Source organism: Podarcis vaucheri (assembly GCF_965113315.1).
Source record: "Podarcis vaucheri genome assembly, chromosome: 8".
In the NCBI taxonomy this organism is placed as follows: Eukaryota; Metazoa; Chordata; class Lepidosauria; order Squamata; family Lacertidae; genus Podarcis; species Podarcis vaucheri.
Genome location: NC_138766.1, coordinates 52716050 through 52860228, shown reverse-complemented (window position 1 = coordinate 52860228; position 144179 = coordinate 52716050). Strand labels below are relative to the sequence as shown.

Below are 144179 nucleotides of genomic sequence, written 5' to 3'. Positions count from 1 at the left end.
AGGGTAAGCAGGGCACTGTTATACAGTGGCTCCACCCCTTCCTCCTGGGCCTTGTCCAGAAAGTGTTGTTGGAGGATGAGTCTTCAGACCCCTGGGCTCTCACTTGTGGGGTGCCTCAAGGCTCTGTCCTCTCCGCCATGCTTTTTAACATCTATATGAAGCCGCTGGGAGAGATCATCAGGGAGCTTGGGCTGGGTGTTCATCAGTATGCGGATGATGCCCAGCTCTATCTCTCTTTTAAATCAGAACCAGTGAAGGCGGTGAAGGTCCTGTGTGAGTGTCTGGAGGCAGTTGGAAGATGGATGGTGGCTAACAGACTGAGGTTGACTCCTGACAAGACAGAAGTGCAGTTAAGGTGGGGGGACAGAGGGAGGGCAGGTGTGGAGAACTCCCTGTTCCTGAATGGGGTAACTGTGCCCCTGAAGGACCAGGTCCGTGCCTGGGAGTCATTTTGAACTCATAGCTGTCCATGGAGATGCAGGTCAATTCTGTGTGCAGGGCAGCAGTCCACCAGCTCCATCTGGTATGCAGGATGAGACCCTACCTGCCTGCGAATTGTATCGCCAGAGTGGTGCATGCTCTGGTTATCTCCCGCTTGGACTACTGCAATGCGCTCTATGTAGGGCTACCTTTGAAGGTGACCCGGAAACCACAACTAATCCAGAATGCGGCAGCTAGACTGGTGACTGGGAGTGGCCACCGAGATCATATAACACCGGTCCTGCAAGACCTACATTGACTCCCAGTATGTTTCTGAGCACAAGTCAAAGTGTTGGTGCTGACCTTTAAAGCCCTAAACGGCCTTGGCCCAGTATACCTGAAGGAGCAACTGAGGTCCAACTCCAAGAGGTGAAGTTATAAGGGAACGGGCAGAGGGCCTTCTTGGTGGTGGCTTCCACCCTGTGAAATGCCCTTCCATCAGATGTCAAGGAAATAAACAACTACCTGCCTTTTAGAAGACATCTGAAGGCAGCCCTGTATCGAGAAGTTTTTAATGTCTGATATTTTACAATTTTTTATGTGCTATAAGCCACCCAGAGTAGCTGGGGAACCTCAGCCAGGTGGACTGGGTATAAATAAAATTATTATTATTATTATTATTATTATTATTATTATTATTATTATTATTATTATTTCTTAATCTCAAAACTTGCCTTTGTTTAAAAAGAACATCCAAAGATTGTTGCACACTTCGGCATATAATGCCTAGTTTCAGCCTCAGAAATGAATGTCTTCTGTACTCTCATTCATGTTACCGTATTTTTCGTCCCATAGGACGCTCCGCCCCATAGGATGCACCTAGTTTTTTTGGGGGGGCAATAAAGGATTCCCCCCCTTTATTCCCCCCCAAACCAGGTCGGGGAAACAAAACCAGGTCGAGGAACAGTGGGATGGCGGCGCTGCGCCTCCCCGCTGTCCCCCGAGCTTGTGGGGCTGGCCGATGTCTGCCCGGCGCGAGGGGCGCTCTGCTTCAGGCTGTTCCTTGCGCCGGGCGGCAGGCTGCTATCCGCAGCATAGGGAGCCCTGCAGGAACTCCCGCAGGGCTCCCCACGCTGCGGATGTCTGCCCGGCGCGAGGTGTGCTCTGCTTCAGGGTGCCCTGCGGGAACTCCCGCAGGGCTGCCTAGGTTGCGGATGTCTTCTCAAGCGCCGGGCGCTCTGCTTTCAGCGCGCCCGGCACTCCGGGTAGCAGGCAGCCTAGACAGCCCTGTGGGAACTCCTGCAGGGCTGCCTAGGCTGCGGATGTCTTCCTGAAGCCTGGAGAGTGAGAGGGGTCAGTGCGCACCAACCCCTCTCGCTCTCCAAGCTTCAGCGAAAGCCTGCATTCGCCCCATAGGACGCGCCCAGATTTCCCCTTCATTTTTGGAGGGGAAAAAGTGTGTCCTATAAGGCAAAAAATACGGTATATTGTTTTTTTATTTTTAAAACATATTTGAAACTGCACTTTGACCCTAACAAGTGCTCCCAATGTGGTCCACAAGAAATTACAAAAGTAGTATAAACAGCAACAGGTTTAAAACATAACATTTAAAACAAAGATGAGCAGAGTTAAAATATTCCATCTCAAATTGAAATTGAAAGCCAGGCAGAATAAAAATGCTTTTGCTGTCCATTGGTCTAACCTCCCTAAGGAAGGAATTCTGCTACCACAGAAAATGTAATTTTAATGTTGGCCATAAGAATACTTCCCTTTTCCCTCAATCATGCAATGGATAAGTGAATGTCTGTCTATATTGAGAAGACAACATAATGACCACCACAGAATTTAATATCCCTCTTGAGAATGTTTGGCTTTATTATTTATTAGGCTTTCATATATTTGCAATTTAAATCATGGATGTATTCATTTTTATTTTGTTTATATATATATATATATATATATATATATATATATATATATATATATGCAGGTTTTGGTGTCTTCGGGTGTCTTCCCGTGTAAGAGTCGGGGTGTCTGTGCGACGTTTCGACGAGGTCTCACTCGTCATCTTCAGGCTGGTGCTTTCGGCTTCTTGTTACTGGAACAGAGCAGAATCTGGTGTTTGAGTTCCTATAAATACTGTTGAGGGGTGTGGTGTATAGCCTCCAACGTTCTGGGCAGAGAGGAAGTTCCTAGATTAGTGTGCCTCTTCTTCTTTTGTTCCTTAATTACTTGAGGGATATCTTGAGTGATTTCATGAGTGATATTCTGAATACCACTGGGTGGGTCATTAAGTGTAGATTAGTTGCTAAAGCTTTTGTGTCTTGACCTCTTGAGCTTGTGAAGAGTTTTTCTGAGAAGATGGCTGTGCTGCATTTAGTTGTGCTCTGGCTTGGCTTCGTGTATAGGGGCGAGCTGTGGTTTTGTGCCTTGTGCCAGCCAGATCTGTGTAGGGATTGCAGGGGGGTGCAGCATCCGGAGGTGCCACTATAGTTTGGCTACTGGATGGAGTCTGTAATATGTCTGTGGAGAGGGTCTGGGTTTGGGTCTGGTGTGGTTGATTGGTGACGGCGTTCTGTGTGCCTCTGGTTCTGGTGTCGGTTTTTGTGGGGAGGGCTAATTTCCAGATGTCTGGCAGGCGGGACGTGTCGTCACGCTTGTTCATGTTGTGAGGGTGTTTCTCTATCTCGATGGCTTCCATGATTGTTCCATGATTGTCAAACCCAGACCCTCTCCACAGACATATTACAGACTCCATCCAGTAGCCAAACTATAGTGGCACCTCCGGATGCTGCACCCCCCTGCAATCCCTACACAGATCTGGCTGGCACAAGGCACAAAACCACAGCTCGCCCCTATACACGAAGCCAAGCCAGAGCACAACTAAATGCAGCACAGCCATCTTCTCAGAAAAACTCTTCACAAGCTCAAGAGGTCAAGACACAAAAGCTTTAGCAACTAATCTACACTTAATGACCCACCCAGTGGTATTCAGAATATCACTCATGAAATCACTCAAGATATCCCTCAAGTAATTAAGGAACAAAAGAAGAAGAGGCACACTAATCTAGGAACTTCCTCTCTGCCCAGAACGTTGGAGGCTATACACCACACCCCTCAACAGTATTTATAGGAACTCAAACACCAGATTCTGCTCTGTTCCAGTAACAAGAAGCCGAAAGCACCAGCCTGAAGATGACGAGTGAGACCTCGTCGAAACGTCGCACAGACACCCCGACTCTTACACGGGAAGACACCCGAAGACACCAAAACCTGCATTCCTGTACCCGTGAAAATCTACGAAAGCAAATATATATATATATATATATATATATATATATATATATATATATATATGCAGGTTTTGGTGTCTTCGGGTGTCTTCCCGTGTAAGAGTCGGGGTGTCTGTGCGACGTTTCGACGAGGTCTCACTCGTCATCTTCAGGCTGGTGCTTTCGGCTTCTTGTTACTGGAACCAAGTAACAAGAAGCCGAAAGCACCAGCCTGAACAAGTTCCAGTAACAAGAAGCCGAAAGCACCAGTCTGAAGATGACGAGTGAGACCTCGTCGAAACGTCGCACAGACACCCCGACTCTTACACGGGAAGACACCCGAAGACACCAAAACCTGCATTCCTATACCCGTGAAAATCTACGAAAGCAAATATATATATATATATATATATATATATATATATATATATATATATATTATTGTATATATGTATATCTATTATGTTAGGGTTAAATTTAAGGAGCACCTTTGTAATTTTACACTAAAATAATGGCTGACTTGGTAATATGAGTCGGATTTGCCAAATTTGGAATTCTAGTGTTGACTTCATGGGGCTTTCATACAGAGCTGGAGGTCACATATTAAGATCATCCATCTAAATATACGGGAATGGTTTCAGTACATGGCAATGGTTCATTTGCAAAACTGTAATGTGCAATCTTGCCCTTAATGATAGCAATTAGACTTTGCATTCCTCCTCAAGGCTTGCTGTTTAAGCAGACTTTCTTTGACTTCTTTTCATCCTGCTATCCAGTGATCAGCCATTTAAAAAATGGACATGAATGAACAGTGATATGCAAATTAGTGGGTAGGGCACCTAAGGTTGCTACCTGTTTTTCAGTGTGTGTGTGTGTAGGATCTTAGCTGCTACTCATTAATATATTATATAGCTCATTCAAACATATGTTTATTTAACTGACAACTGAAAGAAAGAAAATGAAGAGATTGGGAGGGGGGCACCCACAATAGGCTAAACTGCAAAATAACACTAGTCAGGAACTCTCAATGTCAGAAAAAGATTATAGTCCACTTTGTTTAAAGCAGAGGCAGGAAACATGGTGCCCTCCATATGTTTTGGGTGATGGGAGTTGTGTGGGATAACCAGCCTCATATAACCAACATCCTTAAGTCTAAGTAATGCATGAGGGGTTAAAACCATAGAGTAAGCTGTCCTACCAGGCATAGGTCACCTTGGAAGGATCTAGGTAATCAAGCCTTCCCCCTGCTCCGCAGCCCCAGTCTACCAAAGTAGCTCAACATGTGAGGAGGTCTAAATTGGTTGCTGCAGCTCAGACCGCATGGCACTTACAAATCACTGTTGAGATCCTATACCAATAATTTAGGAACTTTCACCTCACCACTGTAACTAAGCCAAGTTGCTTCTGCAACTTTTTCTGAATGCTATATGAAAAAGCGCATAAATCTGACCTTTGGAAAGTTTGCAAGTAAACTATTTTTAACTTACAAAATGTGTGGTCTTTTTCTATGTTGGGGAAGAGGGGAACTTTGAAAGGAATTCATTTGAGCATATTTTAAAGGTCTAACATCCTATATTTCCAAGCTTTGCTGCATATTTTGTGATTTTAAATCTTTGCTGGGGTTCTCTCACCAAAGAGTACTTGCCTCAGACTTGAATCTTGGCATCCAGGAATTCTCCTTTTTTACCTATATTTTTTCCCACTGTTACGGCTAAAATCTGGGTGCGGGGTTACTCTGCCACCCAGCTCATCGGACTAAGTCCGTGGGTCCCTGCGGAAGAAAATGAGCTCAGCCGGACGCAGGAGCAAACTGCAGAAGATCCAAGTTTATTGCGCAACAGGTTCAAGGCGAGATTGAACAGCGAGAAAGGGGGTGACATGAACTTTTGAAATTTCCCTCCATGTCCCAGAATACAGTGCAAAATACCTCCCAGTTACATCACGAATACATTAAGGAAAGGTTGGGTTACACAGATTACATCATGAATACATTAAGGAGAGGTTGGGTTACACTGGATTAACATATGGAGGAGGGAGGGGGAATATGCAGAGCTGGAGATATGCGCAGATAAGCACATCCTGAGAAGACAATGGTCCATGTACGCATAGTCTGTCACCTGGCATTGCCCGAGGAAAGGTTTGGCAGAGTGATTTTGACAGGATTACTTGAGAGATTATGGAGGACAGGGGAGGGGTGATGGAGTCCTAGAGAAATTGAGCAAATATATTGTAGTGAAGAAGACATGCCCCCCCCCTTTCCGTAACACCCTTGTACCAACACATTGTAGCTCACAACATCTTTAAAGTGTGGCACAACTGTTCTTTTTTCTGGGATAATAACACAGATTGTTAGGAGACAGATAGGAATAATATTTCAGTATAACTCAGATTTGTAATTCCCCGTATGTTTAAATTTGAGAGAAAGGTTGCCTAGAAACTGGGAAAATGTGGTGTGTGGAATGGCTCATGTGTTCTACAATGTGGGCGTGGTGGCTTTAGCCCTTTTAGCCCTACTTACATAGCCAGAAGTCTAGATGTGTGCATTCTTTTAAGATTGTCTGTAATGAGTTCACTTTCTGTTTTTGAAACGGTATCATGCAAGATTTCCAAGTGCCCCCTGGTGGAAAACTCTAAATCATAGTGTTTCAGTTATCACTTTTAAAGTGATCAGTATTTATGACTATCACCTAAAGCTTATTTAAAATGTTTTTATATTATTCCATAAAATGTCAGTTGTTACTCCAAAAATAGTTTTGTGAGTTTGGGAGCGGGTTAGGCTGTGTGCCTGAGTCCCTCCTAATTCCTGAATCCAGCAAGGATTCAATTGTTGGAATAGCCAGGTTAGCTTCTTGGTAATGGTTGCCTAAGTATGGTTTATTACAGTTCTTTTTAAAAATTGTTTAGGGGTACTCTCATTTTCCTACTTATACTGAAATACTGCCCCTCCATGAGGTCAAACTTAGATTCACAAAATGTTTAAGGGTATGTGAACTGCTGCATCCCCCCAGAAAGAAAGCACTGGTTTGTTAAGGTAACAAAGGAAGCAGTTCTGTGCTAGATAGCAATTAGGTGGGCCTCCCCTTCTTCAACTAGCCGATAGTTAGGAAAAAAGCCAAAGTCAAGTTGTGTGTTTGTGTGAGAGAGCTGGAAGAAGGCCACAGGCTGAAGCCAGAGAGGAAGAGCCATGGTTGATTTCTACTGGAATCCAAGGCTGTGGTCATGGAAGAAAGACCTTCTGAGGTGTTAATGCTGTGAGCCCCTCCTCTATCATAAGCTCAGGTTGCATATAAGTGTAAATAAACCACATATCATAAAGACACCACAGTCTCCACTGCCCCTCAGTCTGAGGAAACTGAACCCTGGATTAGCACCAGGAATCTTGCACCACTTGGAGATTGGGGTGGCATGCAACAATATGAACAAAAATAAATAGAGATATAATTGAACTGAAACAAGCATTAAATGTCTGTCATTGATTGGCATTTGAAGGCAGAAGAACTTTCTAGCTTTATTTAACCCCTCCTAGTAAAACCTTTGCAAATGAGCTTTTGCTAGTGGAGATTCAGTTTTTGCCAAGTTTGAGGAGAGTGACTCTGTGCGGTCAGCCACATCTTGCCTATTTCCATCCACAAAACACCTGAAGTGCCTCCTTGCTGATGTACTTGCTGCTGAGAGGGTGAGAGGGAATTGTGTTTCCCCTTGAGTCTGCAATGAAGCAATTGTTCAAGTTCTTTCCCGCAGACTGCAACTGGACGTATTCCTTGTGCCACCTACTTTATGTGAGTTGTGTGGTCATGCTGAGCAGCGTGTTCTGTACTTAGGGTACAGGACGCACTGCTTAGAGGACTTCAGTATGGATTCAAAGGCATCATGAGTAATCAGCCTCCAGCTTGCTGTTCCAAGAGGGTTGTGAAAACTGGCACAATACCTGCTTTCTAATTTTATTAGAAGCTTAACTTCTAATGTGGGCACCTGTCCTACCTGACATAGGACAGAACACTATTTGAAGAAATATTCTATTTGAAGGGGTGTCTAATCCAAGTCCAGTTGAAGAGGGGAGGTCAGGGGGCCCCAAGTTGTCCATCAACAGTTAGCACCTGGGCAGCGGTTTGATCAGGCACACTGGTCATAAAGCTACTAGTCAGTGTCATGGCATTGATGGAGTACGAAGGGGAGGAGGAGAGACGAGCAGATGAAGGGGGGCAGGAAGAGCCAGTGCAGGAAAGGGGGGAAAGCCAGGAGGAGGAAAGCCAGGAGGAGATGCTGGAGCAGAGCCTCAACCCCACACAGGAAGTTCTGGCACGGATAGCGATGGAGTGTCAGTTCCATCTGCTCAGGAACGGAGAGGGTTAAAGCGGAGGGGGCAGAGACATCAGTTGAGAATGCCGCACCTCTTCTGCTGGAAAAGGGGTGGACGTAAATCACTCTGGGAATCTGTCTCACAGGATTCGGATGTGTAATTATGTGTGCTGCTTGTACATATGTAAAATAAAGGCTGTATCTATGTATCTCTGAGTGAACAGAAGCACTTCTTGCGAAGAGTATTCTCAAGCCATCACAGCCAGGAAGCATTCTTCATCTCTAGTGTCAGAGGCAGTGTGTCTCTGAATACCAGTTGCCAGGGACTGAAAGTGGGAGAAGGCTATTAAACTCATATTCTGCTTATGGCCTTCTCACAGGCATCTGGTTGGCCATCTTCTTTTTGTTCCTTCCACCACTCATCATAATCAGGATACTGAAGGGCCTGCTCCCCGCATACACACACACACACACACACACACACACACACACACACACCCCAGGGCTTCTTCATCACTTCCTACCGACTTAAATCCTCAACTACCTGGCCAGACTTACCCTTTCCCTTTTCTCATAGGACTGTATCATAGGATCATGGGACTGTAGAGTTGGAGGGTCATCTAGCCCAACCCCCTGCAATGCTGGAATCTCAGCTAAAGCATCCATGACAGATGGCCATCCAAACTCAGCTGTAAAACCTCCAAGGAAGGAGAGTTCACCATTTTCTGAGGTAGTCTGTTCCACTGTTGAACTGCTCTTACTGTCAGAAAGTTTTTTCTGATGTTTAGTCAAAATCTCCTTTCTTGTAACTTGAAGCCATTGGTTCGGGTCCTGCCCACCAGAGCAGGAGAAAATAAGCTTGCTCCATCTTCCAAGTGACAGCCCTTAAGATATTTAAAGATGGCTATCATATCTCCTCTCAGTCTCCTCATTTCCAGGCTAATACCCAGTTCCCTTAACCGTTCCTCATAAAGCTTGGTTTCCCAACCCTTGGTCATCTTGGCTGCCCTCTTCTGCACACATTCCAGCTTGTCAATAACCTTCTTAAATTGTGGTGCCCAGAATTGGACACAGTATTCCAGGTGTGGTCTGACCAAGGCAGAAGAGAATGGTACTCTTATTTCCCTTGATCTGGACACTATACTACTGCAGCCTAGAATGGTATGTGAAATTATTAAAATACAATTTCTCTTTTACTGTGAAATAGCTTCATATTCACTAATTTGCCGAGGAACATGCCTTTTTTAGTTTTGAAAGAAAACGTTGTGAACAAAAATATAGCTAACTCTAAGAATTTTTTTCAGCTGTGTAGCTGCTGTGAATTAAAGAAAAATAAGCTATGTCTATTTCTGTTCCTTTTTGGCATTATCATGCCTTTACAATTTGTTTTGTAGCATAGATTTTGAGACTGCTAGCAAGACACAACATTAACCAAATGCTGCCCAGCCATTCATCATTACTGTAGTGTGATTTTGACCTGCACTACTTATGACATATTTACAACACGTTTGTGTCTTGTTTCTTGCACCACACTGTTTTTTATGGCTGCTTTATTCACATGGAAGTATTTGAAGGTGGAGCAGTATGCTGGTAAATCTAATGTACTGAGAAAGCCATACCTGACCCAAATATTTATCTAGTATTTCTATCAGATATTCAAATATATGTGAGAGGTCAGGGCAAAGCTAATCAATTAAGTCTAGTCCTATCGAGTTTCAGTGGATAAAATGTAGGTACTGGGCATTATCGTGTGTGTGTGTGTGTGTGTGTGTGTGTGTGTGTGTGAGAGAGAGAGAGAGAGAGAGACATGTAGTCCAAACTCTGAGCACTGCCTAGCATGGCCTAACAGAGCAGTTGGTCCACCACCACAGCCCAGATCTGCACACCGGCTGGGTGAAAGGTGTATGAAAATATCTGTTCCAGGTTACAACTGGCATAAGAATGGGTGCAGACTGGGCCTGATACCAACAAGTATCAGGCATTCCTGGTCCCCAGAATGCCCCATTTTCAGACTTTTTGCTGGCTGCTGCAACCAAGGATCCTGCCAGCAGTACTTCTGCCTGCCTGCAGGCAGGAAGGGGGAGCTCTGCACTAGCAGTTTCTTTTTTTAAAAAAAAAGATATTTATTGAAAAAAGAATTTTTTTAAGTTACAAAGAAAAAAGACAAAACAGAAAAATAAAAAATAAAATAAAACCATCATTTTCAAATTCTCTACTTTCATTACCTTCTTTCTATGACCTCCTCCTCCTCCCTTTTCTTGTATCTTGATTAATAGTTATCACAGCAAATCCTTTCCATAATTCATAGTGTTCTGTCATTACATTACCTTACTCTATTTTCATCTTATCTTATAAAAAACCTTAAAACTTAAGACTTAAATCTTATTTTTACCAACTTCTCATAACCATTACCTTTTTACCTAATTCTTTAAACATTTTTACAAGAGCCAAGTAATTTCATTTCAACATTTTTCTAACATTCATCAATTTTATAAAACATTCCTAATGATAGAAAAAAGAAATAAAAACAATCCAATCTTCTTCCAGCGTCCCTTCCTCCTGGTCCCGGGTTTGTCAGTCCTTTTTATCCCATTAGTCTGGCACATTAACCTGGTGATCTTATATCCGAGGCCTTCAAGTCTCTTCCATGTCCCTTCCGCAGCTCTTCTTCATATTTTCCTTTCACTTGTGGGAACTCCAGCTTGGTAGCGTTTTTGACCCTTTTCAATAAATCAACCCCTTTCCCATAGTCCAGACTAGACTCCATGTGGTATTTTAAGACATGTTTCAAATTCCCTCCAAAATTGGGAGCCCCCGCAGCTCTAAGCATCTGACGGCCCATTGCCAGACTCGGAAAGTCCAAACATCTCTGTATAGGGGGGTCAGTCCAACCCCCCATTTCCAAATCAATCCAAACTTTATCTTTCCAAATCTGGTTTTTTCCAAGTTCATTTGTCAAATCCAAAGGCTCATTTTCCTGCAGGGCCAAAAGTTCCTCCCTTTCTGGCGCCCAAGATTCAGCAACATCCTCTTCTCTCAACTGTTCTGTCATGGCACACTCCTGTTTAAGTTCCTGGGTGGGCTCCATATAGTTTCCCACTACCTGTTCAAATGTTCTGGCCGCATTAGTCATCAAATCCGTTTTCTGACTTAACTGATCCAATAGGGCATTTATTTTGCAGAAAGCACCCAACAGTGCTTCTGAAAACATTGTCCTGCAAGGTCACAAGGTTGTAATCTGTGGCAGCTGCAAGCTCCCTAGAATTAGTTACAGTTTCACAGTCCCCCTCTAGGGGGAAAACTTCTGGTTGTTCTTTCTTTTAAGGACAATAGCAACAAAGTTTCTTTTTTAAAGATATTTTGTCAATATTTGTTCCTTTAAAATGTGAAAGGAAACAGTGGAATCATAATGTTACTCTTCTTTTAACTGTCTGTCAAAAACATTTGTCTCTGGTCAATGAGCTTCAAACATCAATTCTGACACCCCGCTCCAGGATCAGGATGGTGGAAAGTTACTTTACTTTAAACTAACTTCTTTAAACAGTCCAAAAAAGGTCCCCCTTCTTCTCCTGCTACCGAAGGGGGGTTCAACGATATTAAATTGTGAAAACCAATCCTTTGAAAGTGATTTTCTAAGCTCTAGTTTACGTTGTCTATGCGTTCTTCTGACTATGAGGAAACGGAAGGCTGACTTCCTGTTTAGGCCTTCCCGTTTCAGTACCAAATTAAGGTAAATTTTTAAGTCCAATTCCTTTCTAATCGCCAGTTCTTATTTGAAGTCCAATTGTTCAATGTTTAAGTACTCGCGGGTGATTACTTTAGATGCCAAATTGTCCCAGGAAAAAGGCAGCGCTGTCCGGCAACGGCTATGCGGCTTCGCTCCATGGAAAAAGCAATTGACTCACTTCCCCCTCCTCGCTTTGGAGCCCGTTAGTGGGTTCCTTTGCGGGTTGGGGGGGCACTAAGGGTGCCCGCTGAGTCCCACGGTCACAGGCTTCATCTGCCTGTGATTTTTGAAAGGGTCCCCGTTTCGCCGCAGCGGAAAAGACCCGTTTCGCGCGGAGCTGGTCCCTCCGGTTCAGAGGGAGTCCGCCATTGCCGATGGCGCCACCCCGGAAGTCCTCCTGCACTAGCAGTTTCACTGGCATCACTCCCCTGGCATAGCTTGGTGAGGGCTGACAGGGCAGGGTGGAGGGACGCCTACACTCAATCTAACCCCCTCAGTTGAATTGCACTCTAAATAAGATCCCAGGTGATCCATGTACAAATTCCTTTTGGATAAAAAGGAACCATGCTGATCAAATTCATCAAGTTTTTCTTAAGACCAGCTAGAGTATGAATCTGTTGTAGAGGCACCATACCGACTTGAACCACAAGATCCCAACAGCTTTTATCTTGGTGACTGGGTGATGGCACTACTACTATCAGGAGGTATTCACCATGAGCAATCAGTTTGAAAATCTAGACGTAGACTGAGTGGGTTACTAGTTTCTTAAAATCCTCTCGAATACTTTTTGTTCCTACTGGCTAGTTTGATGTGACACAGAACAATAGCTAGTGTTTTTGAATGGACCATCGAGAAAGTATGGTCAGGGGATAAAAGCCAGTTTGCAACTGCTATTGAAGCTGCTGACAAACTTTTCCTTGCAGACCTCTGAAATAAATCAAGATGAAGCAGGAGTAGAAATAATAACTGGTCCTTTTTGGAAAATGAACAGTATTCTTGGAAAGGAATTGACATGATCAAAGGATTAATAATCTCTTTTGAACACAAGGTATATCAGACATACCAAATACTACAAACAATTAAATTGATTAAACAAAAGTATTTATGGGTGGGGTAGGGAATGATCAAAATACTTCAGAATAAAAAATACTAAATTGCCCTGAGATTTCTTAAATGACACGTACCAATGACTGATATTGCCAAGAGCCCAAAACCAGAAGCATCAGAAAGCCTAGATCTATCAATATACAATGACATGGCATTCTAATAGGTGCCCTACTCCAGCAGAGTTGTAGTTCATTGTGACCCTAAATCTTACTAGGTAACAATTTATCCAAGGGAAGGGAACCAAGTTAAATTATTTCATACCCAGATCACTGAAACTGATCTACTGAGATTTTATTACCTACCAGAGACTACAAATCCCTGAGATGCGCCAGAAATCGGCAGTCCCAGCATATAAGTTGATTTGGCAGAGTGCTGGATAAGGGAATCTTCAGGGACAACAGCAAACCCCTTTCCTAACTGTTGGGTCTGTGCTTCTATTGCACCAATAAACCTGCTGTATTAAATTGTGAAAACTTAATCCCAACCCTTTTCATATGTCCACGTTTTAGTGATGCATGCTAGGTCAATGTGCTTATCCTATATCATAGCCTGGATGTTTCCCTGTTTCTTTGCCTGGCGTTCAGCAACACCTAGAGAGACCAAATGGAGTGACGACAGGACAATCAAAGGGACCCTGGCTGAAAGACTAGAAGAGTAATAGCCTTCCAACTGCCTAACCTCTCTTCTCATTACCTGGTGTGTCAATCTCCCACTCCCTCTGTCACTGTCATACAGGATAATACTTCATTGCATCTGGTGCAGTTCACTGTAGTCCACAGTAGTTTATGCATTAATAAACCAAAGTTAATCTTTAAGGTACCAAATGTCTCTTGGTCTTTGCTGCAACAAACTAACATGGCCACCTCTCCCTGAAAACTCTTAATTGTGGCATCCAAGCACATTACAAACTAGGCAAGAGCGGGGAAACACTGCGCCAAATAACCCAAACCCCAAGGGACCAAAATGGAATGAAACTGCTGAATGGTGTTATCTGGAGATTTGGAGTGCAATGACAGCAATAAGCAGACAATGTATAACTCCATCTCTCTTTTTATCTCAGCAGATATTTCATAAGGGTGCTGGACAGGTACCTAATTGTAGCAATGAATTGAATGGAAGCTAATCAACTGAGGATTAATCCAAATAAGGCAGAGAAATTATTTTTGTGCGTGGGGGTGGGAATTCATCAGCTGGAATAAGTGATGTTGAATCAATACTGGAGAGTATCCATTGTGGCTGCAGGTAGGCCAGCAGGGCATGTTGCAGCCGTGGGACAGCTTGGCAGAACCTGTTGTGGCCGCAGGTAGACCTGACAGGGCCCGTCATGGCCATGGGAAGGCCAAATGGGCTGCAGAATATTCAGGGGGCTGGTCCCCTGCATAAAATTGGGGGCCCTCAAATCCTCACCCCCCTAGATGGTGCACCTGGTGTGTGTGTGTTACTTTGCTATGGGATTCCTCATTTATTTAGTTTTCTTCAATGGAATGGTTGTCATTTGCTGTTTAATGGAATGTAATTTTGTGTTTTAAACTTTGTATGGTGCTGGAGGAGACTCTTGAGAGTCCCATGGACTGCAAGAAGATCAACGCATCCATTCTTAAGGAAATTAGCCCTGAGTGCTCACTGGAAGGACAGATCGTGAAGCTGAGGCTCCAGTACTTTGGCCACCTCATGAGAAGAGAAGACTCCCTGGAAAAGACCCTGATGTTGGGAAAGATTGAGGGCACAAGGAGAAGGGGACGACAGAGTACGAGATGGTTGGATGGTGTTCTTGAAGCTACCAGCATGAGTTTGATCAAACTGCGGGAGTCAGTGGAGGACAGAAGTGCCTGGCGTGCTCTGGTCCATGGGGTCACGAAGAGTCGGACACGACTAAACGACTAAACAACAACAAACTTTGTATTTATGATTTTGGATGCGGTAGCTTACCTAGAAGCTCTGGCACTGGTGACACACACATCTGATAAAATGAAGATACAATAAAGGTTAAAATTTTCTGAATGTCTGACATTTGCCATGGGCTTCCTAAAACTGCTTTAACACTCATCATGTTTCTGATATTTACTATTCCATAAACAGTGTTCTACCTGTTTTATAATCCTTCCCCATAGTTTATACATGGAATGATCAGATGTCTAGTGCTGTCAGTCTACTTTTGCAGGCATTACAGGTATTGCAATGAATGGCAAAGCTCATGTATCTTTGACCTACCGTTGTTTAAATTCAGCTGCTGAGAAAATGTTACCACAGTGCATTTGATATGCTGCAATTGAATTAGATATACTGCAATCTTCATACTGAAGATGAAGAATGCATTTCTTTTTAAACCATACTTCACGTACTACAGAAGATTGTAAAAAAAAGGGGGGAGGTAAAGGTAAAGGTGAAGGACCCCTGGACAGTTAAGTCCAGTCAAAGGTGACTATGGGGTTGCAGTGCTCATCTCTCTTTTCAGGCTGAGGGAGCCGGCGTTTGTCCACAGACAGCATTCCGGGTCATGTGGCTGGCATGACTAAACCACTTCTGGTGCAACAGGACACCATGACGGAAACCAGAGCACTCGGAAAGACCATTTACCTTCACGCTGCAGTGCTACCTATTTATCTACTTGCACTGCTGTGCTTTTGAACTTCTAGGTTGGCAGAAGCTGGGACAGAGCAACCAGAGCTTGCCCCATCATGCAGATTCAAACCGCTGACCTTCTGATCAGCAAGCCCAAGAGGCTCAGTGGTTTAGACCACAGTGCCACCCACTCCCACACGGAAGACTGTAATGCTAGTCAAAAGGGATGGATGAACTGGACATTAGGAAATGATGTTCAGCAATAAAACTTAATTCTGGTGGCTTAATTTCTTATACCTAGAACCTAAACAAGTTTTGTTGGAAGGAAATGCCATTGATTTCAGTAGAATTTTATTTCTAATACAATGTAGTTAGTTATAACTGTTGCTTTCTTATCTGAAGAAATGGAGGAAAGTAGGTGAAATGATGATGATGATGATGATGCACTTTCAGGTATCTTAAGTACTTCACATGTATGATCTAGTTGTACTTCTAAATCAACCTTGTAAGGTAAATCAGTATTATTCCACCTGTTGGATATGTGGGGCAGGGACTGAAGCTGATCATGCATGGCTTGTCTGAAGTTATTGAGTGAGTTCATGGCAGACATGTGATTCAAGCCAAGAACTTCATGATTTATTTCAGTATTTTAGCCACTAAGCTTTCATAAACAAAAGACATTGAGTAGGAGTAATGCAACCGGATTACAACACCATTTACCACATTTACTTTTTCTGTGATAATCTGGAATAACATAGGAATACTGTAAACCTTACAACAAAATCAAAGTAAAAGACCTTACCTGCTTGTTTTTCTCACTTGGATTAACTTCTGCCATTGGCAAGTCCTTATCAATAATGAAAACAGCATTCCAGGACATCTGAAAACTTATATCTGGCTACAATATTCCTTCCTTCTCCAAGTAGCATTGCTCTGATGTTCAGTTTTGAAATGGATTATAGTGACCATGAATACAGCATCACTCATAGATATAATATTCCTGTTTTCCTCCCCCCGCCACTGTTCTGTGACCTCACACCTGTGTCAAACATAAAATGATATCAGTGTAGTATAGCAGTGCTGAGAAGCTTCCAGTTAGAAATCATTCTTGGTAACAGCTCCATCAAGACACTGTAGATTGGCAGCCGAATCTATTTTGCGGCTATAAAAATCACATTGTACTAACAGTGGTTGAAATGGTACCTTATTTACAGAGAAATACATTTCAAGTGGTGTGTGGCACAACATTTCTAGAAAACAAAGGATTAACTTTCTGTTTCACTGGAAGGTGCAGGATAGAGAGATTAATTGCTTCAGTCGCATGCGAAAGGATGCAGCTCTTCCAGAAATATGTGTCTCTCAATTGGATGGTGATTATAACTTAATAATTTTTCTCTTGTTGAGTACATTTGCCATGACTCTGTATTTTCCCTTCTGATTCCTTAGGTTGCTGACTTTGCAGCTGAAATTACAATAAAAGTGTTCCCAGACCAATCTAAAATTAATGTAGGCCGACTTTGTATGTTATGTAGTAATTTTCATTTTAGCTGGATATAATTACAGTGGTGTTAGAGGGGAGGAAACACATGGCTCCTATTTTTAGGAGTTTAGCATAACCTCTACGTTGACCTTCAGAATCCACAAGGGGCGGACGACAACAAAATGTTGCAGTGTATTCCTGATGCATGTATAAAATAAAGGATAACACCAAGAACAAAATGCCTGCTCTACCTTGGGTGTTACTTCATACGCAAAAGATACTGATCACTCTGTACATGCAAGTCAGTGGAATATGACACATCCACATAAGGAAATGGGAGAGAAATGGAGCAAAGACAGTGGAGGAAGAGCCACCGATATAATGACCTTCCACCATCATCACCACTTATGATCCTTGACTTGTCTCTCAGCTAGCTTCTGTGGGACATTCTTACAGTCAAACCAACAATTCATGTTTTGCCAAATAGGCAGATGAAGGGGCTGAGGCTCACAGAGCTTACCAGAAAAATTTGCTAGAAAGAACTCTGTGAGATCACTTCCTTTGTCTGCCTTCGGAAGAAGTTGTAACACTACATACTTCCTTCCTGGCTGAACATCTCTCCTTTTCTCCATCATGGCTCCAAGCTGACCACATGTGCTTGTTTGAGCTCTGCAGCTCACACACCATTTTGAACTTAGATATTACACTTTTGTAACTTAGGTAGTAGTTATGAACCTGCCTTCATTTTGCTACTGTAACTGCTGCTTCAAGACCGTCCTAGATTATGTAAGTAAATGCTACTTTTACTTCTTTACAAAACAAAGTGTGTGTGGTTGTTATAGTTAAGGAGGTGAAAGGGGGTAATACTGGAGAAAACCCAGTCTCCCTTAAAGCACCCTGGATCATTGTTTCTAGAAGGAAAAAACTTCCAAGTTTAAAGCTGCAGAGGATGGCACACTGCTGATCTCACTCCTGTGAGCAAGAAGTATAATAACTAAATAATATATCCTCTCCTAGTGCCTACAGCCTCTAGAATATTGTCAGGATTCCACAGTGTAATTGTTGAAGCTCAGATCTTGTAAGATGTAGCTGCAGCACATATATTTAGTTAAAAAACACAAAAAACCAGGGCCTAACTACTACATATATAATTATGTTAAATACCATGCCTCTCCAAAAGGAAGCAATGATAGCTTCAGCAAGCAAGGAGCCCATCTCTTTCCAGCTGGCTTTCCTCAACCAGAATGGGCAAGGTTCCATGGCACAACTGGCCACTCACTTCCTGCCAAATGTGATCTCTGCATTAGCTGATGGCTTAATGATCTATCCTCACTACATCACAGGCTAGCAAAATCTTTTTATAGCATCCCTATGGAGGGAGAGGACCAGTGCAGCTGAAACAGAGGATTGTCAGTCTCTTTCCCTCTTATTGGCCTTAAATACAAGGAATTGGGGATGGCACCTCACTATGTGAATGTAATCATGGCTAAACAGCTTTCCTGAATTGGAAATTTCTGTCAATTCTTAATGAGAAACAAAATTTTAAAAAGTTTTTGCCACTCCATTGATAGTCATTCTTCAGTTATCTCTACTCTTCTTTTGCACTAGGCTTCTTAGATATTCCTGGTTACAGAATGTAGAAGACAACCACACAGATCATGGTACTTAAATGAAAAATCAGACTATAATGTTTATTTATAATAGCAACACATTAACTACTGATCCTGAACAGAAATCCTCAAAATTATGAGCTCTCCGAGGTTCCTAAGTTGAATTTAAAGAATAGAATATGAACTGAAACTGTATCAAACCTTTATTTGTTCCCAAACTGGAAAATAACACACCACACTATTTTTTTAAAAAACTTATATTCAAATGTGAGTGCATTTATACCCAGCTTTTCAGCCCTAGAAAAGGGCACCAAAGGGGCTTACAAAAAAATACAATTACACAGTTTAAATACAAGAATTAAGCAAAAAAAATACTGTTGAGAGAGTGGGCAAAACAAAACCACTAAAATTATATCCAACCAACACGAGGACAAAAGTAATTTTGTTTATTTTAAAGTTTTTCTTGAATGCAACTTTTTGAAAAAGTCGAATTACTAGCCCAGAATAAGGTTCAGTAAAAGAGAGAGAGAGAGAGAGAGAGAGAGAGTGCAATTTTAGTGGTCCGTTCAGTCACAAAGCAGAATGAATAATAAACATACAAAAAGGAAATCTGGGGAGATTTTTGATTAGGCTGTCTGCTAAGTGACTGATTAAATTTAAATAAATATACAAAGCCTCCAAGCCCTTTTGATGATGTCTTGAATGAAGTGTGAGAATTTAGGGGGGAAAGCTACCACATTGTTAGAACAAAAGATAATTTTAATTCCCTATTCCAGTGTAACACCTGCACCAGAAAAATAATAAATAAGTGTGCTTTCATGCTTTAGCATGATTAAAAAATATTTCTTAAAAAGTGAGCAGTTACAGAGAGGCTGTATTTATGCTGCAGAATCCCAGACGATATAGAATGAAACCATCAAATGTTAAAGTTCTGAAGGAGATAATAGATCCAGGGAAGCAACAAAGAAATCTTGAAGAGAGGATCGTGTATGCATGAGCTAGATAATGAGTTTGCTTTTTAAATTTTGTGTGTTTTCACAGCACATTTCATGTTTTAATATCGAGTAATAATCTGGAATCAACAAAACATTTCTCAATGTTCCCTGTTCATTTTACTCCCCACTTCCTATGTACCAACATCTTGTAGAAGTTGTAGGCTTTCCTGACTGGTGTGTTTAATAATGTGATAATAAGATAGTAATGAAGTATCATCATATTCCAAATCAAAATTTTATTTGCTCATTAGCCAATCAGGCTATTCACATACACAGACAATAAACTTAACAAAATAAATGCATATAAAATACATTAAATTTTACAAAACTCTAATTATAATTTATACCACTACAATAACTCTTCGACTTATATTGACATATATTATTATATGAAATGGTAAGTGAATTGGGTATCATAGCCTTAATCACTGAATCCATATTACCTGTAGGTACGGTGAGACTGTGTCTCTCACCCAGCCTCCAGTCAGCTGAGTCACAACAAGCATGCCAGGATGGAGAGGAAGAGAGGTATGGTGCTGAGGCTGACACAATGCAAAACACAATGCAAAACACAATGACTGAGATGATCTGGCACTCCTGCCAGTGTGTTTGCACCACACTGACCTCATCACCATGTCCCTCTCCAACTCCATCCTGCTGTGCTGCTGCAGCTCATGTGGATGAAAGTGCAGCCAGTTGCTGCTGTGGTGGACAGTGAGGTGACTAGGGAAATGAATTTTCCTATTCTGGCATCCGAAATATGAAATATTCACCCCATGGAGGTTCACCTGGTGTGTTCATGAATTTGTTTTGGCACTAAGTGAAGACCCTATTCTCTTGGGCCTTTTAAATGTATGGTTTATCTACTGTGTCTTATTTGTGCTGTCCTCTTATGCTGAAACTTTTAATCAAGATTTTTATGTTATGATTATTTTAAAATTGTATTGTAAACAGCCTTTTTTTTAAAGTACAACGCATAATTTAGAGGTGAGCAACCTGCAGCCCTAGCTTTAATAATTTTGAGTAGGTGTGGGGGGAGCCCAGTAGAAAGGAGGGTATGGGACAAAAAGCAGAGAGGAAAGCTGAACTTGATGCATTGATGGAAAGAGGAGGGTGTGGGGGAACCTCCTGCAAGAAATCAGTTCAGACAACGGGCAAGCAGAATCTGTCTCTCCCCTGGCAGCTGATTGGGTGGGGAGAGGGAGAGAGGAGAGAGGGAAGGAGGTGGCAGAAAAAGAAAGGGGTGATTCTCTCCACTTTGGGCTATGGTCCCACCCACTGCTGGTATGCAGACCCTGATGAATTACCTCATGAACCTGACCAGGTGTGTCAAACTGGCCACTGAACTAAATCCAAGCTAGAACATCTTGAGCCACTGATGAAGCTGGTAAGTACATAAAGATGGCATATAGCCTATACAGTGGTACCTCGGGTTACATACGCTTCAGGTTACATACGCTTCAGGTTACAGACTCTGCTAACCCAGAAATAGTGCTTCAGGTTAAGAACTTTGCTTCAAGATGAGAACAGAAATTGGGCTCCGACAGTGGTGCTTCAGGTTAAGAACAGTTTCAGGTTAAGAATGGACCTCCGGAACGAATTAAGTACTTAACCCAAGGTACCACTGTACTTTGAAATACAGAGCTGAGAGCGTAGCCCAGTGGACAATGATGATTATGACCTGGGGTCAAATCCTGACTTCAGTCATGACCTTACCAAATGATCCTTGGGAAGTCAGGTAAGATTTTAGTATGTGATGTTGTATTGTGTTTTTACTGAGGCAACCCAATCAGATGGGTGGCATCATCATCATCATGACAGCCTATGTGGTCATTTGGGATGCGGGTGACGCTGTGGTCTAAACCACTGAGCTTAGGGTTTGCCAATTGGAAGGTTGGCAGTTTGTCGGTCCCAGCTCCTGCCAACCTAGCAGTTCGAAAGCATGTCAAAGTACAAGTAAATAGGTACTGCTCTGGCAGGAAGGTAAATGGCATTTCTGTGCGCTACTCTGGTTTTACCAGAAGCGGATTAGTTATGCTAGTCACATGACCCAGAAAAACTGTCTGCGGACAAACGTTGGTTCCTTCGGCCAGTAAAGCGAGATGAGTGCCACAACCCCAGAGTCCTTTGCGACTGGACCTAACTGTCAGGGGTCCTTTATCTTTTATGTGGTCATCATCTGAACACTAAGTGTTCTTCTCACACTCCAAAGGATATTGAGCTCTAGGACTTTCCACATCCTCATTGAGTAGCTTTGCCTCACATTTTCTGCCCTACAAAAATAATTTTCATCTTAGGCATGAAGAGTCCCACTGATACCAGAAGAATTTACTTGTGAGGAAAATGTCCAAAGTTTTTGGTTTCGTGGGGAAGCTCCTTCCTAGTGCAAGAATTGCAGCTCTAAACAGCCTTATGGGAAAGGCAGGAACTGAACTCTCTCCGGAGTTCCCTCCCTGCACTTACCAGGTGAGCAACATCCTTGTACCAGAAGAGACATCCTAATGGAGACCTCCCCACAACACACACCCGATGGCATCCCCCCCCTCCCTGTCAACAGCAAGTGTGCATTGGCTCTTGGAGACGGAGAACTGAGCACGGGTCCATTTGAAGGCAGGACTGGTCCACGTGCTTTGTTTTGCAAAGGTACCCGCTAGCGGCAACAGCAAAGGATGCCTTGGCTGTACAGTACGGCGACGGAGGCAGCAGCCCTCCATGCTTGCGGGCCACAGAGGGGTCCACGGGGGCCAGATTCCCGTCAGATTCATCGTCCTTTCCCCCCTCTCTCAGTCATCAACGACAACAAAAGTGGCAAAGAGGAGGTGGACGGCGGAGCGGCGGAGCTGAGAGCTTGCAGGTTGCTAAGGGGGCGGCTGCGGCTGCGGGAGGAGCCCTGCAAGTTAACAAGAATCCACTCGGGACTCTTGGCTCACCGGACTCCGAGTGGGGGGAGCTGCCTCCTACACACACACACACACACACACACACACACACACCCTGCCAGTCTCCTGCAGCTGGTCCTCTCGCTCATTTGTTGCTCCAATAAGCAATAATTAGGTCCTAAGCTAATGACGTGTCAGCTGATCTGATGGGAGGGAGGTGGAAGGGGGGGACTTAGGGGAGAGAGAGAGAGAGAAAGAGGGAGGCTAAGCTAGGCTAGACCAGGAGAAATCTCCATGGAAACGCTCCCCTCGCACGCCCCTCCCCCTTCCCCCCACCTGGCTGTGGCGGGGAGGGTGGTGGAGCGGCCTCCTCCTCCGCCTTCCGCCGGCTCCCCTGCGCCACCTTGCCGCCCGCCGCTCGGGCCAGCCCCGCCCGCCTGCGCGGCGCTCTCCAACCTGCCGCCGCCCGCCCGCAGCATGCGCGAGCCCGGCATCCCTAAATGGGACAATTCTGTCCGTCACGTCGCCGCTCCGCCGTCTCCACAGAAACTTTTGTCCCGCTGGCCAATCAGCGGAGGGCGGCCAAGGAGCGGGGAGGCGAGGCGGGGAGCCGACGCGGGAGAGAAGGGCTTTGGCGAGGAGCTTTTGCTCGCGCTCGGCTCGCGCTGCCGGCTGTCAGTCCCGGTTCCTGCGCCGCGAGACCTTCTAGTAGAGCCGCTGAGCAGAGAGAGCGGCTGGCAGAGAGGGAGGCGGGGGAAGGAGGGAGGGAGAGAGAGACTGAGGGAGCGAGCGGGGTGGGGGGAGGAGGGGGGAGAGGAGGAGGAGGAGGAGGCGGGAGAGGCAGGCGGGCACTGTCCATTTCGCAAGTGCCTGCCTGGGACAAGGCTGAGGCGCGGCGCGCGCGCAAGGTGCCAGGCGGCCCATTCATTTACCTCACGGCGCCTTTCGGATGGAGGGAGAGCCGTGGAGAGGGGAGGGAGAGCAGCTCGGTGCCTTCCCCTCAGCCCCCACGGCAACGAGCCATAGGAGGGTCTGAGAGAGGGAGCTGGGATTGGCGTGTGAGGTGACCAGAGAGAGAGAGAGAGGAGCCAGGACTGGACGGGTCCGGGAGCCATGAGAGAGAAGACGCGCGCAGAGAGACAGAGTGGGAGTGTGTCTGGGCTCGCGCGGCGGAGAGGCGGAGGAGGCGGAGGCGGAGGAGGGGAACTCCCTTTCCCGGGCGGCGAATAGGTGTCGGATGGAGCAGCTGCCGCCTGCCTTCGCCAGCTCGGAGGGTCGTCGTCGCGAGGCGCTGGCAACGGGGCTCCCGAGGAGGAGAGGGGGCTCGGCGGCGCGGCCCACAGGCGGCGAGGGTTTCAAGGGGTAACGGAAACGGGGGCCAAGGCAGGGACAATAATCGAGGCTGCTCCGAGCAGGGAGGGAAGGAGGCGGCGGCGAGGAAACGGGCGGCGCTGGTTCTCCATCAAGCATCCGGACGCCAAACTTCCTCGAACGCCTCGCAGCCGGGGGAGACCACCAGATACCTTCGGCTGGACGAGTCGCTAAATGGGCGAAAAGCCGTTTTTACATGCGCAGCCCCACCGCCGGCCGCCATCCGCCGGCCAACATCCTCCCAGAACTCAGCTCGCCCTCCTTTGGTCCCAAGCCTAATTTTTGTACCTTCCGAAGGGTCGAGGTTATTATCATCATTATTCTTTTACTCGGTTTAGTGGGATTTCCCCACCCCCCAAAAAATAGCTAAATAAAGCCTGCGAGGATGATCTGTCAAGATTTCTCTCGGTGATGCACCCTGGATTTGTTAGGCAGGAAAGAACTTTCTATCCCACCAACAGCTTCCCACCCAAAGCATGGAGCCCTAAGATGGAATAAAGGAGAAGAGAAGAAGAGAGACCCGCTTGCCCTTCAGCGTTTTCCTCCATCCTGCGTGGAGAGGCTGCTTGTGGGAGAAGCAGGGTCCTCCCGGACAGACACAGGAAGGCAGCCCAGGGTTGGCTGGCTGGGGTGGAGGGTGGGCTTTTCTCTCTGCCCCCCCTCCCTCCAACCTGCACCATCCAGGCTGAAGCGGATGCCCGGGAGAGAAGAATCCGACTCCATGATCTGTCCTTTCGCTCTCCCTTTCCTTTTTTCTTCGCGGAGCTAGGGTCCATGTCTTCGGGGCCATAAAGGCGCAACCCTCGGGGGTGGGGGGAGAGGCGCTGCTGGAGACGCTGGGATAGTCCTGCCGGCCACAAGATTAAAGGGACGGATCACGTACTGAGGAAGCAAGACCCGGTTGCCTGGTGGATGTGAGGAGGAGGGGTGGCGGTTGGGATGATCAAGTTGAAAAATGATCAGGACTGCTGAGCCACTCTGGAATTGATCGCCCAGCCCCTCATCCACCCCGATCGCTCCTCCAGCAAAGAAAGGGGGGAGGCGACCCCCCCAGCAGACACACACGCACACACCCCAGCCACCCCCACCCCTCAGCCCTCTCTAGGGTGTGATTGTCGCGGGACCTCCTCCTCCTGGTTGCATCTTCCTCCTCCATGAGCCCGGGGTGAACAGGTGCCCCGGTCCGCTTTGGGGGTGTGTGTCTCGCCCGGGGACGATGGAGAGCGGCGACCGGGACATGTACCGCCAGTTCCAGGACTGGTGCCTCCGGACTTACGGGGACTCGGGCAAAACCAAGACGGTGACCCGCAAGAAATACGAGCGGATTGTCCAGCTGCTGAACGGCTCCGAGAGCAGCTCCACGGATAACGCCAAATTCAAATTCTGGGTCAAATCCAAAGGCTTCCAGCTCGGCCATCCGGACGAGGTCAGCGGGGCTGGCGCTGGTGGCGGCGGCGGAGGGAAGCAAGTGCTCTACGTGCCGGTCAAGACCACGGTGAGTCGAGAAATTGCCTGCCTTGTTTGGGAGCCGCACCGGGGAGGGAGAGTGGCGAGCAGCAGCAGCAGCTGCCGCCCCATCGCGGCCACCCGTGGGCTCCGGCTGCTCGCCTCCCTCCGCCCCCTCCTCCTCCCCCCGCCCCCCAATCTCCAGCCAGCGCTGCCTTTGCCTGGCACCTTCTGCAAGGCTCTGGGCTTTGTGCGCCTCCCTTCCCTTCTTTCCCTGCGCAGCCAACGCACCAAGCACACCCTGAGCGCGATCGCCCTCCTGCCTTTCCCTTGCCATGATCCCCTTTCTGTCGTTGTTGGGGGCGGCCTCTTCCCTTCGCCTCCCGGGGCTGAGAGGGGGCGTCGTGGGGGTGGGGGCTGCTGGGGGGGCGGCGTGTCCTACGCCTCCGCGCTCCCCATCTGAGACGAGTTCCGAGCGAGAAAGCACCGCGGGTCCTTCTTGGCACAAAGCGGGGCGGCCCTTGGCTTGGGGCTTTCCCCGGGATAGCAGCTTGTGTTTTTCCCCTTCATTGTTAGCCCATATCCCTCTGAGCATCGGGGAGATGTGCTCGGCTCACTGCAGAAAGCAGAGGGCAGGGGGGAATCAACAAAAGAGCTGTAGGCTTTTGCACATGACCGAATGGGGGAATTGGTTGGTCTCTCCCCCCCCCGCCCTCCCCGCTTGTTCAAGTCTCACTTGATGCCAGCCCAGAAGTATTGTGAGCCTTCCAGAGGTTGGAGGCTGAAAAGCTAGCTGCAGATCTCACAGCAGAAGTGCTATTATGCTGGGTTGTGGTGGTAGTGGTGGCGGCAGGAGCAACAGAATTTCCTGGTTCAGAAGATGGGAACTGTTGGTTACAAGTAGGTTTGCATTCTCCTCTCCTTCCTTTAGTTTTTCTTGATTTCCAAGCTTTGCCTTTTACTCTGGTTTGTGGAAGTGTGTGCAATAGCAAAAACTTTACCTTTGGCATTCGGAGTTAATGAAACACATTTTTGTTGTTGGACTAAGAAAAAGTGTCCTGGCTCTCATTTTTCTTTTTTGACACTGTGAAAGATTTTGTAGAATGTATTTAAGATGTGGCTGTAGAATGCTAGGATTCCATGTGCTTTTTTTAATCACCAGCAGCAAATCAAGATACAGTATTTGTATGCCAGTGGCCATGGTTAATGAAATAAGTATGAAATAATACTAAATGTCTTAAAGTAATGGGAAATAATTTATACAGTGTTTATTATTTTATGGTTTCAGGATTTCAGCTACCTATTGGGATTACTTTGTAAAAGTTTTGTACCTTTGGGACACTCCACTGAGCACTCCTGCATAAATCCATTTATTTCAAAAGTGGATTTTATCCACTATAAACCTGTATCCAGACTATTTACTATGGTTCAAGTACCTAATCTCATAAAAATAAAGTATAACCAAATTTCAAGAAAAGCTCAACTAATATACTTTCGTATCTATGCTGATTAATTCAGTTAATGCTGATTAACTGGAATAGCATTGCAGGAAGCATCTTTTATGTCTCATAGCATCTTTCTTGAAAAGCTACAGGTAAACTCATGTTTGAAGGAAGATGGAATTCATGGATAGCCTTAGAAAAAATAGTTTACATGTAAAGATAAAGCATTATTCTTGGACTTTATGGCTGTATTCCTATGCACACTTATCTGGGAGTAAGTACCACTGAATTCAACAGAGTTTACTTCTGAGTAGGCATATTTAGGATTGCATTGTATAAATGACATACATCTGCATTAACTAAGTCCATATTTGTGCTGTTTCTAAAGGGTTTTGCATATCCCCACTCTTTTGGCTCATGCTTCTGTCACAATTTGATGCCCATAATTTATCTTGATATACTCACCTACTAAACATAGTTTCACCTAAGCATTTGTCTGCTTGAAAAGCTCAGAAAAGCACAGAACAATCCTATACTCAATCCTTTACTCAAGAGTTCAGTGAAACTTTCTCCCAGGTGTGTGTAGGTTTGCGGCAACAATGTTGGAAATGATCACCTCTACAACAGTGCAGTAATGGGGGAACAAAACTATAAAAAGGCCCATCACATTTCTATATTACATAAAATGGCCCAAATCCAATGCAGGTTGGTATATGCCCATGCATGTCTGTGCACTGGACTGTGCCCAGTACACACTACTCTGTACTATCAGTAGCACAATGGGACAGTGTGTCTGGCTGTTAACCAGAAGGTTGGTGGTTTGAACCCACCCAAGGCAGCTGTGGGCAAGATTCCTGCATTGCAGGGGGTTGGGCTAGATGACCCTCAGGGTCCCCTCCAACTCCACAATTCTATGATTCAAATCTAACAGCATTCCTTGCATTGGTAAAATATTCAATCTTGAGTGCATGCAAATATTTAGTTTCCTAAATCCGCTCCATAACAGAAATTTCAAACAGCATGCACAGATGTTACTGAATCATGATTACCTCAAACTTCATATCCCCATTCACAAGGATGCATCAATTGTTTAAGGACAAGATTTTTTCTAATGTGCACTCAGTGCTCAAAGTGGAAGTGAAGTGGAATGGTTTCATTTCAAATTATGCCAGCCTCAATAACATCCATTGGAAGAAATAAGGTGGTTTGGAGGCAGCCTGAAAAGATGTGGGATAGCATCTTACTCCTTTTGAAGCACTGGGCATGCTGGAGCTGGATACATATCAATGGTTGACTTTGGAAGTGTTTTCAGTGTCACTTTGCTATTAACATTTATGTGAAGTCATTCAAGTTTACTCACTGGCACCATGGACAGAAGCTTCACTCTGTTTCGTAGCATCTCATTCATCCCAATATATCCAGTGGCCATAGAAGAGTTTAATCACATACTATCACTCCTTGTTAACTCTTCTGTCTGATTGCTGCATACACTTGACAATGTTGTCACATATATATCTGTTGCTACAGTGCACAGAGACAGTAACTTCCATACTATATAATCAAAAAACTTTTCCCACTACCAGAAAAGTCATTGTAGTGTACAGTATTTCATTTTAAAAAATCAAACACTATTGATAATTCTGGTCAGTACAGAATTAACAGATGCACAAAATAACATTTTTAACATCAAAGCAATTGGCTTGATGAAAAATTAATATGCAAACCACCTTCATTGTCCAGAATTATTCTCTCCTTGAAGCTTTAAGGTTTGTTGCTCAGCTTTGCTGTCAGGCAGAGAGATTTGCTCCTGAAGGTTCTGTAATCCACTGCTGCTGGTAATTAGACATCATTACTGCTGCATTAAAGGGAAAGAGAGAAGGGGAGAGGACAGGCTGGGGCTAATTAACTACTTGATTTTAATGAAAGAAAGAGAGACTGATAGCAGGTGGGAGTTTGCACCGGAACAGACCAGACAAGCAACACAGACTTCACTGAAGCAAGAATAACTTGCAGGCATACAGTAGCAATGCCCTTATCTGTTTATTAAATGGCATGGGCAGCAAATGAAATACAAAGGCCTGAACATATATTATATCTAGTTTGCTGTTGCATGTTGGTGAACACCTCAGGCTCCCAGGGCCTCATTCAGTTTAAACAGCATGCAGAGAAAGGGAATATTTAGCTTGTTGAATGCTGATTTAATTTATTTCAGTGTCTCAGTCTTCTGGAGAGCAAAAGGAGCAAATCAGTCTCCCTGTTTTCACATCCCTCTGTGGTGTAGGAGATGCACTCTTGGTCACCAGGCAACAACATCCGGCAATACGGCCATTTTAGGTCTACAGTGGGACAACACACAGTGGAGTATTTATATGTGCAGCTCAATGAATAATATACTGTACCTCTGCTAACTCTTCCCACTGTTGTTCTTTTGTCATCTGCTCTCTTTCATGAAGCCCAAACTGCAGTTTATGAGAACAGTGAAATGATGCCTAATCAAGAGGCTTTACTTGAAAGCATAAGACAGAGAAATATGCCAAATGGCTGACAATAATTAGTTTAAAGTTTTTATACTTGATACTCACAGTCACTTAGCAACACATAACACTATCCTTAGTGTGACTGGTGAAATTCTACAGATAATTTTATGAACCGCTTATATGAGATTTCTGACTAAATTAGTATTTATGTTTGAAAATAAAATTGGAAAGAATGAAAAACATCAGTGATGTTATGTGGTAATGGTACAAATTATAGTATCCGGCTTGAAATCAAATGTTCTCATGTGTACAGAATGATGTGCCAAGGATGTGAATTCAGGTCTATGGTCTAGAGCAGGCATGGCCAAACTTGGCCCTCCAGCTGTTTTGGGACTACAACTCCCATCACCCTTAGCTAACAGGACCAGTGGTCAGGGATGATGGGGATTGTAGTCCCAAAACAGCTGGAGGGCCGAGTTTGGCCATGCCTGCTAGAGTTCAAACATTTGTGAATTAGTTAGGGGTGGGGCCACAAATCAGCAGTTCAGGATAAGCAATGAGGGCCAGGTGAAATACTATATGAAAGCAGACAGTCCTCTTGATCCCTATTTGAGAGAAATATTTGTATCCTGCTATCTTTTGTGTAAGTAACTATGTGGATGTTATGCCACTAGTTCAGAAGTGTGTGCTGGTGAAGGTCTAATTAATGGATTCCGCAGACCAATATTTTGGTTACCCTAGCATAAAAGTTGTTGGAGTTTAAATTGCACTTTAAAAGGAAATTAAGTTGCATATGATTCAGTAGTCCAGTTTGTAACTGCTTAAGATGTGGGGTGTCAAAAATTATGCCAGTACAACTACACAAGAGTTGTGGTGATATTATGATGCTATTGCAGACACACCATCTGCACAAATGCATAGAATTGGACTGCTAGCCATGCTCCTTATAAAAATATGTATCTTTATTATAAACTCTCCCCTTTAACTTGCAGTGATAACTGTAAAGAGCAAAGAAGTTTGTGAAATACTTATAAAGAAAACTATTAACATACAGGACTTTAACATGCCACAAGTGTCAGCACAACAATACAATAGTGGGAATGTTATTGAAGGTTTGTAAATATGCATCTTGGGGTTCCTATTATTTTTCAACAATAGATCAGTAGTAGAATAGAGGCAGAGTTCCAGGTCAATTTCTGGCATATCCTGTCAGGGATGGGAAAGACTCCAGTCTGAATCTCTAGAAAGCTGCTATCAGTGTACAAGGCAACTTCCTAATAATTACCACTCTCTGTTTCTGAGTTCTTAGTCTCTAATGTGTGTTAGAATAATCAATCCTCATGATAGGAGTAAAATGTGTCTATGTGCCACTTGTTAACTAAAAAAGTTAAAGCATTAGTATATAGCTACTCTGTGTTCTGCACCCTCTCTATATAAAAGTTATACTTTTATCTTAAAATTCCATGGAATAATATTTTCACTTTGGCTATGCTTTATACCTCATCTTTATGTCAAACTTGTTCAGTTATGTAAAACTCTTCTAAAGATTGACATGGCTTATTAACTAGTAATTTTTAATGCAGATTTTCACAAATAAGAAAAATCCTTCATTACATGGCTAAATTATAGCCACAAAACTATCTATGGCAGTACTTAAAAAACTATGGTAATTGCAATATTTTAGGATGTAGCTTTCCAAAGAATGTTAGAAAACAAGGATAGACTTTTGTAAATACATGTATATACTAAATCCCTCTTCAAAGGGATTTCACTTTCATTGAAAGTGAAAGTGGGTAGGAATGGTCAAAGTACAAACCAATATGAGGATGTGGAAATACAGTCAATATTTGCCACTGAACTTAGAGCTTAAGGGGGTTCTGGACAGAAAACACAATACATTTACCTCATGAAGAATGTTTATGTTGCATTTAGCAATTAAATGACTGGCATGCAGAACAGAAGTGTGCATGCGTGTGCATATGTTTTTTTGTTTTTATCTACATGCATTTTTACATGTGTTTTTATTTACATGTGTATTTATTTACACCCACCCACACCCACACATTGGGGGTGGTATTTATTCAGCTAAGTTTTACTCAAAGCAGGCCCATTGAAATTAATGAACATGACTAAATTAGCCCTCTTGATTTAAATGGGAGCCTAGGGCTTGCCGATCAGTAGGTCGGCGGTTTGAATCCCCGCGACGGGGTGAGCTCCCATTGCTCAGTCCCTGCTCCTGCCCACCTAGCAGTTCGAAAGCATGTCAAGTGCAAGTAGATAAATAGGTACCGCTCTGGCGGGAAGGTAAACGTTGTTTCCGAGCGCTGCTCTGGTTCTCCAGAAGTAACTTAGTCATGCTGGCCACATGACCTGGAAGCTGTACGCCGGCTCCCTCGGCCAATAAAGCGAGATGAGCACCGCAACCCCAGAGTCAGTCACAACTGGACCTAATGGTCAGGGGTTTCTTTACCTTTACCTTTACTCTGAACAAAACTTAGTTGAGTACCACCTCGTATGTCACTGAATACTAGCTGCACTTGGATCCAGGCTTCCCATAAACATCTAGTTGGCCACTGTGAGAATAGGATGGACTAGATGGGCCTTCAGCCTGGTCCAGCAGCCAGACTCTTCTTATGTTCTTAATAAGAAGCACTTTACTAGTGCAAATCACCATCAAAACAAAGCTTCTGGTCTTCTGTATAACAGTGTGACTACACTTCAGACACTCAATGGCTCTGGGTCTCCAGTGTAGGTGACCAGCAAAGGGAGGGGAAGTAATAGAGGCAGGGCTGTAGCTATACTGCTGGTGGTTCTCTCAGTTAATCTGCTCTCAGTGCCCATTTGGAATTTCCCATCAATCACAAACCCCTGCCTCCAGGGATTCCAGTAATCCTAGACTTTGAGAATCAAGCTGCTCCTGTCTTTGGTTAGAAGTGTGATGAAATGTTGGGAACTGAGGGGTGGAAAAGGTAGAGCTATACTTCCCTTGCAGGAGGCAGAGCTGATCCTTGTGGCTCAGCTCATTCCTTCTGCCTCCATTCACATGAGAGAAGAATTGCTGTTGCCATGGAGGGAGGCAAGGAAGATGATAGATATCTGAATGCACACCCTGTGAAACCCTCTTCAGATGTTCAAGCCCTCACATGATTACAGTCAAGGGGGAAACAGGATCGCACTCACTTGGCTTGCCCCCCTCAGCACATCCTCAATGGCCTGACCCTGCTACTGTCCATGTGTTGGGACTAAAGTCATCAGCTATATGCATGTAGATTCCCTGAATTATTTAGAACCTTGATTGCATGGGATTCTAAGTCACATGGGGAGGTTACACATGCACATTAGGCTCCCTACTTCAGACTTTCAGCTTTAGTGTGTGGACAAGCAATGCGACCAGGCCACTAATGCTACAGGGATAAGGCTAGCAGGCATGCCACCAACATTATGGCCCATGCAATTGTAATCACTTTGGAAGAGAGCTTCCTTTCACTTCAGCTCAGCTGTGTGTAGGGACGTGCTCCACACCAAAAGCACCATAAACCACCAGTTTCTGTTATCTCCCTTGTAGACAGAGACAGTCCTTACTATTCCAGGATTCCCTTTCACTTTCTCACCGAAAAATAAGGCAGTGGCATTCCTAGGATCATTCACCACAGGGGCACAGGCCTAAGCAGAAAATATGGCTTGAGCGAGTGAGTAACAAGTTGGTGATCAGTGAAAAAGTTAAGCAGAAGGAAAACAGCCAAGAGACAGGGGTCCTGTACCGCTGATGACATCATCACCAGAACAAGCAAGTGAAATTATTCATCTCTGTGCTTTGGTTTATCTTTTTTCCTTCTCCTTGTATTCTTTTCCCCATACCTAGTTACTTGTAAAACTTGTTAAAATTAGCAGATTTGTGCAAGAACACCACACATCTACAGTGGTTACTCTTCCAAATGGAAGGAACTTTATCAAAACCAGTATTCCTATTGCTCAAGGCAGAGGAAGTGAGTGTGGAATTTTATCTCTTCTACACAAACTGTGAACTAGTGTTCTGTCAGTGCAAAAAGTTGTGCTTTTGTGTTTATATTATGGTCCCAAATTAATCAACTGTGCAAACTGAGTTCTTATGGGTCCTGTTCTCTGTGATCACCTGTTAATTCTGTTCATTGACTTACTGACCCAAATATTTATTGTCTCTCCACCCGTGTTTTTCTACACACTGCCACCAAAGAAAGCCAATATTTAGTGTATTATACAGAACACCCACAAACTATTATCCACAAATCACTTGTTCTAGATCACCATCGAAGAGTGTTTACAGAAGTTTAGTGATACTCTAGGCCACGAATGACTAACCTATGGCCCCCAGGACATATCCAGCCCCCAAAGGCTTTTCTCACTCCCCGCTTCACAATTTGGTGGTGGTAGCAATGACAGGCCCCCACCCCTGACCCTCACCATCTGATTCTCTGCTGCTTCCTCATTGTGGAGCACCTCTGCAGCATTCAGCAAGCACTTTCTGAAGGGCTTGAGAGAGAGTTTGGGATACAGATCTCTCCCTCCCTGCTCACCAGATTCATCCATTGTATATAATGTGCCCCTCTCTGTATGTACATGTGTGTTCCCTAGTATGTACGCAATATGAATGTGATTATCCTGCTGGGATAGCTCAGTTGGTAGAGCATGAGACTCTTAATCTCAGGGTCGTGGGTTTGAACCCCTTGTTGGGCAAGAGATTCCTGCATTGCAGGGGGTTAGACTAGATGAACTTTGTGGTCCCTTCCAAGTCTACAGTTCTATGATTCTATGCGCGCTTGCTCTGCTGTTTATGTGATGTATATGCAAAATGTGTGTGTGTGGGGGGGGGGTAATGTATGGCATGCCAACTGTGAGGTGGCCACACTCAGTTTTTGACCAGCCATCAAGTTAGAAGGTAGCAATGTAGCCACTTTTCCTGTAGGTGGAGGTGAGGTAGGAAGGAAATCCAGGTGCTTGGGTACCTAGAAAATTGATGATAGTACAAGAATGTTGTAATACTTACTTGGTTTTTGCAGGACTCTTTCTTAAAACTTGAGGCTGTTTCCAAAATATTATGCTGGTTCCTGGGATTTTGAATGACTTTTGTAGCTCTCTTTTAAGGGTCGATTCCACACTACAGCCCTTGAGCACTGTTGAAGGGCTCCTTTTCTACAACTGGTGTTTGCTGGGCTCAACTGGAGCAGCAACACTACCCGGGAAAGGATTCCATCTGCCTCCACCACTGCTTCACCAGCTTGCTGCAGAGTGCCAATTTCCCTTCCCACTGTTAGGAATGTAGGAAGCTGCCTTATACCAAGGTAGAACAAAAGAACATCTAGCCAGTATTGCCCATGCTGACTAGCATTGGCTTTACAGGGTTTGAAAACAAAGTCAAGGTGGCTCATGAATAAAATCCATACTTGCTGCAAGGCCATTTTGCACAGAGACTGGCTGCACTACAGCAGAAGTGCCACCTTGGCCCCGCGACTGTGGGTGCCCAGGGTGTGGGAGACATGCAGCATACATGGCCCTGGTACCAAAAATTGTGGGTGCCTGGCCCCTTCATGAGGAATTTTGTGGGTGCTACGGCACCCAGGGTCCCAGGGAGTTGGCACTTGTGTTCCCAGCCAGGAACTCCATAGCATAGCAAATCTCAACTACGGTTGGTGTCACCATTGATCAGTGCTGACAGCAAGGCTTGCTTGCCAAGAAACAATTAGAACACACTTCAAGGTTCCCAGTTTTTCTGTGGAAGATGTGCCTACCTGCCTCACACTTGATATCACAAATGATGTCAGACACGAGGGAGATGGCTGTGGTTTGGAGGAAATGGCCTCATAGTCAAACTGGTGTCTGTATCAGGTCCAATTTGGCCCAGAGGCTGGAGGTTCCCCACCTCTGGTATAAATGTCTATGGTGAGAGGAACCTGCAACCTAGATGCATGCCACACCACAGAAAGGGCTACTTGATGCAGACCTATTCCTTGTTCACATGCTGTTCAACACTGGAGTGATGAATGCCAGAATATGGCTAAAGTATTCAAGTTTTCAATGGGCTCCCACTCTGTGTGCTAATGCAGTGCTGTGAAGGCTGGCGCCACATATATCTTTAGGTGCCAGGCAAAAACTTTCCTCCATAACCTGTGGTCTTTTAGAAGTGAGTGGATTATTTTATATGTATGGTATTTCTTTTTCCTCTTGGTTTTAATGTACAGCTATCTATGTGGGGTTTACTGTCTGGTTGTAAGTTGCTTTGGGGTACCTGTGACAAGATAAGCTGACTGACTAAATAAATAAATAAATAAATAAGATTAAAAGCAAGCTATCAAAGCTGGCCCAAGATATTATGCTACCTGAGGCACAGGACAAAATGGCACACACATGCATCTGTGCCACATATAGCAGTAAATCTTACTTCAATATTAGTAATGGAGCACTGCAGTGCCCCTGAGAGAGATCAGCAGGGTAATTATAAAGGTGGAGGGCAAGAGGCATGACACACAGCTCTCTTCTCCCAACAGGAGAGTATGGCCAGGGAGCTCAGGAGGAAGAGCTGAGGGGCACCACTGCCTCCTAGCACACCCCACCTGAGGCTGTTCCCTCACTCTGCCAAATAACAGGACAAGCCCTATAAGCTAGTGGAGACAGAAATAAATATTGAAATTTCAGAAAGAGCTTTTACAATTTGAATAAAGTCCTTCTTCATTCTCAATACACCCATGCAGTAGCACAGCAGTTAAGAGAATGAGCTGAGAACTGCATACCCTTGATTCACTTTAACTCAACTGAATTTGACTGGTTGGAAAATAGTAGTCCTTCATCCTCACGTCTAGATTGCAGTGATTACTGAGAATGTACTGATGTTTAAAAAGTCAAGGAAAAAAAATCCATATAAACACAAATGGGCCTCCCGCCATCTATCTATCACTGCATTTAATTGTTATTACTGTGGATTTAGGTGCTTAATGTTTGGAAGTTAGTAATAAAATGTGTCTGCCATTACAGAATATCTATTTGGGACATCAAAACAAAATTTTGCGTAATTTGCTTCACATTTAGAGAGACATATTAAATCTAAATCATAGAAGTTGACTGTGAATCACGAATACATGACCAAAGAAGAGCCTGGGGTCATAGCTCAAAGACACTGAACCCAGCACAGCTCCTGGCTGTTAAGAGTTCTAACTTCAGCATACTGAAACAAAATCTTCTTAGAAATTAGTTCAGCTATTTAAATGCTATATGAAATGCTTGTGAACATTACAACTTCTCACTAAGTTTAGAAGCAGATGGAACTGTTGATGAAAAGGGGTGCAGAGAAGACAGCCCCAACACAATGATACTCAACCGAATGTGTGGATGCTATAGATTAGACAGAGTGGGACATGAATGGAGTGTGTGAATAGTGTGAAATGGTTTGTGAGTGAGAGAATGAATAGTGAATGGACCCAATAGATGTTACAAACAAAAGCCTTATCTGCAAATGTCTATAGGTTCACATCTCTTCTGCCTTTAGCTTCAGACAATGTAGTCCAAACCATGCCAACTCAGAAGTCAGTCCTAATGATTTCAATGAGCCTACTCTAAGACAAAGGGTGTTACATATATTATCATACATGTGCACACGCAGTATATAATAGTTGTTCCTTAATACAAAGCAAATGCCAGGATACAAATCAACAGGCAGTAAGACCAGCCTTTCAATAGTGCTAGCTGAATGCTAATTGTTAGATCATTGCCTGGGGGGACATATTAAGTTGCAACTAACGAGATGCAATCTAAACTTTCTATGAGGGAATTTTTTTTAAAAAATTCTAAATCTGGAATACAGTAAAATAAAAGCACCACTTATCATATGATCCCATAAGGTCCAGTCCGCCCACAGCAATCTGTAGCAGTATTTCATCTTTCTCTTAGCAAAACTTTAGATGACTTAAGAAAACTGTAACAGTAATCAAATTGTTTTATTTCTGGGTTATTATTGAAGGCTGGGGCCAGAGAATAGTGAGGATGAGAAGAGAGGGAGCTGAAAGTGGTAGGACAGAGCCATGATTGTTCATAGTATGTAGACAATTTATTTTATTCTGATCAAGCTGGGTATTCATGTTTTTTATAGTGCTTCAAAAACCTGCAAACCTCTTTGCCAACTGATGAAAGCAAAGCAAGAGATATGCTGTGTATACCAGAGGCGGATTTAGGGTGCTGAGCGTAGTGGGTGCCACAGGCCATCATAATTATGACATGGTGAATTGAGCTAAACAGAAGGTGAGAGGCGAGAGGGCACCAAACTTTGGCCTCACACAGTGCGCCACTGAAATTCGAAACACCACATACTGAATAAAGAAATAACCATTCTGGTCAAATCATAGACATACTGATCCCAAAGCAGAATCTTGAATGAAGCAAAATATTTAATCCCAAACATAACCCACCAGTGTAGGCATTCACATGGATGGAGGCAAGATCAAATGCTTGTTCATCAAACTTAGGGTTCAGGCAAAGCTAGCATAGTGCTCAGGACCACAATACCTCAAGAACTGTCTCTCACCATATAAACCAAGCTGGACTTCGTGATCATCATATGAGGCCTTTCTTCCTCCATGACAGGTCTGGAGGGTGGCCACACAAGAACAGGCCTTTTCTGCAGTGGCCCCCTGTTTGTGAAATGCTCCCCCAAGGGGGGCTTTAGAAACCACACAGAAATGTTTCTCTTCAACCAGGCCTTTGGCTGACTAATATTCTAATGCCTTTTAAATGTGTTTGTGGGAGGCGGGGTTATTCTTTATTTATTTTGTGCTTCTATCCTGTATTTTTTTTTAATCTTCTGAACTGCCCTGAGTTCTTCAGATGAAGGGCAAAATATAAAATCAATCAATCAATTAATTAATAGTCTGGTCTGGATGTAATGGTAATCTAGGGTTCAGGAACCTGCGGCCCTCCAAACATTGTTGGACTCCAACTCCCATGAGCCTCAGTCAGCATGGGCAATAGGGATGTTTGGAGTTGGAGTCCAAGAGCATCTGGAGGGCCACAGGCTCCCTGCCCCCTATATTAAATCAGAGTTAATATGCATAGGCTTGATCCCCTCTCCTCCTCTGGTGCTCTGTGCTGGTGCTGCTGGGACAGTGAGAAGGAAATCAGAAGCAGCCACCTCCGTTCTCAACCAACCAGTTTGTCATTTTGTCTGAACCAGGAAGTGTGGGTAGTTTTCATCATCAGCCACTGTTTGATGTATGTTTGTTTCGACAAGCCCTAATTATAACTAACCATAGTTTGTCTGAATCTGGATGAAGCAACAAACTGCAGTTAGTTGAAAACAGTATTGGATGTGGCATCAAGATGGCAGCTCCCTGCACTGCAGATTGTATGCCTGGGACATGTGAGAAGTCTTATCTGCCCACTCCCACCCAACACATAGAGATTAGTGTCATATTGGGCAACAATCCGCAGTTTAGACTGTGCCCCTTGCAATGATAGTGCTGACATCTCAGATCTACTCTTTGGACTACCAGGCAACAGCACAAGGAATGACACAAATGACTTTTCTCAAATTATCCTTCTGGAATTGTTCACACAGGCACACATAAGTAATCCTTCCCTTCTCCTTCATCTGCACCAGTTTGATTAGGGACTGTGTGGAACAACTCCAATAATATATTCGCTGCAGAGACTGAAGGAAAGAACAGATTTCCCATTTTTTTGTTATTTCTCCCCTAGAAACTAAAGACTTCTTGTCTTGTATCTTGCCCAGGTCTTCCAGTTATATTCCCACAGAAATGGGAGTGGGACCAGATCAAAAACCGAGCGGGGGCATATTAATTAAGGCTGTGAAGGAGTTGCCACAGGCCAAGCGGAAATGGAAAGAGGGGCACATTTAGCTCAGTAACAAAAGTTCTATAACCCCGATTTTAATTAGCACTTGACACTGTGCTTTCCCCCTTCAATAAATACACAATCTGCATACATTCTAACAGAAACAAGATTCAAATAAAAATTCTGAAGGCCATCCAAAATTCTGCAAATTAAGGGTGGAGGAAATAAAGTAATAGATACTTGGACTTTAGTGCTGCTTTGGAAACCAGACTTTTATGTTTGTCTAATATGTTTACTGCAGCCTTTTATACTGTGGTGCTAGTCTTATATAAGAACTGAATTTTATAGTCAAAAACACTACAAAACCTCTGTGCTGGCTAAAATATGTGGTATGTGCATGTGTGTGCAAACTCACACACACTTCACATTTAACTTCAGGTTTTTTGTTTTTTTTTTTGATAAATCTGCCTGCCTGCCTGCCTACTATTGGTTTAGCAAGTGGCAGACAATTCTCTCTCCACCCTCAGTCAATAAGCCATATACTGTAACAACAACAACAAATACGAAAAACCCCCAAAGGGCTTTCAATACTATAGTTCAGATAATTTGTTGGAACTCCAATTTCTCTATGATTTCTCTTGCAAAAAAATACCTGTCTCCCACATCTCACCTGTTTTGCCTAAAACATTAAAATAAAAATGTAGGAAAATGTCTCACACCCTCTGAGCTTATCATACACCTTGGGGGAGATGCACAACAGGATGAATCAAAGGGCTTATTGCTGGCAGCTTAGAAGGGGGCCATATGCTGTGCTTGGCTGCTCTAGTAGTTTCCCTAGGCCAGCCTGACCCACTGCAAGCCTCCCAGGGGCCTTGGCAAAACAAAAGAAAGAACGATGGCAAAAATAAGATGTGGAATACTCTCCTATATGAAGTGTGCAGCGGAGTGAACGAGAACGAAAGCAGCCTTAGTGGCGCTTGGGGGCACAAATTGACACAAACCTGGCCACGAGGAATTAGGGCCGGCTTGCGATCCCGTGCCGCACACTGACTCGGGAGTAAGTCCCGTTGGACGGAGTTACTACAGGAGAAAGAAAGACACTCTGCACAGGATCGGGCTGTAGGGAGTTGGCATACCGCAGGGCGGGGGTGGGGGGGGGTGGAAGCTGCCCATGCCACCGGGTGACACCACTGTGTGCCTTTGTCCCCTTCGCACACCTCGATGCCCTTCATTCGATGCGACTGCCCCTTCTTCCTGCCCGACGCTCCCTTCCTCCTCAAAGCCAGGCTGCAGCTCTGGCATCCGCAGGGTCCGTGGCGTTGCCAGGCTCCTCTCGCCCAACTGTAGCATCTTTCCCGGCGCGATGAACAGAAGCACCCTGGGCGGAGAGGGAGGGAGGAAGGGCCGAGAACAGACGCTCCTCACCCCCTCCCGCCGCCTCCTCCTATCCCGCCGCGCGTGCGTGTGGCGCGGCAGCGGGTCTGCGAGGAGGAGTCCCCAGCCGCGTGCAGGGCAGGCGAAGGCGGCAGCAGCGAGGCTCTGGGGCTGGGACGGCGCGAGGAGGATGGCGGAGGACAGGCGCTGGCCCGGCTGCCTGCTCCCCCCCCTCCCCCTGACTTCGCAGCCATGGCCTGGCACCTGACTCGGGGCATTGGGAGAAGGGGCGGGATGGGAAGGATCGGGGTGGGGGTGGGGGGTTAGGGGCGGGGTGTGTGTGTGTGTGTACACGCGCTGGCGGGGGGGGGGCAGCTTTCTCCCCCTCTCCTTCGTTCTCTCCCTCTCCCTTCCCGTTCCTATAGTAACCCTGAAATACCTCCAGGACACACATAGCTGGGCTCCGAGGCTCCTCTCCGGATTGGCGGAGGCGAGAGGGGGGGAGGGGGAGGAGAGCCGAAGCGCGCGCGGCGCTGGGGCAGGCCCGGCAGCAGAAGGCAGAGCGCGCCCCCTCCCCCTCCGCCCGCCGAGTTCCCATGGCGACTGGGTCGGCGAGCTGCAGCAGGAGCCAGCTGAGCGGCACCTGGACGGGCAGCGAGCGAGCCGGAGCCCAGCCGCCACAGGCGCTGGCTGACAGGAAACACGCCCACGTGCCGACCCCAAACACCCAACAGAACAGGCCGGCCGGCACGCGGTCACCCCCTCCTCCATTTTCCGCTCTCTCTCGTGCTCCCCGCCCCGAGAACTGGTGATGCTGACACATCCCAAACCAGAGAATGGCTTTGCAACTAGATTGACTCAACCAAGGATTGTGGCACAAACAGAGCACAAGCCGACAGAATCAGCGCTGCGTCACAATGCATGCTTTGGCAGCACGGAACGCTCTAACAATCGTTGCGGTTGGGGGGGGGAGGTGGGACCATGAATCATAGAACTGTAGGGTTGGAAGGGAGCACGAGCGTAATCTAGTCCAACCCCCTGCACTGCAGGAATCTTTTGTCCAACGTGGAACTCGAACCCACGACCCTGAGATCAACTGCCTCATGCCCTACCAACTGAGCCATCCCACGTGTTCCTTGTCCCATGTGCTGGTTGTACGTGTGTGTGATTCACACACATCTGTATGCCCAGCAAAACACAAACACCAATACAATCACCTCATGGGATAACCTGCTTGTGGAGTCCTGCATGGAAAGGCAGGTGTGGACATGGACATTTGGTGCTCAGAGGCAATGATGTACCAGAGTACCAGATGTTGGGAGCAAACAGCAGGAATTGCATGTCATCTTCATGTACCTCTTGTGAGCTTCTAGGCATCTGGCAGGTTGCTGTTGGAAACCGAATGCTGGAGGAAACTGTTTCACATGTTATCCTCATAAACAGCGATCTACACACTGCTGGTTCCTCCACCCTTAATGATGTGCAACCCAACCCCCAACATTGACATATGGAGAATATCTGAGCAGGGAATCTGACACATGTAGAATTCTGGTTGCTTGGCTTCCATGCACTCTGGAACCATGTGGCATTAGAGTTCCAGATTGTGTAGAAGCTTACATGCTTCTACATGTGTAGAAGCTCTATGTCAGGAGTGAAGAACCGGCAAGCCTCCAGATGTTGGACTACAACTCATCAATCCTGATCATTGGTCATGTTTGCTGGAGCCACTGGGCATAGGAGTTTGACAGCATTTAAAAGGTTTCAGGTTCCCCACAATTGTTCTCCATGCATTTGCTTCCTTCAGGTGCTCATGCTCAATTTGTGAACCTTGGGGTTAGGAGCATGTGGATAATGTGGGAAGAGGTTAGGGTTGGGGGTCTGTGGTCTAATTCAGCAAAGTGCAATATGGGAAATGGCTCTTATACTAACAGAAAATGATGCTGGTACAGACTGTGATGGGCATACACATATCTATTGATGTAGAGATATAAAATACATCAGGGGAAATCCCCTCAATATGCTCTCATATGCATTGACCCAGAAAGACACTGGAACACAAACACAGAGAGAAAACACGCCCACTTTTTCATTGGAGTCCACAGTATCTTACTAATGTGATACAAACAAACATGACTTGGTACTACTACTCTCATTCTTTTGCACACTGAGAATTCCAACAGCAACCCTTCCTCACAGCTGTCGGTTAAGGCCCCAAGCTACTGTTAAACTGACTTTCTCCAGACCAGACACACACATCCAATACATTACCAATGTATGTCACAATACAAAATGTAATAACACATTACATGATACTTATTAAAACTTAATTCAAATAAACAGGATTTCTTCACAGACCCAAACTAATGCCTTCAAATTACGAGAAACAGAATTTCAACTAAATGTTGGGAAGAGCATCCTTATTTTGAGCTATTTGATAATGGAACAGGTTGCCCTGAAAAGTGGTGGACTCTTCTTTTTCATAGGAGGTTCCTAAGCAGAGGCTGGATGGGCTACTAATTAGTAGTAAAGTTCTTGCATCAGCAATGGATTGGACCAGATGGTCTTTGCGGTCCCTTATAACACTACGATTCTGTAAACACAGAAGAGACTTGATACTATCCACACCAAAGTTTTTTCATTTAGTGTGTTAATTTTTCTTATGTAGATGTACAGACATAAAAAAAATGCAGATCTACTGTATATGTTGGTACTGCTGATACATAGACAAACACAGAGAATACTGAACAAAGTGGAATACCTTCTCAGTCAAAGTTAAATAGAACTAATAAAAAAAGAGTTTGGGTCACTTTTGTTGCACTGGAAGTGTTTAATTTGTGACATAAAAAGTGCTAGGGCTAGTTTGCTCTTAATTTGAACCCTGTGATCTGGAAGCCCGCACCAAACTAAGATGAGTGGGGGCAGTTGTGGTTAATCAATGGTAAGGAAATAGCATTTTGCACCTGCACAAACTACTATTCCTTATTAGATCATCTGCTGAAAACAGCTCTAAGACTCAATCTTAGCATAGCATGACTCAAATTCAGTTTATAGTCTGAGCACAACCTCGGACACTATCCACAAAACTGCCAATTTATTTATTTTTACTGGGAGTAGCTGTAAAGTGCAAGGTTATTATGAAGGCAAGTGCCAAATCTCTCTTCATTCAGAATCTATCGTGCTCTGACAGAAGAGCTGAACTATAGAAGCGTATACCAGAAAAAGATGGCCCGAAGTACCATTGCAGCATCTACTTCAATAATTATTAGTCATCTTAGTATGGCAACTATTCTATACATGCCTATACAAAAGTAAGTTCCATTGAGTTTAGTGGGGCTCACTCTCAGGTTAAGTGGGTATAGGATTGCACCCTAAGCCTTTATTATTAATCCCATCTGGTATGTCAGAATCTCAGTTTCATACTACTTTTACTGCTATTCTCATTACCACCGATTTAATACTTTCACTCTAAAGTGCTATTTGTATAAGCCTAATCGCTTCAGTTATAATTGCACTAAAGGATAAGGCTTCCCACCAGCAATGGTTCTGATAGAGATTGTTCCTATCTCTCAGATTTCAGTGTCCATCCCATAATTTGATCAATTACATACCTAATAGATAGAGGAACAAGATTTGTTCCCATAGTTCTTAGAAGTTTCAACAATATGTGCTTTTAAAGTTTGGCTGGAAACAGGTGAGACTGACATTACTATGACTATTCTGATATCACTGGTCTGCTTGTTAACCTATACCTATTGAGATTCCAACCATATTTGTTTGTTTGTTTATATAAAAAAATCAACTTTATAACGCATTTCAGCCCTCAAAAGAGTTTCCAAGTTGATTTATAGTGTTAAAATAAGAGTATTAAAGCATGAGATTCTTTATCACAGGATTGTGGGTTCGTAACCCGCATTGGACAAAAGATACTTCCAATGCAGGGGGTCCCTTCCACCTCTACAGTTCTATGATTCTTTTCTATGTCAGTAACCCCCTCCCAAAAAGGCCCACAGATAGGTATGTGTTAAAACAGGGGGATGACGATGACTTCTGACTTGTGGGTCCCAGGTTGACCCATGGAACTGTTTTCCACAAGCCCACACACACCCCACACCTGAAATCCTAAATGATTTAAAATGTTCTAAATACAAGCCCTGTTTGCCAAGGAACAGCTGGAAGCATGAAACGTACTTCTGATTGTCCCTTGGCAAACAGGGCTTGTATTTGGAACATTTTAAATTTGGCACCAAATGCAAGCCCCACTGGGATTGGTTTTACTCTGGAGCACCCAGACAGAGCTCCTGAGAGTAGCTGATCCCTCCTGAAAGCAGAACATGAAGACAATGCCAGTCAGCTGAGACCACAGAGGGCAGTCCCTACTATTTCCTCCCTGTATGTGGGAGGAGACTAGCAGCACCTTCTATTCACTGAGAGGCCACTGTAGAAGTGGAACTGGGGGCTCTGATGAGGCGGCAGATCCAGTTCCAAGGAACACACTGCAGTCATTGCTGCCACTTGCAGCAGCAGCAAGCAATGCATTCCTTGGAGGCTGGATCTGCTGCCCCTGTGGATCTTGCCACCTGAAGCAGTTTCCCCACGTTGCTTCATGGGTGGGCTGCCCTGTCCTTCAGGTAACCAGGTCCTAAGCCACATAGAACTTTAAAGATAAGTATAAGGACTATGATTGTTCGTAGAAATTGTTTGGAAGCTAGTGCAGCTCCTTAAGCACATGCAAGCTGTGTCCCCTAAGTTACGTCCCAGTTAGTATCCCAGCAAAAGGAGAGAGACAGCAAAAATCCAGCTGAAAGTCAAACTAGGCATTCCAATATTGAAAGAACCAATAATTGCATGAATTAGGTCCCCCCCCCAAAGGTAAATTGCAGGTGTGAGAGTTTGGGGGAAGCCATCCCAGGATTCTGGAAGAGCTGGCAGCTTTAATCCTTTGCCCTCCTGCTATAATCCCAATCTGGATTGGGTCCTCTAAATCAATTTACATAGAAAGGAATGCTTCCATGGGTACAGCTGGAGCTTTTCATCCAATGCAAGAAGCAGGTGCAGAAGGCCAGCTCTGGCTTAGGACCACAGCAAAAGGAGGAAAGGCTAAAAAACAGAAAACAAACTCAGCCTCCATCAGGGTCCCTAAGAAAGTATTTTCCCATCTTCCCTCCACATAAGCATTGCAGCTTTCTCATGCTGATGACAAGGACTTGGGGGCCTGCCAGGTGACAGCAATCAATGAAGGCAGGAGTGTGAAAATCCAGTTCAATAGCTGTAGAGTGATAAACAGTATCTGGAAGAACAGACCATTGATGTCATAATCACATCAGCCAACAGGGAGATGTTTTCAATATGCTTAGCCAAAAAGAACAAATCCCCCTATGAGTAATCGAGGGGCCAAGCTAGGGAAGTAGATTCACCTGAAAAACTTTCTTTTAAAGGTACTTCTGGATGTAGTTCCTTAGAGCCTTCAATTCTGGCATTTTATACCCCAGATCCTGTCCACTGGGAGAATAATAGGATCTGTTGGGAGATAAGGGTCCTGGGTTTGAAATCTTGATGCTTCATTGATAGAGTGCCAGCTTATACATAGCCAAAAAAGATGGCAAAAGAGGACACAGATTTGTGTAATGTTTGCATATATTTTCATGGTTTAAATAGAATTACATTGTATTTCACCATTGTAGGGAAGACTATGACCTATGTGCCTGCTCAGCCTGCTGTCCAGGTGTTAACTGTTGATGGACAACTTCAAGGCCCCTGCTCTGCTTATAGTTCTTTATCTTTAAACTAGAGTTGGACCAGACACCCCTTCAAACGGACGACTCCTTCAGGCAGAGAACTGTCATCTATAAAGTAAACCACATGGCCACACTAGCAGAGGCAGTTTTAGGGTAGTGCAACCGGTTTGGCCACACTGGGTGCTGTGCTGCATGGGGAGCCACAACAGTGCTGTAGAACAGAGTGTGAGAGGTGGGGTGCCAAATTTTAGCAGTGTACTGAAATTTGAGAGCCCCCAATCTGCCACTGACACTAGGCAAACACAGACTAATGGAACCTTAGGGTGTTAAAATGGTCCTGAGTGTGGAGACAAGCTTTAGGGCAAAGTCTATGAGGTGGCTTCATTCAGAACTTCAGGGGGTGTGGCTGGGCAGCATTTCTTCATAGTGTATAGGTTCTGAAGCAGGGGTAAGCACTTGGGCAGGTGGGGTTTGTCCATAGACCAGGATGTACAGCTGTTAGACACTCATTTTATTCAATGCATCATTCCAAGAGGTAAGAATCACAGGGCCCTGGACCATATTGATGCCCTCACCCAGCATACAGATGCCCCATTAACATTGGACTTGTCCCTAATAAAAAAGCACATTGTGTCCCACTTGTGACTGCCTCCCTTGCTTCAATCAAGTTCATACATGAAATGAGGATTAAATATCAGCAAAGACTGTGTGGCAAGTTAAAAGTAGTAATGCTAGCTCAAGGAAATTACAGGTCCCTAGAGGAGAGATGAGCACTGTTACATCCTCCCCTCTGTACAAACGATTTGCTCTCTTCCCATAGAGAGTATTTCACTCATTCACTTCCACAGTCCTTAATCCCTGTAATGTGCTGGTCCAGGGTTTAGATTAGTTAGCCCTTCAAACACCCATTGATCTCACTGATGATCAGGTGTTAAAGAATCATGCTATTAACCCACTCTAGTTCCTGGATCGAAACATTAACAAAGTGGTGTGGAGGAAATTGCAAGGAACTGGCTCCCACATTGCAGTGGTTAATGCATCCATTTGCCTTATGTTGCAATCTCATGCAGTTACTTAGGAAATAAGCCTCACAGAAGAGAATTAGGCATACTCCCAAGTAAACGTGCAGAAGACTGGGTTGCTGATAGATTGCAAAACATTTAAAGCAAGCTGTAGGTTGGAATATATATGGCTTACCTTGCATGTGTTTTATCTTGTGGCACTATTTAAATGGCATTCAGAAAAGCATTACACTTCCAAACCCATTCCCTTGCTGATCTCTGGATCTTCATCGCAGTGACATGAAAACTCCCTCAAAGAAATTTCAGTAGAAATGTCCAACTCCCTCTACTGGAAGTTTCTTGTAGGATAACAGAGAAAAGGTAAACTCTGCTGTTATGCATCTTGTAATAAGATCAACAGAGTGCTCTAGTGCAAAATCAGATGAAACAGCGCTATGAAGCCTTTTCTTGTACACTACTTCAAATTACTTTTCTTTGGTAGAACATTTTCTTACATTTCCTTATCACCAATGCAGTTTGGGTAAACTAATCAAACTGTGTTTGGGCAAATATTTTTTAAGCAAACATACACATTGACTAAGTTGCACATTGTATTAACAGTAATGCTGCCAGTTAGTTAACTGCCTACTTACAAACATACCCCTTTATTCAGTCAGCTTAATTTTTTGTTTGTTTGAATAAATATCTTTATTGCTTTATTTAAAAGAGCCTTCTTCTGAAGCTGGCCTAATGTGGTATCATTCAGAACTGGAGGTCACAAAGTTACCAACTTTCAACACCTTCTATTGAAAATATTTAATTATTTCCTTGTGAAAGTGATGTCTTTCTTTGCCATTACGTACACCACCTGCTTAGTACCACCTGCCCAGGGTCTAAAGTATTATTTTGGGTGGCAGGTGTGGATCATTAAAAAGATGCAGTATTTTCACACTGTGCAGACAGTGTGTTCAAAGAGATAAACAGTGGAGGCTGGTCTGTTAGAATGACTGGGGCACTGCCCCAGCAATTTCAGGCTGCCCTCAGCCAGCCCCACCTGCCTGCTTTCTCTTACAGTCAATCCAGTGTGAGGAACTGTTTGCCAGCTTCCTCATTTTTAGTCTTAGTGTTACCCTTGTACAACTCAATAGGGAGGAGAATGGGGACAAAACTAGACTAAGTTGGCTCTGCCTGTCATTGGTTGTGGTTGCATCAGTCAGTGGCTTTGACTGCAATCATTGCTGACTTGCTGCCTTATGCCCCACCAGTCCCAATGGACACTACCCACCATTGCAAACAGCATTTGCTAATATTGATGGTTTGTTATGAGTTTGAGTTACAACTGATGGCCTTCAACTTTTCAAGAGCTAGCACCCATTTGGAAACCCAAAATGTTATCTCCAAACTGGGCAGGGTTGTGAACTCCTCTTCCCCTGATGAGCATTTGCTGTTCAGCTCTTCCGCCTCCAGGTCAACGGGAGGAGTTGAAAGAGCACACTAGCAGTGTGCACTGTGTACTCAGGTAAGGAGAGGATATTGCATATTTTCAGGGTTGCCTCCTTGAAAAAGTATGGACTGAGGTGTGGAATGAGGACCCAGAATCCTGGACAATACTTGTGGTGGTACTAATTTGCCCTGCAACACGTGAAAGAAAACACAGGACAAACGAAAGTGTGGATCTGCTCCCAGCCGTGCCAAAGCTTTGAAACTACATTGTTCTCAGAGAGGTCTTTCCCAAGGATTCAACTTGGGACATTTTGCATGCAGAGCATGTGCTCTATCACTAAGTTATGCTCCTTCCCCAGTTTAGCATCCAGTTTTGGCTCCCGCTACTTTAATTTGTTTTATATAATATTTTAATCTTGGACAGTTGTTTGCTTTGTTTTCATTTACCTTCTTAGCTGCTTTGGATACTGAGTGTAGAAAGGTGGGAAAGTAAAAAATAGAATTCAAGTTATAAACAGTCAGATTCAGTCACTTCTGGAGCAGGGTTCTCTAGCCAGTATCAGCCTGCAACCGGAACACTGGCAGGGCTTTGTTTGACAAAGGAGTTCTCTGAACCTTTACTTTTTAACATCCACTAGAAACTACATCTTAAAGCCTCGCATACATATGATGCATAGTGCACAATGTATAAATCATATCAGATATGTGAGGGGTGTCTAGCTTCAGAGTTCCTGACAACATGTGTTAGAGAAGGACAGCACCAAAGTTCCTAATAGCATCTTTGTTAGCAACATAGCAATATATATCAATATATATCAGTATTGATTACATTAACTATGAAAAACCATACTCAGCTTTTCCATGCTAAATGCCCAAGGTGACTAGCAATAATAAAACTCACTCACACACAAAACACTAGCCAGTTAAGAATGAAAGCCAGTAGTCAATGCAGCATGGTTGTTGCTGGCATCCATCTGTCTCGGGAGGCAATGGAAGAGTGTGCCTTTGGGGGGTGAAGTCAATGCAGCAGGGTACAGAATATTTAATTCAACAGGCCAAAGGCCTGCTGAAATAATGTCTGCTCTTGTAAGTGGAATGCCATCAAAGAGGGACAGAAATGGCAGAGCCTGTGCACAGCCACAGAGAAGGTTCTCTCTAGCATCTATACCAAATGCACATCTGATGTGGGCAGAATGCAGAAGAGAGCTTCTTCTGAACTTTTTAATAGGCGGGTTGGTTCATACTGGAGAGAATGGTCCTTCAGGTAACCTGTCCAGAAGTATTTAAGCTTTGCTGTTTATTACTTGCTAATGTGTCTAAATATGCTGTGGGCAAGAGGGGAAAGATTTGAGATTCCATGTCTTTTCAAAAGTGGCTATTGGGGTGCCTACTTTAACACTCTATTTTTTCCTTCCATACCATACAATTAGGATTATATCCAGGATGTGCTGTGATTTGCCAGCAATTCCTGTTTGTCAGTATAGTCCCATTCAATCTGCAGCTGAGTGCAAATTACCAGAACTGATCCATGTTGTAGCAATGGCAAAAAACAAACAAAAAGGTGTGTTGGGCTTGAGAGGGCCAGGAGCAAAGCTGTACAAAGTAGACAAAAGGTCATCAAGGGCTTTTTGCCTGTCTAGCGCTTCAACTGCCATTGGTACAGGACTGCTGGACCTAATGAACTGCCCTTTGCTTTCTTTGAGACTGCTAGCAAAGGTGCCAATTAAGAGTTTGTTACTGCAATGGTTTTGGGAAAGAGACGGTTGTCCACTGGGAAAAGAATGGAGACAATGAACCTGTTTACAACAAACTGCTGTACAGCTGCTGCATTGCAGAATCATAGATGTAGACGATTAGGTCATCTAGTGCTGACATTACAAGATTGATGCCTCCAGCACAGTCACAAGTTGTAAGAGAAAGAGAATCAGCTCAAACCTGTCATGTAGAAGTTTGAGACCCGACTTGCTATTACCACAATCTGGTTCAGAAAGTTCAAGTTATTTAGCTATGGAGCTGGATCAGAGGAGAGAATTTGATAGCAGTAACAGAGAGTCAGTGCCAATGCATTAATTTAAAATGTAATTTATTGTCTATGATAGGAAACATGAGGACCAGCGCCTCAGTCAAAGGTCTTCTCCACTGACAATTTGACAAGCAGCTGTATCCTCTTTCAAACTTCTGATAACTTTTGAATAAAGAATGAACTAGCTGAACTGAGGGTGCGCACATCTTGGTGGGTTTGTTTTTTTTGGCAGTTTGTATATTTTGTTCCTACTTTTGGTGTGGCCATATTCTAACCCTTTTTCTTTTAATAAAACATTTCAATATTACTTTAAACTTTTATTTATATTGATTACTCTGTGCAAAACTTTTATGTATTTTAAATTCTTTTTTCACATTGTTATTTTTCTAAATTGTTAACCACTTTTCTGGAATGTTTGTCACTGCTTTTTTTTTAGCTCACATGGTTACTATGTTTTCACTTTCAAAAATTTCATTTTTCATTTCTCCTTATTTAAGCTCCTATATTTGTTTTATTACATTTGCAGTTATAACCGCTACTTTTCTAACTTACTCATCATCCTATATATATATGGTTTTCTACCTGCCAGTGGTTGTGAGCTGTTGGTTTTTAAGGTATTATCATAATCTGAGAAAGAAATCCTGACTAGTGTGACCAGTTTTCTAGCATTCCTCTCCATAATCGTATACTGTATCTGCTTTTATTCAGGCATGATATGCAGAGAAAACTGCAGGGCAAACAGTGTTGTCATAACAAGGAAGCAAGGTCTGTACTCTGAAAATAAAATATATTATTTCCCCTAATTCTGTCAGGTCATCAAGTCAAGTCCCATTTTAGAAGGTCTCTGATTGAACCAAGGATGGAAACAGGTGATGCTATCTAACTGGAGGACTTCAAGGCTGTAATCTGGATGTACAGGTCTAGTTTATCTAACTGCCACAGGCGAAGAGACAGATCATGAGTTGTCAAACTCCATTGATTTCCCTGGATACTTTGATTCATACCTACTGAAGATCTAACAGTAAATGCATAGTTCTATCTATGTGTTATCTTTTGGGATGGGCTATACTAATATAAATCTGATAAAATCCCAGACTTATCACATTTATTATACAGTTCTGATTCCTGTGGAGAGTTATTGCTTCACAAGTTTCTCACCTCATTCAGCACATATAGAAGAAATAAAATCCTAGTTAATGATGGTTTGATGTTTTGTATTCCCAGCTGGATCAGCTTTGGTATCAATACAGAGGCAGACGAACAGATCCTTTGGCAAACCCGCTTGGCTTTTTAAAACTGCAAAAAGCGATAATATATATTTTTAATTTGAGTTTTATGTACTATGTTACCTATGTCTTGAGAGTTCAGTCCATCAAAGTGCAAATAATTTTAAATGACACTTTGGTTGTGGATAGGTGAGATTGTCAATTCTGCAGATCAGTGTAAAGATTTTGTGCGTCAATATGCTTAACTGCACAATGCTATGGATGTTTATTCAGAAGTAAGTCCCACTATGTTCAATGGTGCATGCTTCAGGGAACTGTGACTAGGATTACAACCTCAATAAAGTTATTAAATGCACATTTGAGTATAGATATTCAAAAATAGATTTCAGTCATGTATGTTGCACATACATGTGTGAACATATTAGATTGGAGTTATACTTAGGGTAGATTTCAATACTTGTACTTTAAGTAAGACTAAGTGTGGATCAAACCCTTCTCTAGAAGTGTGCAAATACAATAGATATAGAATTTTCAACAAGTTCCATTTTTACTTCTTTATCTAACATCAAATACATCATCTTTTCATGCTCAGTGCAACGATTCTGCCATGATTTTACAGTGTTAAATGGTGGGAAAAGTAAAAATAACCAAGTGGGTCAGCACTGAACATTGCCTGATATTTCCATTACTATGAAAATATTATCTTCTAATATAGAGAAAACATGCTTGCCATTTATATTTTGTAGTGTAAACATTATAAGGTTGGATTAGTGAGCTTTCTGATGCTCTTATGCTGCAGCTGACTATTTTTTTAATATGTAACTTCAGACCTAAAAATATTATGGTGCATAAGAAGTCTGAAATTAACAGTCCAATTTAACCCTTTAAAGTAATACGTGATTTTTTAAAGAATATAGTTTGAAACCCTACAAATGCTTCCAAAATGACATTTATGCATGATGAAAGAGAATTTTCAAGAGACCTATTTTCAAACAGACACGTGAGCAGTAGATAGGATTATTGCTTCTTTTTTATTTTATTTTATATATTTTTTGAAGCAAGGGGAAATGAATACACTTTATTTTCACAACTTTTTTTGGTTTCAACACTTTACTGAAAATGCTGATGGGTTACAAAAGCAAGATGGCATACTGAAAATGTTTATGTCCATAGTTAGACTTGTTTTTTGTCTACTCTGGATGGAATAACACAGAATCATAAAAACACAGAACTGGGAGAGACTTCATAGGTTATCAGATCCAGCTTGTAGTAGGATATTGTAATTAAGGATGAGCAGATCCCCTTCCCCCATTTCCATTTGGGTGGGTTGTCTCTGCTGTATAAATGTCACTCTGCCTGCCTTTTGGTTTAGCTTGTAAAATTTCAGAAATTAATTTCAGATGTGACACATGGGTAATATGCTGTAGTTTTCCATTGTTGGATAAGTGACCAAAAGTAAGTAACGGTAAGACGCCTCCAATTCATCTTTTTGTCTCAGGGAATAATTCACCTAACTATACAACCAGTGGTTGGTTTTTTTCCTGGGGGGTACACAGGGGTATGCATACCCCTAAACATTTTGTGAATCTAAGTTTGGCCTCATTGCCTCCTGCAGTTTTCGTCAAATTCATGTTGGTAGTTAAGGACTGTCTACTGAATAGTTTTATTATTATTATTATTATTATTATTATTATTATTAATACACTATTTAAGATGTTTAAACTGGCCTGCTTCACACCTCAAGTTAATCTATAGGTAATGTTTAATGGGGTGTATGGGGTGTTAGGGGAGGGGTATATGTCATTCTCCTTCTGGGGTAGTTTGTCCACCTTTGGTTCCCATGCTGCACTCAGCTCTCAGCTGTGGCTCCTAGAAGTGACCACACACTGGGAAATGGATTTGAATGGCTAAACTAGGCGAGTGTAGTCGATGGGTCTCAAACCCTTGGGGAGTTAGGAACTTCCCCTGCAAGCAGACAGGCTCCAGTAGATTGAGGAGACAAGACCCAGAGTGGGTCCACTGGCCAAGATGGCGGTTTCTGCATGTGCTGCAGAGAGAAGTGAGGAGCAGATGGGGCTCATCAACCTTTGAAGGTAGCCCATCTAAGAGAAGGAAAACTCTGGCCCATAACCTCTACTACCTTGCAGGACATCTTCAGGATAAGAAAAGGCTGAGGAGTAAATCCTACTCAAATCTGGAGTGGATTGCTAAAGTGGTTAGCTGATGTCTTGTACGCCTCCTTCTGGCAACTCCCGCAGCCAGGCTGGCACCAAACGTATTTCACTGCTTTCCTTTGTACCCCATCAGCAAGGCTATCGTCTAAGCAGCCCAGGCTTGCACCCTGGGAACGTCACTTTGGTGCTGCTAATGCAGCAGTTTGACTTCACTGGAGGTGCACACCATTGTCTCTTGAGAGAGAAGGATGCCAACAACTAAGTTTAAGGGTATACACAGTCATTGCGTATTATCAATAGATGTTATCTTCTCTTTGTAGTATATGAATGGATTTTAAAATTAATTTTAGATCAGTCCAGCATATGGTTATATAGGTTTAGGAGACCCAGTGGCCCGATTTTAAATTCATATGCTTTGAAGTAAATCCACCTGACTTTGATGGATCATATTTTGTAGTACATAAACCATACCAGCCACATACAGTAGTCTAATTGGGAGATTATTGATGTATGGACCCCTACAGCAAGGCTATCCCTGTCTAGGAACAGTCAAAGTTGTCACACCAGCCAGTTAGCAATGGGCACTCCAAGCCACTGAAGTCACCTGGGTCTCCAGTGATAGCGGTTGATCTAGGAACAACACCAAACCATACACTTGCTCCTTTGGAAAGAGTGCAATGCCATACAGGGCAAGTATGCAACCCAATTCCTCTACCTGAGAACCACTGATTCATAGGGTGTCTGTATTGTCAAGATTCAGTTACAGTTCATTAGCCCTTATCTAGCCCATGATTACATCCAGGCACTGATCATGGATTAGATAAAAGCAGTGCTTTTTTCCTGGGGGTACGCAGGGGTACGCATACCCCTAAACATTTTGTGAATCTAAGTTTGGCCTCTTTGAGGGGTAGTATTTCAATATGAGTAGGAAAATGAAAGTACGCTTAAACATTTTTTTTTTGAAAAAAAAGCACTGGATAAAAGACAATGGTTTGGAAAAGATACTTATCCCATTTCTTTAATGAAGTAAGTACATGCATTTGGGGCGGGGGGCAGGGAGCACAAACTTTGCCCACCTTCTGTACATGTATTAGCAGCCAAACACATAAAAAAATTCCTTATCTGGAACCGTCCTCAGGGCTGGACAGCTAGAATTTAGCATATATGTGTAAGGAAAGACTGAATATGAGAGCATCCACAAAGAATATTGTCAAATGGGACCATTGTTTGAAGGCATGCATCTTCATCCTTGCATGTTAGCCAGTGCTGTGAAATATGGATGGGATCTGCACAAGAGTACTCAAGTCACAGAAAAACAAGTTGATTCAGAGGTGTCTTTGCTAGTTGGTTAGCAATGATGTGAACATCAGTTGCAAGGTTTTGAGATGTAGGTGGCACTGTTAACTATGGAATCTATAAAGTCAAATTCTCTCACACAGTAAAAGCAACTAGTGGATACTTATAAACACTGCTTTAGTGACACTACTCAGTGGAAAAAGTAGGCTAGATGGGTACTGTAAATGTACATCAACAGTCTGTTCAAAATGAGAGTAAGTGAAGCAGGTGTGCTGAACATTGTGTTTATTCATTTATGAACTTGATTTTTAAGGAAAATTAAGCCAGGGCTTAATTTGTGATTAAAGACAAAGAGTCCCCCCACACCAAGGATTTGGGAAGAGGGCTTCCAGATCAGAAGGTGGTGTTTCTATATAGATCTAAGCTCCAGTATCTACCTGAGAGTTATCTATCTGGGATTCTAGGTTCCCTCTGGCTCATTTTGTATAAACACAGATTCATGTATCTGTACTTTAACTTTCCACTGCCATCAACTCAGAATGCTTTCAAAACCTAGCAACATGAATTTCAGGCATAGGCATAAAATAGACAGGATGAAAATTGCTGGTTTATTAAAGGGATACCATGTACATAAGAAAATACAGATACACTGGGATCTTAAAAGGTGCTTGTTGACAGTTTCTGAAGACTCAAGAGACATTGTTGCTGACAGCAGCCTCTAAGTGGCTTTCATCTCAAGCCGAATTCCCTAAACTTCCATCCCACAACCCAGTCCAGCTACAGCAGACAATCTGTCTCTGTACCCCCAAAGCTAGGGTTGCCATACATCTGGGTTTTCCTGGATATATCTGGAATACCGCAGTTGACAGTAGTGTCCAGATAGGAATGTAGAAAATGTCAGGGAATATCCGGATGTATGGCAGCCTGTGTCGGCAGTGCAATTGTGTCCAAAAAGCTCAACAATTCTGGGCAAAACTGAAAAAAAACCCTCAACAAATGGCTATACCTCAATTATTTCCCTTAGCTGTTCCTCACAACTTTCTCCCTCCAAGCCCTCAGCCATCAAAATCCCAGCTGCCTTCCTCTCACTGACAGTCAACTCCCCATTGACTGGAACCTCCAACCAATCAGGGACAGGCCCAGAATTACAAAAGCCATCCTCACTTCTGCTTTGATCCCAGAATGTCTTGGGAATATTTCCCCTGCCACCCATGCCACTGCCAAGCTTGGGGAGGAGGATGAGCCTCTCTGTGGCCACTGCTACCAGCCTCCTCCCTTGGGCAGCTCGTAGTAGCTGCTGGAGAGCAGGCAAGGAGGGGAGGCTCAGTGGCGTAGCATGGGTTGTCAGCACCCGGGGCAAGGCAAGTAATTTGCGCCCCTTAACCTGTGGATTTGTGCCCCCTAACCCGTGGATTTGCGCACCCTAACCCTAACCCCCAGATGTTGCACCCGGTGTGGCCGGGCCCCCCTGCACCCCCCACGCTACGCCACTGGGGAGGCTGCTGCCACTGAGGCCCAGCCCCACATGACGTACCAGCTTTGAGAGGCAGGCAGAGGGCTGGGTTGTCCTGGGCAGGAAGAAAAGGGGAGCAGAATGGAGTACAAGGAGTATTGACATTCTAAAACTATTTTTGTAAATCTACCAAAGAAATCAAATCAAATTGAGATTAAGGGGTTTTTCTCAGGACAGTGTGGTGTGTGCGTGCTGTGTCCCATTGGTGGAGTGGTGGTGACATTCTCCCTTCTTCTGACAGGAAATCCTCTTCCGGTAGGGGACAAAAAAAATGGGGGGTTGAGGAGGGTCAGTTGTAGGGGGAGTGAGAAATGACCCTATTTTCATCTGACGAATGTTGGAGGGTATGAGACCACATAATGATTTATTATTTCAGACATAAATATATGTGCAGCTTTTCTGCATACAAACGCTAGATGAAACCTTCTAACTCCTCTTCCTTGTGAGAATGTGGTTATACATAGGCATACTTTATATTTATTCTGATCAGAAGTTAAGATGCAGTCTCTTTTCTCTAACTATATCTTTTCATAACCAGAATGATATTACTAATAGGGTACTGTTGTTTTTTTACAAATTTGTGGCTAGACCTCATTGTAACTGAAGCAATTGTTTTTCCACTTAAGAATTAGTGAACATGTTTATAACATAGTTTTAAAAATGCTTTTTTTGATTTTGCATCAACTTCATGTAACTTTGAAGTGCTTTAAATAACATGGAAATCACCATCAGTGAAAAGCTAAGATAACCCAAATTATCCATTTTTGAAGGCTTTCCTCCCCACTTAGAATCTTATTCAGAGAATTCTTTATTTATTGTGCAATTATAATGTTGCTGTCATTGATTGAGCTGCTAAGTATTACTCTTGGATAGGGATCTTTAGATGTCAGTGCCAAGGGTCTTTATCTAATCAACTCTAAGTAACAGGATGTGTTTTCCTGGTAGTTTTATCTATTCATCTTGTGCTCCCTATCATTTTTTCCCCTAGGATGGAGTTGGCGTAGATGAGAAACTGTCTTTAAGACGGGTAGCAGTTGTTGAAGATTTCTTTGACATAATCTACTCCATGCATGTGGAAACGGGGCCCAATGGAGAACAAATCAGAAAACATGCAGGACAAAAAAGAACTTATAAAGCAGTAAGTAAACAACCTTACAAAACAAAAACACTTGTGCAACTCTAATCTTTTATCAAGATTACCTTACTAGAACTGTAATTTGTCTGCTACTCTTAGCAAACCATGTATTCCTAATAACATATGTTTCTATTAAAACATTTTACAAAAGCTATAGATATGCTCTAATATCTCTGGCTACGTACTTACCAATTTGTGTTCTGTCGGCCTGAAGTGAGATGAGCGCTGCAACCCATAGTCACCTTTGACTGGACTTCGCTGTCCAGGGGTCCTTTACCTTTACCTCCTTATCAATTTTAAGGGGAAATTATACAGGCTACATTATGTTATGTCCAAATACTGTGTGAGTTGCTTGACTTCATTTCTGTGGTGGAAATTATGAGGACATACCAGGATCAAAGCAGATTAAAAATCATTGGCTAAAAATATTTCAGTATTGTTTCTTATACATACTCATGTGTTCAGGAAAGCATTATATGTCATGTCTGTATAAGTGATTGAGAAATAAATATATATGATGCTCATACAAACTTATGTGCTCACATCTAACTGACTCCTATAGGTTTTAAACTTTATTTTTATTGATGTTTTTGAAACAAAACTTATTTGTGGTAGCAGTTAACCAAGAATATATATGGCAAAATCCCTTCTCCTTTACTGATGAACTACTCTCTCAAATTATCTCCCTTGTTTTAAATAATATAGAGGAAAACAATCTTAAGTTAGGATAATGGGGTTACATTTTTCAGCGCATGGTTCTTTCATTTTCCAAGTAGCAAAGGACCTGTTCAGAAGGAGGCCTGTGACCCTTACTGAACTTCATTCCTGATGGTCTAGCTTTAATGCTTCAGCTTTCCTTTTCCCAATCACAGTCTCTTTCTTGAACTCTGTTCTCCCTACCTACTGCACCCCCACACTCTGATGCCTCTGAATGATGTACTGTTACATCACAATAGGGCTTTGTAGGCAAGGGTGAATAATAGGCTTTCCTTTGGCTGCTGTTGGCTTAAAAGCTGTCTAGAGTCTGACCAGCCTGAGGCCAAACAAGCTGACTGCTTAGGCAAAATGCTAGGCTCTGAACATCAATCCTCCCCAATTCCCCATCATCAGCTGTCAAACAAACAAAGGAGGAACAGCAACCAGCAGCAGAACAATATGGCAGCAGTTGTGCTGGAGAGGAACAGGCAGGAATTGGTCAGAAGACCTGAATCCAGAAGAGCAGAGGGAGACAGAGCCATGAAGCAAGGTAGACAGTAGTCTTTTTAATTTTAACCACCTGAACTGGAGCTCCCCAGTAATGATATGCTGATCACCAGGTCTTGTGGAGACTTGTGGATACATGGGACTTTTCAAGACCCAATGATCGGCTCATCAATGGTACTTGGGAAGCCCTATGCATAGCACTTCACAAGAACTGGTGATGCTTGAGTGCATAAGCCTCAGACATGCTCATGTAATGCCACACCATGATTTGGTTTCAATTGTGAACAAGCTCAGCATGAATTCTAGTTCTCCTATAAGTGTCACAAGGCAAATAGAGCAGTTGTTCCACATTATGTTGTACACACTTTCCTGCCCTTGGATACCAATATAGGTTCTGGCCTTTAGTCTCAGCCCCTCAGTACCTTCTGATGTGATTCTGTGCTTACAACTATTGTGTAAAATAGGGAAACTACTTGGGAGAGGAATCTATATGTCATAAGAGTACAGTCATTTCAAAGGTGTTACTCCTGTAGGGCAGTTTGTGGTCAAACAGATGATTCATAGTGCATGCTGCTTGTGACAGGTAAGTTGCTGTATGCCATCTTTCCTTGCATCTAGCAATTTGCCTGCTCTATTCAACAGCATAGCTTTTCTGTTTGTGCAGCCAAAGTATGAGTAACCTGCCTTCTTTCTCACAATAGCTTCTAAAGCACTCTTGTAAAAATTGTATTTGACAGGTTCAAAATTGTTTCATATGTAAGCCCAGTTCTTAAGAAAACAAAAAGGCTTCAGTTTTGTGGATACGGTCTTTTGCATAATCCTTAAAGAGTCATGCAAAGCTAAAACCTCGTTTAATATCAACCTACATGCTTTATTCTGGTTACCTGCTAATTGCAGATTTTGAAATCTACTAGTATTAAACATCTGTCATTTAGTTGCTCCTCCCAAGAAGAGTCGACTCCTTTCAATATATTTGTGAGGTTGCTGCAAGGAGAAAATGAGCACCAGTGTGCACATTTTTGAAGGAACTCTTTTTTAAAAAAAGTTTTTGAGAATACACAGTGCATTCAAAAACCACAGTGCCTTTCCTGTAAACATGTGTGGTGCTGAAGCTAAAGGTATTTGCACCTTAGCTATGGCTGTTGAATGGAAACTGTTCTAAATTGCTCCAGTTGGCTGTTATCATATGCTAAGCTGTTTATATGGTGTCACTCACTGCATATTGGGGACATGTTCTCCAAATAAACACAAATGTTACAAGATAATATCTTGCTCTGGTATGGAGAAATAACTCCAACTGCAAGATGAGCTGCTTCTTATGGTCAGGTTTACCATGCAATAGCAATTACCATATGTACCACTCTAAAGTGGCAGAAGAATTTTAAAGATAAGGAAAGGTATACCCTTATTCTGGGACCAGTTTCCTTAAGGGATCACCCTGCCTCATGTGTCTACTCAACCACTTCAATCTGCAGAACTTGCACTTCTACAAGTGCCACAGAATGTTTGTACCACATTTGTGAAGAGTTTATCTTTTAGTGTAGCAACACCTGTGCTTTGGAATTCCCTACTTACTGACATTGGCATATGCCCTCACTATATTGTTGTAGATGCCTACTGAAAACTTTTTTATTTCAACAAACCTACTCAGACATGTAACTTAGCCTCCAATATTTGCCTTGGAAAGTGCTACTAAGTTTTCTGTGTTTTAATTATAATTATTTTATTTATAAATTTGAATAGGTTTGTGCATATTAACTGTATTTTGTCTATAATTTTACTATGTATGCTATTTAGAGAGTGTTTTGATTAAGCAGTTTATAAACCTTCCTAAATTGAAATAATTGGGGTTTTTAGAAAACAATACTGTCTTTATTTAGTTTCTTGTGCTCCCTGTGAACTGATACAACTTCTTAGCTTGATGACCTAAGAGTAGGTTCTATATTTCTTTTTGTGAAAACTGCATTAAATTTTAGAATTTTAATTTTTTGCAAATTTTGACTTTCCCTGTTGAAGGCATTGACACTCGTAACTGTTCTGAATATACACATACAGCTAATAGTTTCCTTCCTATTGTGAGCAGGAACATGATCATTGATCTCTAGGTCTTACCCAATATACAAAATGAAAAGGGTAACATTCCTAGAAAACCAAGAATAAAAGAAACAGAAAATAAAACAACACATGTTCTCTTGAGTCCTTAATTTCAGTATAAGATTTCCTCAAATAAAGAAATAAGAAATAGCCACTATATATGCCCAGAGTGAAAGAAAAAAGGCCTTATCCGATAAAGATCATGCCAGTAATTAAGAAATACAAAGTTAACAGTACACAGGTAGTTTAAAAAACCAAAAAAAAGATACTGTATTGAGATTGTATAATCAACAGAGTAACCAATTGGACCAAGCTCCCATGAAGGCCTCTGGCTTTCTCTTGCTCATGGTTGTCAATCCTTTGTAGGTTCAATTGTCATGGGGGGGGGATATGTTCTATACTTCAGCCAGACCATGGTCTTCAGTAGGCAGCTCATTATCTTGTCACTCACTGGCAAAAACTGTTTTCACTGCTGCTAATAAATATATACCAAGAAACATGCTGCCTGCAGTGCCAAAAACATTTTCAAATTTATGCAATAAGGTCCCTATCAGATTTTCTGGGATAGGATGATCCACAGTTTTATAAACTTCAGTCAAAATAAGTTTTCAGATGTACTTTCTCACATTCCTACATACAGTACATATCTCTTTAGCCACATCCTTTTCAACCTTGGTCTGAGCCCTTTTGCAATATGTATGAGAGTCTGTAGGTTACAAAATACCACCTGCTCACACCTTTTAATGACAGTTCTCTAAAGTTTAGACAAAAAGAATTAGAAGGCTTAGCCATCCAAATGCATTTCTACGAGTCTTGCATAATTTCTGCCATAATATCATTTCCCCAGTGCTGTAAATAAACCACTGTATCATCTAGCAATGAGTGAAGATTGTATATATGCTAAAAACCAAACATCTTGAGGGCTGCATACCTGTATGAAAGGATATAGTCAGACTGCAGAGGATTTTGAAGACAGCAGTAAAAATGACACCGGAACTGAGAAGCATGGCACAAAAGAATAGAATAAAAAGAGTGTACATGCTTTAAACACCACACTATAGAAGATAGGCAAATACAACTTTACTGAAGGCAGTATGAGTAGTAGGACAATAAGCAATTGGTTCAAGTTGCAGCAGAGCAACTTTAAAGCAGCTATAAGGAGCTATTTGTCCAATTTTTATAATGGCTTGATAGTGGTTCAAGTTGCCTTGTGGAGCTGTGGAATTTCCTTCCTCCTTCTTAGTTTTTTTGGTTGCTGAATCAAATGAAAACATTTTCAGCATGATTGTCCTTTATATGAACAACATACATACCTCTTTCAGAACACCATGAGAGATATGCACCCTCTTATTTTCTCCAGGTCAACAGTATTATAAATAAAATACAGCGGTACCTCAGGTTGAGTACTTAATTCGTTCCGGAGGTCCGTACTTAACCTGAAATTGTTCTTAACCTGAAGCACCACTTTAGCTAATGGGGCCTCCTGCTGCTGCCGCGCCACCAGAGTACGATTTCTGTTCTCATCCTGAAGCAAAGTTCTTAACCTGAAGCACTATTTCTGGGTTAGCGGAGTCTGTAACCTGAAGCATATGTAACCTGAGGTACCACTGTATTGTAGCAGCCTTGGTTATGGATAAGAAAAGGCTTAGTTTGAAAGTATGTTAGTGCAGTCTACAATGTACCTAAATAAACCACTTGAAGTTGTGGAAGCCAGGTGAGGACACAGCGGACACTGCTGTTCTTAATATGGTTGTACAGTTGTAGACTACAGAATGCATTCAGCGAAGCATCATGCTTTTCTAAGGAAAAGCACAACATGTCCTAATAGGCATCCACTTCCATGGCATGCTAACCTTCTGCAGTGGAGCCCCTGTATGCTTGGAGAGAGAGAGAGAGAGAGAGAGAGAGAGAGAGAGATGGATGCAGGCATGACCTTGCCTCTGCTCCCATTTTCTTCCCACCACTCTCTTATCTGGTGACTAGTACTGCTAGCAAGACTCAACAAGCACATCTTGTACAACTGTACCTGCTGTGTTGAGTGTGGGTGGAGAGTTGAGAAATGTCACTTCAATTCTTCTTGTTTGTTATGTATCCATAGCAGAATGATCCAGGGTTTGTTAGGTTGGTTGAAACAAAGCAGGTTATGGCCAGACAGTACTGAAGACATATTCAAATTCCACTGGCTGCCTCTGTAGCAAGTGAATATGTTATGCTAAAGAGAGAGTAGTTAGTGAAGGATAGCAAAACAGCCTCTCTTTGTACCATTCGCAGAGAATCAGGTGTAATTGTTCTGCCATGGAGGCAAATTTAACATGCATTTGTGAAATGTCAGATCACATTTCAATGAACTGGACGAGTATCAATTCAGAGACTTACTTCTATTGTTTCCCATGCAATATTGCTATCCTACTGGTGTGGATTGAGAGACCAACAGGAATGTTCCATTAAAATAAATGAAGCATTCTCTTCCAAAATCCAGACTGTTAATGAATCCAAAGGTATGCTCCATTAATTTCCGTGCAGCCAAATTCTGAAAAGTGCTGCTAAAGAATGTATAAGGGTTCTAATTATTTTCAATCTCTATTTTAAATATTCAGTCATTTAGTCTTCCTGGCAGCAGCTTGGCAGCATCTAGTGCAATTGTTCCTTGCTGCAAAGTGTGGAGCTGGCAGAGTGAATGGGTGCATGACTTCTACCTGCCTTCCTTCCATCTGACGGCCACAGCATCAAGATGAAAATTGCTTGCTTGATGGGTGGCAGGGGCAGGGGGGGGTTCTCTGCTGGAGTGGGGTCCAACCATGGTGGATGGGAGCCTACTTGGCTGCTATCTCCCCATTGCTATGTCAACAGCAGCTTCAAGAATGGATATGAAATTGTCAATGTTGCTGGGTGAAAAGTGACAGTCTCCAGTTTTGAACTTTTACAGTGGAATATATAAAGAGAGGTTTGTGTAACACTCTTATTTTATGAGAAAAAGCATTCCCTCCAACAGGGGCATTGTAAGGTACTTAAAAAGACACTGCATGAGTTTGCATAATATTTGCATAGTTTAAATTATATGTCTAGATGAAAATTTAGGCTGGCTTTCAGAAAGGAAAAAAGGATAGAGATGAGGGAGAAATTTGACTCAGTTAATATTTAAAGCCAAGCCTACTTAATTCATACTTTCTGGAACAATATGGAAACTGAAACATAGCCTTTCTTTGAAATTCACATTTCCCTGAATTTTGCAATGCAGTTTTCTGATCTACTAATGTGTACAAAAATGAATATACTAGGGTAAATTTATATGTTATGTATTTAAATGTACGTGTTAGCTAAAACAGCACACAAAAATGCATTACATTGGGCAAAAAGCTTTGCAAAAATGTGTATATCAGAAAAAAAATGCAAAAAACCAATCTATTACAAGAAATTCACACTAAAATGCAGATTAATCTTCATGGGGATATTATTATTATTATTGACAAACAAATGTGGAAATGTGGAGAATCCTAGATTTGAAAAATAAGAAACCAAGAGAATCTGAAATTGACATCTTTGCCCATTGCTAGTCAAGCCCTACTTTGAGCTATGGTGTACCAACATTACTTTCTGGTTCTGGTACACTGTATGTTTATTGAGCCCTCCACCCAAAACACAATTGACAAGAACTACTGCTTTTGAATATATTAAAAGTAAAATAAAGGCCTCTGGGAAAATTAAGATGATGGGTGGGTGTGGGATTTCAGTGGCAGTATGTTGTGACATGCTCAGTTATAATGTTTTTAAAAGAATCATTTTAAGCATAAATTTTAAAAAGAGGGCAAGGGCCAGGAGTTCTGGGGGCTGGCACAAAAGATACAGGCCTAGGGCCTACTAGGTCGTCCTCTAACAATGCCCCTGCCCTCCAGTATTTCACAGATGAAAATCTATGCATCCGGTTCACACTCTATTCTCATACCAAAGATCACTTTGCAAGCCCCACACCTTCCCCCATTACACCCTGTGAAAATCTGTACTTACTTCACCTGCTATATTCTTTATCAAACTGTCCATCTCATTGCTTTAAAACCCATGGCGGTGAGGGTTCCCTTTGTTAAGGAGTCAACTTACTAACTATGAACTGATTCTGCAACCATGGATATAACCGAACAACACCATCCACTCACAAGACGAAGGTATCTGAAGGCTAGGAAGAACCCCAAAATTTGCTTAAGTACAAAAAAAAAATATTTAGGAAAACAAAACTCTTAAAGGTATCAACTCCAAAGGTAGCCCCATGAGGAATGAGCACAAATTATGCTGATTATTGGGGTGCAAAATGGTAGGAAGGGGGAATGGACTGGCCTATGCTAGAAGAAGGCATGGCTGGCTGTAATTCTGAACAGGAGTACTCCACATGCCAATATTCTTTTGAAGATCCACATGTAGGCTATAAAACATAATTGCCCAGCATTATGCTATTAAAAGTTCAAAATATGCTGTGTGAAATCACACTGTGCATTGCATGATGGCACCTTAGTGTTCATCCAAATCCATTTAAATGAATGTGTGCTAGAGACTCCCACACAAGAGTTTTAACTTTAGAAACTTGTGTGTGTGTGTGTGTGTTCTTGTTCTGAAGCCTGAAGAATGGTATCACTAGTAAGTCATTTTCCCCAAGATCTGAAGAAGGGGCCCTTGCAGATTGGTGTTTTATTGCGGGTATATTGTGCCACATGTTCTTGCCACAATAATAGTGCATCAGTGGTGGACTTATTCTGCTTTATTAGTTATTAATATCCCCAGGGACACTACATTAGAGAGCCAGTGTGGTGTAGTGGTTAAGAGCGGTAGTCACGTAATCTGGGAAACCGGGTTCGTGTCTCCACTCCTCCACATGCAGCTGCTGGGTGACCTTGAGCCAGTCACACTTCTCTGAAGTCTCTCAGCCCCACTCACCTCACAGAGTGTTTGTTGTGGGGGAGGAAGGGAAAGGAGAATGTTAGCCGCTTTGAGACTCCTGAAGGGGAGTGAAAGGCGGGATATCAAATCCAAACTCTTCTTCTTCTTCTTCTTCTTCTACATTATTGCTGTCTGGAGGGGCTATAGCACAAAAAGTGGGAGAAAATTAAAGTGGAGTGTTTGTGCTATTAAAAGTTACAGGATTTTAGCAGAAAGTTACGAGATATGCAATAAACGAAAAAGCAGCAGTGTGACCACCCCAAAAACTTTTAGAGGTGCAGACAGTATTGAAAGTATATGGCACCCTGTCCCCATAGCATCATGACGACAGATCACCACAAATGCTCACTAAAGAGGATGTCTGGAAGGGTTCAAGGTATCCCCCGTGGTTTTCTAAGGGTAGCTTCCAGAAAGCCCCCTATTAAACTGAAATAATTCAACCAAAACTGAAGGCTTTTGAACAGCCAGTTTATAAACATATCCTTATTTGATAAGAGAGCCAGTGTGGTGTAGTAGTTAAGAGCGGTAGTCACGTAATCTGGGGAACCGGGTTCGATTCCCCGCTCCTCCACATGCAGCTGCTGGGTGACCTTGGGCCAGTCACACTTCTCTGAAGTCTCTCAGCCCCACTCACCTCACAGAGTGTTTGTTGTGGGGGAGGAAGGGAAAGGAGAATGTTAGCCGCTTTGAGACTCCTGAAGGGGAGTGAAAGGCGGGATATCAAATCCAAACTCTTCTTCTTCTTCTTCTTCTTCTTCTTCTTCTTCTTCTTCTTCTTCTTCTTCTTCTTCAGAAAGATTAAAATGCTGGATTGTTGTTGTTTTTTTAAAAAATGTTGCGTAGCACATGCTTTTTACTTCCAGCAATTATGATATGTACACTTTATTCAGAAATACAATGATGAGTTCAATCAACTTATATGATGCCTGTATTCATTTCAGATTTCAGAGACCTATGCCTTTCTACCAAGAGAAGCGGTGACACGATTTCTAATGAGCTGCTCAGAGTGCCAGAAAAGAATGCATTTAAACCCAGATGGAGCAGATCACAAAGGTAACTTTAGTGCCAAAGAGTGGGATGTAAAGTAATTTTATTCATAATGCCCATTTATATTTCCTTGGTTTAAATGAAGACTCATAAAACATTGTACACTAGAACGGTTCAACAAGTCATATTGTCTCATTCACTTAAGTCAGAATATAGTAGTCTTCTGCATTCTCTCAAAGGATTATGTGTAATACCATGTTCCTGCTAAAATGGTAATTTTACCTGAGGGAAACATTTCTCCCCCTCTTCCTTTTTGTGTGTCCACTTTTCTGTGTCCAAGGAGGAGATAGCGTGCATGAATAGTCACAATGTTTTGGATTTATAAACTCAAAATATTTGTCTAAAAAGATGCATGTACCTTCTGTCAGGGTAGCATGATGGAGTAACTTAAAATACCAAAGATAATAAGGACTACAGGAACCTGAGATGCCAGCAAATGAAGCTTGTATCACCCCTAATGTAAAGGCCTTCACGTGCTCTCATGAATGTTGATGCCCTCAGCAGGGTGAAGATCAGACTAATGTAGTTTCTTACTCATTTTTATTTGCTGCTGCTCATTTAACAGGGGGATTGTTCCATAAATTGTTTATATGACTTCATGGGCATTTTTTGTGTGAAGCAACTTGTGGGGCGCGTGCGTGCACGTGTATGTGTGTGTGTGTGGAATGTCCAGGAAGGCAAGTTAGATTATTTTAATAAATAAATAAAAGTAAAAATAAGGGCTCATTTAAGGTACCAAGGAGCCCTATACTGAATATATATTTTGAGACAAAGGACAATATCCCCTTCTTAGTCTTCTATATAAATAAATTATTATTATTATGCACACACAAACCTATACATAGTACTACTGCCATTAGAATTCCAACTAAAGTTTACATTTTAGAGCAATGAGGCGATTCCTCCTCAGGAGAAATTTTGAGGGAATCCCAAAGAGATTTGATAAATGAGCAAATTTTCTCAGAAGTCTTTTCTTGTACTTGAATGACACAGGAAGCATCCCTTGCCCCATCCACTCCATCCAGTCTTACCCCTTGCTGGACTTATTCTCTAGCACAGTTAGAATGCTAGTTAAATCAGGCCATTATATTATTCTGGCATATAATATGGTGACCTTGCAGATGCTAAAGATATCTGGATTGACTTGTAGCCGAATGAAATAATGCCTGAAAACCCTGTGCTTGCTGCTTTGAGTGTCATCATGGAAGAAAGGGGGAATATAAATATAATAAGTAAGTGCTAAAATCCACCAAAACATTGTCACAGGACTTTTTCAGGAGACCCAGTTCACACATCATGACAGCTGTAAAGCAGTGTTTCATGATGAAACACACCCATAGTATGAAGTACTATATACCATTTATTTGTAATTATTTTGTTTATAAAAAACTCCATAATCATACCTTATTTAATCTTTGTTTATTCTTACAGATAATGGGAAGCCCCCAACTTTGGTTACCAGCATGATTGATTACAACATGCCAATCACAATGGCCTACATGAAGCACATGAAGCTACAGCTATTAAATTCCCAGCAAGATGAGGTGAATATCTAAGACTAATTCACAGTAACAGTAGTGGTGGACTACGTTCATCTACAGTTACCTTATTACATTAGCAATTTGTTTAGTCTACTATTAAGAGTAATTTTTAAAGCTACAACTTCATTTGCTCTAATGACACAGGAGGAATGGAAAACATTCACTTAATCATAGGTTGGAAATCATACCTTGCTATTTATAGTTTATGATTCTACATAGAGTATGCAACATATTCAATCTTGAGAGCTGATCATATGGAGTTTTCTATGGTTCTGTTTCCTCATGTTCAAATAATGAGAGAGAAGGGGAAAGGTACTTGGGAAGGACATTCTTCTGGATTGTTCACTTCACTCCTTGGGCTTGACTTGACCTGCTTTTTCTTAACAATACTCAAGTATGGAAGAGCTGTTTTGTTGGCTCATGTTAATGTTTATTCTTCAAATATTTTAGATGGCAGATTTTCAAGAGTTTCATTTTAAGGCAGAAGTGGGAGGTCAGAAAGGCAATTGTGGCCCTTCAGGACTCTCCATGTGATCCTTAGGATTCTCAGCATGTCTCCTGAACATGGGGCTTAGCTCTCTCCAGACACACCAGGACCTCTAGCCAATATTTGTCCTACTTTGGCATTTCTGGGAGAGCTAAACCAAAGCCCATGTTCAGATGACCAACTAGCCAAACCTTGACTTAACTCAGCACAGTGCAGCAGCAGAACTAGAACAGATCCAAAGCAGCTGTGACCTCCTCTCCAAGCATGCTCATTCATGCGAAGTCATGGTTTGGCTTAATATTATGTATAGTGAAACTGTAAAAGCTATTGCCAGAGGCAGTACTGAAACCTGGGAAGGGTATGAGAGAGCATGTACATTTGGGACTTATTATCAACCAAGTCCATCAGAAACTTCTGTAGATGTTTTAAGAACTAGCATGCTTAATTCACATGGTTTGTTAGTGTGTATGTTAGTGTGCATGTGTTTAAATGATCCCTGCCAAATAAAACACTTTAGCGCAGCTTCTTAAGTCGCTACTTAAATTTACAGCAAAACCCTTGAGTCTGGGCTTATGCAAGTGGGATTTCAGAATATGCTTAAAGCTTTTCTGAGTAGGGGTTTTCTGAGTGGGATAAGCAGAAGAAATATAACGAAGAGTTGATCTGATAATCTGGGAGAATTAAAGGAAAACTGATCTAGTATTTTTGCCTTTTCTCTGTTTTACATTAAACCATCTGACAATTTAGTAGAATAATTAGATAGATAGGGTTACTTGCAGCTTAGACAGGGTCTCAAAGGTCATGTAAGATATTTGCAGTTATTAAGATCATATTGAATTATGTAATGTTTTCTGTTCAGTTTCATCTTTGCAAGCTAGTTGATGAAAGGCTTAAGCTAAAATCCTGTACCTGCTTACCTAAGAATAAGTCACATTGAACTTAATAAAACCAGCTTCAGTGTAGATGTGTCTAGGATTTTGCTACATGTGAAAGAAAGGCAAGGTAGACTGGCATCTTCTAATACCACCACCATTCTTTCTATTTAATATGTTCAGGCTTTGAGTGCCATTGCTTATGTAGCTAAAATGGCACCTTTCACAGACAACAGGGAGGTATCAGCAGCTTCCCAGGGTGTGGGAGAAGTGCAGAAGTAAACAAAAATATCTGAAGTAAAAACCTGAATGGGGAGATCTCAAGAATAACCACAAAATACTGATGGTCAGAAACCTAGGTGGATTGATCCACACTGACTTTGCACTGCCTTGCCCCCCCCCCACTCCTCTCCATCCTTGAATGCTGGAATTCCCCATCCTGGAATCCATCCTGGAACTCAGCCAGAGGGAGGTCAGGTGAGCAGCACAGGCCAACCATACTGGCTACCCCTGCTCTATTTCCTTCCCTTCCTACTAGTAGCAGACAATGTGATGCCCTCCAGATGCTGGACTCCAGGTCTCATCAGCCAAAGCAAGCATAGTGATTCATCAGAGAGAGCACCCTGTTGGCGACCCCTAGGGCAGATCACTGTGGAGGAGTGCTGACTAACTGGACCAGTAAACAGGAACCGAATAATGATGACTCGATACTGCCACTGTTAGCTGCAGGTCCTATTTATCAATTCTACTGGCTTTGCTCCTGCATCCTATCATCATAGAGCACATCTAACAACTGAATACTGCTGGTGGAAGCGGGGAGTATCAGAGAAATGTGACTCTGAGTAGAATACAGTTGACTGGACATCAGAAGCCAGTAGCTGTTTTATGCAAGAGCTTCTGACCTTACTCACTAGCAGGAGCAATCTATGTGAAGAGACAAAAAGTCAACTCGTTATTTAAAAATATGCTGCCATTCTTAACACGGCTAGCTTCAGGTTTGAAGGGGCCTCTGGTAAACTGTGCTCTCGTAGGTTGCCTCCAATATTAGTGGGTCTCCTGATATGGGCTTACCTGAAAACAGCTACAAGCCACCTCCCTCTGTGAGTGAGTATAGTAGTGGCCGATGTAGGTGTCTTTTTCCATTGATGGAGTGATTGGTGGGTGGAGCATGGCCACGCCATTTTGTGATCCTTTCTCTTTTTTTCTGCTCTTTAGATGTGGCAGCCATTACACCAGCCCCCCAAGTAGTCATTTTGTGTCATGCCATGCCCCAATAGCAGCTATTCCCCCCTCCCAAATGTGCACACTGGCCCAGAAGGCCTTTGTGCGTACAGAGCCTATTTACAGCTCAGTGTAAATTAGGCTAATTTTTAGGAATTTTGTCCCCTTTGCCAGGTTGCAAATATGTGTAATGGTGTAAAATGCTGCTACTGATGAATGAGTTGGGCTTGATTCAGAAAGGGCATACTTAAAATGAATAAATTTGTCTTGGTTCAAATTGGACTCAAAATTGTTCCTTTGAATTGGGGGGCTCCGGGTTTGGCATGCTCCCAATTGTGTTATTGGGGATTGACAAGGCCTTCACACCCCAGAGGAATATAACAAGGACTGCAGGCCTCCACAAGCTCCAGATGAGTCCCAATCCACTCACTTCCTTTCTTCCCCACCCATCACAATTTACTTGGTAGATGCAACAAAGGTCTACTGTTGTGACCTTGATTGTGGCAATAGTATTGTTGGCTCCATGATCCCTGGAGTAACACCTTCCTGGGGTTTCTGGGTCCCTAAAGGTAAAGGTACCCCTGCCCAGTCTTCACAGACTCTAGGGTTGTGCACCCATCTCACTCAAGAGGCCGGGGGCCAGCGCTGTCCGGAGACACTTCCGGGTCACGTGGCCAGCGTGACATTGCTTCTCTGGCGAGCCAGAGCCGCACACGGAACGCCGTTTACCTTCCCGCTAGTAAGCGGTCCCTATTTATCTACTTGCACCCAAGGGTGCTTTCGAACTGCTAGGTTGGCAGGCGCTGGGACCGAGCAACGGGAGCACACCCCGCCGCGGGGATTCAAACTGCCGACCTTTCGATTGGCAAGCCCTAGGCGCTGAGGCTTTTACCCACAGCGCCACCCGCGTCCCACCCGCATCTGGGTCCCTAGTAAGGAGTCATTAGCTTAAAGAACCTTTGGCCTCCAGGAATCTTGTTGAACATGTTTCTGGACACCAGTTTTCTTGGGCCCAGAACATTTTCCTGTGCTGCTGCAAAGCCTAATAAAGCCAGCGGCGGCGGCAGCAGCAGCAGCAGCAACCCTTCACATCACTGTTTATACTGCCATAACATAGGTTTCAGTGGGAAAGGGAAGAGGACTGCGACAATGGGCCGGGCTGGTGCTGGGAGCCAAGCCTTTATTAATCACGAGCAGAGCCCAACTTTTTTAGAGGATTAAGCTCAGCTCATAATTTGCTTGGAAGTTCTTAACGAGGAGAAGTTCTTAATTTGGACTTCAAACTTTGCTGTTATGAATTTTGGGTGGGATAAGCATCTTGATAACCACATTAATTTTGGAAGGAACTTATTTCACATGGGGAAGCAGAATTCCTCTTGGAAGCTCATATACTGAAAGAATGCAACATGTCATTATGCAGTACAAAGAGAGTTGTTCAGTACAGAGACACTAAACCTTTAGACTGTCTTGTTTCATATTATGAAATGGGGGGAGCTGTGGTGAGAGCACCTCAGCTATCTGGTCCCCCCCCTTCTCTGCAGTAGCTGTAATCCTGAGTCTATTTACACTCATCAATTGGAGTTAAGCACATGTTACTGGGCACAACAGTCAGTTAATTACTCTTGTATAGATCTTGTAGTTAAATAACAAAGAATCAAAGCATTCTAGTTGTCAGTTCTAGGCTGAACAACACCAAGTAATTGCTTGGTAAGACCTAATCTATATGAACACTGTGCCTGAAAATTATCTTGACATTTGTTAATATGCTTGTGATACAGAATTTTATATTTTCAGGATGAAAGCTCTATAGAAAGTGATGAATTTGATCTGAGTGACTCCACCAGGATGTCTGCTGTGAACTCTGACCTCAGTTCAAATCTCGAAGAAAGAATTCAAAGTCCGCAGAATCTCCAGGGCCAGCAAGATGGTAAGCTAACTTTCTGGCAAATGAAGCTGAGTTTTGTTGATCAGTTCCTTTCTTCTTTTGTTCATTGTCAATGATGTGGGGTATAGGGTAGTAAACAAAGCCATTTCTGCTACTATTCATTCATTATGATGCTTCTGATCTGTGCACATTTATTGTGTCTGTAGACAACTTTAAGTACTGTTTTGTGTCTAAATGATTCACTTGGCTCACTTTTGTGACACTTCCCAAAGATGCAAAAATATTCACCCTTATATATAACATATATTATGAAGAGACAATGGCATCTCCAAATGTGCACGCCTTTAGTTTCTTTCACAAAAGTAAACTACCATTCATTTTTATGGGAAAATATGATGTATTGCACATGGAGACATTGCAGTACATGGAGGCAAAACTAGCCATACGCAGAGGCACTGAATGTACACCAAGGAATCTGTGGTTTTGTGTTATTGTTGAACTACGACACCTGTCAGCCCCAACCAGCATGGTCAATGGTCAGGGGTGATGGGAGTGATGGTCCAACAAAATAATGAGGGCCACAGATTCCTCACAGCCTGTTGCGTATACCTGTGAGTCCTCAAGATCACTGAAAAAATATAGGTCTCCCTTCTAAACACTAGTGAAAAATAAAGAAGCAGGACTTCAGCCAAAAAAGAAAAAGAAAAAAAGGCTTGTAGTAGCAGAGATGTCAGAAAGAGGATTTTCAGTCTTGCTTCTGACATAGAGTCTGCTTTAGTAGAGATTGTATCCACAATATACTGACAACAATTTTATTAGTCCTTTTCGTGTAAAATTGAGGTTGGCATGGAGTGGATTAGGGTTCATTTTAAGTAAATGGAAGCAATTGTGGTTCCAAGTCTGTGATCTAAGGGAGATGAGTGTCCAATTGGAGGCAAGATTTTGTCCCCACAGTACTAAAATATAGCAGTCCAGTGTCTGACTGCCATGCTGCCCTTGACTACACCTATTACCCTTTTGAACTTTATCTTGCATCCTAGTAACATCCCATATCAGAGATAGGCCAAGACCTAAGAACTATATGAATGAATGGGAAGCCCCATTCATATGCCACACTGAATGTGTATGGAGGGAAACAAGTGAGGTCATTTGTGTTTCAGGTTCTCTGCAAAGAAAGCCCTACATGCAAACTGTTTTATGAATGTAGCATCCATGCAGAAATTCAGCTGAATATATGAAGGTTGGGAAGGATAACAGCATGTGCCATCCCACCCCCCAACTTAATGCACTTAATGCAATGAATGGGAATGGCTATTAAATGCAAGGATGCAGTGAAACCTTATAATAAAGCCTAAGACTACTTCTCTAAGTATGAGGGTTTAAATTCTTTGCTATTGTACAGAGAATAGTATAACACAATTTGTTAATACCAGTGTACAGATGCACTCCACTAGAATACTTCCTTCCATTTCCTAGCGTTCACTTAAAGCTGTCACCATTTTTTTCCAGTGTCGTAGCTCTGTCAGTGCACTCTTCTATACTTCTGCCCCTCTAGGTGGCAGGCACACAATATGCCCACTTCAAGAATCTACTTAAATCTTTGACTATTCTCCTTGTGGCTTCCTTTCCTGCTGCCCTAAACTAATTCATTCTGATAGAATTCTCTGTCACTTACTCACAAGCTGCATTCCAGCCTAACAGCTGGGGCTCTGTTTCTCTTTTCTCTGTTATACCTTGGGGGATTCCAGCTCACAATATTAGTGTGTCAGAGCCACTAGGGCTACCTGAAAGTGAAAGCTAAAAGTAGGTTCAGTAAAATTCCTTGTCTGAAAACAAACTTTTTTACTATATTGTTTTTAAATGGAAAGTTACTAGACTTGCCATATAAGGTGTTTTTAAAACTAACTAACTAACTAACTAACTAACTAACTAACTAACTAACTAACTAACTGTGCTTTGAGAGGACAATGCCCTATCCAAGGGCTCATTTCTGAAAATATAACACTTTCTGAGAGAGTTCTAGTTCTTCCTAGTGATGCAGAGATATTTTTTTGTTGACTCACCTGGTCTATGGCCTACTTCTGACTACTTCTGACTTGTTATGGCAGGCACAGCTTATTAACTCCTCGGAATCCACAAAAGAGGTTGGGATGATTCTTAAATTCAGGGGATGGACGAAGGGCAGTAGCCTACTAGAAGTAGAAAATTCAGTCAGAGGTTCCTATTGTTATCTGAATTTCAAAGAAAGCCATAAAATTGAAAAGTGATCATACTGGATTCTAGACCTTTCAGGAGAAATCCTAATGGTACTGAAGTCACCAGTAGCATAAGACCCGTGATGCACCTATGATTAGAGAGGAATGGTAACATGTGTTGCTCATTATAAAAAAATCACTAATTCCCCAAATCTAAACATATCTCTGTGCATGAAAATGCTATTACATGTAAGAAAGCGTGTTTAAGGCTGGGTATATGCAGTTCCTAGATACCTAGTTTTAGGAAGTAATCCAATTGTAATAAATGAATGAGTGCCATACAAATTGTGATATAACAGTTTGATCAGAACAAAGCACCATTCTTACACAGCTTTGGGGGTTCTTATGCATCAGATAAAAACTCTTCTCCATTGAATTGAAGAAAACCTCAAAACCTGAGATCTACACATGTGTTCTATATACATCAGGTACATTTCAGATTGCCTATTATCTGCTGCAGTTGTATTTGTGACTGCGTAAGTAGTGCAAGCACTAAAAATTGAAGGTGGGGGGAGGAATCTACCTAAATAACATGTCATGCTGACAACAAACTATGGTGTGTGTCAAAATTTAAGATAGTTACTTAGGCTTTCTGCTGCTTCTGTTGCATTAAAATTTGCGGACCAGACAATCTAGTTTATGAAGTGCCTTGGCTAAAGTAAGCTGGCAGAATAATGTAAAGAATCTCCCTGCTTCTATTGTGCAGCACCAGCTCTGAGAATAAAAATACATTCTCTGCCTCCATGATTGTCAGTCTGCCACCTTTCACAAGCACTGAATTCTTTTGTCAATAAAGAAAAAGAAATTGAACATTTACATCTGCATGTCTCAGAATAAGCCTTAGGGCTGAACTGAAAATTAATTGAAGTGTTATCTTTTTCATGGCAACATCACAAAAGTTTCTTCATACTGGGAGTAAATAATATCACTGTGTCGAAGAAAATTAATGCCTTTGTCACCTGTGAATAATTTAAGTGAAGCTGGCATATATCATTACTTCACTGACTTAAATTATATTCAGTTTCTTCAAAGAAATGAGTAGTGTCCATTGAGCTTTCTGAGGTGCAGTGTGAGTTTCACAAATTAATATCAACTGTAAAAGAAAACATTAAATAACTATCACCTACCAACACAATTGTAGCACATGTTGCAGACACTTTAACTATTTCTTTGTGGCTAATATAAGGGAGTTTCAGTGACAGTGGAATGATTGTTCAGCTGAAGACAGATAAAGTATTACTGATAAAGCATTAGATATTTAAGTCATCGGATAACCTGCAACATTTCTAGCTGGTGACAAAACACTAAGGATTGTCTGTAAGGAGGAGTGAATTGCTCTTTGAATCAGGTCAGTTGCCATAGCAGAAATAGATGCTTGTCCTTAGAGATAAGTAGGACTCCTGAGATGCAGTTTGCTATCCTCTGGCCTTTAGTATATAGAAATTTCACTCCAACCTCAACAGAAAAGCTTATGGTAGAAAGGAGCTCTGCGGATGCTTCCTTTCTTTTGAGGTTCCCATATTCTTACACTGTGCTCACACGTGTTCCTTCTTACATTTCTTCCCTTTTTACTTTTATGCCATTATTTACAATTATTATTTAGTGAATTTAAATCCTGCCCTTTCTTCTGAAAGAGCCAAGGGTTGCATTCCCCAGCTCTTCCAAGTTTGCAAGGATGGTACTTTCAAGGCCAATAAATAAGTTACAAACAAGTACTTTGACTGCCCAGCAAGTTGAAATTCCTATTCACAAGAAAAATGTCCCTTGCAATCTGTAAACATAAAGTATAAGAAGCATTGCTTGGATGTTTTTACCTCTTTAACAAAGTACTGACTTCCCCAGAACAAAATCAGAAGTAGATCCCTCATCAGGGATACCGCATAAGCAGACTGGTAGAGTCAACTAAACAGGCAGCGCCAGCTTGTTCTAGTATAACCTGGAACATATCCTAAGAAAAACAGACAGCAGAGTCAGATACTCTGGATAGGGATTTAATTCAGCCTGCACCTAGCCTGTTGTGGGAAGTGAATTACCAAAATGGGTATTGTGATAGATGGCTTTATGCGACACTATTCGGTTATTCAGATATTCAGTTATCATGCTAATTTCTAACATTTTCATTTGTCTACGCATTATCTTGCCCAGATCTGGAAATTTCTGTTCTTGGGCAGGCTTTGGTGCTGCTTCCAGTCCCTTACTGTTACAGCTCCCAAATTGCTAGTCCCTTAGATTCTGCTCAGAGGTTATACAGCCAAGTGTGCATAGCCTTGGGGCTCAGGGAATCTGCTCATTCACTCTCCATACAATCAGGATATGTGAGGGGAAATCAGCTAGATAGAAAAGCAGAAGACCATGTGTCAAGATCCTAGTATCTAATGAGTTTTGGACAAAAACTGAAGAGACCTGAAATCAAAGGTCTAGTTGATCATGAAGCTTACTGACAGACCACTGAGAATCCACTTTCAGTCCAGCCTGCCCCACAGAGATTTTGTGATGCTGCAATTGGCATGGGGAGCACTGCCCTTCCCGCCTGAGCTTCTTGAAGAAATGGTGGTGTAAGAGTATAATAAAACAAATAAATTTAGGGTAATTTTTTAGATGATCTTCTTGACATATCAATACCTAGATGGGCTGCTGCTCCAAGCAGTTTGAAAAGTTATAAAAAATAAAAAAAAAATACATGGAAAAAGCTAATAATCATACACTTTCTAAATTCACATGCTTGTTGATCCCTTTTCCAATTGGTTTTTGGGGGTTTTTTTGGTGGGGAGGAGGGAGGTGTGCCTGTTTATGTTTTCCTTTCCTGTGTAATTTGCTTTCAGTAAATGAAAATGTTATTAGACATGAATTATGTATTTAGCAAATGCAATGCTGAGTTGTGACTGGTCCAACGTGATGAGGGAACAATCACATTTTCCACACCGCTATCCCAGCTGCACAACTGTCACTTTCTATTACTCCTGCCCTGAACAATTGAATGTGGCTTATAATGACAATAATTGCTTCAAAATTGTTTGTCATGTTTGACTTGTTAGCAACAATCTACCAACGGTTGGTTACAATCAACTTCTTCGTTATTACTGCATAATTACATAAGTGAATATTTTAACCAATAATACCCCAGAATGAAAATTATCTTCCCCTCTGTAAACAACACAGAAATATTTTTGACACTTCAGCACAATCACTTTCTTCTTTTTACATTAGCCAGGCTTAAATGAGTGACTTGCACATGTTCCTGCAGGGACCTTTTCTGGTGCCTGGAGTCAGTGGCAGAACTTCATGCTCCGGCACTGAGGGGTGGAGACCAGGCGGGGCCGGGGCTGGCACGCATCCTGGGGGTGTAGTGTGCTACCTGCAGGGGCATGATGCCCAGTGGGGGTGGGGGTGGCAGCCGCAATGGCACCCCACCGGGACCGGGCTGCTGGGGATGGTGCGCTCCCCCCACACTCCTCTTCCTCCACCAGTGCCTGGAGTGTCCCATCCCTTTCTCCCTTCCCATGCTGAAATTAAGCTTGAAAGAAGTGCTCTATTTTAGCCAATGGAATAGGTTGTGATATGTGTTTCATTGTGGTGTGTGTGCTCATGATAGTTCCTCTGGTTTGCAAATGAGAACAACATCAGAGGTCTCATTCTTTATATGTAATGTCCACTCAGAGTCATACCTAGGATGAAATCATGTTTGTCTCCACAGAAAAGAGCAACAGAACACTGAAATCAAGGATGTGCAAGAATCTCCTTCATGGAGAACTACACACAACATTCAGGGACACTAGCCACCCTCTTCAGAACTGACTCAAAGTCACCTACTGAAAGTGACTGGAGTTGAATCTACAAAATGCAATAGCAAGCAGTTTAGATAGCTTTTTAGAAGTAGATAACCCATCTATAATCATGACCTATAGATTTTTAAAAACAGTTAAATGATGACATCAAAATGGATCTAGTAAATAGTTCAGTGCTACATTCCACAGAATTTTCTGTCTTGACTATGGATACTATAACGGGAATGCTGATGCAGCTTTATCTACCACACTGGAGACAATGCTATAATAGCATTATTAGAAACGACAGGTCATTTTTTAAAAAATTGAACTCTCTTGTGTTGTATTTCCACTGTGCAAACTTGAAGGGTATGACCCAAACTGACAGGCTGCATGTTGACCACTGATCTATGCAATCCACAATCATTACATTTCAAATCTGTCTAAATTGAAAGTGAGAAAATAAGTTGACTGCACTTGTCTTGAGTAGGAAGAGGCTTCTGTAGGTTGTTTCCATGGAGCTATCTGCTTCTTGTTTTCATCTCTGTATGAAGGACGGTTACTCACCTGCCATTTTCTACTGTAGAAACCCAGAAAAACAACAACAAATACACACCATTCAGAACAGATGTGAGGCATGTGCTTTTTGAAAGCTCTGAGGGATAGTTGTGTTCAATGATATCACAGGGAAATAGGTATACTTTACTTTGGTCAGATTTACTAATGTTTATATAAAATTAAGGAACAGGACAATCACTTGCAAAACAATTGGGAAACATGGCCCCTGATCCACACTTACAGCACTATGTATGTGCTGTGCACACCTACCAGTTCTTGCCAATGTCAGCTTGGGCAGTTGCTTGGAGAATCAAAGCCTGAAGCCTTTCATCCCTCATCCCAGACAGCTTGAGAGCCAGTGTGGTGTAGTGGTTAAGAGCAGTAGATTTGTAATCTGGGGAACCGGGTTTGCATCTTCGCTCCTCCACACGCAGCTGTTGGGTGACCTTGGGCTAGTCACACTTCTCTGAAGTCTCTCAGCCCCACTCACCTCACAGAGTGTTTGTTGTGGGGGAGGAAAGGAAAGGAGAATGTTAGCTGCTTTGAGACTCCTTCGGGTAGTGATAAAGCGGGATATCAAATCCAAACTCTTCTTCTTCTTCTTCTTGATTTAATTCTCCACTCCAGAAGGCTATTATTGCTTTCAAAGCTGAAAAATTGAGGGTATCGTTTCACCAAATATTTTCCATTAGCCTGTGTGGGAGCAGGAATTCTTCAATATTTTAATGGGGAAGGGCAGCACAACAACAATGGCACAGCTTCTTTCCTTTAGTAGCCTGGCCACCACTTTGCACCCCTCACAATGCCTTGCATTATTAAGAGGCATTATGTATTAGACGCAGTGACTATTCACATAATAGCCCCCCCCCCAATTGTCCTCCATTTCAGAAAAGGGCAAAAATATTCTCAGATTTTCACTCCAGAAAAATCTCTTTTGAAAAATTTTGGGTCAGTTCTGAATTCTCATTTTTCACATCTGTAGCTTGGGTGATGTTCTAGAAATTCGGCTCTTAGGAAATGACTTTATGACAACTAATGCTAGTGTAGAGCTATTTCAGAAGATACATCAACATGAGTAATTATTGAAATGATCTTTCAATATGATATTTCTGAATGAGTTGTTCCTTTTCTTTGTAAACTTAGCAGCCTTTCCTTCATAAAATAGTAAAAAGATAGAAATCAACATTTATATTAATAGCCACTAGAGGTCTGCTGATATCAAAACTTAGGCAATGTGAATTTATTTCTGCAAAGTGAACTCTGTCTAAAGTATTTTATACATATTTTTGTCCCCCCCCCCAGCATTACTCATAATCAGAGGTGTTAACAAGGATTTGTGTTTTTTTGATAAGTTGACTAAGGTGTAGACTTGTGTTTCAACTTTTGCTTCTCTGTGAATTGGAACATATGGGTGCTTTCCCTTTCTCACACTGATGTTTGTGGCAATGCTTATATTCCATCACTAGGTGCCATTATAATGCTATTTGATTTGGTTCAAAATTTGCCTCCTCAAACACAAGCCCTGTGCAGACATTATGATGAATGTGTGTGTGGACGGGGGTGGCAGAGATAGCACAGACTGTTTCTGTTTAAGACATTCACACATACAGTTTAATGTCTGCCTACAACCTACATGTGTACAAGTACACGTGAATAGGACTCTTTCCTAACAGACACACCATTCTGTGTTTTCAAAATTCCTGATCATGTGGCTATAACCCTGTTTGCAAACAGGTGTATGAGAGATAATTCTGAAGGCTGGGTACTCTTCTCCAGCTTGCATTTTCAGGGCTTGTAAAGTTCATTTCTTCTTTGAGACAGTTTTTACATGCCCCTGAAGTTATTATACCAGCATCTCTACTTTTATGCAAGTGTTAGAATGAACCTGTAAAGAGATCTGACAGGCTTCTACACTAGGCACACTTCATAGGCTAGATGCACTAGAGACACTTTGTGCTTGTGCTTTATGTGCACATAAAAGGTAAAGGTAAAGGACCCCTGAGATTTAAGTCCAGTCGTGAATGACTCTGGGGTTGCGGTGCTCATCTCACTTTACTGGCCGAGGGAGCCGACGTTTGTCCACAGACAGTTTTTGTGGGTCATGTGGCCAGCATGACTAAGCCGCTTCTGGCGAAACCAGAGCAGCGCACGGAAATGCTGTTTACCTTCCCACCAGAGCGGTACCTATTTATCTACTTGCACTTTGACGTGCTTTCAAACTGCTAGGCTAGGTTGGCTGGAGCTGGGAATGAGCAATGGGAGCTCACCCCATCGCGCGGATTCGAACCGCCGACCTTCCGATCAGTAAGACCAAGGCTCAGTTGTTTATACCACAGCACCACCTGCGTCCCCTTATGTGCACATACATGCAGCAAAAAAATTCATGACCTGTGTAATTATCTACATTTCCTTGATTCGTATGTTCTGAGGCAGCCCTCACTTCTATATAATTGTGAAACACAGGGAGAGGGAGTATTTTTTGCTCTATAAGACTCACTTTTTCCCTCCTAAAAAGTAAGGGGAAATGTGTGTATGTCTTATGGAGTGAATGCAGGCTGCACAGCTATCACAGAAGCCAGAACAGCAAGAGGGATTGCTGCTTTCACTGCGCAGCGATCCCTCTTGCTGTTCTGGCTTCTGAGATTCAGATTTTTTTTTCTTGTTTTCCTCCTCCCAAAACTAGGTGTGTCTTGTGGTCTGGTGCATCTTATAGAGCGAAAAATACAGTGGTTGTGAAACACAGGGAGAGGGAGAGGGGAAGAGAGAGAGAGATAAGGGGGGTGGGGTCAGCTCTATCATTAGACAAAATGAGGTGACCACCACAGGTGGCAGGTGCTATGGACCAGCTGTGGCAGTGCTCTGACTGTTCCTTCTATGTCCATTTCCTTCTACAGTCGTACCTTAGTTGCCGAACGCCTTGGAAGTGAGAGTTCCGGTTTTTGAACGATTTTTTGAAACCAAACATCTGGTGTGGCTTCCGCAGCTTCCGATTGGCTGCAGGACGCTCCTGCAGCTAATCAGAAGCCGTGTCTTGGTTTTCGAATGGTTCCAGGAGTTGAACAGACTCTGGAATGCATTCTTTTTGAGGACTCTGTGTGTTGCATGCCTGTCCTATTACCAGCACAAATTGTAACATACCACATTTTTCGCTCCATAAGACGCACCTGACAATAAGACGCACCTAGTTTTTAGAGGGGGAATGCAAGGAAAAAAATATTCTTTAAAGGGAGCGCTGAGCAGAGCCTGTATACATCCCAGGCTCTGCTCAGCACTCCCTTTCACGAACCATGTGGAGCATGTGTGCGGTGCTTGCAGGCTTTCCCCCGAGGAGGCAGAAGGGACTGATGGGCTGCCCTTCTCCCTCCTCGGAGAAAAGCCCCAAAGAGCCACACACATGCTCCACGCGGCTCTTTAAAGGCAGCACTGAGCAGTACCTCCTGCCTGTATTCGCTCCATAAGACTCACACACGTTGCCCCTTACTTTTTAGGAGGGAAAAAGTGCGTCTTATGGAGCAAAAAATACGGTATTTAGGACCCACTCTGTTCTTCTGATTATACCTGGTTTTAAATGATTTTAATATTGGATTTTTCATTTTTGTAGCCCAGCCTGATATGTTACAGTGAAGGGTCAGTAAGGAATCTAAACAACAACAACAACTGTCAGCCCAGACACATTCTGTACCTGTAAAAGGGCACCATTGTGTCCTTAGTCCCAAATGTCTTCCACTTGCCCCAGGGTCAACAAATGGAGCATAAATACAATGGCCTCCTGTGAACTCAAGAAGAAAGCCAGTGGTCCTGGATTCTAGCAGGTTAGCAGGGCTCAAGGAATAATGCAGAAATCTCTGTTGGTCTTGTTTGCACTAAGTTCCTCGAGAAACCAAGACAAATAAATGTTAGGGCTATAAAAGAAGTGACAACACAGTTATCACACTTTGCTGTAATACTGAGTATTGGCCATAGCCTATTAACATAATTTTATTTAAAACATTTCCCCACTACTATGATAGCCTAATAACATGTTTGTAGAACTGTGGAGTATTCCAACTTGATTGAGTGCCCCACATTATATTGTTTCCTATTATGTTAAAGGATGGCAAGGTTAAGACGGTATGATTACTGTCCTCCAGGACGTTAATGAAGAGAGGGAATATTTTCACTCGAGCCAATTTCAGAGAATGATATATTACCTAAATGTATTTTCATGTAGATTCTTGAGAACACCAGCTATTACACTATTATATACTTTTACTATACCATTAAATAGCAATTTTCATGTAAAATTTTGGACAAGTTTGATGTAAAATTTTGGATAATTGATAGCATATTTTCTGTAAATCGAAACTGCACTGATTTTCTCACTTTTAGTTCCACTTGAGGTGCCATTCAGCTTTCATATTACAATTTTCTATATCTGAAGCAAAGGCCAGATGGAACACTTCCACTGATGTTACTTTATAAAACATAGTGAAAGTGAGCTATATCCAGCAGATTATATCTAGCTATGTCTTTTTCTATTATATTTATGAAAACTGCACCACACCTGACTTCTATAATTTCAACTATTTATTGCTTTCAACTTACTGATAAAAACCCATAGCAGAATACCTGGCTGAAGGTTCCAGCTTAATGCAGAACTGACCCTGGCTAGTAGTCCATCTTGGCCCATGATTTTTTTGCCCCGTGAGGGGATAATGCTACAAAAATAAAACTGTTTCTTGCTGTTCACTCACATGGTCTGTAGCAACCCAGGGACTCTTAGGATTGGCTCTTAAAGAGTCTGTACACATTTTCCTTCTATAGATATTATACTGAAGTAAAAATTCAAAGGAGCTGAGGGTATGCTACAACTTTAATTGTGTTGTTGTTCAGTTGTAAGCAGAAGTGGGCAGCCTGTGTTTTTCCACATCATGTTGTTTTCCAGGTCCCATCAGTCCTAGCCAACATGGCCAATGGTCAGGAATGATTTTCTTACAGTTTTAAGAAACTGCCAACTCTTTCATTAGCCCAATATTACTATTGCCTCAAATCCTTATTTTAATATACTTACACTCAAGGACAGGTGATTGGCAGGTGCATTTGCTAAATTCTGCTTATTATGCCCTCTAACACCACACAGATTTTTTTTTCACAGCCAGGTGTTCAGAAACCTGCTGTGTTATTCCAAGGCCTGCACTTTTTCCTCACTTAAATTTTTCACCATCTTTCTTCCCATTTTCCTGTTCACTCAGTGGGAAAGTCTCTGAAGTATTCTCATGCCGGCTAGGCAATTTACTGCAAAGTTTCAGATAGGATACAAAATTGAAGCTCTCAGCAAATGTTTCCTCCTGTTCCAGGTAGCTACATTCTGAGGATTTGCTGAGCTAGGATTAATAGTTGCCTCCATCTTGCCAATATTCTTTCTGGGTATTTAATCATTTGTAAAAACAAAAGCAACTTTTGGATTTATATTAATTATACAGTATCGTATCGGGATAAATAATCTAATCCAATGGATAATGTTAGTTAGGAGATTCACTCAAGTGATTTGATTCACTCAAGTGATTTCATCTTCTCTCAAGTTGAATAAAACCATCTATTTCCCTCAGCTATCTACAGTCAAGCCTGAAATGTCAAGCATTAGACAAATAGGCAAACCGAATGCAGGCTCTGGCATCTTTCTCAGGACTTTAAGTCTCTCTCTTTTCAGCTCTCTGTCATAAATTTTTCACCCCACACCATCAAGGAAGAGTTATTTTTGTTTGAATTGTCTCTGGCCTTTCAAAGCTGCTTATAAATGCAGCTTTTGCATTAGAGACAGCCCTGTGGCACGGGATACCAGTAACAGTGGGACCCCAGTATTCCAACTGCTCTGTCACAAGTTGCTGCAAATAAACTAATTTGCTAATGGAGAATGCACTTTCACTGACAGCATTTCTGACATCCTTAACTGATCCACAACACATGGCCAGTAAACACAGCAGTAATACAATCTTCTGTTCATCAGTCATAGATACAAACATATTGGCCACAGAAAACTAGCATCACTTCCTGGCAAATATTTATCAATGGATTCTTTGAGGGATAACTGCAGCCTCATTTAAAGGGGGAGATATGCAAATGAAAAATGTTACTATTTTCTTTGCAGTTGTTTTCTGCCCAGTTTTTAATTTTACATTCTCTTTCTAGAACACTAAATAATACATTCCACTATGAATTTATTTTAGTGGACAATAGAAAGTAAAGTTACACTCACAGCTCTATCCTAAGCATGTATCCTCAAAATGCAGTGGTACCTCGGGTTACATACGCTTCAGGTTACATACACTTCAGGTTACACACTCCGCTAACCCAGAAATAGTGCTTCAGGTTAAGAACTTTGCTTCATGATAAGAACAGAAATTGGGCTCTGGCGGTGTAGCAGCAATGGGAGGCCCCATTAGCTAAAGTGGTGCTTCAGGTTAAGAACAGTTTCAGGTTAAGAATGGACCTCCGGAACGAATTAAGTACTTAACCCGAGATACCACTGTACAGGTATAGTATTGCACAGTCACCATTGTAATTTTCAGTGGGACTTACTCACCCATTGGTCCACTGCATAGGTGTTGGTCCAATACATTTTGCTGCCTGAGATAAATGATAAGATGTCCACCCCATCCCCCACCCCACTCCAGTTGCAGAGCTGGCTAAATAATGAGTTGAACCTCACTTCAACAGTAATAACAGGGTAGCAACCTTGCTGCATCTGAAGCAGCAGGCTAGTTATAGGGGACCAGGACAGTTTGCAAAGTCTACCCAGGTCTGTCCTCCAAGCAGAGAGGCCACAGAAATTGCAGGCAATTTCCACCCGGCCTGGAACGGAGCCCTGACTCACTCCATCCACAAAAAGGTGAGGCTGCCAAGGAGACCCAGATACTACCTTGCTGTGAGTCCTGGAGGACCTGCTCTCTGCCTTCCATCTGAAAGACAAATCAGAAACAGAGAAGTGAGTGATCAGTTATATAGAGTACAGCTTGATTACACAGGCAACCTGATAGGAAAAGGACATACTATGAACTGAATTGGTTTTTTTAAAGGATTATTATTTCGTCTCCTTTTTGAGAGAGGAAGGTGGAGAGCTGTAGGTCAGCTTTGTTTTGGGGTAAATTAAGTAACAGTAACAAGAAATGCAAGGGAGTGGATGGATTTCATTATTTTTACTTTGTTTTCCTTTTTATTTTCAGGACATCCAAACTTAATACTTAGACAATGGAGACAGGTGGCGTGAGTGGGAGGGGGAATATTCTGTTCAAAATGTTAGCATTTGTCCTGAACCCATGAAATATAAATCAATATTTTGTTAGCCACCTTGAATATGGTATTTCAGAACAGTGGGGTAAAATACATCAAATAAACTAATAAATGGCCCTGTGTCTTTCCCTGTGCTGACAAGGGGGCTCGGCAATCTTGATGGGATTTGCTATCTGGAGCAGAAGAATTCTTACCTGTTCCAAAAGCTTTCTACAGACCTTGTTGCACAGCATTATATCAAAATTAACTGACCTCATGGTCAGTGAAGATAACTGATGCTTCAGTTTGCACATGCTCAGCAGTTTCATTGTTACATAACAACAACTCTTGTTGCCATAACAACAATCAAGCTCACAATGTTCACCTTATATTGTCAATAAGACAGGGAGCAGCTTTGCCACTTTTGACTACAATAAAGCTCAGAAAAGTTGTTTCCATAAATCATGGATACCAGAGCAGGGGAAACCACAATAGGCCTTGCACTTGTATTATAAATGGATTCACGGTGTTTTTCTCTTTGTCTGCCTTAAGTTCCAACAGGGTTTTCAACTGATAGCATCAGCACAAACATTCTGATGCTTCAAAAAACTACATGGCACTCTTTTCCTGTTTCTCCCCTTCAAACTGCTGTACCGTTTAACATACAAAAGGGGAAAGCAGGTGGTGTTTCTGCCAAACTATAACCTAATTATAACCAGCAGGCCAAGAGGGAGTTCAGTATCTGTGTTGGCTGAGGCAGGGAGAAGAAAGGAGACCCTGTTGTGTGGAAAAGGACAGAGTAAACAATAAGGAGATATTAAGAGACTCGAGACTGTACTGAGCCTTGAGGGAACAAGCAGAGGTCTTCAGAAATGCTGAGTAGTTGACAGATGACTTCTGGAAGGGCAATGCTCAGTGGAGGTCACCCTCAGCCTTCCCTGCTGCCCCTCTCTTCTGAAACGTTATCCTATTTGTTGGGAGGGAAGGTGTGGGGAGTGACAGAAAAATCTTTAAGCCAGGGACAGTGGTACCTCAGGTTACAGACGCTTCAGGTTACAGGCTCTGCTAACCCAGAAATAGTACCTCGGGTTAAGAACTTTGCTTCAGGATGAGAACAGAAATAGCATGGTGGCAGCGCAGCAGCAGCAGGAGGCCCCATTAGCTAAAGTGGTACCTCAGGTTAAGAACGGACGTCCAGAATGAATTAAGTTCTTAACACGAGGTACCACTGTATATTGTTGGTGATGTGGTCGAGGGTGCAAATGGAAATCCCAGTGCCTCCTGGTTGAATCTCTTAACCAGAAAGCCATTCAAAACTTCACTTCCCAGGTTCACTGGCATCAATAAACACCCTGCAGCAGTGGCAAGGAGCACTGGCACCAGGGTGAGCCATTGTAGTACAAGTCAGGCCCAAATTTTGTGAGAGATGGGTTCAATTTTTTGCTTATTGTTTTCTGATGCACACAGCCCAATTAACATTTAACCGTACTAGACTATGCAGACTTTATTGGGGATGTTCACAGGTATTGGGACATTCCTTAATGGCACCCTAAATTGGTCACCTGAGATGGCCTCTTCAGTCTACGGAAGGCTCAGACCTGTGCTCAGTAATATTCCTTGTATTGCATTCTCGAACACCAAGACGGGAAAAATCTCGAATTTTACACCAGAGCTTCCAGTTAGAAGCCTATGTGTAAAATAGTGCCTTGAGAGGGGAATCTATTTAGCAAATAAATTCCTCTATGCTTTTGAATTCTGGTTCATTGGTTCTAATTGCAGAATCATATGTTGGTTGAAGTTTTGGCCTATTTCCAATACTACAGAGCACAAGGGTAGGAGGGAAAATGCTTTTAAAAATTCCTCATGCTAATTAAATAAAAAAACCAAGTGCAGGTGCTATAGCTGTTTTGTGAATTATACTAATCTCTTTGAGATAAACTCTGGGAATACAATCAAAGCCATTTTTTTAAAAAAAATGTTTTGCATATGCCTAGTACGCAGGCATGTCAATTCTCAAATTAAGGCAAATCTAAGAGTTTGGCATAATTTTACTGATGATCTATCAAGGCTCTGAGAGGACAAGCTAAGCAGTGCATCCCAAGACAGAGGGATATTTCCGTGTGTGTGTGTGTGTGTGTGTGTGTGTTACACTAGGCCATATATCTGGCAGGCTCCCTGGCATGCCAATTATTCATTCATTCAAGATTCTGCCTTCCTCCATTCTTGAGTTTAGGATGGTGAACAACCAATAGATAAGTGTTCATTTGTTGTTGTTGGCGGCGGCATCTGTCTGTCTCTAGAGACAATGGAGTGTGCTTCCTGGGGTGAAGTCAAACCACTAGAGAATCACAGCACCTGCTGTGACTACAAAGACCAATAACTGATAACTGCTGCACTAGCAGCACCAAAGTGATTTCCCTGGGGTGCAAGCCCGGGTGGTGTGTATGGAGGTCCTGGGTTGCCCAGATGACAAGACCACACTCTCAGCCTTGATGTGGTTCAAAGGAAAGTAGATCAATACATTTGGCACCAGCTGGGCTGCAGGAGTTGCTGGAAGGAGGCATAAAGGTAAAGGTAAAGGTACCCCTGCCCATACGGGCCAGTCTTGACAGACTCTAGGGTTGTGCGCTCATCTCACTCTAGAGACCGGGAGCCAGCGCTGTCCGCAGACACTTCCGGGTCACATGACCCGGCACAGAAGCGCCGTTTACCTTCCCGCTGGTAAGCGGTCCCTATTTATCTACTTGCACCCGGGGGTGCTTTCGAACTGCTAGGTTGGCAGGCGCTGGGACCGAGCAATGGGAGCACACCCCGCCGTGGGGATTCGAACCGCCGATCATGTGATCGGCAAGTCCTAGGCGCTGAGGTTTAACCCACAGCACCACCCGCGTCCCAACCCGGAAGGAGGCATACAAGACACCAAACAACCATCTCAGGTACTCCACTCTGGATTTGTGTAGGGTACAGATTTTTCCTTGGGGTTAATTCCGGAAGCCTTTCTCATGAATGAGTATAGCCACAAGGCAGTGAAGGTTTAGGATCAGAGTGTTCCTTCTCCCAAATGGGCTACCTTCCCAGGTTGACAAGCCCCATCATTTCCCTCAACAGCACATGCAGTAACCACCTTCTTGACCCTTGGACACACTATTGGTCTCGTCCACTCAATCCTCCAGACCCTGTCTACACATGCAGGGAAAGTCCCTAACTCACTGGGGGTTTGAGACCCATCGGCTACTCTCACCTGATTTAGCCAACCAGTCAAGTACATTTCCCAGGGTGTGACCACTGTTGCACGCTGACAGCTTCTAGGAGCCACAGGTGAGAGCTAAGTGCAAAGAGGGAACCAAAGGTGGACAAACTACCCCAGAAGGAGATGATGTGTCGCCCACCTGAAGTACTACCCCTCCTCCAACACTCCATACACCCTTAAGTATTCATACAAAATAACAAAACATTTAAGGTATAAAGTTCAGCAACAAGTACAAGACACAGAGGGACCTGAATCAAATACAATGTTTGATTTTTGGAACCCCACATTGCTGGGAGCTTATTTTTATTAATAAGAAACACAAACTATTTCAGTGCTAAACTATGGCGGTCCACACAGACTTGCTGTTTTATTTCCATTATGATCACAGTAGCACGTGCAACACACATTAGAAGGCAAGAAAACTTAGCAGCAGTTTCAACATTTAGCATTAAATGAGGAGATAAAGGATAGCTAGGTGCAATGGTAGGGGGATCGTACATAATTTACACCTCTGTTTCCTGATCCCATGCAAAGCAGGATCATGCAGAATCTCTTTCATAGACAGAACATGCTATCTTGTCAAGGTGGATATAAACATGTTCCCTTCCATCATTGGCACAAATCCCAGAAGCAATCTTAGAGGAAGCATCATGCTTCATTAATTACTGCTTTCAGTGAATGCCCAAAGCCAGCCAGAAAGGCAACAAACTCTATGGTCACCCATACTTTAGATGGCTAAAGGCTATTCAAGTCAAATGAAGATGAAAATTCTGCGGAATGTGCTCTGGGAGACAGGAGCACCAGAAAGCAGCTAAGCCATTTTTTAATATTAAACAAGTGAACATAGTAAAATAGTCTAAAAGGCTCTTTATATTGGAAAAAACAAGCAAACAGAACAAGTTTGTTTCTCTGGAAGTTACCGTAAGTGTCTGTTACACATACGATATGTGAATGATGTGAATGACTGGATTTCTTTTACCCTTGCTGTTGGAAGGCTCTCTTAACCCTTTTTTGGTTTGGCTTATAGTAGCTCATGTAAAAAATGAGGCATTTGTTGGCATTTGCTGACCCTACCTTGAGAAATTTAGTTGCTTAAATGTTGCAGTTATAGCTGTTATATTGAGGTCTTGGTAAGAGGCAAACTCAAAAAGGAAGATCATGGAGGAGGCAGGTGCTGAAGGACTGGGCTTGGCATGTGTCTTTATTTTTCTTTCACCCTTAATTTGGGGATAAGAGGTAGAACTGTATAATGGTTTATAAAGTGGCCACATCTTACTCGATATATAACACACTGAAAAACAACAATTTTCACTGAAGTACTCTCTAATAACTCAGCCATAGTCTTAACTAGTTAATCTCCAAATGACAAAATTCATAGATAATTAGCATCCCAAGCTGTCAGTAAACATGGGGGAATTAAATCCTAGAGGAAGGAGCCCATAGCCCTGGAGGAAGGCTGAGTGCATGTCTCCCTGTCATCTTTTCAGCTCATCCCAGTAGTCCCACTGCTAGAATGTGTTGTCATAGCAACACCATCTCTTGCTTCATGCAGGAAAGATTTTCTCTTACTGTGCAGTGGAGAGAATGTAGGGGAAGTCAAGCTAATCCCTGGGTGCACTGCAAGAAAAAGGTTGGACCTCGCCCGAGGGATGCTGTATCTGCAATGATAGAATTGGCCTGCCACAGACTTTGGTATTTAAGTTGAAGAGCAGAATTCACAGTAAGTGTCAGCTCCTCCTGAGTGGAATATTGAATCAAGGTTTTCTAAGTCTTGTTGAAGAATGTCCCATGACCATCCTCAAACAAAATGACACCAGGCACCTGCATCTGAAATACGAATATATCCACTAGTTAAAGTGGCATTTTCAATAGCGATGTAAAGCCTTATTTTATCAACAAGCAAAGGGAAAGCATAGGGTGTATACCTGAAAACCTTAGCAATGCTTGCTTAGTAGCAGCAGTGAGCATGTTTTACAAACTGGAGTGAGCATTCAACACACTGAATGCTTCAATATATATCTTGAACACTTGGAAATTCCTGAAGTTCATGAAGGCTGAGAAGAAAGTGAGAATGCGTGTGAAAAGCTATTTGTGTGTACTGAAGCAATTCCCACTTCTCAAAGTGCTGAACATTTCATTTTGAACATGCAAGTTTACATTATTTTAGCATTGATTTATTATCTTCCTTGCCATTTTTAAATGAAAAAGGGAGAAAAAAGTACCATAAGATTAAGACAGTGTGACTTATGTGATGTTTTTGTGACATAACGTAAACATTATTGCAGCTCTCCATTGTATTAGTGGTAGGATAAAAAGCAAGTATTTTAATAGTTCATTTAAAAAAAATATGATTGGTTGGTTGGTTGGATTTCTTATCCACCCTTCACCGTAAGGTCCCAGGGCAGGTTACAGAACATTCATTTTAGTTTAAAAAACCAAATAAAGCCACTAGTCCCCACATTAACAATTTCCTGGTATGTCATTTTAAAAATAATTTCAGCTCAGTCTAGGCTAAAGAGGTGCCTTATGTTTATCTGGTTTTTGTTGCTATTCCCAGAAACAGTTTTAGTATTTTGGCATTCTGCCATAAACCTTATAGCCAGCTCTGAAATCAATACCCCCCCCCATTTTTCTAAAAAAGATGGGTGTAAACCACCAAGCATTATCCAAAGCTTTGGCACAAACCACCTTGAAAAAAAGAAATGTTTTGCGGATTATCATGGGGTGTGTGTATTTTGAATTAAAATATTTATGAGCAATATGAGAGACATGAAGGATTTAAAATACAACATCTGGATTATGAGCTGATTTTTGTTTGTAGTGAAAAACACTAATTATATTGTTGCAATGTACATTATATGGAATTTAAATTCTGTTATGATAGTAAATGAAGATTTAGGCAAGATTGCGTGTTTCTTTTTACATGCATTAAGAATAATTTACAATATTTATTAGGTTCCTTCTATTAAAGGCTAATATTGGCAATATTAATTCAAATGCCAGTTTAAATTTCTAAAACATATTTTGAAGCAGTAAACACATCCCATTTCCATGCAAACAAATTACACGTGTTCTGCTGATACATTGTCAAGATGCAGTTTGACCTTGGCAGAGAAAGGATCCAATGGTGAATGTTTAAAAGCTTAAGTACTCTCTCAAAGGAAATTAGGCACTGCCATCAATATGTTCCAATAGATGTTCTTTTTTCTGCCTTATGTAATTCACAGAACACAAATGACATGGATAAACATAGGAGGAAGCATTTTCCCCCTTCCGCCAGCAGTCACATGCCCATTCAATAGTTGTTTCTGAATAAATAACCTTGTCAAGGTTAGTATTCTATTAAATGGAATGTTCTTTCATCAAGGTGGAAAGAATCTAGAATAGTGGCTTATAATGAAAAAAAAAGTAAATTTAATAATTTGCCTGCAATGAACACATATTCCTTGTGTAAGGCAAATACTTGCGACTACCTGATGGTTCTTTTAATTGAAGGCAGAGTGATTTCGAGAGCTGGCATTTACAATGTCAGTTCCAGGTTCTGGAAGGTTCCATGAGACCCTCAGCGCAGCAGGTCTAGGGTACTTTGCCAAGAGGCAGGGCTGGCTGACTCATCACGCAAGGTGAAGCAACCTCCAGTAGGATCCATGGGGACAGCAGATCCAGCCCCCAAGAAATGCTACTGCAGCTGTGGTGCATACCCTCCAACATTACTCTGATGGAAATAGGGACATCACATTCCTTAATGATAATTTTACTATTTATACCCTACACATCTTATTGGGTTGCCCCAGCAAAGTTCCCTATACATACAGGATCGCCTTTAGACAGCTCGGGGGGTTAGATAATGCCATACCCTCCAACATTTCTCCAATGAAAGTAGGGACATCCTAAGGAAAAGCAGGACATTCCTGGGATCAAATCAGAAACTGGGACGGTTTCTCTAAATCAGAGATGTCCCTGGAAAATAGGGACACTCGGAGGGTCTGTGTGGTGTGCTCCTTACAGGCCTGACCTGCCTTGGCAGCCCCCTTCCATACCACCTCTACAGAAGCCTCTTGGCAAATAGGAGAGACTGCCTCTCTCCCCCCGCCACTCCTGATGTCAGAGGCAGATTTAGGGCACAGAGCCTCAGGGACACCACAACAGGTGCCACAACTCTGAAGCAGAATAGAAGGCAAGAGGTGAGGGGGGGCACTGATTTTTGGTGTCACGCAGGTTGCTGCTGACATTTGAGACCCTAAGATCTGCCACTGCTGATGGAGCTCTTCACTGATCCCTTCTTCCCTAGCCAGGGGGCTGGGGTGGCATTTTGTGGTTCTTCTCAGGTGCCAACTCTGTCAATAGGCCTATTTCTAGGGTGTGGGCCCTCAGCCAGTGCTTGACTACACTGACCATTGATGCCTGGGCAATGGAGATCTATGCTATTTTTATTGAATCCCAATTCTCTTGGCTTTACTGTCTCTATCCAGGCTAATCATGCCACAATAATGTGAGGTTAATGAGATCGGGGCCTATTTATTTATTTTATATAATGTATATCATGCACCTTCAACACAGACTTAAGTTTCCAGGATGGCTAAAAAGAAATGATGATTAAAATTTTAAACAAGCTAAATTCAGTAACAGCCAATTTAAATAGATGGTAAAATCATACAACTAAATTAAAGAATGCTGTCACAAGCCCTTCTTAAAATCAGAAAGAGAAGTGTGTTTTCTTGTATCTAAATGATAGTAATGTGGTCTTTAAGTGAGCCACCTTAGGGAGAGCATTGCAAAGGTGAAGAGCCACCACAGAAAAGGCTCTCTCTCCATATTTAGAATACAGCAATTGGTCAGAACATAGCCAAAACACTTGCATACACTTATCTTCCTTGTCCTCAGTCCTCAAATGTGCCCATTGTTCACATTGCCACCACAGACAAACTTTTGTGTTATTGAGAGCTGAAGTGTTTGGTTCAATATTTTGTCACTTGGGCAAACAGACCTAGCTTTTGTTTGGTATTCTTATTCAGATTTCTTTTTTAAAGTCACTATTAAGATTCTACTCTACATGAGCAAGAAACTTGTTAACCATATGAAAGTATCATTTATGTTGTCACATATTACACAACAGCATACTTAACAGTTGCAGCTCAGGTATATTAACAGGCAAAACTTACTTGAAGTAAATAGTGAAATGTGCTTTCAATACAAACTGCCATGTGAAATATACATTCCCATTTGTCAGATAAAATAGATTGTAACATGCAGCTACAGGTTCTACGACTATTTTTGAATTGAGGCCAGTGAATGGTAAATATTCATTGTTTGAATGGAATGAATGGAATGAACAAGAGCTGTTTCAGCAAATTGGGGAACAGGGATAGGTGAAACTGTGAATTTCTAGAATGTGAGTATGAGATAGGGGTAGGGATTGGTTTATCTTGTGATTGAGGGTTTCTTTCCCCATTTTTACCCTTTGGCAGTCCCCCCCCCCCAATTAAAACAAACTCTCCTTCCAACCTCTTACTAGCTCATATTCTCTGAGGACTAGGCTGGAGAGATATCCTTGTCACCTGCTGCAACTATGAGTTTTTGGGGGAGGGGAAACTAACATAAAAAGATGGGGGAAAGACCAATCAGCCTCTCCATGAAACTGTAGGGTAAGTCAGCCTCCTCTGAAATTTCTTGCACTGCACATAAAAGCTACAGAAACCACTCTTCCATGAGCAGGCAAAGGTATTTTGCAAACTGGGGGAGGGGGAGAAAGCACAGCTTTAGAATGTCTCATAAGAACAAAACAAAAGCCAGACTATGTCATATGTTCTTAATTGGTGAATCATTTTTATTCTTATTGTGTAATATTGTATACTAAAATTAGTACAGGAAGCAAAGTTAGCTCAGCAAAAGTACGGTTCTGATTTGAATAATTGCTTGATTTCAGAATCTTAACAAGAGCCTGCTTTTTGAATTTAAAACCAATAAAATGAGAGAACCTAAAATCAAGTGGTGTGAATTCCATGCATTCTCACTCATTCTTTCTCTGTTGCTACTCTGTTCCACATTATCCTGGTTGCTTAGGACTTTGGCAAACTTTTTAAATTCATTTGTATAATCCACCCAGATTTCACGTGCATGTTTTCTATATGAAGGTTATAATTAGTGTAATGTTAACATAATCCAAGCTATATAGGACGTTTTATACCTGAATGTTAGGAACCAGCATATCCCCAATAACTGCTATCTGCTAGTGTCCCTATAGAAACAGCCTTAAATGTTTCTATATTGTGTAGTCAGAAACTGAGTCATGATTTTTAGTTTTAGGGTTTTTTAAATGTTGCTGTTCGGGTAAAGGGAGTCAGAGACTCTTAATCTCAGAGTTGTGGGTTTGAGTCCCATGCTGGGCAAATGATTCCTGCATTGCAGGGGGCTGGACTAGATGACCATTGGGATCCCTTCCAATTCTGTGATAGAACCTTGTCAAAACAATCCCAATGCATTTTCACCACTATTCTTTTAAAAGCAACAAAGTGTTCCTAATTTTATGTCGGGACAGTTTGTAAACTACTTTTGCTTTTTGGTCAATAACCAAGCAATTAATAGCATAAATACTATTGATATTACAAAGCAATGTGAAAAATATTGGAAGGCTAACTATGGCCGGTATATTGACTTTACATTTTATTTCAGCAGCACAAACAATTCATTAATTGTTAGGAAAACCATATTAAACATATTGATAGAACTCAGAATTCCCTGTCAAGCTCACAATAATCCTCATAGCCCCAGACTATCTCCCTTATCCTAAACTAAAGGTTTGGATCCAATCTTATCACTGGACCATTCTATTTTCTGTAACATAGTAATTCACTTCCTCCACCACTCCCCCTTTCATTTTCTTACTGGCTCATCACTGGGCTTACCAACCCAGAATTCCTTTCTTACTCTCTCATACCTCTCTGGCTTCCCTTGCAACCCCTCTTCTTTCTGTACTATTTTCTCACCCTCTCCCTCACTTGTAAATCCCTGTTCTGTCCTTCAGTCTATTTCCATGTCTGACCCTCCAGCATCCCACCTTTTATGCAGCTGCTGTGATTATTGCTGTAACCATCCTAATGCTGACACTTCTGGTCTGGCTGGATTTTTTTTTTATTTGATTGACCTGGGAAAGGATTGACATGAGAGGCAGAAGTAACCTGCACTTTCTTTTCATACCATGTTTATTTACAACAATGTCTTCAGAACAAAAAAAGTGTTTAAAGGACACAATTTTGTTTAAGATAATATAGTTTTCCATTTCAACCAAACAGGGAAACTATAGTGGAAAACTTTGTGACAAGCCTGGGCATTAAGTCATGATTTGCTGTTGATTTAAATACTGTAGTCTGCTTTCCTCCAAAGATGTTAACCCTGGGTTCCCCAGTATGGATGAAACAGGAGACTATAGTTAATGGAAGACTTCCTGGTTTATTCCTGCCATGAAGGGAGGAGCCAAGAGGCTTTGTGTGCGGCCAAAAGGCTCATCCATGCTTTGGCCTAATAAGCTGAGCTACGATCATCCAAACTTTCCCAATAGGATGACTATAATAGTTCCTTCCTTCCAACTGATGGAATGAGCATTATCCCCTAATAGAAGCAGTCTTTCCATTGGAGGAAGTCTCCTTCCATCAGAGGATGGGAACTTTCTATTCCAATACTGTATATTTTGCTGGTTTAAAGAACTATAATTCATAATAATTGGGATATGTAAAGATTCCCCCCCCCCAATATAACTTAAGCAAGTGAGTCATGATGTCACGTATAAAGTGGAAAGATAAGCCCTTCCTTTTCCACCTGCCTAGGTCATTAAAGAATCTGCTCTGGCTGAAATTTTCTTAACTGTTCTGTGACTGTCAATAGTGACTGGTAATCACATAAATATTTTCAGCTGAACTGTTGGAAATGTTGTGTGAGTGGCAGCAGGTTGTAGGGTTTTTTGTAATTTTTTGTTGTTTGGGTATAAAGATAATATTGATGACATGCCATTGAAAAACTGTAAATCCATGTGTTTCATAGATGATTCAGCTGCAGAGAGTTTTAACGGCAATGAGACTGCAGGACACAGTTCCAATGCTTCAGGGGGAACACACTGCAGGGAAGTGGCAGAAGCCAACAGTAATGGCAAAGCACCTCTGGAACCGGATGAACAGCCGCTGAATCTGAGTGACAGTCCCTTCTCTGCTCAGCTCACGTCAGAATACAGGTTAGATGACCAAAGCAGTGATGGAAAGAACAAGTACAAGAACATCCTAGTATCTGATCTTAAGATGGAGCAAGAGGCAAAAGAAAATGGAAGCAAGGTAAGATGCTTCCATGTTCACAAGATATTACAAGAGCATAGATTAGGAAGAAGAAAAGTCTACTGTAACGGTTCAAGGGCTTTGCAAATTAGGAAATTGGAAAAGTTGTTGACACCTAGTTGTTTCTGCTATTTTGTGCTCACACTGTCTATTTCTCACGTGCATATTAGTATACTAACAAATACCAATATTTTATCAACCAGAAATACATTCTGCAAGTTTTTCATTTCTGATCTGAAATACAGTATTTTGAGAAGACCCGTGAAATCTTCCTGTTGGATGAATCACACATGTTTCATGATCAGTATGTATTAGTATCCTTATTGTGTCAACAGAGTTGGCACTAAAGCTTTCATTGCCATTTATAAACATGTACAAACATGTCTGAATTGAAACCAACAACTTTGCTTTAAGAAGTTGACATTTCCAAACGACTTTCCCTCCAGCACCCCTGGTTGTTCCTATTGTATTAGCTGGGAGAGAATAAGGTGACTATGTGTAGATAAAGACAGATCCAGCAGATTAGATAGCTAGTCTGATAGGAAGGCAGTTGCCATGAATGAAGAGTTGAATTTAATCTAACAGAATTCTTGCAATTATTGTTTCTGCTTCTATCACTGAAAACTCCAGCCTTTTAAAATCTGATATTACCCACTGGATTATTATCTTTATACCACTGAAACCGAGTACAGGATCCAGATACTTCCACTGATTTTAATACCAGCAGGGACATATCATAAATTACCCTGACAGTGCTTTGTGTGCCACTGTGTTCTGTTGTTGGTTGGTTTTGCATCCCCCCCCCAACATGAATAATGTGAGAACTCCATGAGTATTCTGAAATGATCTTGAAATCACTGTAATTTGCTTGATGTAAATATGTTTAGAAATTGAAAAATATATTCTATCTTTTTATTTTAAAAAAGTAGCAGAAAAATGCTTTCAATGCTGGACTTAATCAAGGACTCAATACTCAAGGAGTCAGAAAAATCAACAGGCTACAATATACAAAGTAATATAAAAACGAGAGAGGGCCTAGTGATGGGCAGAGCACTCTCAGGAACTGCATTAATGGGGAAACACAGTCTCTGATACAGTAATCAACAGTTATCAATCCAAACTCTGCCTGTCTTGGAAGAGCTAGATGTCCCTCCCTCCCACTGAAGATTGTCTTAAACTCTCAGACATGTGATAATGTCCCAGGATAGGACGCAATCTCCATAGAAATGCTGAAAGCTGGCCTCAATTCCTCCCTCATGACACACCTCCACAGCCTCCTCTTGCAGTATTGAGAACAAGGATCAGTGCCACAAGACATGTGTGACCCCAGCACTGTGAACCCTCTACAAGAACAAAGGTGACCGCCATGACTGTAACAACTACTGTGCAATCTCTCTGCAGAGTACTGCGAGGAAAGTGTTTGCCTATGTAATTCTCAACAGACTGCAATTACTCACTGACAGAGTTTATCCTGAGCCACAATGTTCTGAGGTCAGCAGTTGACATGATTTTCTCACTGCGTCAGCTGCAGAAGAAATGCCTAGAATAGAGGTGCCCCTTGTACGTTGTCTTCATAGACCATACAAAGGCCTTTGACCTGGTCAGCTGAAAAAGACTCTTCAAGTGCTCAACAAGATAGGATGCCCACTTCTTGCTCTCCTATGCCTTCAGATTGATGTGTGTGTGGGGGGGGGGGTTCTAATCCAAGAGATGTTGTTTGCAGATGATACAGTCTGGACAGCTCATTCCAAGGAAGCTCTACAGAGACCCATAAACCATTTTATCCATGCCTGCATGGAGTTTGGCCTTGCGATCAGCCTGATAAAGACCAACATCCTGGGTCAGGATACTGGCAGCACTCCACACATCAGCACTGGTGACCTCACACTTGAGGTGGTAGAAGATTTTGCCTACCTGGACTCCACCATAACCAGCAACCTGTCTATCGATGCTGAGCTGGATGAGCATATTGGCAAAACAGCTATGGCAATGACTCACCTCTCCAAAAGGGTGTGGGAAAATGTGATGCTAACAATCAATGCCTTCCATATGCACTGCATCAGGAAGATTTGGGGCATCACATGGCAGGCAGAGTCTCAAACAAATATGTATTCTGCCAAGCCTACATTCCCACAGCATGTTCGTGCTCCTATCTCAGCGACATCTACACTGACTTGGTCATGCACACAGCATGGAAGATGGCAGGATCCTCAAGGATGTGCTCAATGGGGAGCTGGCACTAGGCCTGTTCCTGCTGGCCAACCAACTCTGTGTTACAAATATGTCTGCAAACATAACACGAAGGCTGGAAGCATTAAGCCCACCATGTGGGAATTCCTTGCAGATGATCGCAGTTCCTGGAGAGAGACAGTCAGATTGTGTGTCAACAGCAGTAACCAGAGAAGCATTGACAGCTCGGAGTAGCACAGAGAAAAGAAATTCTCCAACAGTTTGACTTTACCCTCAAAGGGACACTCCTCATTTGTCTCCTGCAACACAGAGATGCCAACAGAAGAGAGGTTCTTCAGTGGGACCCATAAATTTATTCAAGTTCTTTTACTCAGTATCTGTTATGGTTTTCACTTTAAGGCTACACCCCAAAACAAAGATGACATCTACATCTCAGGTCCCACTATGTTCCAAATGTTATTGATCATTAATATTTGGAGATTTAAAATCACCCACTCATAGTTGCTTAACAATTAATGATGGTCTGATGGGAGCTTTACGCCAACAACATCTAGAGAGTTCCATATTGACTATCCCTGGTGTACCCCAAGTGGCTACACTTTGAGCAATACTGAATGGTTTGGAATAGCATCTGAGAAACAAGGGAGGGAGGGGAGAGAAAACCTACGCATTCCATTGTATCATAAACCCAAACCTGGGTTTATGCAGTGCATGGTGGAGAATCCAGATGAGGTTCCGGTCACTTATTCAGGGGAATAACCTATAGTAACTTACTGAGGGATCTCCTGGCCAGAGGACACAGCCCTACCTCCATCCTCTGGTGCTCTAACTGTTCTCTAGCAACTTTTCTGCATTACCTCTGTCTCTCCAAGCCTCACAGATATCAGACTACAAAACAATGCAAAGGCCTTTAACCAGCCATCTAGCTCCTCCAGACAGGCACGACTTACCCGATCAACCCTGGATAGCCTGCATAAGGCTTCAGTTGTCTCTGTCTTCCTGTAGAGACAATTTCTCTTTTAGCTGCATTAGCAAGCAGGGACACTTTAGAGCTGTCCAAGGTCCTGTATGCTTTCTGCTCAATTCAGACTTTAATGCCTGCTTTCCCTGTGAGCCTCAAGTACCTGCATAACTGACCATATATTTTGCCTGATTTTCTAGAACATAAAACATGGCTCAGAGCTTACAAAGTTAGCACAAACCATAGTTTAATATCATGTCTGATTACAACCATCCATAATTATCTGAAGGAAACCATGAACAAGATGGCTAAAGGTCCCAATCAGAGATATATCCCCCAATATATATTCTGATTTATATTCTCTGGACTTTCAGAGAACTTCAGCACTACCATTCTCTAGAATTACAAAATCCTATTGAACCAAACATAGCTTAGATGGGGCACCAGAAAATGATCCATTTCAATTGGGGTTTAGGCTTGGTTTCAGCACAGAAACAGCTTTGGTTGCCCTGAATGATGACTTCTGTCTGGAAAGAGAAGGGGAAAATGTATCCTTGACCTCTCAGACAGGGACAGCCTAATTTCTGTTGTCCATGCTCTGGTAGCCCTCTGCTACTGTTGTTCCCCAGTGGCTGGTATTCAAATGTATTCAGTTACCAGTTGCTAGAAGTGGGAGTGTGTTATTACATTTATGTGCTGCTTGGGCACTTCCCATAGGCATTGGTTGCCCACTGTGAGAACAGAATGTTGGACTAGATGTGCTTTGGGTTTGATCCAGCAGGGGTGCTCTTATGTTTAGAGGTGTAGTGACACTGATCCTGGAAATAGTATGCAGCCATCATGACTCTTGTCATGTTATACATAGGGCTGCTCCTGAAAACATTTCAGAAACTTTAGCTGGTGCAGAATTCAGTGGCCAGGTTGCTCACCGAGGCAAGACAGTTTGAGCATATTACACTGATCGTGGCACGACAACACTGGTTGCCAATTAGTTTCCAGGCCCAATTCAAAGTGCTGGTTTTGACCTATAAATCCTTAAACTGCTCAGGACCACAATACCCCAAGGAACACCTCTCCACTTATAAACCAACCCAAACACTGCAATCATCATCTGACACTCTTCTTCATGTGCCTCCTCCATGAGCAGTCCAGATGGTGGCAACCCAAGAATGAGACTTTTCTGCAGTGGCTTGCCATTTGTGAAATGCTCCACCAAAGGAGTTTCATCTGGCACCTTCAGTATACTTCTTTAAGTGCCAGGCAAAAAATTCCTCTTCAACCAGACCTTTGGCTGGATAATAATCTATGCCCTTTTAAATGTCTTTGTGGGAGGGGGTTGTTATTGTTTTGTTTTTATTATGTACTTTGTGGTTTTATTCTGTATTTTATTGTGTGAACTGCCTTGAAATTTTTGGATGAAGGGAAGTTTACAAATTTAATTAATTTAAGCTTCTGTGAAGATAGCCCTATAGTTGAAGTTTAAAATATATCTACTGCACTTCTTTAATAATTTAGATACTAGATCTTTTCATGCTGACTCTCCATGTAGGTTTTTCCAATTCTCATCTCCCATGTGAGCCTAAAAATGCATTAAGGGAACTCTATTAAAATTAAGGGAACTCTAAAAGACATTCATAAACATTTGATGCTTAGTGAGCACTAAGTCTGATTTTCCTTATGCACGACCAGCTTATTTGGGTGGATTGTAAAAAATATCTTGCCATATTTGCTTATGAACAATCATAATGTTAATAACAAATATAAATAACATCAATGCTCAGATCTGGGCAGAGCTCTATTTCTGTGAGGGTATTTTTGGTTGCAATCTGATATCTTTGCACAGTTTTGACAATCCAAAGGGGCTATAAAGCTGCAGCAACCCTCCAGCTATAAATTGCTCAGATACTGGGAAATCCATGGTAGCTTGGAACAAGTTTCTATATTTCCCAGAAATATCTGGAATGATCCAACTCTCTGCCACCATCTTCAAAATGCTGCCACATCAAACCTCTGCCGTTGGCAGATTGCCTCATTTGCATTTTATTCATGGCTGTACTATAAAAGCAACAATCCAAATTAAAATTTTGCACCCAATAACTTGCTTATTGGAGGTGGTAGGTGGTGGAGAGAAAATAACAGAGAGTTCAAGAAACTACAGTTATTCAATGCTGGTCATAATGGGAGTGCTAGTCATTGGCCAGTGCCTGCAAGGCCTTCAAGAACTTACAGTACACCCTTTTTGATGGGAATTGGGGGTGACGGGATGGGCGACATTTGGGCAATAAAAAGTTCCTGTAGTTCTTTCAAGCATCTAAATCATCAGATACATGAACGAGTCCAAAGGCCAATTCATAATTACCGGTAATCTGAAAAGTTAGGCTCCAGTCTTGGAAATCTATGTCTGTGTTTGAAAGGAAAGCAACTGGATCTGAGAGCACATTTGATGTGGGAGGAAATATGATCCCAATTGTGGAGGCAAATCTGATCAAAAGAGAAGAGTTATGACTGATTTCTGAAAGTTCTAGACTCTCCTGAAACAATTTCAAGATACCAAAATGTAGCTTAATGGACTACATCATAAATGCTACCATTATGCTGAAGGGGCACTGAGAGTTAATGATGGGGGGGGGAGGAAAAAAGGAAAAAGGAACAGTTTCAGACTACAAACAAGCTTGCCATAATCTGTTTTACTTGCCATTATCTGTTTACTTAAGCAAACTAATTATGCACATGTGTTCACCTATGAATGGTTTATGGGGACTAACCTGCTTCCTGTGATGTTCTTAGATCCCAATTCCATCTCTGTTAAATAGCTTTTTAGGAATATCTTTTTAGGATCGAGGTACAATCCTTCTCCTCATACATACAGCGGTCATGTTTTTGACAGTTTGAATCCATGCGACGGGGTGAGCTCCCGTTGCTTTGTCCCAGCTTCTGCCAACCTAGCAGTTAGAAAGTGTACCAGTGTGAGTAGATAAATAGGCCACTGCTTACAGGCTACCACTGTAAATGGGAGAGGGGTTGATACCAGTAATGCCATTATCTTGCTCTGTGCACTATTAACAGTGTGAACAAGACATGCATTTTGTTAAAACAACAAAGGAGCTATACGCACAAGGAAAGTAGCTGACCCACCTGAATGCATAAGCTTGTTGGGATTGCAAAGGTGGATCTAGGGGAATGCAACTAGTGTGGTCACACTGGGCACAGAGCTTCTGGGGCATCTGAGGAGGCACCACAACTATGACATACAACAGAAGATGGGGGTGACACTGGATTTTAGCATCACACATGGCATCACTGAAATTTGAGACGTCAAGGTCCACCACTATGTGATTGTGGACTTTACAGGGAGCAGTCTAACCATTAATCTCAGTTAAAATATGATTTGAGCATTGCTTTATTTGTCTAATTTCCCTTATTAATTTGTGTTCAAATTAGTACTGGGAGAATTCCAAAACTATGCATACATTCATATATATTTGTTAAACTACCAATTGAATTATTTAACTGAGAGTGGATATATATTTTCTTTCCTGGCCTTTCTTATGAAAGGAGTTAAGCTACTCACACCCCCTATAAAGACAGTTTTCCAAACTGTTAAGGACCATATTCCAATTAAAACAAATCACAAAATTAATAGAGCAGCAAGATAAAAATGATTCATAGCCCTTGGTGATATATTTGAGAGATGAAGTCTGCAGTAAATCCCATTGAGCTCAGAGGGACTTGCTTCAGAGTAAACATGCTCTTAAAATTGTGCTGCATATTACTACACAGAAACTGTGTCTTTTAGGAGATTATACAAATTTGTCTGTTAACATAACATTTTTTTCCGGTACCCATCAGTAATTGGCAGTTGCAATGAATTATGTGTCAACCAAAAAGCTTCCCCCACCCCTATTTAAAAAGGAACATTTTAGCCAATGGCAAAAATGTACAGAAACAAAAATTCATTAGTTTTGCATAAAATGGCCTGAGGACAAATATGTGACCCTGGAGCCATTTGTTTCATGTCTTCTTTTTGATGTAAAAGAGTTTTGTATGAAGAGTAAAAAAGCAGAATGAAATGAGAATTATTTACTTTGCTGGTGCATGAGACTAATGGGGTCTTCTGTTATTCCCACTGATGTCACTGAGAGATTTGCTTTGGGCTTTCTTGCAGTCAGGTTTTGGTTTAGTCTGTGTAGAACTATGGGAGAAGAAAAATGTAGTGGTTTTTAAAATTCATAAGCAAAGAAGAAAGAAGCAGTTGGTAAAGCATAACTGAAAAGGAATCTGAGGCTAACATTTCAGAATCTGCAAGAATTTACAAAATATATTACTTGGAACTGGGGCAGCAAGGTTTTGAAAGAATAATAAAACTTTTGATGTAAGGCAAATACAAAGATTAGAACCAAAATTTTCTAATTAGGTGAGGGGTCTGTGGAGAAGCTCTTCTCTTCTCCTAATAGGTGCCGTTGGCTATGGAAACACCTTCACTCACACACACCCTACAACACCGATGTGTGCACTCAAACCTGGGCTGCAAAATTCCCTGATGCAAAACATATCAATGGGTGTGGATACAAGATGGGGAGCCAAGCTACTCTTAAAGGGGCCATTAAAGCTAGCTGCAAGTCCATTGCCCCTTTAAGAGCAGCTTAAATCTGAACTCTACATGGCAAAATAAGAACCCGTGATTCCTAAAGGGTTTTCATGATGGTCCCAGCAATTTCAGGACAGTTGGAGGGTATGCAAATACAGTAAAACACTTGAAATAGCATTGCTAATAGAAGCAAGCAGCAGAGAACTTGCAGCTAAAATAACATTTTCACTGTGCTCAACACAAGTGTCATCACTGGTGTGCCTACTAGGGAGCTGGGACTTTGGCAGCTGCTTGGAGATTCCATGTTCTGTTGCTGGAGATGGGACCGTGCTTGCACTCTGCACTGCGCTGTTCCATGTGCAGTTCTAGTATTTTTCTGCAAACCTAATATATCCCTTCTGTATTCAGAAAGAAGAAAGGTGCTTTGCGGCCATACTGGTTGGTATAGGGCCATTCACTCTGCTATGTGTGCAAATAATAACACTCACCATTGCAGATGGATACTCCCTGGAAATTGCCTTAATGAGTTCCATGAAAAGGTCTTTATGTAAAATATAATTGGTAGAAATTTTAAACTGAAATATGCATACATGTGTTTATAGTTTGAGATAATGTTGTAGCCAGCTATTATCTTGTATCACACAGAATACAGATTTGAACACTGGCCATCCAATGTGAAACGGACAAGGATTAAATTAGTAGTCACCCATTGTTCTTTACTAGAGAATTGTGTGTAATTAAAAATCCTGGTTGCTTCTTATATCACATGACTAGACATGCAAGGAAGCTCTGGGTACCTGTTGGCCTTGATAAAAACACACTCAAATGCAGTCATATTGCTTTTCCTAGAGGATTTGTGTTAGTCAAAAAGAGTCTTTAAAAAAAATAATCCCCCTATCAAATCAGTTTCATGAAAGAGTTATTTCATGCCTTGAACAAATTTTATATAACCATCACTTTAGCTTTTCTGGCCTTCGATCAAGCTGTGAAGTGAAATTATATTAAATAAATATGGAAAGATTATGCTTCAGTCCTGTGTTATATTGTGCTCTGCATAAAAATGAGAAGACACTCAAAAAAATTGCATTATCAGACATTTCTGGAAAAATAAAGGGGCACATTTTCAGAGTACGGTAATTTATATTAATACAAGCTGGAAGTGTCTGCCCAGGAAAATTAAGAAACCAAAAATTATTGAGATTTATGAATGGATGGTGTAATCTGTTACTCTCAGGGCTATGTGTAGTCTTGCCCCCTGCCCCAGGGCCCCAAACTGACCCAATAACACTAGACCATAGCTGGCCCCTAATCAATTTGGGTTTAGGGCTAATGTTTAATTAGGGTTTTAAAAAACCTTATAAAAAACCTAGGGGGAAAAAGGTGCTGGTACTCACCACACAAGGACACACTGACCCCACAACCCAGACTCCAGCCACAAAAGCTGAGGTCTGCTTAAGAGGCCAGAGACCACCTTGGCTTGGACCTGCATCTTGGGATGCCTACAGAGTGGCTCACAATGGTATACAAGCATAGACCAAACCTTGATTCTCAATCTTGGGAGCTGTCAGAACAAACCGGGCATCAAAATCTCCCAAGGCACCCAAATTGGTGTAGTGTGGAACACTTAAGTCTGCCGCCTTGGTTCAAAATGGTGCCTGATGGCTCCCAAATGTAGGCAAAAGCTCTCTCTTCCACCTCAGGAACAGTCATGCATAGAGAACAGAGAGACAGATGAACAAACCACTTTCCAAAACATGTAGCAGAAGTAGAAGTAGCAGAAGGCTGTACAAGTCAATAGTACACAGAAGTAGATACTGCAGTAGATAAATAAGCATTTCAGTATATTTCATACAAAACCTCTCCCCATGAATTTATTTTGACAGTACCAAGATATTATCAAAGAAATGTCTTTTGCTGTCAGTAGATACTGTTTACCCAAGAATATAAAAACGGAATTGGCCAAAAGGCCAACTAATCCAAACCCTCGAGGATTACACTGTTAGAGAAATCAATTGTAAAATCCAAACTGTTCATTGTATATTATATAAGATCTGTTTAATGATCCTCTTTTGACTGCAGCACTCTTTAAGCCTCTGGACTCCTCCCTACTTTTCCCTTTGACCAGGCAAAATCCTGCTTGTTTATTTCAAGCTGTGGCAGGCAATTGTATATTCCCCTTAAGGTGGCTTGAAGCCAAAGAGGCCAGAGAACCTTTACCTTTAACAGCTGTGTAGAAGAGGCCATATGAGCAGATATGGATTGCATTATAATAAGGTATACCTGTAGGTTTGCTGGCCTCACTCCCATCTGGTCAGTCTGTTTAATAAACCTGTTGCATTACCAGCACCTGTATGGATTCCAACTGAGTACTGAAGTTTAACAAACAAAAATAGTGCTTCCAGTTACTAGTCTCAGGCAGGTGTAAGCAAGTAAAATCCCACATTCCTCCAGGCTCCCCATATCCATTTGTGTTTTAGTGTAAACAAAACTAGGAGAACTGCCTAGTGTTATTCTGATTCTGCATAGTTCACTTTCTGCTGTTCAGGAGGAGGGTGCAGAGCAGACACAATGCTGATAACTGGTTAAAGGCTAGAAATTGGAACAGAAGGAAAACATGATAGTTTAGTCAGTTAAGCATGAGACTTTTAATCTTAGGGTTGTGAGTTTGAGCCCCACCTTGGACAATTCTATGATTCTGTGAGAAAGAGGATTTAAAAAATGAAATGCAAAGAGGCAAAAAGAGCAAAGAACTGAATGGTTTTTAAGGCCTGTTTCTCTCCACCCACAACCTGTCTACCCATCCCATTCTGAGCACTTAGAGACTCCTCATTTCCAGATGCCAAGTATTCTCTACTTTTTTAAAAAAATTCTCTTTACTTAATCTGTTTCTGTGCCTCCTATTCTTGCCTTTGAGCAGCAAGAAATGGGAGGAGGGCTGAGAAGATGCATCATACCTCCAACTAAAGGAATGGCGCAGTACTGTACAATACAAATAGGCCCAATACAAGTTAGTCACAGTGAGACTCCAGCACAGCCTTCCAGAGGTGGTTCCATTCCCAAATCACAGATCTGCAGTGGAAATCCTTCATCTTGGTTGTACATCATCGCAACTTACCCACGCAGATGTTCATATCTCATAAACTGGCAGAGATGCAGCCACTTTATATTTTTTCTAAACACATCAATTGGTACATATGCATCTTTTAGCTATATTGATAGAATTGAATGTGTGTTTTGGCTTGTATTGGGTTGCTGTGCAAAATATGCAGAAAGAGTTCCATCCAAAATCTAAATCTGTTAGGGGAAAACTGTAGTATCTGATTCTGTTGGTAGTTGCCAAGTTTTGGGCACTCTGAGTGAGTAATTGTTTAATGAAATGGACACATGTGATTTATCCAGCAAGCTATTGATTCTATCCTAGAGGAAATTATGAATCCTGATGAATGAAAAGCTTTGCAGGGAAAACAAAATGTTTTACTTTTTCTCTCACAACTTTAAACATTTGTTTTATTAAGGATATTTCTGTATTGCTTTGTATATAAAAATACATATATGCGGTAAAGAGAAAACTAAAACAGTCAATTTAAACAACTACAAGTATTACACAAATATACACTGTTGGCAATTTGAAGGTGACAAAACTTATAGTATTTACAGTTGTTGGTGAATTTGGTAAAATGAAAGGATCAATCTGCATGTTACAATTTCCAGAATTAAATGTAGTTTACAGAAACTTAAATAAGTGTGCATTGTCATTAGCAATTGAAATATTGAATGGCTTCTCTTCTTTCTGCCTTGTTTTTTTCATGTATGTAATTGGTACACACACACACACACACACACACACACACACACACACACGTATTAGTATTCTGGGAAAGCTATCAAAACAAACTATTCTATATACTAAAAGAAAACACCATGTGAAATTGGATTAGCATAGAAATACTACTTATAAGTCAGTTTTCTCCACGATATAGTTGGTTAACTGAACATAATGGGAAATTACTTATGAAAAGATTTCTCTTTGTTTTACACACACCTGTTTAAGAAAAAGAATGTTTGTTCAACATCACAACTATTTAACTTCGCAGAAAATGAAATATTAACTCTAAACTTTGCCGTCATGTAGAGGAAATTGCAGCTGAAATGAAGACATCTGAGGCACTTTTCACTTTTATTATATAGGAGGGGAAAGAGAGAGAGAGAGAGAGAGAGAGAGAGCGCTAAATGTAACTGGAATGCCATTTTTATAGTATGTATTGTAATAAGCACCCTTTTCATGAACATGAAATGCAGGCGTATCATGCCAGTTATGAAGAGCACAGGCATGTATAAATTTTGAATATATTTTGAAGGTAAATCCATCAAACAACAATAAGAGCAACTGGCTATAAGAAGAATTCCCAGATACTTAGGCTGGACTCTGATTCCATGGCAGAACTGGAATATTAAACTTAGTTCTTAACAAGTCCAAATTAATCATCCTGTCCATTGGATCACATCGGCTCTCTTCTTCCCAACTTCTGAAGTGAATGTTATGGCTAAATTGTGCTTTTTTAAAAAAATTATTACTTATGAACTGTACAATTACCGGTACATGCTGCCTTACTCTAAAGCCCCATACAAAGAGTTATTGAACACAATTTCTATTCAAAAAAGTCCATTTGGGGAATCTCTTAGTATGTAGAGAAGGCAAGGATTTGTTGAGGTTGAAGCAGGTGATTTCCTCAGACACGTTTTACAAAATGGCTTCCTTTATTCCTAGTCACCAGCCCATAGCTATTCAAGCTATGATTCTGGCAAGAATGAAAGCATGGACAGAGGTGCAGAAGACCTCTCCCTGAACCGTGGAGAAGAGGACGAGGATGATCATGATGAACACGAAGATGCTGAGAAGGCCAATGAGTCGGATGGTGTAGAAGCGGAGCGTCTGAAAGCTTTTAATGTGAGTTACATGGAGCTTTATGCCCTTCAGAATTTTATTTTCTTATTTGTGGCATTTATTATGGGTATATGTGGCAGTAAAAGAGGTACACTAACTTTATTAGAAGGGGGACCTCCCTCCCTCCGCACACATTGAAACACTTGGAAACAGACACCAGTTCACCAGATTTAGAGGTTTAAGGTATATTTACCTCAGTTGTGCATTTTGTGTGTGTGTGCATGTTTGCTCAGTGGACAGCAGCAGTAGGGACTAGGGGGCTGCAGTGTAGTTCCAGGAGTGTATTCCAGCGGCCAGCTATTTTCTATTATTTTCCAGATTTATATAATTTTGCATGACAACGTACGCAAAAATTGCTCACAGCAGGGGAAGAGTAAGAGACGCAGTTCAGTATAACAATGTAGGCATCCTACTGCATTGTTAATAACAGACATGAAAACAGTGCCTATTTTCACAATCTGTGTTTTATTTCCCTCACAATTTCTATACACTACAGCCTAATCTTTTCTTGTCTTTTTTTTGTCAATCCTAAAACAAAATCCTTGCTTGCTTAGCATTTCTGACTTTCCATTACAAAGCTCTTCACTGTGTCAATAAAGAAAAATAAAAATAAAGAAAATGTCTTCCTCTCTGTAACTGAGCCAGGAAGCTTAGAAAGAGAAGAGAACACCACCCCTCCAAAACCTTCTCCTCTGTCTCCCTCTTGCCAACAGATGTTTGTCAGGCTGTTTGTAGATGAAAACTTAGACCGAATGGTCCCAATCTCTAAGCAGCCCAAAGAAAAGATCCAGGCTATCATTGACTCATGCAGGCGACAATTCCCTGAGTACCAAGAGCGTGCCAGAAAGCGTATACGTACTTACCTCAAGTCCTGCAGGCGGATGAAAAGGAGTGGTTTTGAGATGGTGAGTTTTGATCTAAAAAAAACCCCCAGCCCTAGTTTCCATCAAAAACCCCATATGTAAATCCATGACACTATTTTGTTTTCATCTTAGTGTCTCTTTTTATTTGTATTTTTGGTAATGTCAGGTCAGAGGTTATTCTTCCTCCTTTCATATTACCTGGATCCCCCCTCCCTTTCTCCAGTGCATTTGAAATGCCTTCAAAAATGCAGTTTGCAGTTATTTCAAATAGAAATTCCTTTTAAAAAATGAAGAGCTCCTCAAGATGTAAAGGAACAAGCAGAAGAGAAATAATGCTTGTTTATTTTTGCGGGGTCATCATTCTGACTCCTGTAGAGATGATATAGTGGCCTGAATCTACAGGTACACATTGGTAGTAGTGGGATGCATACGTGAAACTGGACATGCCATGTACACATGGCTACCTACTGATTATCTTTAGGATGGAATGTCAGTCTAGTCAGTCTAGGCCTTCCTCCCAAGCATATGATATACACATTCCAAGCTGACAGATCTGATCCTGTCGTCAGGGATCTGCACATATTTCATGATGCAGCAGTGAGAATCATGGGTCCAGCCATTAGTGGTGGGTGAGTCAATATAGCAAGGGAATCTTTCTATATTTTGGAATGGGCGTATTAATTGTTGCCCTGTTGTCATAATTACCACAACATTTGTCAGAGACATGAAAACTGCTTTTAATGGTGCTTATGCTACAATCACACATACATTTGGCATTTTACCAAATCAATGTAGCCTAAGCAATGTAAGACTATAGAAAAACACTTAGGATCAAATTAATATGCTTTCAGCATTTTCAAAATTGTTTAAAATTACTCATTGTTTGTCATCCTGGGCTCCTTTGGGAGGAAAGGCAGGATATAAATAAAGTTTTGCTTTATAGGATTAAGATTTTAAGGGACCATTTCTTAATTGCAACATTAATATTATGGGGAGCCTTTTTAACCTTTCTAATTTCTCAAAGAAAGTGAGAGAGAAATGAAAAAAACACACCATTTTTTTTGCTGCCATGATCGAACACCAACTAAATGTTAAAATACCATACCACACGCATCCTTTCCCATTATAGTAGAAAAGAAGAACTCCTGTGAAAATTATCCCAGCATTTCCATTAAAAGTCCTAAAACAAACCTCAGACCCTTCCTTTCATAACTTTCAAACATCATCTACCTTTTAAATATCATTTTAAGAAATACATCCAAAAAACCATATTTTATATAAAAGCAATAAATCAGTCTATATTTTGTCGCTCCTTCCTTCCTTCTTTCCTTCCTTCCTCCTTTCCTTCCTTCCTTCCGTCTGATGTCCATTCATTGTTCCAGAACCTTAAATGACTGTGTTCAAAACCAATTGCAACATCTGCTGAAATCACTAGCTTAGGACAAAAGTGAAAATGCAGGAAGTCCTAGTTGTACAATTGATGCAAATCAAGTCAGCTTATGAACAAGGGAACTATAGATTGAAAGGGAGCATAGACCATGAAAAAATATTGGATGTGAAAATCTGATTGTTGAGTTATATTGTGTTTTGAAATATTTGACGGGCAATATATTATTGAAGTCTAGTAAATAGTGTAGTTTTACATTTGTTTTATTTGAATTAAGTTATTTATAAAATGAAAAGTCTTTGTGCAACTGTCTGATCTTGGTAACTTTGATTAATTTTATCTCACAACTTTATACACTGCTCTAATATCGGTACAGATGGAGTATAATATATATATATATTTACAAAGAAGTAATATTTTTCCTGTCTTATATGACCAAATTTCATACACATGTTCACATCACTGAACAATTACAAACATGAATGATCCCAAAAAGGCCTGTGCTTGTTTATATCTCTACATAACTGTCCAAATAAAAAAGCATGTAGGGGTAGCAAGTTTTTCAGGTCTGTTGTTGCCCTATGAAAACATAGGACTAATCTCCTTCCCTCATGCATGTGGAAGTAGCTGTGTCCAAAGCTGTTGCCATAGTTGAGTGAAAGCAAGCAAAGTCTTCTCCTGAGCAGAGTGTACACCTCCCTGTCTTACGTTCCTTATTTCAGCAGCATCATTGCATAACAGTAGCAGTTGCAAATGAGGCTGAGAGACCAGATCCTCAACAGTGGAGACTGTATGAGAAACCAGAGTTAGACCTTTGGTTTATCTAGCTCGGAATCGTCTACTCTGATTGGCAGTGGCTCTCCATGACGCTTCACAGAGGTTTTTCATGATCATGTTGTCTGAAGTTCTTTTAACCAGAGATGGTAGGGATTGAATTTGGCACCTTCTATAAGCAAGATGCATTGAAATATGGTCCTTCCCTTAAGATAGACTAGTGGAATAGAATGTGAATAGTCACTTCCAGTTTGAAAGATGAAGATGGGCAGACATTCTAAATGGTAGTGAAACCTAGTTTGAACACACCTTCGCTGCATCCTGAGGCATTTGCTGTCAGGACAGAGAGACCATGTTCAGTAAGCCCTATACCATGGCTTATAAGCTGATTGGGTAACTTTACTCCTCTCCCCCGTGCTGTGGAAGTTTATGTCTTGGCGTGATATGTGAACATGGCCTCCATAGACTCTCTAGGTTTCATTAAGACTTTTTGGTGGTTTGCTTGAGGGGCTTATTGTTTGAAGGGCACTACACAAACCGTCTGCATAGGTCAGTTTCAATTTGATAGATTTGGCAGTGCTGCAAAGACAAACAGGAATAGTATTTCTTTTCACTTGTTATTACATTTCATCAGCTAAAGCTTGTTTCGAATCCTGATGATTAATATATGTCAATATGAAGAAATAAAGAATTAAATGGCCTCCATGCTTGTAAAACATATCATTTTGAAATGTCTGGTGCTATCTAGATTGTAATCTAAATTTGTTTCACTGTAATGACATAACTGAAAGGTAATTAGAATACAAGGAGCAAAGTTTTTTAACTGACTGCTTATTTAATATCACTTAAAACGCAGGAATAGTGACTATATCACTGTATCATTATGGTAGTAAGGCGTTACAGTGAAATTTCTACAGAGGTCTGGGCGTAAATTCAACTTTTCACATGATTCAGTTGATAAATCTTTCTGAAAATATCAGAACAATTAAAATTGGTTAATAGGACATGTAGCATTTCAGGTGTAATTATGGAACAACCACCATGACTTGACGCTCTGGAAGATGTAAATATATTAATTAGTGGAAGGTGTGTCTTGCTCTGATCTACCTCAAACCATATCATGTATACCAAGTGTAGTAGAAAAATATACATCTTTCTTTTAGTTTATGAAATACAATAGGGATAAAATAATATAAATTCTGAAGCAATTTCTTTGGGTGTCAATGTATATAACACAGCAACAGGTTATCATACTGCTTTTATTTTGAACGGCACCATTAGGATCACAATGAAAATGGATGCAAAAACTATCTGAAGAAATGAAACAAACCTGCAGAACCATTTGTCAAAGCACAGGTTTCAGATCATCATGATAGACCAGCGATGGTTCCTTCCTCAGTTGACCCATGCAGATCGGCTGAGATGAAAGGACTTATAGTTCCCTCACCATTCAGCAAACTATTAATCTAATGACCAGGCAGGGGGCAACTTGCACTCCCATTAGTGCACTGGGCTTTACTGTCTTTACTTTTATACTTTTTGTTGCTTCTGCCAAATTTGGGGGTGGTTGTTTGGGGAATTGATCAGTGCCCCAAACTGGGGATTAGCCACTCCTTTGGTAAGCAGAAATATCAGTAGCAAGTTCCATAATGGACCAAATATTGGGGCTAGTACTAGCCATAGTGTGCATGGCTTTCTCATTATTATAATTATAATTAATTAAATTTCTATACCGTCCATCCAGGGATCACAGGGCAGTTTATAATATAAAAACACAAAAATACATAACTGTATCAAACAAAAACAAAACCCCCGCCCCAGTTTAAAAGGCCATAAATTGCTTCATTAGACAAAGGCCTGGTTGTTGCGGTCTTGGAAGGTTGAGTTTTATATGTCCAAACATATTTTTTTTTCTTTTTAAGAAGAGGCAACCTACATTAACATATTAATCAGACTATTTTGGTCAAAGATTCCTAGCAGAGTTTTATTTATCATTCTTCTAATAGTTATTAAGGAATTGCAGTTTCTGTACCTGAAATATCTTGCTACCATATCCATTCAGATATTGGTGATAAATATATGGTTGCTCTGAGAAAGAAAATGTGTTCATCTGTTCCTGTTCTGTCTCAGGAACAGAATTCAAAACAAATAATGCAACTTCAACCTTTCACTCTTTCTTCAAAAGCACATTTCAATAAGCCTAGAGTTCAAACATTCTCTATCAAAGAATGATCCTGAAATCTTCAGGTCACCAGGGAGAAATTATTTTGTAATACTAAAAAAGAGGGGATTCTGCAACTTATTCTGAACTGGTAAATACGATCTGGCCTTCAGATAATAGCCTCATTATTCTTCCCCTGCAGGGGGACATCTGGAAGAGAGTTCTTAACTAAAGGCCTTCTTTCTCATTAGTATCTGCCCATCTCACAGGAAATAATTAAGGCAGTTGATGGGGGAAATGACAAAAAATGTGCCTTTTGGATGACATCTGCTCTAAGTATCTTTAAAGTTTTGTTGCTGTTATAATTTCCTGCCTAAAAAAAGAATGTCATGTTCACACATTCATATCTGATGACCATCATCTATATGAATCTCTTCTAAGAAAAAACACACTAGTATTGATAATATAGAAACTGTAGGCAATACTAGGAGTTAACTAATTTCTGAGATAAGGGCTTCCATACCACCTTGAAATAGTTTCACACAAAGTCAACAAAGAACACAGCCTCAGTACAGCTACAGGTGTCCTATTTGTTGGGTATTAAAAGGCAAACATCTTAGTAGATCTTTCCTTTCCTCAACCAACAACAGAAACACAACAGTTTGACAGAGCTGTTCCTGAGATGAGGAAAATACATATCAGCCTAACGTAAATTCATACTCACTTGAAACTGTGCATTTGTGTGTGTGTGTGTGTGTGTGAGAGAGAGAGAGAGAGAGAGAGAGCGCATGCATGCACTCAAACACTTTTACCCAAGGCTGTACCTAAATCTCATTTAACTTAATGAAACCATGAGGAACATGTGACTTCTGGCTTGCCTTGGGAAGACTCAGTTAACAATACAAACCTTCTCCATATATACAGTATTCTGCATTCATTTACCTGTTGACGATGGCTGCTTGCCAAGCCCTTCTTCACACTTCCCTGCCTTTACAAACCACCAGCCTTGTCTGAACATCTGTCTCATGAAAAGATCACATCAACGTATTATGAAATCCTTAAAGCACAAATCTCAGGAGATATACCTGGCATATTATCCAGCCCTTGCCCTGTCAGATTGTATATGTCTTTACTTTTACAAGTCACCCTCCTCATTTCACTGTACATGCACAGCAGCAGGAAAGAGATTACTAATTGGTCTACATGTGTTTGTTGCCTCTTTTCCTTCTGTAACTACATTTTTTTGCTGTATGGTAATCTTGGGCAATTATTGCTGCTGTACATCATATAGAGCCTAGATTATTGTGCTAAACATGATGTCTGTGGCAAATAGACACACACACACCCTTTAGTCTATTATAAGTAGAATACTGTCTGGAATGAGAACATTAGAATTGTAAGCAAAGTGGATTGTGCGTTAAACTAAATTTCTTTTTTTGAAAATTAAACGTGTATTCTCTAATTAATTTGCATTGTAGGTCCTCCATCAAAATAATGCTATAACCTATTGTGCCTCATCCATCCCTCCACTCCCTGGCTGGTTTTGCCAACAGTTACTGAGATTTTGCTTCCTCCATTTATTCTCAGACAAGAATGAATGAAAAGCATTACAACTGATGTCAAAATGCAGTGCTGCTGCAAGTCTTAAAATGACAAATCCTTTTATATATTTACCGGGGATATGAGAGCTTATTACATTAGAACAATATCAGGACATCCAACAGAGTGCAGTGCTGTTCTTCAGTTTGGAATGCAGAATGTTGCTCAAACATGCGCATTGTGCTAATTTACATTGCATGCTTTACAGTATGAGAGAGTGTTTTAATATGCCTCTATTCTCAAGAATCCTTTTTCAGTCTTAATTCTGTAACAAGATGTTGGTGAGTATATTCATGTTCTGCTTGAGGTATTCTGGTTTCATTGACAAATAATTTTATTAGATCTTTGAAGTTGTACTTGTTATGCATAAAACAGAAGATCCACTGTGTATTCCATAACTAGAATCACTAAATATCTGTATTTTAAGGACAAAATTTTCATTTGAAGAACATGTTGGCGGTTTGAGAGAAGGTTTAGATCCCAAATATACATGTAGTAGAAATACTGCTTTGAAGTAGATGATGCTGTTTGGACACAAGCACATTTACATATAGAACTGAAAAAGAAATGCTTAGTATTACTTGTAGAAATTTACTGATGATTTTATACATTCAAGCAAATGAGGTAACACATGCCATATAGGTTTCGCTATTAAAACTAGCGTCTGATGTGCAGCACATCAACCAATGGGTGCCCTATATGTAATTATTTTATTGCAATCTAAGGTCAGTTGTATCTATGTATTTTCCCTTATGCCTTTGGAAATAAGAAAATGTTTTATAGACGTTTCCCTGGCTGCCACTTAAGAGACTTTTATATAAAAAATTCTTACATCCCAATCTCGAGTATTTTTACTAGGAAGTAATTACCACTGCCAAATGAACAGATCCAGAAGCTCAGACTGATCCTACAACACCAGGCAATATTGATTCTTTTTAGGGGGAGCAGGAAATTCCCTGAAACAAATACCCATTTTACAGCATTTTTATAATTTTGTATCTGTGCCATTCTACTTAGATTCTTGAGTGACCTTCTGCCAAATTGGCTATAACTGTTTGTTTCATATGTGTTACTTTCGGTATAGTATTTAATGATCCTGTAATGCAAATAGATGTCTTTGGATGAATCAAAGTATCAGCTTTCTTATAGTATTATTTGGGTTTTTAAAAAAATTAAAATACTGTTTAGTGGACTCAGCATGAAACAACGTCATTTGAAGGGTGCAACACATGATTTACTGTGCTTCCACTATAATGTAATATCAGAAAATAAAACACAGTAAAATTGTGATCAGCCACCAGAGTCATATGTTCTTTGAGATTGGATTCCAGTGTCAGTCTACAATGCTCAAGGCTGGTATTTGTGATGGGCATTGACAGTAAGAAGCTGGAGGGTGCCATGAGGATGCTCAAATCTACTATAGGCTACACTCCCATACATACAAACCTGGGAGCATGTCGAACATATAAGACTGAACTGTTACTGACCATCTTCATTTTAAATGAAAGTAATGAACTAAAGTAGAGAGTACAACTGTATGTTTCCCTATATGCACAACATTTCAACAGATGCTGTAAAACTGATAGATTTTTACGGGGGAATACATGGACTTTCCCTCTGAAACATCTGCTCTAATTTAAAAAAAATAAAATATTTCAAAGTTATATAATAAAATTGAAATACAAAAAATTGAAAACTCATCTGTCCTGTTTAAATTTAAAGCAGAAATAAAAAGGTAGCTACCAATACTACTACTACATCAGATTTCTTACCTGCACTTCACCATGAGTCTTCACCATATTGCAATATAGTGCAATATTTGTATTTAAAATATAGAATTATTTAGCACACAATCCAGCCCAAGGTGGATTAAGCTTCAATTTAAATGAGTATGTTAACCACATGCCTCAAAGGGCCTTAAGAGTATTTAATTTGGACTGATTCTTATCTCACATATGGTAGTTGCGAAACCAATTTCCTCTATTTACAGTATTTACTGTCCCAAACTTTGATAAGCAGTCATGATTGTACACTTCCAACATCTCCAGCTTATTACAAATTGAGTCTTCTATTATTATTATTATTATTATTATTATTATTATTATTATTATTATTATCAAAACAAGATCTTATTTCTACATGATGTTCAATAGTTAAGTGTAATTTTGATTATTGATTTACCATCATTTATGTCCAACAGATAATTTAAACACTACTTAAGTGAATGGAATGGTTCAGACACATTTCAGTGCACTTTGGATCAGTTATTTACATTTTAATGTGAAAACTGACTCTTTTGTGAAATGCAAGTAGCAGATATAAGACAGTGTCATTTGTGAGGCAATGGGTCTACATTGAGTATTTCACTGGATGGCTTAGGGGTGATTGAAGATCAATAGTACAAAATATAAGTATTGTCAAACCAAATATAATTGCATGAATAAACAAACAAAAAAAGAGTATTTATCTAAGACTATTTATTCTTTATTCTGAGTTTGTATTTCTTTACTTAATTTATGTCCTGTATGTTCAGCATAGGTTTATGTTTGCAGGGTTGCTAACTGAGCAAAAATCAAACAGTACACTTTAAATAAATACATAAAACAACAGAGAATGTGTAGATTGTATAGATCATTTTTAGAAGTAAAAGCAGGCTAGGTAGATTATCAGTCAAGTATATCAGTCAAGTCAATAGTGGAATGATAATAAAGATGACTATTACTAATGCACACCCTTAATTTTTTTTCTTTGGGGGGGGGGTTAATTCTTTTGAAGATGGGGAAATTCACAGTCAAGTAGGTGAATAAACATTACATACTGCTTAAACACTAAGGCTGTCATCATTACAACTCTCCAGGTAAAATACATACAAAGAATATGTGAGTATGCTTTGATATGCATTCAAGTAAAAAGGACAGCATGCTCTTCAATTCCAATATGATTATGAAATAAGACTCAAATCAGGCATGTTCCTATAATGGGCCAAATTCAGCATTGTGTTGTTCCGTCTGTTGCAAGCATTCCAGCTTCCCAGATGAAAATATACCATCTCTTCTTCCCTGGCACACCACTCTGTGGGTTCTCATGACACACACACATCCCAAGGCAATTTCAGGGGACATATGAGGGAAGAAGGGGAAAAGAAAACCCTGTTTCACAACTGGAAGTCCTGGCGCAGGGCTTCTGCCGCTGGTTAGGTGAATCCTGCCCAGTGCTTCCATAGCACTTATAAGTGTTCACTTCACATTCATCATCTAGCTGTAATGCTTACAACAAGACTGAAAGGTAAGTCAGTAGTTGTGCCACCCATAATTCAGAGGGTGGGTGGCTGAGGCTAACAGAGAATAACTTACCAAAGGCCACCTGGTGAGTTCATGGCAGAGGTGAAATTTTAACCAGGAGCTCCCAAATTCATAGCTCAGTCTCATATCCACTATATTACACCAGATCTTGTCTGTCATGGGAATATACTAGTGTTTCTTCAAAATGCATCCTTAAGAGCAGGGATGGCTAAAGCTCTTTTGGCCCCAAGGCCATATGCAGCTACCTCAGCACTGTGTCTGCTTGAATTCCCTGCTTTCCTGGCTGCTGCCAAAATCAGTGAGGTGTTGGGAAAATAGGAAACTTTGTTGAGTAGGGCTGGAAGGCCACCCAAACGGGGTTAACCACCCCGGCTTACGAATACCCACGTACAATATTGGTGGAAGGATGTAGTTGAGGATCAGTGGCTGAACTGCAGCTTTAGTTTCTAACTAGTTTTCATTTTTCATCTTGATGACCTCCATTTCCACTTTCTGTTGAAACAAAATACATTTCAATGAACCAACTCTCCAGTCTATGTGCTGCTTGTAAGCACTGTTGTTGACCTGGCGATGATCCTTGTAATTCTTATTATTCTCTTTCTCCCTTTCTTTCTTTCTCTTTCTCTCTCACTCTCTTTCATAGTCACGGCCTATTCCCTCACACCTTACTTCAGCAGTAGCAGAGAGTATCCTGGCTTCAGCCTGTGAAAGCGAAAGCAGAAATGCTGCGAAAAGAATGCGCTTGGATCGACAGCAGGTATGGGCGTGGGGGGTGAAAGTCTCATGATCCATCCCCAGGACTCAGTGGACTGATCAAGCAATAATCACAGACTTTGTAAAATGTGTTCTGTGGAGAGATAAGAGGTTCTCCATAGCGGCTGCAGAGAGAGCAGAAAGTGGTAGCAAGGCAGATGGGCTTCAAAATGTTTGTTTTCTGGCATGCTCAGCTGTCAGTTTAATCGTGAATGCCAACGTGTAGCATGGCTGAAGAACATGCTGTGAGCTCTTCTTTATATCAGATCTGCCTCCAGCCTTCATACTGATCATACTTTATATAAAAAGGTAGAATAAATTTTTTAAAAAAATATGAACTGTTAATTAAGATAAATTTGTGTTCATTTTATAATGTTCATCTTTTGATATTTATAAATACCAGTTTTTAACTGTTTTCATCAAGAATTTTAATGTTTTGTTTTATATTTTTGTAAACCTCTTAGAGGTTTTCTTACAAACAGGTATATTTTTTTGTTAATCACAAACTTACATAGTGGACAACCATAATATAGCAATAATTATGTACAGCATTATTAAGAATAAAACTCTCAGATGTGCATTTGTATTTTTGCAATTGTAGCAATCCAGTAATTCTAAAGAGTTATTTCTGTTTAGAACAGTTCAAGGATATTTTCAGCAATACTGTATCTTAAATCCCTTTCCCCTCAAAATTACATAATTCATAATGAGTTAGACCCAGTCTTGTGATTGATGGAGTTCTGTTCGTGTCCAAAAGCATGGGGGGCTATTTTTCCCCAGTTCCCTCTGTTCTGAAGGAATATGGCCTTCTTCAGTAACATGAGAAGTAATGTACAGTCATACCTCGGGTTGAAGTAGCTTTGGGTTGAGTGTTTTCAGGTTACGCTCCACGGTGACCCGGAAGTAATGGAAAGCGTTAGTTCCGGGTTTCGCTGCTCGCACATGCGTAGACGCTCAAAATGACATCATGCGCATGCACAGAAGCGGCGAATCGTGACACGCGCAGATGCGCAGACACGGGTTGCATTCGCTTCAGGATGCAAACAGGGCTCCGGAACGGAATCTTTATTCTAATGGGGGGGGGGGTTTGGCTTGAGGGTGCTGTCACACAATCAGGGTGCCATTACAACACAGTATAACGCCTGTTTGAAGATGCCTTAGTGAATCTTGCTATGCTTGATATAGCAGCAGCCAGTGAGGAGGGGTGGCACTCTAGGCCTGGCCTCCCAGCATAAGCATTGCTATCATGTACTGGGATGGTGCAGACACACCTTTGCAGGGGACCTGGTATGCTGCCATGAGGCCAGGACTATGGCACACCCCTACCTACTTCTAGTTTGATAGAAAATGAGAAGAGAAAACCACTAGACCTCCAGACTTATGAGTACAAGTGGGCTAATTGCCTGAGATAAAGTTTGCACTGCAACCAGAACAAGTATGATTTTGCCTGGAAAACTCAATTTATGTTGGCTCCTCGAAAAAAAGAGGGGGTGGGGTGGGGTGGGGCAGATTTTACATGGGTCAAAATATACTGAGTTATTCAGTTTAACTGCCTCATGATACTGTGGGGTTAATGCATTTTTATTCTGGGAGCAGATAATGATCTCAGAACACTTAGTGTTAATGGGGTTTAATGAACCAAAACAAGAGCCAAACAGCATCTAGTCCCTGTTTAGAGATAAAAATTTCCATCTCTACTGATCACATCAACTCTATAACCTTATTGAAATTGAAAGGAATTCTTGGGCACTATGATATGCCAAAACACTATTCCGTAATTTGAGCTTTCAAGTTTATTGCTCATAAAATTTAAACTAGGTCAAGCCCAGAAGAATTAAAACTAATGAAAAACACAAGATATTTTTACTAGTTTATGTGCAAAAAAATGACCCCGTCCAATGAGACTGAAACACTAAACAGAATACCCCCAATCCTGTCCCAGTTATACACAGCTAGTAACATGCAATACTTGATGGAACTGGAAGAGGATATGCATTCCCACCTACATGAAAAATGCATCCTTCCAGTTCAATTCTTGCACCTGATGTGCTTTCTTTAGAATTCCTAAATACAGTGTCTCTTTTTTGACTTTCCAAAACAATACACCGCACTTCCTCTAATGATATTGAGTGGGGAGTCTATTCTGGAATCTAAAATAGAATCTAAAAGATTTCATTCAGCTGTTAATAGAACAGATTCAAAATTAAACTATGTAATAAATTACTTTAGATCTTTTAGAGCAGGTTAGACTGTTATTGATGCAATTAGCTTAGGATGGTGTATGCACTCACTGTGGCCAGAGAATTGATGGAAGACCTCTTAAATGTTACCACATATCCTTCCTGCCACATATCCAAGGATATAAAAAAATAGAGTGAGTGATCTTTGATAAGGTTAGGTTTAGGCAGGAAGTTGGACTTGATGGTGCATTTTGTCTATTCCACATTTCTATGACTCCCTGTGGTTTAGTGGTAGTTTTTTAAGTGCAGGAGCTCCTAATGACAGCCCCATAGCCATATGTGCAAGGAGAGTTCATAGCCATGCTCCCAATGAAAGTCCAAAAATACAGGCAGGTGTGTTGATCCACAAATGCACATTCACACGAACACATGCAAGTGCATAATTCCTGCTTGGCAGGGGGTTGGACTCGATGGCCCTTGTGGTCTATTCCAACTCTATGATTCTAATTTATTATGATCAGCTGACAGTCAGAATGGTGAACTTACAAAGGATGGTGTCGTTGTAAGCTTATTGGAATTTTGCTATGGAGATAATAGATTCGCATCCCTGTGTATTAAAAATATCAAACTGTAAATTCAAAAAAAGCCTCAGGTCACATCTGGAAATCAGGGTAGCTGTTATGCCATTAGGAGCTGTTCTCTTGTGTGGTGTTATGCTGTTTTCATGAGGGAGGAAACAGTTCCTTTTAACAAAGTAAAAATATGCATATATGTATGAAGAGAAATTTGAATGATGGCAATGATAGTTGGTATGTGCTGCCTGCATAGTCTTAGTTCAGGAAGCAGAAACAGATGGCACCAGCCTTCCCCTTACAGGGAACCCAAATCTGAATAAAAATAATACTTATGTAAGTTGCATTGTTTGCTGATTACTGTCAAAATATGAAAAAGGGAGCATATTATTACTACTGTGTAATTTAGCACATGCAGTGATCTCAGAGTTGCCAAAAACAATACTTCAGCAACCAAATATCTGGGTAAACAGGAATGCTTTCTAAATCCTCCTGAAAGCTAATAATGATTGAGACAGGTGCACCTCACTAGGGAGGGCATTATACAACTAGGGAGACACCACTGAAAAGGCCCTGTCACAGGACAGTGCCAACCAGGCAGCCCCCAGTAGTGGCACCACCAACAAGGTTACCTGCCAATGGAATGCAACTGTAATGCAACAATATCAGACTATAACCCACCATAGAAAACAATACTGATGGCATTATTGTTTACCAAAACTTGTCAGAAGCCTTTACTCCACTTTCAAAAAACCATCAGAGGTTGGTTACCCACCTCCTTAGGGAAGAGAAAAATATAGGGTAGTTGTTGAAAGAGCCCAATTTTGAGCTACTACTGTCCAAAACTGCCTCCAAGATGTCACAGACAGTAAGGCCTGCTAACAAGACCAACTGGTGAGTGGGTTTATACAGGAAGATACGCTCCTTAAGAAGTCTTAAAGTGTAAAGCTTTCAAGACATGGTGGATTTTATACACTCCAGCTTTATGTTTATAACATACGGAACCATGAGGTCCATCTCTACGGGCGTTAGAAAGAGCCTTTCCACATTCAATGAACACGTGGAAGACGGAGTAGGAGAATTCAGAGAATTGCCCTTAGTGAGATGGGAATTCTTGCCCTTCGTCAGGCACAGAAAACATACAGCTGATTGTGGGGGGCAAGGAGGTGTGATCCAGCCCACATAGTCTCTTCACAAATTCAATGAACCCTGATAGCAAATTGGTGTGTCACAGGGCATGAGGGCCAGATCATTTCATGTTCCTTACAGACCCATGATTCTATGATGACTTTCCTACCGTTATTTTTTGCCACTTCCTAGCACCCGTGGGGATGAACTTTCTAGCTGCCAAAGTAATTTTTGCTTTTTGAAAGAATCTCAATTGATTCTTCCAGCAAAAAATAATATACTATATATATTTTCTTTGCCTGCCACTTATATCTGCATTTAGAGCTGAGTTTCCCATGACACAAAACATAGGAGTGGGGAACTGGATTGGTGGGCTGAATTCTGACCTCCCCAGAATTATTCCTACAGGCCAATTTAATGGGGTGGGGGGCAGGGGTGACTCTACCCCATGTCAGCCACCTGACATCACCAGGTGAATTTTCCTTTGCCTATGTGGTTTTAAAATCAGTTTGCATGGACAAATGCACAGTGCTTTGCAGGCACCAACAATCAGCTGATTGGTGATGCCTGCAAACCTTCCTTTGCCTGTTCAGTTTGAAATCAAACCACATGGGCAAGGGTACAGGACTTTGCAAGTGTCACTGGTCAATGTCTGCAAAGCCCACTTTCAACATAGAGCCATATCATATGACTTATCAGGTTCAGGGCAGGCAGGTGGGGTTTATGTAAAACAGCCTTGCAGGCCAAATTAGGAATGCTGCTGGGTTCCATTAGGCCCACAAGCCAGAGATTCTCCAATGTTGCTTTTTAGAGCAAAGATTGTGGGCATTGATAGGCTGAATAGAGCTGACTATACTGTAGCTACACCCGTAAATGACAATTTCTGCTACAAGACATCTATAACCTGCCAGAGTTCTCATGTTTTCTTTCCGACAGATAAAAGTGTCAATTAAAAAACTTGTATGTGCTTGTTTCACATTTCCTTTAACCTGTTTTCAAAGTAGTGCAAGGAAAGTCTATTGAATAACAATATAATGTCTTCTTCATTCAAGGAGAAAAATGCAGCAGTGATTTGACACTGTCCGCTGAACCATTGTTCTTGCAGGATGAGACTGCTCCAGCTGACAAACCATATAAACAGGAACCAACCCAGGTCACTTACTCAACATCAGCTGTTTCCAGCACACAGGAGGTGTTGTACATAAATGGAAATGGGACCTACAGTTACCATAGTTACAGAGGGTTAGGAGGAGGTTTGCTAAATCTCAGTGATGCTTCTACCAGCGGTGAGTTTTATTTATTTTTTACCAGATTTCTGCATTTATATTTGCATGCATGAATCTCCCCTCCCCCCCCGCCCAATCCTGGCAGTGTTTAAGATGAAAAACATTGCATGTTTTTGTTACAGACTATAAATTATCCAATATATTCCATATCTGTGGACTTAAGTACTCCTGTGCTAATACAGTCTTAATGGGCACAAATTACTTCAGATGATTTTAACCAGCCATTCCTTGTCTGAGAGAAAAAAACCTATCTCTATATAATACAGGATGGAGAGTACTGCTCACTCACATCAAATTGAAAATGATAAGCATTGCTCCCAGAAGATGTTTCGATTCTTTCGGAACACATGGAACAGGGAGTTCCACTTATGGAGAACAGTCACCTTAAAGGGCTTGTTTGTATGCTTTCATTAATACTTCACACACAGAGAGCATCATGAAGACGTAGGCCTGATTGGCGCAGGATCAAATCTAAGTGATTATAATCCCCTTGTGGTGGTTGTTATTTGCATTATAGCCCACCTTTTTCTCCAAGGAGCTCAAATGTAGCATACCTGGTTCTTCCTCTCCTCATTTAATCCCCACAACAACCCTATGAAATAGGTTAGTCCAAGAGTTACTTGCCTGAGGTCAGACAGTGAGCTTCATAGCTGAATAGGAAATTGAACCCTGGTCTCTCAGGCCTAATAGTTGAAGCAGCAACTTATTGGAATGACTGCTGTATTTCATCCTGATCCTCATACATGTTTATTCAGAAGTGAGCAGTTAGTTTAATGGAACTTCCTTCCCATCAATTATGCTTAGCACTGCAGTGCCAATGGAGAAAGACAAATGTATTAGACCATTGTTTCAACTGGTAAAAACAACTATAACACTAAGGCAACACTTATTAATAAAATTTCATCTCTAAGGATTACAAATGAGTGGCAGTGTAATTTGATAATGGATACTGTAACTGTTAGTATTCTTAAACTATAGGTACCATAATTACGCTGATTTCAAAATAAAATAAAATAAAAGCACAGAGTTTAAAAATCATTTTTTCAGCTTTACTGACTATAATTAATCCATTGAGAAACTGATTAAAAAGAAAACACAAAGTATACATACTACGCAAATTTTAATGAAAAGCAGCTCAGAACACTGTTGTTTTAAGTGGAGGCGTGGTAGGAGCTGCTTAACCCAGCCCCTGCTGAGAAGAGGAAGAAATGTGCCAGTTTTATTACGGTTCTTCCTAGCCTGGCCAGGCCTGCAAAGATATTAACAGCAATGCAGTGAGTGGAATCTTCCTGTATTCTTCTCCATAGACACAGTGAAAGGTGGTGGTTGCGATTCCCAAAGCATCCTGAAAGCATCTGACAGGAGGTGAACCAAAACACCTGCTTGTCTAACATTTTCAGCTGAAAGTAGAACACATAAGCAACATGCACCTTTTTCAATAACAAGGTGGCGCCTTCATCTCCCAAACTGTATCACAGCCCAAAAATTTTTAAACAAATATTTACTTACGCTTCTGCAAGGGGCTTCTGGATACAAAACCTTTTAATATTCTTCCCTTTCCAAGCTGAGCCCCTGCTCATAGACTGTTTCAGAAAGACTTCTCCGTTTCAGAAACAGTATTCCATGCAACAAATAGGGGTCTGCTTTCCCCCCTTGTTTTAAAGAAAGGTGTAAATGGACCCTAGTTTATGAATCTAGTTTCATGGTTCTTTGGATCCTGGCCACAGTTAATTCCCAGAACCAAAAAGTTATTTTACATCTTATCACAGTGTCTAGACAGCCTTGCACTTTTTAGAATTATATATTGCTGTTATAAATTATTGTCTATAATATTAATGATCAACTTAAAGGTAATGGTTGGATTTACCAGGGCCTATTGTCTCCAACAGACTATTAAGTATCCAACTGGGTGTCCCATTCTAGGAGCTGAGGTGGGTTATTGCAGAAATAACTCACATATGGCTTTGCTACTCATGAGCCATCAGTGCTTTGATCAGTGAAATAAGCTGCCGTATCATATATCTGACCTGCATTTTAGAATTCTAAGTAATTGATGCTGCCAATGAGTAATTTATGAGGCAATAACTACCTCATGTTAAATCTTGCAAGTCATTTGTCCAGCAGTGTATTTAATGTCAGATTTACTCAGCAGCTAATATGATAAATGAACGTCTAGCTCTTGGAGGAGATTCGCAGTGCTTGTAGCATTTTGAATGATTTAGTTAAAACAAGAACTACTTAGCTTCCAAAAATATGTGATGTCTATGCAACTTAAATGAATCCATAAACCATAGTCAGTTACAAGTTACAAAATAAATGACTGACTGAGTCACCTCACTGATGGCTAGAGAAATGATATCCAGTGAGCATTGGAAATTATGTGACAGGGAAGATTTTTTAACATCAGGTTTAATTTGCTGCTCTAGAAGAAACTGTACTTCTGTACGCATGAGAGAGCAAGCAATGCTGACTCACAAAAATGTGCAACAAACACTGGCAGCTGGTGACTTTTGGAGCTGATAGAGCTACAGATTTTTTACCCCATGCCGCCAGCTACAACAAAGTTTTCTGCCTGCACACCCATACACATGTACCAAATAGCAAGGGGAAATAAATTCAAGTGGCATTGAGAGCATGCGTCATCATTGTTGACTTAAATGATCTCAAGGCCAGCAACCACAAAGACACACACAAACACCAATAAAGTAAGGCAGAGACAAATTGTATCCAATTCTGTCTGTGCGTGCACCCTCAAAATTTGCACCGAAGGGTAGGAAGACTCCCTAGATTTTGCAGGTGGCCCATATTTCTACTTTTGTGTCAAAACTTGCATTTGAGAGGGGAGTATTTTTAAAATAAAAAACAATAAATGCAAACCATGCAAAAATAAAAACTGCTTTACATTCTCAAATCACAGGCAGCTATACTGGAAGCCACGTGGGGCTATTTTGTAAGACTCCAGGAAACTATGCATTCCCTGAGGTGGCCCAGAAATTTACTGCTTGATGAAACTGGGGACCCTGTACCAATCCTCTGGATGCTATCTATTTGACATTGCCTTTGTTATTATGATGATTCACATCATATCCCACTGTGCCTATGGAAAGCTCTAAATAGTTTACATAGGGTTTCCAGGCATTCATCTGTATAGGCACTGGTCAGGCTGAGACCCCATTGCCTTTATAAATGTGGCACCATACGCCCTCTGGCTCAGAATACAGTGGATGAGTGTGGGCTAAGGGTGGATCGGAGCAAGTGTCTGTCTATACACTGCCATTTACTTTGGTGCTATGTAAACAGTAAGAGCAGTAGCAATGATGAGGGGTGCATTACTTAAGTTTGTTCTTGGGTATGATGATACCCCCTCCAGACAAGAACCCCCCCTTGCATACATGCACGTTTGCTTTGTTGCCATCTATTTATGGTTTAAACATTGAGACTTCTGGAACTAGAAGACCGTTTTGTACACAACCACATTAGCATCATCACTTTGATAACAGAATTGTAATGGTAAGGTTGGTAAAAGCTAAATAAAGTAATATATGAACTAATGAAACAAGTCACCAATTGCCATTTACAGAGGAGTAGCCATGCTAGTCCACTGCAACAAAATGAGCAAAGTCTTGATGGACCTTTAAGACTAACAAATTTATTATGGAATAAGTTAGCACAATAAATGCGCCAATCAAGCAGTCACTAATTTTAACCTTCAGTCCTTTGTCAAATTGTCTCTTAGCACGCATGTACACAACTGCACCATAAGCCATGTTTGTCCCCTTTTGCTTGTACATTTGGTCTCTTACTGAGATGTGTCTAGCAAGTCACGATTAGGATCGCCTGATGTTTCACCAGCTTCCATTTGTCAATTGCAGGTCCAACTGATCTCAGTATGAAAAGACAGTTAGCAACCACTTCTGGATCTTCCAGCAGTAGCAGCTCCAGACCTCAGCTGAGTCCAACTGAAATTAATGCAGTACGGCAACTGGTTGCGGGATACCGAGAATCAGCTGCATTTTTATTGCGTTCTGCAGATGAACTGGAAAACCTTATTTTGCAGCAGAACTGAGACATCAGCATCCTGCTGACCTAGGTTTATCACAGAATTTCCACTAATGACATTTTGATCTCCCAGAGCAGATCTTTCAATTACTGCACAGTCTTGTTGACGAGTTGATTACCATAATGCCACATTGTTCTTGATGTTCTTGGTGTGTTAGGGTTCTTCAAGTGAACTTGGACCTCTGATATCTCTGAGGTATTTTTAATATATCCAGCCTATTGCTTTATGTTTGTTTGTTTTTGTGTATCAGCATCAACAGCAAAAAGTGGCTAGAAATGCTAAACTCGTTCTAACACGGATGGAAGTAGAAGATGCTGGGGGTTCAAAATTGGTCCAAAATCCAAGTGCAATATTAGTGGAATGTGCTATTGACTCAGTGGACTCAAAGCTGCATTATATGGCAAAATGTTGCCAAATGCCCTGTTGTTAACAGGATGCAATTGCAATGAAAAGGATCTTGTATTTTAAAGAAAATGTAATTTTTATAGAAAAAAAACAAGACAAAAATGTAGGTTCTCATTCTAAATTGATCATTTTTACTTTGGTAAATTTTTCACTGATTTTTCAAATAATGTTTTGAGGAGTTATTGTTAAGTCCTCTTCTCTGAAATCTCTGTCCCCCGCTCCAATCCACATCTGTTCCACAGCGAGTACCTTTTTGTGCTGGGCAGCCCATTCCCTGGTGGATCCCAATATACGTAAATATCTCTGGAGTGACTTCCAAAGGAAGTAGACATTTCCTGAACTTAAACCATTTTTGCCTCCATTTCATAATGAGTTGCAGCTTTATTAGCAATTAATAAAGATGTGATGGTTGTTTTTAAAAAGACATATCATTTTTAAAAAATTTCTTTTTTAAAAGTGGTTTCCTACAAGCTAGCTCACTTAACTCCAGGATTGCTGCTGCTGCTGTCTTGTACAAGTCCTTCTAGTAGTGAATGGATGTAGATGATTGAATGTGAAGAGGTTGCAAGTGACAATCGGAAAATTTGCACTCTTGTGTGTATTTATTTCTTTATTTCTTTTTAAATGAATACATAACTGAAAAGGGCCATTGACACTTCTGATGTGATTTTATAATGTTAACACTGAACTAAAAACTGTACAAAAATTGTAAAGGATGCAGCTGCCACTTAAGCAAAGTCCCCTTCTCCTGATTTCCCCAACCCCTAATTTCTTATTTTATGATGTCAAATACACATCAATTGTGTTTTTGTTGTGCGCTAAGGAAAGCTTATTTTTTATGTATTTAGAGAGAAGTATTTTAGTTCTTGCTTATTGTAATATCTGTTCTGATGTTTAGTTTTTGTTAAATAACAAGTTCCTTGTGCATTCCTGAATTTGCCTTATTTTGTGTACAATTTTTATGTAATTTGGTTTTTGACAATGAGTTTAAGGCATCAGTGATATTTTCTATCTACTTGTTACATATAGTTTTTCAAGTAATGACTGTGATTGTGACAAAGTAATGTGCACTTTTTCTTGTAACTGTGGACATTGCTATGCTTTTTTCCCTTTAGTGTTTCTAGAATTACTGTTGCTTACAGTTATGTTTTAAAAAAACAACTTTTGTGATACTGTTGGTGAATATCAATGTGAAAAAGCCTATTGAAATGAGTGTTTTGGAGATATCTAAATACACAAATCTTTCTTTTAAGTTGTGGACTTTGAGTTCACAAATTTAAATGAAATTTTTTAAAAAAGAGGGCTGGGAAAAATTCCTCTGTTTTTGTTTGGGTAAATAAACAAACATCTGTGTTTCAATACAGGCCTGTGCAACAATGTTTTAGCATACTGAAAGGTTAATATTTTCTGAACACTGTTGTCTTCTAAAACAGGAAGCTGCAGTTTAAAATCCAATTTAGACGAGAAGTTGGAGAAAATCGCTAAAGAAATATGTGTCTGAGTGGATAAAGTGGTTAGTTAAGTACTATTTAGAGGCATGTTTGGCATAAATCTTGCAGCCAATCTTGTCTACATTTTAGCTGAGGTCAAGACCACTCAATCTGGCCTTCTATATGCCAAGAGCGTGGTGTAAGGAGCTTTGCTGCAATATGCATTTATAACACACTCCCAGCATCCTGGTCCCTGCTGGCTGTTCCTTTACCACGTTAGGGATGCAGCAATATTTTGGCCATTCGCGGTAAGCTGAAACTTTCCTGAGCTTTGTCTACAAATATAGGTAAATGTAAAGGACCCCTGACAGTTAAGTCCAGTTGCGGACAACTCTGGGGTTGTGGCATTCATCTCGCTTTACTGGTCGAAGGAGCCGACGTTTGTCCGCAGACAGTTTTTCCAGGTCATGTGGCCAGCATGACAAAGCCGCTTCTGATGAACCAGAGCAGCACACGGAAACGGCGTTTACCTTCCCACCGGAGCGGTATCTATTTATCTACTTGCACTTTGTGCTTTCGAACTGCTAGGTTGGCAGGAGCAGGGACTGAGCAATGGGAGCTCACCCCGTCACGGGGATTTGAACCACTGACCTTCTGATCGGCAAGCCCTAGGCTCTGTGGTTTAGACCACGGCGACACCTGCATCCCAGTCCAGAAACATACAGCAGCACAATTCTCTCCAGACCCCTGCAACAGTGACCACTTGCAAACACAAGGCCCTGAGAAAGAGCGGATCGGTGAGTACATCTGGTGAGCAAAGGAAGGCCTCTGCCAATCGTGAGCAGAACATTATCATAAATTGGAAAGGTAAACTAACTTATCAAAAAGCACACTGCCACTGGTAGCTGCATCACAAATGATAAATCCACATTATTTGGCCTCCTTATGTAAAATACAGTGGTACCTCGGGTTACATACGCTTCAGGTTACATACGCTTCAGGTTACAGACTCCGCTAACCCAGAAATAGTGCTTCAGGTTAAGAACTTTGCTTCAGGATGAGAACAGAAATCGTGCTCCGGCGGCGTGGCAGCAGTGGGAGGCCCCATTAGCTAAAGTGGTGCTTTTGGTTAAGAACAGTTTCAGGTTAAGAACAGACCTCTGGAACGAATTAAGTACTTAACCCGAGGTACCACTATATATTGTCTCCTATTCTACATTTGCAGCAGTCAAGTTACATTCTCTAACTCAGCCACATAACCAAGAATAGAAAATCAGTAGGAAGCAATTCTATGCTTTGGGATGAGCTACACACACCAGAGACATATGAGCATAAGGCTCAATGAGAACCTCTTCTGTCTCAAGCTTGCCTTCTGCCATGTCTGCACTAACCATTGTTTGCAACAAGAAGCCCACTTTCTTCTCCAGGTGACTGGCCTGCAAAGTGCTTATGCCTCTAAGTTACCAGTGTATAAAAAAAGAGTGCTATGGAGGGAGGACAAGTGCTGTTGTGCTCAGGTTCTATTTGCCAGCTTCCCATAGGTATCTGACTAGACACTGGGAGAAAAGGATGCTGGGCAAGATGAGGCTTTGGCTTCCTCCACTAGGGCTCTTATCTTCTAACAAGAGGCAAAGGGGAGCACTGAGGCTAATGCAGATCTTCCCCTGTGCGTACAGCTTACCCCTTGCATTATTGTTGACATCATATTATTTTCTCTTTACAGTATCAGAAGATAATAAAGGTATGTGTATCAGCTTGGAAATAGTGTGCTTTTTTATAATTCAGAATACAATGGTTTACATAAAATGGTGCCATGCCCTTCAATGAAGAATAGCAAATCTAATCAAATTTTGTCTCTACCCATTTCTGCAGTAGTGTTGTCAACTGCTCCTGTACGTGCCTTTAGCAGCTTTGTGACAAGAAGAAATTGGGCAGCTGATGTTTTTTCTCCAATCTGCAGATGCAATGGGGGGTGGGGTGGGGGAGCTTGATTTGATGAATGTCCCTATGTGGTATTAAAGTACTTAGAATGTTCTACTCCAGTTTCAGTTTTTAAAAATTAATACCTTGCCTCGACATGCAACTATAAAACGTCTATCTTTTTTATCTGCAGTAGCAATCTTACAATGAAGAGCAAGGACGTGCAACTCACAGTACACAATGTTTGATATTATAGAGTACAGCTTCTGTTTATTTTCCTCTCTTGTGCTTGCTGTACAATGGACATGTTCTGTATTGTCATGTGACCCATTATGCCATCTACTTTGTGAGTGCTATCTTGCACTTTCATAGAAGTCTTTGTGCTTGGTGCAGACTTTGGTAATGTGTGTGCCCTGTGCCCCTCAAACCACTGGCTGCAGAAACGAAGTGCAATAATGACGTACTGGTCTTTCCAAAACACCACAGCATGTTAGCCAAGGAAAATATTTTATAAGTAGTGCATGGTGAAATGCTCTTGGACCCATACTATTGTGCCTGAAATCATAACTTTCTGTGTAGGTCCAGTATTGTGCCAGCCCCTCAAATTTTAACACACTGATAAGAGTATTTGCTCTTGATAATGTAGTTCTCTATATCCAGCTTTTCCTGTCATCCAAGTTGTACTGTCCCTGTAACTGCCTCAGCAATTTCAGTTAAGGTGTTCTTATGCCCTGACTCTGGACATTTTTGTGTTTTTTGTGAGGCAGACACATTAGGTGCTACTTACACAATGTCTGATGAAGCAGTATCTCCAGAATGTGTCCAGGTCTCAGTTGCTGTCTTCTGCTTTTTGAAATAATTTCTGATACCCATACCTAAGCAAACAGAAATGATTCTCCTCCTCTGCTTTCTCTCTAGCAATTCTATATAAAAAACTCTCATGCCTTTTTTTCAGCCTTCAATGAATCAAAACAGGAGGACTAAATTTCTGTTTCCCAAGAAGCAGATCAGCAATTTCACATCTGAGTTCTTGCTTCTGTTCCTCATACTGCCTTCCTGAGAAAGTTAGTCCAGGCACAGGAATCTACTGTGCAGTGAAGACAAATGCAAAGACAGAAATTCTGGCTCTCTGCAATCTCGTGTGTGTGTGTGTGTGTGTGTGTGTGTGTGTGTGTGTGTGTGTGTAATGTCTGACTGGCTGGAACAATCTTTGTTCTATTATACTTTCATTGGATACTTCTAGATGTTTATTTAAAGTTATGTTCTGTGCATTTCCAAAGGTCAGTCATATGCCAATTATACTGTAAGAAATCTCTGGCCAGTTATTCCACTGCCTTCTGAAATCAAGTAAAGCACCATTTTGTGAAGTTCTACATGATTAGTTCTGTGTAACCAATGTCTTTTCAGCAGCTCCTGGCATATGTGGTGTACCTGTAGCTTAAAAATTCTTAACTGGTGACAGCCTGGGGTCCTGTACCCTAGGTGACCAATTAAGTCCCACCCAGAGGCACTTAATGAGGTGGAGAGACTTGTTAGTGGCAAGAGAAGGTAAAAACTGAAGAGGCATGTGAAGGAAAAGTTTTGGGAGAAACAGACTGGCTTCTTCTGCCTTTGCCAAGGGGAAAAATGAATGGAAGGAAGATTTTTTAAAATTCTACAAAGACCAATGCTCTCCACATGATTAAGAGGCAGTGGTGCTGCAATGCCTGTCCTGCTCTCAATATTGTGTAGCTCCACCTTCGGCACTAATGAATTAAGCATGGACGTCTGCAGTGAAAGAATCCTAGAAATCTATGTGTATAGCTCCCCACAGACCCCAAATACAGACATTCATGTCTAATATTTGGACATCACTGGAGGGGCCAATCAATGTGACTCTAAAAGGTGCGGCCAGTGGCATAATCCCACTCTCGCTTGATCATGTAGAACCCCTTCAAATGCATAAAGGGTCTTAAGGGCTGGGTCAGATGTTGTTTACTTCATGATGAAGAATCTCTAACTCTTGGTTCCTCCAGCCAGTTTTGGGTATCTTTCTTTCCCCATGTCCCGGTCAGAGACCTAGTGGAAGCAAATAAATCACCCCACCAGATGCTTTCCTTTTTATCTTTCTGGTGGTGGAAGCTGTTCATCCCCCTTTCAGTTGCAGACTTTGAGAAGGATGAGCAAGTTATGCTATGTGTATGTCTGAAAGCCACCTGGCATAAATAAAAAGGCATGCATGCCTCTCTTAATTCTGTCATGAGACTCCAGGAAACCCACTTTCTGCACAGTGTTAATAAACTGATTATGTGGTGCCTACTCTGGAATCTGCTGCCAGTATGACATTTCCCCTTGGCAAATGTGGACAGTCACTCAAAAACATTTCATTGAGTGACAGGTGTGTGGGTAGGCCTGAATTGTCTCAAGTACCATGACACTAGGTTTTAACAGTGACAGGAGTTATGTGACTATCTGAATGTTCTTTCTTAATCTTTCAACACTGCTTCTCATATCCAGGATTCTCATAGACATGGAGGACAAGGCTGTCAATTGCTGCCAGTGATGATGGCTATGCACGCCCTCAATTGTCGGAGGTGGTGTGTCTCTGAATGCCAGTTTCCAAGGAATACAAGTAAGGAAAGTACTATTACATTCATGTTATCTGGCTGGCCACTGTGTGAACAGGATGCTAGACTAGATAAGGTACCTAGTCCACCCCCACCCTGCACTGAGCTCTCACCTGTGGCTCCTAGAAGTTGTCAGCATGCATCAGTGGCCACACTCAGGAAACGGCTTTGACTGGTGGACTAAAACCAGGTGAGGGTGGCCAATGGGTCTCAAGCCTTCAGTGTGTTTGGGACTTCTCCTACATGCAAAGACAGGCTCTGGCAGATTGAGCAGATGAGGCAAATAGTGGGCCCAAGGCTCAAGAAGCACAAGCTGTAGAGGGAAATGAGGGGCAGATGGGGCTCATCAACCTGGGAAGGAGAAGGAATATTGATCCTAAACCTCCACTGCCTTGCAGCTAAATTCATTTGTGAAAAAGGCTTCAGGAATAAATCTTGAGGAAAAAATGCATACCTGCTGCCTTGTGGGACAACTTTGGGAGAAGATATGACTAAGGAGCAAACTTTACACAAAGCCAAAGCGGAGCCCCTGAGATGGTTAGATGGCATCTTGTACGCCTCCTTCCAGCAACTCCTGCAGCCAAGGTGGTGCCAAATATATTGCTCTGCTCTCTTTTGGATCACATCAGCAAAGCTGGGGGAGGTGGGGGAGGTCTTCTGGTCTGGGTAGCCCAGGATTTTCATACATGCTGCCCAGGCTTGTGCCCCAGAGAGGTCACTTCAGTGCTACTAATGCAGCAAAAACAATGTGGGAGGCGGCAGCTATAAGTTGCTGGCCTCTGCAGACACAGCAAGTGCTGTGATTCTCCAGTGGTTTGACTTCGCCCCCGGAGGCGCACTCCAGTTTCTTGAGATAGACACATGCCAACAAAAGAACCTTTCCCAAGCAGTGAAAGGTTTTAGAGGTGTAGCATTTACTCAGGTTTCCTTTGAATGGAAGAGTCTCAGAAGACTTCCAGTGGACTGGAATATTTGAACATATTTACAGTGTATAACTTGAATATAAGCAGAGACAGACAGACTATTGAAACACTCAAAGCAAAGCAAATCCTTTCCAAAGAATAGGATTAGCTTAATGAAAATGATTCACACAATGCAACATAAGCAATGATTATATGCGTAACTGAATTACTGGAGTTTCTGGGTATTATTTTATCTAAAGATGGCAGTTCTGGTAAACAGAATGAGCCAAACTAGTCCACCAAAAATTGGCTTGCTAGGGGGTAATCTATGAAAAAGAAAGCTACTGAAAGAACTGTAAGTGCAAATAAATCTAGAGCAAAGGCAAATGCAGAAGTAGAGAATTTAAGCAAGATTCTCTCCCGTTCCTCTTCTCCTGTAAATGTGGGGTGACAGGTTCTCAAAGACCCAAATTTGCAGATAAGTATACCAAGTTTTCTCATGTCATTTGTATATCACAAAAATAGCACAATAAAATATTCTTGTTTATAAAACCCAATAAAATAAAATAGTAATTTTGCACATCTTTGCACATCTAAAGGAAATCTATCTTACAAAAGCTGACCTAAACTGTATACTACTTGGCAAACAGGAAGAAAAAGAAATATTCTCAGCTGCAGAGGAAGGTGGCCTCTCTTTTTTAAAATCACAGGGTTGTGGTACCACTTTCAGTATTCATACTAATCATCTATATTAGAGTTTCAGAGCAAAAACCAGTATTAACTTACATGACATGTGCTCTTGGCCTTGCTCTGTTGAGCTGGTTCAAAGAAACATTCAATCAGATTCCATCACATTTCAAGTTTAAAGACACAATCGGATTTTGGCTTCAAAACTTGACATCAGATAGCAAAATGTTGATTTTCAAATGACAGGTTTGGCAAGACTTCATTTTAAAATTAAAATTACTTTTGACTTGACAGGCAGCTAAGAAAGATAGAGCTAAGGCTAATTTCATTTTATGCCTTGATCAACTTTCTCATAACTTTCTCCTGAGTTTCAGGAGTGTTGCTATGGAGATGAAACCTTGTGACATCACAGTTGCATCACAATAAGCAAGATGGTGCTGAGCATCTGGCTGGCTTTAGCACAATTTCATTGAAAGCAGTGAGGCCAGTGTCCAAGACCTGGGGAAGAGTGGTGATTTGGGGCATCTGAGGCCAGAGAGATGCTAACCAAGAGGCTGTGCATAGAACAGATACTGAAATAAGACTAACAATCTTTGATCCATGGAAATGACAAGACAGCATGAATGAACTGAGCAGAACCTGAATCAAAATCACATGGTAAGAGGCTTGATCTTCCTTCCTCTTTGTCCTTGATGCCAAATGCATGCAACAGTGTGGCTTGCTTTAGGCAAACAAGAATTATAGAACTGTAAAATTGCAAGGGACTCCAGGGTCAACTGGTTCAACCTCCTGCAGTTTAGGAATCCCAGCTAAAGTATTCCTGACAGATGGCTATCCAACCTCTATTTAAAATTCTCCAATGAAGGTGAGTCCACCATCTTCTGAGGTATTCCGTTTCACTGCCAAACAGCTCTTCCTGTCAAAAAGTTATTTCTGGTGTTTAGTGGTAGTCTCCTTTCTTGTAGTTTGAATCCATTGGTTAGGGAACCACCCTCTGGAGCAGCAGAAATCATCCCTTTAGATACTTGGATATGGCTATCATATCACCTCTTTTCCAGGTTAAATAGACCCAGCTCCCTCAACCATTCCTTGTAAGGCTGTTTTCAGACTGTTGATTAGCTGGGTCACCCTCCTCTGTCCATGTTCCAGCTTGTTGATATACTCCTTAAACTGCTGTGGCCAGAACTGGACACAGTATTCCAGGTGGGGTCAGACCAAGGCAGAATAGAGCAGTACCATTACTTCCCTTGATTTGAGCACTATGCTTCTGTTGACTCACATTAAGCTTGTAATCTACTGAGACCCTTAGATCCTTTTTATATGTACTGCTGTCAAGCCAGATGTCCCCTATGCTATGAGACCTGGTTGCAAACATGACCTGCACATATATCTATATTTGAAGTGAGCAACTTGTCTTTAGACTTCCATCACATGAACAAACATGGAAGATTGTGGACATGTGGGACTAGTTCTGTGGTATTATTGCCGTTAAACAGTTCTGCCTAAATATGTAAAAGGTGAAACTGTCCTTGAAAAATCATGATACAGACTTGAAATTGTCACTTTTTTAGAGCTTTTCAGTACATTCACAAGCGATCTGGGATTTGAGGTTCAGCTCAAACTTGATCAAATTTCAGTCTGTAATGTAGGAGGAAGGGGGCAAAAAATTCTGCCAAGATGCCACTTCCTTTCAGGGTCTGCCTGCTGGCAATGGGTGGGGCCAGAGCCAAAAGTAGGTCAGGTCACCTCTTTTCTCTCTGACACCGTCTCTTGCTTCCAGCAAGGGCAAGCTGTCAGCAGAGGAGCAGATTGCTCTTGGCAGAGGTCCTCATCTGCTCCTGATGCTAGGACTGTGTTCTACCAAAACTATAGCCCATTTTAGATGCCCCAGAGGAACATTGCAACAGCTAACAACCAGCAGCCTCTCCTTTCATTTTAACTTCTTGCAGGACTTGCTGTCAGACATGCTGATATTCTCTGATGGCTAGCTTTTACACCTGCCAGTGATGGGGTTTGTTTCATTTTGTTTTTTGCTGTACATCTACAAATAAACATATAGCAGAGTGGAACTGACGTTTCCTTCTGAAACATCACACATTTCAATCAACCACGAGAATACAAACCTCCAAGAAAAGTTTCAGATTTGACCTCCTCAGTGCTGAAAGGCCAATTTTATTTGATTATCCAATTTCCATCCTTCCTACAGAGAGTTTCTCTCACAATTAGGAGTAGAGCTTCCTTCCTCCTAAAATGAAATGCCCATGCTCAAATGTATGAAGTGAAAATGACAGCCTAAGTTTGCCAAGTCGCTCAACAGAGAGCGGACACGTTTCATGCCATTCCTGAAGCTGACAGTTGTACATCTCTTTTGTAGCTAAGGTGGCAGAAGCAGGGTATGCAACATTTACATAGAAAGGTGATTTTGGTCACAGTGCCAAATATCATTTTAGCTGTGTAAATTGTGCATTGGAAGCACTGTCTCTTTACCTCACGTTTTCTTCCCTAGATATTTCAAAAGGAACCCTTTTGCATTTTTTCCTTAGAGCTCTGCAAAACATAATTTCCACTGGATCATATGAGCTTTGATGGTAAATATATATTGGACTGCTTGCTGCTCTATGCAGAACTCAGAGACACACCTTTTTATCTGTGGAACAGGTCAAGTTTGTTGCCTGGGCAGCCCAGGGCATGCACACACATTGCTCAGGCTTGCATCCCAGGGAGGCCACTTTGGAGCTGCTACCACAGCATTTCAGTTTAGCCCCTTGAGGCACACGCCATTGTCTCTTGAGACAGACAGATGCCAACAACAAGGTCAAGTGGTGTGACTGTAAGAAGACTAAATCCTCAGTAGTGTATAATTAATGTCACAGAACTAGAAAAAGCAGGAAGCCAAAAGGATCTCATGGGTCATCATACCTAACTCCCCAACCCCTGGAACCAGGAATCATTGTCAGAGGATACCCAAGCTCATCTCCAGTGATAGGCGGCATTGTACATACACCCAGAACTGAAGTTTCCTACATCAAGGACTGAATTCATGGATTAAATGCTTGTTTAACCTGCTCTTAGACAACTCATTGCAAATGAAAACCGTTCCTAAAATATAACTCTCCAGACTTTATATTTTGCATGTTTGAATACTCTTGCTGCCTCACAAACAAATGTTAGTTTTGTGGCGTTCTTCCAGAAAAGGGCCTTTTCCATTCCAGTGCCCATCAGGTGAAATGCTCTCTGTACTGAAATTAGGCTGGCACCCCAGGTGAAGTGTTTCCACCATAAAATTTAAATGTATCCATTTACCTAAGCTTTCTAAAGTCTGCTAGCACTGGTTCCTATTGTCTTTGGTTACTGTGATATTATTACTAAGATCTGTTGAAATATGCTGTGTGGGAACCTCTTTGGTATTTTCTGGAAAATTCAGAGTGGTATAAAAGTGCTTTGAATACGAAATAATAAATACATGCAAGAAATCAATTCCCCTCTTGGAAAATCCATAGGTCATTGGGTTTATTTATATACATTCGCCATCTCTTTACATGATTTCGGGTTTTAAAAGTGGTCTTTCATTGAAGGAGTCAGAAAAAGATTGTTCCAATTTGCATGAGCATACTTGTTTTGTAACTAAGGTCATGGATTTGAAATCTCCCAATGTCAAATACCAAAAACCTGGACCTCTACAATCTGTTGTCAGGAGTGAGCCAGCAGTAAATCACACGGAGTAGGTAAAGTTAACTCTTTATTCGAAAAAACAGGATCTGCAAAGGAGTGCCAGACCTAATGAAGTATTGCCCTTCTAGGCAGTTATGGAGACTGAAGGCCCCCATAAGTTCCCTGCATAAGTTCCCTCCTCTCCCAGGGTTTTCCCAAGCAATCTGAGACTGCATCTCTGTGCCTGTCTCTGCTCCTCCAGCTTCATGCCTCTCTGGGTCCTTGGAGACCAGGTAGGAGAGGAGGGGGAGACACCCGTGCTTCCTCGCCAGCCTAACTAATATCTACTTCTCGGCCACCCTCATCCCACTCTCTTGCTTCTGCTTTTGGACTTCTCTCTGTCACAGATTCTCCTTTCCCACCAAACCTTGTTACCTCTTCAGCTTCCAACACCTCCTCCTCCCAGTCTTCTTCCTCTGACAACTCATCATTGTCCCACCACCAATCCCCGGGCTCTGAGCCTTCTTCCCTTGGGGGTTCCCCAGCTGGTTCCTCCCACCATTTCCTCTGCATCCAACCAGTCCATGACATCTGTTGATGAACTGCAAATTGCTTTGGGGGCATCTGGCTTTAAATTTGTGGTGCTAGATTCATAGTCTTTGCTGGATTTCAGATTCTGGTGAATAACTATCACTACACTGAGCTAAAACAGGCCACCCAAACAGCAGTGGCTGAATATATTCAGGAGGCAGCAGTTGTGTCACAATAGTACATCCAAAGATTGTGCAAACAGCAACAGTATACATAATGAATATCTGCATCAAATGTTGAAATCAAATGTGTCTTGCTGGAATGAATGGCAACCAAAGACATTTTCTATAATTGGTGTGGTAAAAACAATCTGGTATGTTTAAGTAGCATATGTCACAAAATTATCTTCTACTCTTATCAGCTACTTCTCCATGGTAAAGGCAAAGGACCCCTGGATGGTTAAGCCCAGTGAAAGGCAACTATGGGGTTGCAATGTTCATCTCTCTTTTCAGGCCAAGGGAGCTGGCGTTTGTCTGCAGACAGCTTTCCAGGTCATGTGGTCAGCATGACTAAACTGCTTCTGGTGCAACGGGACACGGTGACGGAAACCAGAGCACACAGAAATGCTGTTTACCTTCCCACCACAGGGTACCTATTTATCTAATTGCACTGCTTTTGAACTGGTAGGTTGGCAGGAGCTGGGACAGAGAACGGGAGCTCACCCGTCTTGGGGATTCAAACCACCAACCTTCTGATCAGCAAGCCCAAGAAGCTCAGTGGTTCAGACCTCAGCGACACCCACCCAA

General features: G+C 41.6%; 1 protein-coding gene and 3 long non-coding RNA genes across 10 annotated transcripts; 1 reads left to right on the top strand and 3 right to left on the bottom strand.

Moving 5' to 3' along the window:
- The first annotated feature begins 22854 nt into the window (after positions 1-22854).
- On the top strand, positions 22855-133005 carry NOL4 (nucleolar protein 4). Of its 4 annotated transcripts, none has more exons than XM_082234818.1 (11): positions 22856-25217; positions 57674-57823; positions 66985-67096; positions 68522-68634; positions 73006-73138; positions 98209-98492; positions 111000-111179; positions 111890-112081; positions 121906-122019; positions 127001-127181; positions 131054-133005. In XM_082234818.1, exons 1-11 carry the CDS (start codon positions 24939-24941, stop codon positions 131245-131247), a joined length of 1932 nt encoding a protein of 643 aa, XP_082090944.1. In that variant the 5' UTR covers positions 22856-24938; the 3' UTR covers positions 131248-133005. The 4 variants fall into 4 exon arrangements, with proteins under 4 accessions (XP_082090945.1, XP_082090944.1, XP_082090947.1 ...); XM_082234821.1 differs by lacking the exon at positions 22856-25217 and adding an exon at positions 25956-26068; XM_082234819.1 differs by lacking the exon at positions 111890-112081 and having other exon boundaries at positions 22855-25217.
- LOC309539226 lies at positions 28330-41178 on the bottom strand. Of its 3 annotated transcripts, XR_014222779.1 has the most exons (4): positions 40714-41178; positions 39888-39980; positions 32699-32750; positions 28614-28946 (listed from the first exon to the last, which is right to left on the bottom strand). It is a non-coding gene; the product is annotated as an uncharacterized lncRNA (long non-coding RNA). The 3 variants fall into 3 exon arrangements; XR_014222778.1 differs by lacking the exons at positions 28614-28946; positions 32699-32750 and adding an exon at positions 28330-28462 and having other exon boundaries at positions 39902-39980; XR_014222780.1 differs by lacking the exon at positions 32699-32750 and having other exon boundaries at positions 39902-39980.
- LOC309539071 lies at positions 80116-87737 on the bottom strand. 2 transcript variants are annotated; one of them, XR_014222659.1, is made up of 4 exons: positions 87137-87737; positions 86236-86611; positions 83356-83575; positions 80116-80322 (listed from the first exon to the last, which is right to left on the bottom strand). It is a non-coding gene; the product is annotated as an uncharacterized lncRNA (long non-coding RNA). The 2 variants fall into 2 exon arrangements; XR_014222660.1 differs by having other exon boundaries at positions 83356-83544.
- Positions 133006-134893: 1888 nt separating the features above from the next.
- LOC309539072 lies at positions 134894-139553 on the bottom strand. Its single transcript, XR_014222661.1, has 4 exons — positions 139291-139553; positions 137716-137915; positions 135784-135871; positions 134894-135030 (listed from the first exon to the last, which is right to left on the bottom strand). It is a non-coding gene; the product is annotated as an uncharacterized lncRNA (long non-coding RNA).
- Between the last annotated feature and the right edge of the window lie 4626 nt (positions 139554-144179).

Coding starts and splice junctions, on each gene's coding strand:
- NOL4 (XM_082234818.1), top strand. CDS start 24,939: ATGGAGAGCGGCGACCGGGACATGTACCGCCAGTTCCAGGACTGGTGC. Junction 67,097..68,521: donor AGATGGAGCAGATCACAAAG/GTAACTTTAGTG, acceptor TTATTCTTACAG/ATAATGGGAAGCCCCCAACT. Junction 68,635..73,005: donor TAAATTCCCAGCAAGATGAG/GTGAATATCTAA, acceptor TTATATTTTCAG/GATGAAAGCTCTATAGAAAG.